Source organism: Drosophila busckii, unplaced genomic scaffold (genome assembly GCF_011750605.1).
Source record: "Drosophila busckii strain San Diego stock center, stock number 13000-0081.31 unplaced genomic scaffold, ASM1175060v1 chrUn_01, whole genome shotgun sequence".
Classification (NCBI taxonomy): Eukaryota; Metazoa; Arthropoda; class Insecta; order Diptera; family Drosophilidae; genus Drosophila; species Drosophila busckii.
Window position 1 is genome coordinate 163,823 of NW_022872717.1, and position 121,705 is coordinate 285,527.

General features: G+C 36.2%; 14 protein-coding genes and 1 long non-coding RNA gene across 22 annotated transcripts; 8 read left to right on the forward strand and 7 right to left on the reverse strand.

The window, feature by feature from the left end:
- Nucleotides 1–514: 514 nt before the first annotated feature.
- On the reverse strand, nt 515–865 carry LOC117134987 (40S ribosomal protein S28). Its single transcript, XM_033294683.1, has 2 exons — nt 696–865; nt 515–603 (listed from the first exon to the last, which is right to left on the reverse strand). Exons 1-2 carry the CDS (start codon nt 823–825, stop codon nt 545–547), a joined length of 189 nt encoding a protein of 62 aa, XP_033150574.1. The 5' UTR covers nt 826–865; the 3' UTR covers nt 515–544.
- A 5,591-nt stretch (nt 866–6,456) lies between these two features.
- Nucleotides 6,457–7,586, reverse strand: LOC108607271 (cytoplasmic dynein 2 light intermediate chain 1). The gene is made up of 2 exons (XM_017997985.1): nt 7,431–7,586; nt 6,457–7,365 (listed from the first exon to the last, which is right to left on the reverse strand). The coding sequence occupies exons 1-2, from the start codon at nt 7,584–7,586 to the stop codon at nt 6,457–6,459; spliced, it is 1,065 nt and encodes a 354-aa protein (XP_017853474.1).
- A 15,933-nt stretch (nt 7,587–23,519) lies between these two features.
- LOC108594434 (rab GDP dissociation inhibitor alpha) lies at nt 23,520–26,046 on the reverse strand. The gene is made up of 3 exons (XM_017979608.2): nt 25,457–26,046; nt 24,475–24,950; nt 23,520–24,412 (listed from the first exon to the last, which is right to left on the reverse strand). The coding sequence occupies exons 1-3, from the start codon at nt 25,848–25,850 to the stop codon at nt 23,951–23,953; spliced, it is 1,332 nt and encodes a 443-aa protein (XP_017835097.1). The 5' UTR covers nt 25,851–26,046; the 3' UTR covers nt 23,520–23,950.
- Nucleotides 26,047–27,123: 1,077 nt separating this feature from the next.
- LOC108608291 (probable phospholipid-transporting ATPase VA) lies at nt 27,124–45,396 on the forward strand. 3 transcript variants are annotated; one of them, XM_033294690.1, is made up of 15 exons: nt 27,124–27,186; nt 31,743–32,906; nt 40,245–40,425; nt 40,520–40,699; nt 40,754–40,878; nt 40,946–42,004; nt 42,084–42,415; nt 42,481–42,853; nt 42,912–43,061; nt 43,121–43,460; nt 43,527–43,712; nt 43,777–43,977; nt 44,054–44,241; nt 44,303–44,443; nt 44,645–45,396. In XM_033294690.1, exons 2-15 carry the CDS (start codon nt 31,864–31,866, stop codon nt 44,691–44,693), a joined length of 4,548 nt encoding a protein of 1,515 aa, XP_033150581.1. In that variant the 5' UTR covers nt 27,124–27,186; nt 31,743–31,863; the 3' UTR covers nt 44,694–45,396. The 3 variants fall into 3 exon arrangements, with proteins under 3 accessions (XP_033150581.1, XP_033150582.1, XP_017855103.2); XM_033294691.1 differs by having other exon boundaries at nt 27,125–27,186; nt 44,303–44,388; nt 44,645–45,395; XM_017999614.2 differs by lacking the exon at nt 27,124–27,186 and adding an exon at nt 27,344–27,359.
- A 1,338-nt stretch (nt 45,397–46,734) lies between these two features.
- Nucleotides 46,735–49,666, reverse strand: LOC108598158. Its single transcript, XM_017984778.1, has 2 exons — nt 48,725–49,666; nt 46,735–48,670 (listed from the first exon to the last, which is right to left on the reverse strand). Exons 1-2 carry the CDS (start codon nt 49,628–49,630, stop codon nt 46,820–46,822), a joined length of 2,757 nt encoding a protein of 918 aa, XP_017840267.1. The 5' UTR covers nt 49,631–49,666; the 3' UTR covers nt 46,735–46,819.
- Nucleotides 49,667–50,027: 361 nt separating this feature from the next.
- LOC108603507 (DNA polymerase epsilon subunit 3) lies at nt 50,028–50,585 on the forward strand. The gene has a single exon (XM_017992384.1). The coding sequence runs from the start codon at nt 50,096–50,098 to the stop codon at nt 50,495–50,497; it is 402 nt and encodes a 133-aa protein (XP_017847873.1). The 5' UTR covers nt 50,028–50,095; the 3' UTR covers nt 50,498–50,585.
- Nucleotides 50,586–51,226: 641 nt separating this feature from the next.
- Nucleotides 51,227–51,791, forward strand: LOC108598027. The gene is made up of 3 exons (XR_004458943.1): nt 51,227–51,406; nt 51,521–51,596; nt 51,654–51,791. It is a non-coding gene; the product is annotated as an uncharacterized LOC108598027 (long non-coding RNA).
- Nucleotides 51,792–52,198: 407 nt separating this feature from the next.
- LOC108598038 (zinc finger BED domain-containing protein 4-like) lies at nt 52,199–53,762 on the forward strand. The gene is made up of 2 exons (XM_017984656.2): nt 52,199–53,228; nt 53,298–53,762. Exons 1-2 carry the CDS (start codon nt 53,040–53,042, stop codon nt 53,682–53,684), a joined length of 576 nt encoding a protein of 191 aa, XP_017840145.2. The 5' UTR covers nt 52,199–53,039; the 3' UTR covers nt 53,685–53,762.
- A 504-nt stretch (nt 53,763–54,266) lies between these two features.
- On the forward strand, nt 54,267–58,429 carry LOC108608185 (DNA repair protein complementing XP-G cells homolog). The gene is made up of 6 exons (XM_017999450.1): nt 54,267–54,333; nt 54,437–54,534; nt 54,592–54,767; nt 54,826–56,916; nt 56,974–57,415; nt 57,476–58,429. Exons 2-6 carry the CDS (start codon nt 54,447–54,449, stop codon nt 58,336–58,338), a joined length of 3,660 nt encoding a protein of 1,219 aa, XP_017854939.1. The 5' UTR covers nt 54,267–54,333; nt 54,437–54,446; the 3' UTR covers nt 58,339–58,429.
- Nucleotides 58,430–58,473: 44 nt separating this feature from the next.
- LOC108608187 lies at nt 58,474–60,633 on the forward strand. The gene has a single exon (XM_017999451.1). The coding sequence runs from the start codon at nt 58,485–58,487 to the stop codon at nt 60,582–60,584; it is 2,100 nt and encodes a 699-aa protein (XP_017854940.1). The 5' UTR covers nt 58,474–58,484; the 3' UTR covers nt 60,585–60,633.
- Nucleotides 60,634–61,359: 726 nt separating this feature from the next.
- LOC108594502 (beta-alanine-activating enzyme) lies at nt 61,360–65,074 on the reverse strand. Its single transcript, XM_017979701.2, has 7 exons — nt 65,012–65,074; nt 64,527–64,908; nt 64,128–64,466; nt 63,796–64,077; nt 63,299–63,732; nt 61,931–63,240; nt 61,360–61,867 (listed from the first exon to the last, which is right to left on the reverse strand). Exons 2-7 carry the CDS (start codon nt 64,835–64,837, stop codon nt 61,460–61,462), a joined length of 3,084 nt encoding a protein of 1,027 aa, XP_017835190.2. The 5' UTR covers nt 64,838–64,908; nt 65,012–65,074; the 3' UTR covers nt 61,360–61,459.
- A 1,276-nt stretch (nt 65,075–66,350) lies between these two features.
- LOC108598519 (1-acyl-sn-glycerol-3-phosphate acyltransferase alpha) lies at nt 66,351–67,506 on the reverse strand. Its single transcript, XM_017985203.2, has 2 exons — nt 67,126–67,506; nt 66,351–67,058 (listed from the first exon to the last, which is right to left on the reverse strand). Exons 1-2 carry the CDS (start codon nt 67,299–67,301, stop codon nt 66,407–66,409), a joined length of 828 nt encoding a protein of 275 aa, XP_017840692.1. The 5' UTR covers nt 67,302–67,506; the 3' UTR covers nt 66,351–66,406.
- A 2,262-nt stretch (nt 67,507–69,768) lies between these two features.
- Nucleotides 69,769–112,904, forward strand: LOC108607970 (unconventional myosin-IXa). 4 transcript variants are annotated; one of them, XM_033294702.1, is made up of 9 exons: nt 74,844–74,925; nt 86,022–86,479; nt 86,538–86,743; nt 94,093–94,385; nt 94,680–95,174; nt 95,270–95,974; nt 97,909–99,592; nt 99,655–99,812; nt 99,904–100,804. In XM_033294702.1, the coding sequence occupies exons 2-9, from the start codon at nt 86,058–86,060 to the stop codon at nt 100,291–100,293; spliced, it is 4,353 nt and encodes a 1,450-aa protein (XP_033150593.1). In that variant the 5' UTR covers nt 74,844–74,925; nt 86,022–86,057; the 3' UTR covers nt 100,294–100,804. The 4 variants fall into 4 exon arrangements, with proteins under 4 accessions (XP_033150594.1, XP_033150593.1, XP_017854595.1 ...); XM_017999106.2 differs by lacking the exons at nt 74,844–74,925; nt 86,022–86,479; nt 86,538–86,743 and adding exons at nt 92,110–92,786; nt 93,855–93,905 and having other exon boundaries at nt 99,904–100,801; XM_033294703.1 differs by lacking the exons at nt 74,844–74,925; nt 97,909–99,592; nt 99,655–99,812; nt 99,904–100,804 and adding exons at nt 69,769–69,790; nt 112,833–112,904.
- LOC108594501 (zinc finger protein 271) lies at nt 70,973–72,845 on the forward strand. The gene has a single exon (XM_017979700.1). The coding sequence runs from the start codon at nt 71,015–71,017 to the stop codon at nt 72,839–72,841; it is 1,827 nt and encodes a 608-aa protein (XP_017835189.1). The 5' UTR covers nt 70,973–71,014; the 3' UTR covers nt 72,842–72,845.
- LOC108607971 (diuretic hormone class 2) lies at nt 103,244–117,880 on the reverse strand. Of its 3 annotated transcripts, none has more exons than XM_017999110.2 (5): nt 117,825–117,880; nt 117,663–117,723; nt 105,220–105,332; nt 104,401–104,526; nt 103,244–104,132 (listed from the first exon to the last, which is right to left on the reverse strand). In XM_017999110.2, exons 3-5 carry the CDS (start codon nt 105,309–105,311, stop codon nt 103,997–103,999), a joined length of 354 nt encoding a protein of 117 aa, XP_017854599.1. In that variant the 5' UTR covers nt 105,312–105,332; nt 117,663–117,723; nt 117,825–117,880; the 3' UTR covers nt 103,244–103,996. The 3 variants fall into 3 exon arrangements, with proteins under 3 accessions (XP_017854599.1, XP_017854598.1, XP_033150595.1); XM_017999109.2 differs by having other exon boundaries at nt 105,217–105,332; XM_033294704.1 differs by lacking the exon at nt 103,244–104,132 and having other exon boundaries at nt 104,397–104,526; nt 105,217–105,332.
- Between the last annotated feature and the right edge of the window lie 3,825 nt (nt 117,881–121,705).

A 121,705-nucleotide genomic window follows, 5' to 3' on the forward strand; every position in this document is an offset into this window, starting at 1 on the left:
CGGATATATGAATGTTGGAGGACGACAACAAACAACCGTTTCATTTTTTATCGTCTGTGAACAAAGTCCCACATTTTTTGTTAAGTTTTATTAACACTAATTTTGTAAAGTTGCTTTTTTGTTAAAAAAAAGAAAAATGCAAAAGCAAACACATAAGACTTGCGTGCACCACAAATAACAACAACGAGCGCGCATTAACAACTAAGAAAAATCCGAATCAAAAGCGAAACGAAAATTGTGACTCGGGCTGGAGAGATTGTGAAGGTAAAAACGAGGGAGCGCGCCACTTAAGCTCAGCTGTGTAAGCACATTGCTTATTAAGCAATAAGCTTTTACAAAGAGCCATGAGTAACGGTATTATTTAAATCGCAAAGCTTGCAGCGAAAAGCTTTGCTTTGCCACTCACCGGAAGGTGTCGATAAAGCTGTTGGAGGTAATTTTTATTTTCAGTCTGGCAACTTGCTTAATAAATGCACAAAACGAGAATAATTTTGAATTTTATTTATATTGTTTGTTTGATCGACATTTAGAGAGCAAATAATTGCTAAAGACGCCAAAAGTCTGATGTATCAATATGAATTATATCACCTAAGTGCACTGGACCTGAAAATAAATATTTGCATACATAAAAACCGATGTATATCGTATAGTTCACTTTTCAAACACTTAATTACTGAATATCTTTCTACACTTACCTTTTACAGCTCGTAATATCTGACTTCGTGGAAATTTTAACAGCTCTAATCGAACCTCAGTAAGCAGACCGCGAGCTCCAACGCGTCCTAGCACTTTGATAACACGTGCAGGAACTCTTGGGGTCTCCATTTTAATGGTTGGGATTAACTTTACTTAAAAGTCAAGGCAATAGTAGTTTTAATAATCCGAATTATGTATCTACACATACATATGCACAAAATGTATCTAAATAAAACGCAGCTGCCAATAACTTCTCAATAACTGATTTTAAACACTTTGAAGCATTTTTGTAAAAAATTAAAAAGGGTATTATGAAGTTTGCAAATGTATGTAACAGGGAGAGGGGGCGTGGCAGACCCACAAAGTATATATATTCTTGATCAGCTCGACGAGCTGGGTCGATATAGCCATGTCCGTTGTCCGTCCGTCGTCCGTCCTGTATGAGTGCGTGTTTCTCAGCAAAAATAAGAGCTAGAGCAACAAAATTTGGTATTGTAGGTGCGCCTATATCCAGGACACTACGTTTTTAATTTTATTTTTTTTTTATTTCCTCCCCTTCCTTCGAAAATCGAAATAAAACTATATATAAAGCAGTACAAAAATCTTTTAAAAATCTGAAATAAATCACAAAATTGCCTAGTCATGTTTTCTAACGATTTCAGAACGATAAATAACTTAGGAATTATTTACATTTCAATTTTCAATACAGACAGCGGGGTGCACGTGCTGACGCGTCCGCTGTTTTTTGTGTATGTGTGTCTAAAAGTTGATGGTGCCCAACTTTAATTTGTCCACTTGTTTATTTTTAGGGTCCATATACATAAGTAAGTAAATTAACTAAAGTTCGCGAACAGCTTTTACATTACCTTTTTGATCGATACAGCTTATCTTATTTGATCACCTAAAAAAAAAAAAACAAAAAAGGTCCCCGGCTACGGAATATTTATATTTGCCGTATGAAATCGGAATTGGTAAAGTAAAAAGAGTAAAAAGGTCAGTGACTACTCAAATGTTATGTACCCGGATCGCCAAATTAAAGAAAGTAATTTTTAATTTCTTATCACTCCTACGTCTAAAAGACGTAACTTGAAGCAGCTAACAATGTTTTATTATTCATGTTACTCTTACGCTATATAATAATAGTTTTTTTTTTTATTATTTAAACTTTGCTGTTTTTATTAAATCCTCTCTTTAATTGAGACTAACAAATAAGTATACAAATCTTATAACTGAACATTATCTAACAGTTTATCTAAACTGTTTTAGGATTGCACGTTCCAGGTTCTATCGCTGGTTGGTAGGTCGTTACGACGCAGACGTGAGCGGCTGTACAGCCTTGTTAGGCCTCGCGCGAAGGGATTAGGATGCGAAGAAAGCTTGCTGTAGTATTTTACGTTGTGTTCAGCTATTACATCTCTGACTGTTTGAATATTTCTCTCTTTCTGTATGTTTTCGTTTCGAACGTACAACGGTGCCCCGGTGATAGTCCTAAGGATTTTTGACTGGACTCTCTGGACAATATCAATGTTGCTATTGCTAGCGTTTCCCCATAGTTGGGAGCCATGGTCCAGATGGGTTTAAGTACGGAATTGTAAAGCAGGACCTTATATTCAAGGCTGAGAGAGGACCGAGCGTTGATAAGCCAGTGGAGGCTATTGGCTTTTAGTTTTAGTTGCGTTCTCTTGGCTTTGATGTGCCTACGCCATGTGAGTCTTCTGTCGAGGTGTACTCCAAGATACGTCACTTCGTTTGCTTGCGGGAGTGCGGAATTGTTTAGTGTGAGCAATTTTGGACAATTTTGCCTGTTTAAACTGTGTAAACGTAACATGTTTGCTTTTTTGTTCGTTTACTTTTATTCGCCAGTCAGAGAGCCATTTCTCCACTTCGACCATATGAAGAGCCAGTTGCGCCTGCTGCTTGCATAGGGCACATCGAACGCGCTGAGAATAGCTGTATCGTCCGCAAAGGTATGTTGTTAATCGTCTACTTGTTGGAATATCTGCTGTGTAAAGGACCAAGTACGCTGGGTCCAAGTCCGCTGCCTTGTGGGACTCCAGCTCTGGATCACATAGTCGTCAGACATGCAGAATTTCCATCTCCAACTAGCCAAATTTCTGTCAATATAGATACGACTCAATAATTTGTGTGTAAATTATTAGGAAAGGCGTTGTTATGATCTTATGCGTTAGTACCTTCTAAGCCAGACTCTGTCGATAGCTTGGATACATCTAAGATTTGCAGTGCAATATTCTCCGGTTTTCGAATGCTGCTTTCTTTATTCAGAATGTTATACTATCGATTAACCTGCTCGAAGTGCGTGGTTTTTCAACGAAACCCAAATTGATGTGTTGGAATTTTTTTTATGGATTTCTTAGATATGGATTTATCCAAGTCAGCAAGCATTTTTCAAGAGTTTTGAAAGGCATGATAGTAGGCTTATAGGTCTGTATGACGATGGATTTGTGTGATCTTTGCCTGGCTTTGGTATCATTATTATCATTGACTTTTTCCCATCTCTCTGGGAAGTAACCAAGCTTGGTGATGGCATTGAAGAGTTGCGCGAGGGTGCAAACTGCACAATATGGGAGTTCAATAATCATTCTTGGCGTTATTTGGTCGAAGCCTGGTGATTTTTTCGGGTTCAACTGATTTTTGATGATGTGTGCGATTTCGTTTGGGCGAAATTCCATTGGCTCTTGTTAAAGCTGGGAGTCACTTGTTAATGTTGGTATTGTGAATGAATTTGTTGCAGGAATTTGGCTGAACTTTTCAAGGTGGTCCTGCAAATGTTTTGGCTCTGTCTTCATCACTGCGGGCCCGCCCATTTCGTCTATAGGCATCACAGTTTCTGTTGGTGGGCATAGAGTTGGATGAGCTTTCCACAGTGAGTTTTTCGTAGAAGAGGATGATAGTTGCTGGATGTAGCGATGTTGACTATTTGCTTCTTGTTGTTTTAACGCTTTGGTAAGCTTGCGGGTGGCGTCTTTAAGCTTTCTGCTTGGCGACCTGTGGCTGCATTCTCGTCTAAGGCCGTCGCCTTTTTCTAAAAACGAGTTGTCGTTTGTGATTTGTCTTCTTTTGACTGTAAGGCACTTGTGCGTTTTGAGGGGTTGCAATGCGGGCTGCGGTGACAAAATTGGACTCTAGTGTTTTGATAAGGCTGTCGATATCATCTTTAAGTACAGGATTTAGCGTAATGTGTGAGCTTATATACTTGCGTCCATTTGGATTTGTGTGGTCTCTAAGCGGTTGATCATCAGTTACTGGATGCTGGTTTTAGGAGGGGTGAGTCAGATGAGAGATCTGAGGGACTTTCGGCACTGATCAAGTTTCGAGGTATATTTTTGGTATTAGTCTATTAAGTCGGGCAGTTTTTTTGGGTCTGTTGGCCAGTATGTTGTTCTACCGGGGGAAACGTGGTCGAGTTTGTTGCTGGCTTTTATAATTGCATTATAGAGCTGCTTTCCTTTTGGAGTCACAAGGCGAGATTCCCAGTGTGTGTGCTTTGCATTGTAGTCTCCTGCTGCTATGAAATGGTCTCCTAGTGAGTCGAAGAACTGCATGAACTCTCCTTCAGTTATGGTGAAACGAGGAGGGCAATATACTGCGGCTAGAGTAAGTTGTTTACCACCATCCAGTTTTATTCTTATTGTTGTGGCTTGTAAATAATTTTCTGCGAGCTTCCTTGTAACGGTGATGCTTCATACGGTTTCTGATCAGGATACCAGTTCCACCGTGTGCCTTGCCATCGGGATGGTTTGTTGCATAGAATGTGTAGCCTCTTAAATTAAAGTTATATTTGTTGGTCAGATGTGTTTCTGACAATAGCATGACGTCAATGTGTTTGTCGAGCAGGAATTGAGATATCTCAAGTTTATGCTGTGAAACGCTATTAGCATTTCCACGTGGATATACGTAGAGGAGCCATTGATTATTTGGACTGGTGTGATACTAACATTTGTATCAAGAGATTCTGATTACGCATTAAATCTTGCATAGTTGTCCGCATGAAGGACATTAACTCCATAATGCTTTGTGCAGGCTAGAGAACAGTGCCTCAAGGTTATTTTGTTGGTGTTCCACAGGCTGGTTTGGTTTGCCATATTTATCTCTGAGTTAGGTGCTTTTGGGTATCAATGTATTTGGCGTAGTGGGCTCTAATCCTGATTTAAAAGCGCCTGCAAATGTCACATTTTTCCTTATTGAGGATCCGGAGTCAGCGACGATCTGGTTGCCGACGAGAGAAGACGTCTGGGTGTGATTTAGATGGTGTAAGCCGTACATTTTGCGGGGCGCGGCGTGGTGACTCGCTGGTGGATTCGACTTTTTTAACTCCTTATATATTGGGCAAACTCTCCTGTAGTTAGCTGTGTGATTACCACCGCAGTTGCTGCACCTTTTGGTAAGCTAGAGTCGTCTTTGCTTGCTAGGCAGTGTGTGGAGTCGTGAAGCTGTCCCCAAACTACGCACACCGGGCGGAGTGTGCAGTATGCGCGTGTGTGGCCATATTCTTGACAATTCATGCATTGTACAGGGCCGATGCGTTTATGTGGTTCTTCTACAGTGATTCTGCGATGCAGTAGAAACTGAAGTTTGTATATAGGGTGCACTTCGTTTTTTTTAAGAGTATTGTTGTCTGGCTCCAGCTCAACCTTGAAGAGCGGTTGGGGCTTCTTATCCTTGTATAAGATGTTGAAGACTGTTTTGGCGTTAAAGCCTTTATTTCTGCAGGTGTTACTTCTGATTCTATGCCCTTTAAGACCACTTGTAAGCCCTTACTGCCTTTTTAATTGATACGTGAAAAAATTCATTTTAGTGTCGGCTTAGAATGCTGGATATATTCTATAAGCTTTCTTCTGATTCGTTTGAAAACTTTTGTTTACGAATATTACCCCCGTACAAAGGGAAAATTTATGTGGAAGTTTGTCCTTGGCAAATGAGGCTCTATAATTTTGCTCACAAGGGCATTGTAACTTTTCTCCCGTATATATATCGGAGGTGGCTTTGGGCTAACTTCTTTTTAACGCCTTCTTCGGGCTGCAGATCATCTGAGTTGTCTGCTAGAATTTGAAATCTATTAGTGGTGTTAAGTTTTTCGCTTGAAGCTTCTTTCATATTGCTGCGGGTCATTTTCGCTCTTGGCATTAGGTGGGCTTAGCTTCCGTTTAATTTGAATGTAGCGATCCATCCAAGTCTGCACGAGCGGGGCATCGCTTGCGCTCGCTTGTCAAGGAGTTGGTTTTGGTTGCTTTTGTTTTAATTGTTGATTCATACGGAGCTTTTCTTGCCGCCGATGACACATAGGCGAGTGTTGCCAACGATGGGCTTGAGCGGGCGGCCAATACCGTTGAGGTCGTTGTTGTAAGTTGATGTTCGGTAGTGCAGAGAGACTGTTGTGCTAGTCACCGTAGGTGAGAGCATGTCGCTCCGGCCCATTGCATGCCAGCTTTTGCGTTTTCGATGTTGCTCAATGCACTCGGTGCTCTGAGACGGTAGAGCTGGAGAACAAGAACGAGCTCAATCATTATTAAGTGCAAGTGGTCGAATTTTAGGTCAGGGGTAATTGACCGTTCGAAAAGTACTGCATCAGCAGTATTTTGAGTTGGCTCGGCCACGAAAGAGAAGTACGCGTTGTTTCGCTGAAGCGAAAGCCGGCGTTCGTCTTGCTCGCGCTGTCTTTGCTTACGAATGTCGTTATGATTCATCTTTTTTAGTTTTTTGATATTTTATTTATTTATAATTATTAACATAAGCTTACAATTAATCTTGTACGCTGTCAAACTTTCCTCGTAGTAATACGTCTCGCATTATTCCCGCAAGCTCGTCATCTTTCTGACCACGCATCTCATCTATTACTGACTCCCTGAAGCAAATATCTTTTGCGGTATCCGGTGGAAAGTGCTTTTTTTGTTTTTCAACGTCCAATTGTGGCACCTCTACTTTTAGTGTGGCGCCAATTCGCTCTAAGCATAAGAAACTTTTTTCTCTTATGCCAATCTGCTCCCAACTATCGGTACCAAACCAAATTGAAAGCGCTTCGTTGTGGTCTGTGACGTGAGCACGAAATGGATTCACAGGGCTCCCAAACCCCAAATGACTAATGGTGTCCCTTAAAACTTTGGCCAGCTTTGGCAGTTTTTGGGAATGGAACAGAACAGCACCTCCGATAAGATGCGCAATGGATCTTAAGCACCGGCATACATGCTTTTTAACAACTGGCTCTAGGTCCATGAATACATCGTATTTGCCACCCACAATTACAACAGGAAAGGGCAGAAGATTCAGGGTGGGTAGATCCGGATTATCATGCTTTACTCGATTTACAGCGCAACGTTCCAGATTCTCGCGCATCTGAGGCATTCCTTGATCCATAATGTGTTGTGCCGTATCTCTTAAGCCTTTGTATGCACAGTCTAGGTCTGCCCAAACCCGCTGTGGCTGGGATAGGTCTATCATTATGAAGGCAGCAAACTGTTGGAGTCCATGTGTCCGCATGGGAACTTCTAGCAACTGTTCGGCATTATTCAGTGAGCCCAACTCCCACACGTTCAACACCTGCGCCGCCTTACCGTTGCCTATTCGACGCCCAAAGCTGTACTCCAGCGCAAGCGTCGGGCGTGTTGAGTGTTCCTCGCGATCGAAAAATTTATTAATTGCGGACGATTTTCCCTACGAGCATATCAACATATTTCAATCGTTACTTGTTTCTTCGTGACACGACTTCAGTAACTTACCACACACTTGCTGCCAAGCACAAACAAAGTGCACTCCTTCGGTGTTGTAGTCACCTCTAATAGCCGCATGACCTCTTGCTCTTCCGCCAGGCGACCGGCTATCTCTTGTATGCTGCCCGTTACACTAAAGCTGCTGTCATTGGCCTTCTCAAACATTTTGTAAAGTTTTCTTTGCACATTAAATACAAACTGAAGCAATCGCCTATCAAAGGCGCGACATATTATAACGTTAAAAAGTTTGTTTACAATTTTCAAACGACAATTTCTATGGCAACAACGATAACTACACTATGCAAATCAAAAATAGTCGATAATAATAGCTGGGAGTGCATTGTATAAAAAATGGAAAATGATATAATTGTTCAAATGTATGTAACATAGTATTTCTTTTGATTATAATATCCTCGACTTCACTGTAAGCTGGCTTAAGTCTGAAATTTCTATTTTATTTAAATTTACTGTAATAAAAACACAACTTATAGATGTGACCGTATTCGTATATATTCGTTCACCCTAGCGAGATGACATGACATTTGAATTTTCTGTGGGAGGCTGTATGAATTGGAATTGGAGTTGTCAGTTGGACAACGCCGGTTGGGACCAAGTTGCGTCTGATATTTGCTAACAAGTTGCGTCTGATATTTACAGAACACTTCAAAACTCCCTGCAACTTGAGCTCTTTCACTATTTCCTCGTTTATGAACTTACTGTTTTTTCATTGTTCATAAAGATAACGAGTTATTCTATAATAAATAAGTTAATTAAGTGAACAAACAACAGTTGTATATATTATTATATAATTTATATTATGTATATTATATATATTTATAACTTGTTACAAGGCTTAATCACATTTTCTAGTATTTAGTATTTAGTATACATTATAGTACGCTTCTCTTTCCTTCACTTAATAAAATATCTTTTATAAAAAAAATAAAAAAAACAAGACCCGAATAATTTTGAAAATCGAAATGTTAAAGAAATGTTTAATTTTTACACATATGTTAGCGAAATGTTAAATTTGCACACATATGCTATCTCAATTTTAAACTTTATAATTTATGTTTAGCAATTAATTACAAAAAAAAAATAATTAAATTAAATTTTGCTGCTTTTCATGCAGGCAAAACTAAGCAACAGCAACAGTAAAAAAAAATATAAAGAATAGTCCAGTTTTTTTTATTATGATTGCTATAATTTAAAGCACAATAGTTTAACATTATTTTCCACAGTTGCAGAGTTTTTATTAGTCTGCAACATCTGTTATATTCCAATCAGTATCCTATTATTTTCTTAAATATAAACGCAATAATAAAGAGTTTTATTTGTAGAGTAAATAAATAAATGAATAATATAATATTAAAGTGTGAATAAGGAAAATTCAGGCTACAATTAATTGTTAGTAAAAGTTTTGAAAAGTTATCATAAAATTTTGTTGAATAAAAATACCAATAAACGTACATGGTGTCGCAAACATCGCCAGTCTTACTTTCAAATTAAAAATTTGTATACTAAATTGTATTAAATTGCTATTCGCCGCGTTTAGTTCTTTTTTCCCAACTTGTTCTAAAGAAATGTCTTTCCCAGAAAGTGACCTGAATCTTATTTTAGCTCTTTTTCGAATTGCCTCATTTTATCCGTGCTATAAAGCAGAACTTGCACTGCTTGTCGGTTGCATGTACTGATGCTGTTATACACTACACCTAGTGTTAAAACATTTTTCATTTCTAAAAATAAAATAAATAGCGCCACCTGTTGTTAATCAGAACTAAACCTAAATCAGATCACAGATAGATATCTTCGCTTCATATAAAAAAGTCGGTAGAGGTCGTTAATTTCTTTTATTATTTTTTGTAATTTTTTTTTTTTAATTATTATGTTTGATTGACAACACAATGAAAAATTTATGAATATGCATATACATATTTATTGATGAATGAACTAAGATTAGTTCAGTTGGGTCTCAAGGTTTCTTCAACGATAAAATATAATTTTTGTTTTCCTACATTGTCTTCAAAAATATTCCCTTAATATATATAAAAAATGTATTGAACAACAAATACTTAAATGAACACTACAAACTTTAAAATACCTATGCATATTGTTTAGCCGACTTCGCCTACAAAAAATTAAAATACCCACTAGTAGAATTGACCGTCGATAGAGAGTGCTATATGCATTGATTACTTTAAGATTGAATATATTTTTAAATTGAATTGAATTGAATGAGTTACCAACAATATAAGTATTTGTTTATTTTATTTTATACATTATTGATATTATCATAAAAAATAACAAACATTGGTTCAAAAAAAGAAAGTAAAAAAAACTCCACTTTGATGTTAAAAACAAACAACAATTAACTTTATACATTTTTTTTCTTATTTTTGTGCTACAATTTGTGATTTCCATTATTTTTATTATTTTATTACTTGTGTCAATTCCCATTATCATTCTAATCATAGTTTATGCGTATTTACAGCACGACTAGCAAAAGACAATAGTAGTTTTAAATTCAAATCTATCAAAACTATCATATTTTAGCCTTTTTCTGAAAAAGAATGCGTCTCCGCGTCCTTGGGTTGTCTGTTTATCGATTACAAAGCAAAAATTGCAAGATTTACTTGCTAAAAATTATGTAAAAAATTTTGCATATCAAATGAGATAATATGAGTAAATTTACATCGGAAGAGCAAAAAAAAAGGTCTTTAAAAGTGAGCAACTGACTTGACTACAAGTTTCGAACCATTTTTAATCGTATTTTGTGCTATCGATTTCAAAAAGATATAAAAAAAGGGAAATATGCTAACTTTTAAAAAAATTTCTAGATTTGTGGCTAATAGCATTTAAAAAAAAATGTTATAAATTTAAGGTTACCATTACCGCTTGCCTACCACAAACTGAATATCGTAAAAATTAATACATAATTAAAATCCATTAAACGCCATCTATATGTCTGTTGTAAAACTCTTTTAACATTATTATGTATGTACCTGGTCTAAGTAACAAGTAATTTGGTCCTTCTTTAATCATGTGCGAACATGTTTAAGTGCTCAAAATAATAAATATAGACATTGACTATTTTCTTATCAACTTTATCTGTCATTCGCATTTTTTTCATCGCCCTAAATGATTTTTTTGTTAAAAATTAGTTTTTCAATTTTTGGTATACAAGCAGCTGAAAAGTAAAGGCAAAAGTTTTTGTTGCCCTTAACAAAAGTTTTTCAAGAAAAATAAATGACAAATGCAGCCTCAAGGACAATTTATGTGCATATTTTCTGCATCTATGTATGTAAGTCAGATATCGAGTTGGTGCTCTGCATCAGATCGCGTAATGAACTATGCAAAATATCTGATACTCATTTAAATTTCATAGACTTCTCCCTATTTTTGTCAAAATCACATTACTAACTTGTGTATACACTGGAATTCTTAATTAATAAATAAACACAGCTAAAACTTCTGATAAATACCAGCTAAATACCAGCCAAGAGGCTCTTGCTTATATTGCGATGTAATTAAGTTAAGGTGCAACTGGGAAAGTTTTTTCCCATTTCAATTGTGCTCTACCAATCGGTTTCATTTCTTGCAGTTTACAAAGTCCCCTGAGCCATGACCTAAACAAATTATTGAGCACAATTTATTTATTTATTTATTTATTTATTTTAATTGTAGCCTAGAATAAATTCTATGGTACAAATTGGTATTGCCAGAGCAACAAAGGCCTTCAGGCTGATTGAGCACAATTAAAATGGGAAAATATTAGGTGTCGAGAAGTCTTGACATATCAGGAACTGTTATTGCAATTATAACTGTTATTGCAATCTTAAGCTTAAATAAGTATTTCTCCATATCAATTAAGATGTAGATATATGTACATATGTATGTATAGTTTTCTATAATTTGGTTACAAGAATTTTAAATAAGCTTATAATGTCAAACGTTCCCTGTCTGGGAATTATTTTTATAATGTTCGTTGCTGTGAAACACCCAAAAATAAGCAAAAAAGCAAAGTCCGTGTTCGAGTCCAATAGAGACTGTCCCACATTGTTTTGCTTAGAAATACAAGAGTTTCAATATTTTTGTGGCATTTTAAATCACTTTTTACAAATTCTGATGCAGAAGCAATCAAATAAATAAAATAAAAGCGTTCAGGTTTCGATAAAGGAGCACTATAAGAAACAGTTGCTCAAACATTCAGACGAACGGACGTACTGACGGACATGGCTATATCGACTCAGTTTTTCTTGCTGATCAAGAATATATATACTTTATGGGGTCTTCTCCCTGTTGATTACGGCAAATACTCAGTTATATACCCTATACACAACAGAATCCCTCAAGGATCTCCACTTTCAGTAATCTTATTTTTAACAGCCTTCAATAGCCTAGCAGACAAAATAGAAACAAACAAAAATTAAAGTTTATAGCCTACGCAGACGATTTTAATATTATTATCGACCTCCAAAAGAACAAAAACATAACAATAAATCTAGACAGACTATTTATTGACATAGATACATGGTGCAAGATCTCAGGGACATCACTATCTATCCCCAAATGCAAACACCTACACATATGCCGGAAATTCAACTGCCACTGTAAAGTTTCAACAAACACAATAGTAATAAACGAAGTTGATAAACTAGGACTAACAGTCAGCTACAAATACAAATGGTCACAACACATCAAAAAACTTCTACCATCCCTTAACAAATCAATAAATATCATAAGATGTCTATCAAATACAAAATTCAATTGCCAACCATTTACACTAGTACAAATAGTCAAGAGCATAATCGTATCAAAAATAGACTTTGGCCTCCCAATATTTGGGAATGCACCCAAATCCACCATAAAACCAATAAGAACCGCTCTTAATACAACTATTCGAACAGCACTGGGAGCATTTTACTCAACACATCTCTATTTCGAGGCCAACATATCGCCCATAGAAATTATAACTAAACAACTAAAAGCAAATATGTACAAAATAATAACACAATCACAAGACACCCCTTTAAAAACAATATTAAATAACCTGGTAAAAAACAAACACATCAGACCATACAGAAACTCAGCAATCATTAAATCCCTTAACATTAGCTCCTTTTCTTACATTCTTTTTAGCTGTTATCCATGGGTACGCTGCTTTGTATACTTTAAGAGCAGCCTTTTCACATTTTTTCTTAAGCACTACTCTACATTTCCCTTCTGCTGGCAATTAATTTATACCTGGCCAACAGTTACGAACATACAAGGGCAAGTAGGCGGTCTGCAGAGGTACCAAATCAAACGAGTGCTTTTGTAAATTACATTTGAATTATCCGCTCCATGCTCGCTTGTTGTTTATCTCAATTTTCCTTGCACTTTTACCTCCCTGTACTCATGGCTAAGCTTCTGCGCACGGACTTTGACTGCTGCATAGTGAACGGACAACAACGGCTTGAAACTGGCTATGAAAAGTGGATCAAACAGCCAAAGTTAATAAACACTTTGCATTCTCCTTTTAGCCCTTCCATGCAGAGCACACAGTCTGCATGCGTTTGAGCTTTTGTTTTTGTGTCCATTACAATTTGGGTTTGTTACAAACTGAAATTGAATGCAAATAGAAAAACAAACACACATGTGCACGCAAAGCACTTAAATGAACGCGTTTTCCATTTCAATTAAAACAATTTTAATTTCAATTTCAGGCGCAAAGAACCAGAAAGCGAGCATTTAACACCAAAACAGATCAGGCCAGGCCAACTAATAGCAATATTAAGCAGGTAACACTGGCTAAGTACAACATGCAAATAGACTAGACAAAATTCAAACGAATTAATTTCAGTTACAATAGATGTAACCCATAACCCATCATGTTTTCCAAAAAAAATCACTTTTTTTTGTCGATAACTAAGGAAAAGGAAAACATTTGTAACTGGAAGATAAAAAAAATGTTCTAAAGCTAATTTTGGGTTTACATAAATCTATTAATCTTTACGTATTCATATGGGTCTGTATGTAGAGAGTTTTTTTGCAATAGATAAAAATGACAGAGGAAATCGGTGGACCAACAACATGTCGTACATCTCACGGAAATATTGAAACGAGAACCAAAATGTCCGCCGCAAGGTTGAGTGGAGCCAAACGCAGGCAATGGGCGGACGGATGCATTATGAGGATTGCCGTGCCGCCGAGTCGTTGTGGCGACGTGCAGGACAAAAATACAAGGAGTATTATAAGCACAAAAAAAAACTATTTCATGTTCTTCGACATTTGAGCGACGTTCAAATGTAGCGGAAATGAATTTTATGCTGAGGTGCCAAAGGGCGCAACTCTAATAAAAACTGCTGCTGCAGCTTTTACAGTTACAAGTGCTTGTGTGCACATCAAGTCTTGGCTAACCAAGCCCACTTAAAGAAAGCAACATAATTGTGAGCATTATTTACGCGCTGCAACAATTTATGCCAATAAATTACCAATATTCACGAAGGTTCAACCAGCGCAGGTAAACGTAAGTGAGTACAGGAGGAAGAAAGCAAAGCTGTGCAAAACTGACAAACTACTGCCCAAGCCACACATACAGCTGTGGGGACGCATTTATTATTTTTTGTTATGAAAAGAAATATATAGAAAGAATAGTAGAACGCGAAAAATCGAATATGTTCGTTATGTACCATTCATATTTGTACACAATACAGTGCATTAGATGTGCATGCATATACATATGTATGTTATGTATATGGGAGTGACTTAATATCGATTAAATGTGTGCCAATCTGCATGTGTGTCCGATGTGCATCGGTTGACGCCAAATTGGCGTTAATTCTCTGCAGACACCTAAAACGCTTTCAGACCCCTTGACACCTAGGGGGCGAAGCAATGAAAATGGTAAGCCAAAACAACGGTGGTATTTGGTGATTTGGAAACAATTATTGAGAAATTTAAGCAATAAGATATCTATAAATAAAAATAATTTATTATTCTGACTTAAAATATTTGAAAAGTGATTAGGTAAACGGTTTCTAATTTTTCTTAACAAGGGTTTTTGTGTAACATTGATGGCTGATAATAAATATAAAATAGTGTCAAAGTTAAAAAAAATCGAAAAGGTATCATGAAATACCAAATTCGGTATGTAGGTAGAACTAACGGTAAGAGTTAAAGGTTTTAAGAAAATATTAAGACATATCAATTATTTCAAAATGTTGTATTGAATAATAGATAATACCTTGTATGTAATTCTGTTTAAATATTCTTCTAATATAAGAGTTATTTGAATTTTATTTGAAAAAATAAATAAAAGATTATTTTTTCTATAGAAATTTTCTTTCACATTGATTTAGAAAACTATAGAAATTTTCTTTCACATTGATTTATATAGAATTCACATCTATTATTTTCCATTCCTTCCTCATAAATAAAAAAAAATATTTGCAAATCGAAATATTGCTGACGCCTACAGCGAAAACGCACGGTGACGCGTAAGCCGTTTGCTGTTTTCTGCAATGTCCCAGTCAAAGAGTATAAAAAAAAAATAACGTTGGGCAACTTTAATTAACTTCAATGAAGCCAACAAAATTGCTTTCAAAATTTCGATCTCTCCCATACTGTTCGTAATAAAACGTAGACATATAAGGAGTTTTTGCAAAAGCAAGGATCTCGGTAATGCAGACGGATGAATGTTTGAATGGTTTTAGCATTTTAAAACTACACAAATACATATGTAAAGCCTTTGTGTACAAAAAAAATATATTACATAAATAGAACCTTTATTAAAAATTTCTTTAGTTCATACAAACTAGAATCACTTCCATTTTATTGTATTTTCTTTCGAGCTGGTGCTTTAAAGCTGAAGATTGCGCCGTGAAGTGCAAATATTTAATTACTAACAAACCTCAAATGCGAGACAATTGGCGCCTGTGCGAATTGCATTTCATATTATGGCATATGCTCCGCAATCGCTGAATGGATTTTGTGGGTCATTCGTAATTGTAGAGTAACTGCAATACTGGAAAGCAATTAAAAGAACAATTTGATATTCGTATAAAAAACATCATCATGTATCATGATGTTTTGAAAATATACAAATTGTGTGAATTGAGCCATGAGACCGTCTTTATGAGGAACAAGAACTGAGACACAAATTTTAGTATTCAGATATTCACCCCCGATCACTTTTACTTTTGAAATTTAAACTAAGATTTATAGTACAATTTTTCCTCATAAAAAAAAAATAAATTGATTTACAATCAATGAGACCGTCAGCTAAACGAGACTCTTAAATCCAGCACTTGCCCCTAACGCTAAATAACGATAACAGCAGGGGAAGCCCAAAACGGTTGCATGTTTTTCTCTTTCACTGTTATTGTTTTCATGTAAAGAGAAATTTTTTTATCGCTTAAAGCTTTCTATACTAAAGCGAAATAAAACTTTAAGCATACAAAATAAAATAAACAAACTTACACAAAATGAAATTTCCAAAAAAAAAAATTATATATAAGAGTTTGTCCTTTCGGTCGATAATAATCACTAAAATATCAAATATCTAAACTTCTTTACGGGAGCAAATTTTGGAAATTTGAATTTTATCTAAATAAAAATTGCTTTCGCTATAAAAATCTGAAACTTTCACTAAAAATCTATGAAAAATACCAAATGCGTTAGACATGCCGCCGGAAAAACTAAATTTTCTTTCAATAGAAACTACTTTAAGAACGGCAAATCTGAAAAATTTTTACTAAAAAATCTATGAAAAATATCTAATGCGTTTGGCATGTTCGTTCATTTTTACTAAAAAATCTATGAAAAATATCTAATGCGTTTGGCATGTTCGAATTTGGAAAATGTCGGCGGGAAAATGTCACTCAATTAAACGCTAAAATTTCCGATGCTGAAGATTTTAAAACGATCGGATTAATAAATTCGGATATACGTAGACACATTTCAATTTGCCGTAAAGACAGTAAGGTACGCTTTCTGACGACACTGTCGCAACAAGTTATCGTAGCTGTTACGTATGTTATTGGGTGCAGGGTTGTGTTTGCGGGAATCCGTTCGTTAAACCGTATCAAGAATTTATCTACGCCCAACTTTAATGCATTCTTGGTTTTTACTCAGAAGTTAGCTTATGCGGGCGCTCTATACCTGATAACACTAGTTAAGATGAGCAAAAAGATTTTTGACATTTTTATAAGAAATTTAAACGGTATTATGACGTTGTGTAAAAGAGAAGGAGACAGACAGACTCCATAAAGTATATATATTCTTGATCGGCAAGACAAAATCCACATCCGTCTGTCCGTATGTCTGTTTATCAGCAACTATAAAAGCCAGAGCAACCAAATTTTGTAGGAAGTGCTCTGATACCCGAGCTAAACCGCTCGGAAATATTTTATATTTGTCATGTTCTTGACCGATGCCTTAGATTTCAATACGCATCCGAGCGATAACGAGCTCTAACGCGTTGGCTTTTTGTGTGTGTGTGTATGTGTTTGTGAGTGCGTACGTGTGTTTGCTGCAATGCCATAGACAAAGTGTATATAAAAGTTGGTTGCGCCCAACTCTCATTTACCACTTGGTTATTTTCAAAGGCCGATACTATGTCATTTATGATTCTTTGACGCTGTTTAGGGGTATCGTGACTTCTTCTCTTCTTTTTTTTTTTAAACTTTGCTGTCTTTATTGAATCTTATCTTAAATTGAGACTAACAATAAGTATACTAATCTAATAACTAAACATTATATAACAGTTCTTTTGAACTATTTTAGGATACACGTTCCTAGAATCCATCGCTGGTTGGTAGATCGCTACGACGGAGACGGGAGCGGCTGGCCTTGTAACCCTCGTGCGAGGGTGCGAAGAAAGCTTGCTGTAGTATTTTTCTTTGTGTTCAGCTATTACATTTCTGACTGGTTGAATATTTAGGTGTTTCTATGTTTTCGTTTCGAACGTACCACGGTGCCCCGGTGATAGTCTAAGGATTTTTAGACTGAACTCTCTGGAAAAACAATATGCCTACTGTTCCCCCATAAAGTTGGACCCACATAGGTCCACGATGTTTAAAAGACGGAAATTGTACAGCAAGGACTTATATTCAAGACTAAAAAGGAGGAACCGAACGGATAAGCCATAGAGGCTATGGGCTTTTAGTTTTAATACTTTTTCCTTGCCTAATTGCTCCTACGCCATGTAAGTCTTCTTCGAGGTGTAACCCAGAACTCCACTTAGTGCTGGGAGTGCGGAAATTGTAAGTGTGAGCGGAATTTTGGCCCGTTACAGGAAACCTACAGCGCTTTTGTCGTTTACCTTTACTTCGCCATCAGAGAGCCATTTCTCCACTTCGACCATATGAAGAGACTATTGCGCTGATGCATGTATACGGCACCTCGCACGGCTGAGAATAGCTGTAACGTGGTGGATGTTGTTAGTCGTCTACTTTTTGGAATTTCTGCTGTGTAAAGTACGCTGCCTTGTGGAGTCCAGCTTTGATCACATTGTCATCAGACATAGCAGAATTGCATCTCACTGCAAATTTCCTGTCGTATAGATACGAGTCTAATAATTTGTGTGTATTATTGTTAGACCTTCTAGCCAGACTCTATCGAATGATTGGGACGCATCTAAAAATATTGCAGTGCAATATTGTCGATTTTCGAATGCGCTTTTTATACACTTTGACATTTTTGTAAAAAATGGAAAGGGTATATGAAGTTCCAAATGTATGTAAAGGGAAAAGCTGGCAACCCTACAAATGTAATATATCTTGATCTGCAAGACAAACTGGTCGATCAATAGCCATGTCCTCTGTCCGTCCGTCTTATGAGGCGGTTTCTCAGCAACTATAAGCCTAGAGCAACCAACCAAATTTGGTTGTAGGTGCTCCTATATCCAGGAGACTACGCTATTATTTTACTTCCCCTTCCCCCGCAATTCAAAAAAAAAACCATATGTAAGGCAGTACAAAAATTTGAAATCACAAAATTGCCTAGTCATGTTTTCGACCGATTGTGAAAATTTCAAAACGATTTACAATATAGACAGCGCTGCCGACGCAGTACAACAGGTGGAGTTGAAGCAGTAGCAGCTCTATGTATGTTATCTGTAAGAATATCTACTGCGTTCTCAATATCTTCTCTAGAGTTCAGAGCCGAGTTTAATTGAAAGGAGCTCTCGAGATGTTGATTAAAAGCGATGAGGTCTGTTCTTCTTGTGATTAACCGAGGACTTGGTCTAACATTGATACCATTTGTTTGGATATCGACAATAAGTGCTATATGGTCTGAGTCTAGGTCCCAGCTTTGGCAGATATTTACTTGAGCATCCGGTATCCCATGATATAATGCGAAATCAATGCACGTTGGTGTATGGCTTGCTACATATGGGTATCTGGTTGGAGATCCTGTAGCGAGGATTTTAGCTCCTCGGGCTGCAATGGAATCGGCTAATTCTCGTCCTCTGGGTGAATTGTATGTGTCATCCCACAGCCAATGCCTTGCATTCCAGTCACCTCCAACCAGGTATCTTTGACCGCAAGAAGCGATTATGTTAGTAAAATGCCTTTCTTCTATGTTATTTCTTGGAGGACAGTATATGGCGCTAACTTCCATATCTCCCAAGCCTGTAGCAACTTTTATTGAAGACATCTGAATGATTCGTGTCTCGATAACTCTATGTGGAAAATGGCATAGAGAACTCCTCACCAATACCGCCGCTCCTCCTTGACCGTGATTGTGATATGCTGGTTTATACGCTGGATAGAAGGTATATCCATATATTTTAATTTGTTCACCTTGATTTAGCCTAATCTCATTTAATAGTATGTCCACTTTGTTCTTGTGCGCGAACAGCTCAATTTCTCTGACTTTACCTGAAATGCCATTAGCGTTCCAGATAAGGATCTTAAGTGCGTTCATTGTGAGGCCGGAACATTGTTGGGGGACGGATGGTTAGCTCTATCCCCGGTCAATTGTTTAATACTGTTTGCCATTTCCAGTACCATCTTTTCCAGTCTTTCCAATCGTTGGTTGGCTTGCTTGTTTTGTTCTTGTTGTACCCGTTGTTGCTGTTGAAGCCACGCAAGGAATTGTTGTTGTTGCTGTTGCTGGAGTTGCTCTTGCCACAGTTGAAATTGCTGTTGTTGTTGTTGTAAAAGTGATTGTATATCAAGCTGTCTATGCTGCTGTTCACTGTTTACATGTTGTTGTTGTTGCATATTGTTTAGCCGGCGCTGAGCAGGCCCGATTATTTCATTAGTATTTCTCTTGACTACGGCTGCGTAAGAGGCACCTGCATTGCCATCGGAACTGCGAGGTAGTTGCTGCTGTTGTAGATGCATCGTTGCTCTCCTGCTGTTGCTCCTCTGCAAGGGCGGAAACTGTTGCCTCTTAGACGTGTTAAGATTTAATTGTTGATGAGTACTGCTTTTTGTGTTTAAGCCTCAGTACACCCCACGATCCGGCGAATGAAAATCTTGTAAAATCGTACAATCCTTTAAACTGGCCATCATGGTTGTCTCCACAGTGGGAAACAAGTGTTGTGCCTTAGACCGTGCACATGATAGGCGTGATCTTCACCACACCGTGCACAACTCGGCGTCGGGCAGATGTGGCGTGTGGCCAATATTGCTGCAACGACGGGCAATGTGCAATCTCAGTTGATTTGCGCAATCGTCCCTCAATGCGTACCTTGGCGCAGAGCGTATTACTTTTAATATATCTCCTTAATTTAACGCATAGCTAAGATTATGAAAATATATTAAGTTTCACCACACCCTAAGATCCTGGATTATAAGATATGTAGGACCTCAACCACCATTTAGCTGTCTATTATACTTTATTTAGAGTGCTATGAGTAAGCCCTGACAACAACTCTGGTGAGGCTTATCAGTTTGATGCAATCTGGTACGGTTAATTCAATACCCGACCGTTCAAAAATGGTACGATGAACGATAGTGTCACATCTGACGAATTTCTTGTTGTTTCTCCTTGTTAACCTTGATTGGAACATATCTACGTTGTTCTCTTGTATATCTTAAAAAGAGGTCATTTAAATTGCTATGTTACCACAAATTGTGGTGGCTTGTTATTCGCAGCGCGCTCTTCGGGCTGTTCGGATCATCTACCTGATTGTTGAGTCTCAGTGAGTCACATCCCAATCGTCCCATACCAAGCACAGCCATCCGATTGCATGCTCGGCGGTTGGGCGGACTGGGCTCGGCTATGTTAATGCTGCTGGAGCAGGAGGTAAGAGAAAGCGATTTTCCGTTCTTTTTCCTTTTAGCTGTTCGTTGCACTTGCTCTTCTAGTAACCTACAGGCAACGCTACTAGTTTGTTGTCGCGTTTGAGCAGGCAGTGTAGTTGTGGTACTATGAGTACTATGAGCGCTTTGGCTTACTTCGTAAGTGACGGAAGATGTGGAGCATCTGTATGGCGAAGTTGTTGAAGCCACCGAGTAAGTAATGGCACTACTAACAGTAGTTGTAGTGGTAGTGCAAGTTGGAGTCACTGCCCAATTACTAGTTGCAGTAATTTGCGGCGTGAACCGTTCGCAAACGGCAGCTTTCAAGGTTTCACCTACGGTAGGTGTCTTACTTTTGGCATATGGTGCCACTGTTTCAGTTATTCTCTTTGCCTTCATCGTAGGGATTTTGCATGATTTTGTACGGAGGCCAGCCAGCGGCATAGCCGAGGCCAGCTGGATGTAACTTGAATAGCAATCAACCTAGGGAAAATAACTATATTTGTGCAGGGAGCGGTAAAATATAATTTATGTAAAATGAATTTTTCTGTACTGAATTATTTTACTTTTTTTATATTTTTGAAAAAGAAAAACAAATTTTGGTTTTTGTTTCCAGAGCACGTCTAGCTTGTACTATAGCTCAGAGAGAACCATGCGCCGTTACTACTTTTGCGAACTGTTCTGCTTCTCTTTGTGGGTTTCTTAAGATATTTACATAGTTGCTCTCCTTAGGTTGTATTCGTGGTGGCAAGAGTGCAGCTAAAGATTCAGTTCTTAAGTTTGAAAGAAGTTGTCTCAGATCAGAAGCAGCTTTGTTTTACAGCTTTTTGTCAGCAGGATAATGGGTTCATTGCACATTTCTTTTATTTTGTATTAGGCGTCGAATAATAACTTTTAAACGCATAAATGTTTGTGGATTCTATTATGACTGTCACTATTTTTGGGAAATGATCTGAGTTGAGAAAAAGACTTTCATTATGTGCATGTGTGATTGTGGGATACCAGAGAATACTACAAAAAGAAAATTTTTACATTGTTGTTTCGGGTTAGTCAATCTGGAACCCCACCACGGATGCTTCGCATTGAAATCGCCTCTATAAACTATAAACTGACTTCCCAGTTCTTGAAAAAAGTTCTTAAACCAAGCTTCTTTGTGAATCTTGCATAACGTTTTCCCTAATGCTGTCCATAACTTAAGTCAATTTTTATTAATAAAAGCAGAGCCTCCATTTACTCTGTTTTCTGGGTGATCGGTGATATTAAATCATATCCGTTTATTCGACAGAATAATTTAGTGGTAAAATGTGCTTCGGATATAAAGTCAAAGGTATTAAATTGGTGCGCCCAATTAAACCTGTCCACTGTTGTCAATATTTTTCTGTAAAAACTGCAGTAACTTGCAGCATGATTTTCATCGCATTTAGCGCATTTTGTTGGTGATTCTTTATCTTTTAGGCAACAAATGCATGGATGTGCAAGAGAACACTTAACACACTTGTAATTTTTTAAACAGTATTGCTGGCAGCGATAACATTACACAATATCATGGGCTCGCGAGCTGGCTCGATGTTGACCACAGCATTTTCAATATTTTTACATTATATATGTCCTTGTTGTTTTTGTTAGGCTCCATAAAATAGATTTAGTGGCTCCTTAGGGACGAGACTTTTATTATTGCTTACGGTTCTGTCAGTATGTCCCTTAGACTCTATTTCAGACTTAATTCGACCGTAATAGAGGTGAGATTCTCAATAGCAACTCTAAATGTTCTCTCTTGTTTGAGCTGATAAGTATGAAATTTGACTAAATCATCACTAAGAGTTTTGACTAATTTTCTATTTTCTTCAATTGACTTAACCATAATTCTTACGTGTCCATCACATTGACTTTTATAATAGAAATATTGCTTGTTAATTTTGGTTTCAAGATACGATAACATATGGCTTATATTAGCAGATACAAATATAGGTAGTGGTTTGGGCGGATCAGTGACTTCAATTACCATATCTTGCATTTCCTTATTGTTGAGATCTTCGTTATCGTTTGGTTTATCATTGCCTAATAGATGAAACTTATTGGAGCTGGTGCTTTATGTAGTATCCAAAGCAGTTGCTTTTATAGCAATAATAATAAAAAAAAACTTCGGAATTATTCACATTTTAATTTTCAATATAGACAGCGGGGTGCGCTTGCTGACGCGCCATACAAACGTCGCTGCCGACTCAGGCGGCGGCGTCGCTGCTGACGCTACAGCGAAAACTAGCTGTGACGCGTTGGCTGTTTGTGTCTGTGAGTGCGTGCGTGTGTGTGTTGCGATGCTCTAGTCAAAGTGTATATAAGAGTTGGTTGCATCTAACTTTAATGCGAATACTTGTTTTCGCTACAAATAGCACGAACAATTGACAGACTTTGTTAAATTGTTTTTAATTTTTATTAAAAATGTAAATTTTGAAAATGCGGAATACCATTGTTTATTTATATCATTGACCCTTTTTTCTTTCCACGCCTTAAAAATTGATGCACAGAAAAAGATTTTCAAGCTTCGCCTTGATTTAGCATACAATTATTATTTGCATTATGCGTGTGGATATTATGGTATTTATTCATTAATGTATTTTATTATTTTAATTTCTCATACATAAACGTCTGATCACAAAACATAATCAAGCAACTATTCATAGCAATATACACATATAAGATGTTAAATATAACTGTATACAGCTAAAGAACATCAATCATAATGATTTATCAAGGAGCATTGTTAAGGTTTATATGTAACAATGTATATATAAACCTTAAATATGTATGTTTATACTGCGAAAGTAATTGGAAAAGTACACATTGAGGATAATGCTTTTTCATATATATTTTACAACAGTCATGTTTGGCTAGCATGCTACCTATGCCATATGCTTGTGTATTTTATTATAATTCATGTATGTATGTATTTTCTCCTAGTCATATTCCATATTGTGAGAAGCAAGCAAATTTTTGTTTATTACATGTCTAAGATGTCGTCACAAATGGTTCAAAGCATTCTTAATTTGATAGAAAAGCGAGTTGCACTTTAAATACTTTTCATTTTCATGTTTCTATTTTCATTTATAATTTCGTATTGTTTTTCAAATATCTGGTATTGGGTTTTGCAACGGCCGCACAATGTCATTAATTGATTTTAAAGTAATATTCGGTGTTCTCTGTTGTTGAGCTATACGACACCATGATTACACCATGACTGACGCGCGCCATAAGCGAACATCCATTTACCGAAAAATTCCACACTTTACTACTCATTTACTGATCTTCATCACCAAGCTCATGCTTAATCTTGGAGAAATCAAACGTTTCTCCGGTGCCGCGCTTAAAGATGTTTAAAACATCCAAACAAGTGGTCTCAAAGTGTGTGGTGGCATCATAGGATTCCGAGATGAAAATCTGCGATTCCTGACCATCATCGACCGGCTCCAAGTAGTCCGAAATGGTCACAAACTTTTGTGCGATCGGTTCGAGCAAGTCAAGTCCAGGCTTGATCTCCGCCTCCGGGTTATTAGACTCCACAGTGGTGGAGACCATGCCCACAAACCAGCCCTTGGATGACACTTGGTGAGTGGAGCTGACCAATGATACATATATATCTGACTTGCGGCCGACTTGCTTTTGTGGAATGATAATTTGAGTGGAGAGCGCATCCTTGGTACTTGACACTGGATGATCCAAGATGCAAATGCAACGAATAACTTTGCCGCGCTTGCGCACCTAACATAAAACACAATATATTTACGATAAGTTAGTTACGAATTGAAAATTATGTATCCTACCTTATCGGCAACATAGCTAGGATCGCAATAGACCTGCTTACACTTGGCGATCTCGTCGCCGGAACGAACGCCCACAACTTTTCCGCCTTCGCCTAGTACAATCTCGTCGATGGCCTTGTCCAACATATAGGTGCCGCCATAGATGGCTGACAGACGGGCGAAGCCTTGCGGCAACTCTCCCAGGCCGTACATGGGATACAGATATGGAGACTTTCCATATCTTGCTAGCGAGTCCGAATACAGCTTAATGCGCCTTATGGTATTAACCGCTGGCTCATTTAGGTATTCGTCATCACGGTATAGAGCAAGAGCATGGCCAGTGAAATCCTGCGTGTTTTTGTCCAAGCTAAACTTGTCGTACATAGATTGCATATTCGATTTGGTTGGATCGAAGTCCTTCCATGTCTTTGGATCATCCTCTCTGAAGTCTTGCACATAGATTAAGAAGCTTCTGAATCGGCGCTTCTCAAACATACCTTTAAAATACAAATAAAAGCTTACGGTTATTTCAAACATTTCATTTAAATTCCTCCTACTACTCTTCGGATAATTTATATCCACAAGACAATTGACGTCATTGTCTGCAAACACAACCAGCAGCAACAACACAATAAATAATCGCAACGTTTAATTACTTTAAATATATGTATTAAAATACTTTAAATTATATTAGCTATTTAAAATATTATTTTATTTTAATTTTACTAGATACATATGTATGTATAGACTGTCCATAAAAATACGTGTCATAGAGCGCCAGCGAGTGACGAATGTAAGCCGCCGAGACAAAGAAATATGAAAAACACGTAAAAAGGGGACGACGATAACAGCGAATCTATGTATGTATGTATGAATGCGTTTACATATACATACATACATATGTACATATAAAGGTGCAATGATTTTTTTATTAGCAGCGCTTTTAATTCAATTTAAGAAAATAAATACTCCCACACTATAAAAATATTTTTAATATACTAACCCATGAGATCAGATGTCAGTGCCTCTTTTTGATCCACCGGCACTTTGGCAATTTTTCCACCCTTGTAAACGTAACTGCCCTCAATTGACTTGAACTCCAGATAACGGGTAACGCCCGTGTGTATCAACAGTTTCACCAACTGGCCGTTGGCCATTAGAAACTTTGGAATCAAGTCCACATTCCAGTCACGTCCACGCCCAAACTTTTCGCCCGGCGCTTCCAAGCCAAACCTTTGAAAGAGCTCCTCCAGAGGCGTAATAGATGCTGACTCGCCACCATAGTATTTGTTCCGATCAATATGTAGAACTTTCTTGCCCGAAACAGAGAGCATGCCGCTCAATATACACTCCTTCAGACCAGTGCCCAAAACAATCGCGTCATATTCTTCATTCATTTTGACGTTTCTAATCAAATGCAGCAGATAATTTTACAAAATTTAAGTTTTTCACCCTGCGGCTTGTCGCTGTAGACGTTCTTTCAACTTTTCGTTCAATACAATTTTCTCTACTCGCTCGAAAATTGCACCTTTTTACACCTTTTATGCATTTTTCCCTATTCTAAGAACTGGTCACTCTGCATTGTATTGCTGTTAACTTAACAGATTTAATCGTCGACAGGGCGGTGTGAAAGGCTGACTTTTAGGAAGATGAAGCTAAGATTAATATAGTTTCAAAATTTCTTTTTTATATTTGAAAACCTTACCAGCTTCAGTTGCACTTGAAGCTGCCTTTTTCATAATGTTATTAGGTTCATTATATATTTATTATATAAATAGTTTGTTGTATTTCAAAGACATTAGTTACTGATGGATAGGTCATCAGAATATATCCTTTAAAAACTCTCTTAAACAATACTTTTATAAGAACTGGGTCTGTCTGCACACAACATTTTTCGTATTTCACAAGAAATAACTGTTTACGTGGACTTTATATTGGCGGTCGAGATTTGGGCAATACTTATTTGAATGCGATATTTTCCAGGGTTAGTCAAAAACAAAAAAAAAATACTACACTTAGCATCTTAAAAATATACCGATTTGAAAAAAAAGTGAACTAATATACCAAACACTGCTGCCAATTCCGCTTTTTTCCCGTCAGATCTGGCTTTTTTGAATGCGTGAATGCGGGAAAAATTTGAAAATAGCGGGCAGCGGGAATTCTGGCTGTTTTGAAAATGAAAGCAGCTTTTTGAATCTGCCCTTGATTGACTAAAAAAAAATAAAAAAAAGAAGACACTGACGAAAAAAAATTTCAAATTTTCCACTTTATTTACTCAACCTTTTTTCTATCTCTGATTTAGCTTTGTTAGCCCTTGCTTCCAGCCAGAAGCAGTTGGCAGCACATACATTTGTTCCAAAAGTGCCAACCGTTGCTGAAGTGCTGAACATTTTCTGTTAGACTTCTGGTAATAAACATTTTCTGTTAAATCGTTGCTTTGTCCGCGCCTTTTTTTGTTTTTACTCTCTCATTCTCTGCTATTTCTTTTACCTTATTGCTTTTACTCTGTATTTCAACGTTAACAAATAAAGACTTGCGTCGTGTTTAACTGCGAGCAATTATTATTTGCTTCGTTTTTTATTTTGAGTTGTTGCTATTGTTGCTATTTCTGAAATTAATAAATAATTTACATTTGAAATTAAGTACTGGAATGCTGTGCAATCTAAATTGATTTGTGTTTGTGTAAATAAAAATGCAAGAAATTTAAGTGATTCGTGGCAAATATTGAAAAGAGTACGTGTTATTGTTTAAAGAGTATTTGCACGTAACTAATATATCAAGTGAAGTTAATTTTGTTTGGTTTAACATGATAAAATTGTTTATGATGTATGTAAATGATGTACATATGTTTATGAATAAATTTTATCAACTACGTGAAATTTAAGAAAAATATTTGTTTTTATTGGGTAAGCGATATAAGCAAGTTTTTTGTACATGCATGCATACATGAAAATATCTCTATATACATAAAGATGTACATACACAAGTATGTGTTTACGTTGCCTGTTGGCAGAAACAAAATATGAACGAGCTACTCACCAAGAACCAGTTTCCTCTTTTACCTGACATTAAATTTGTTATTTGCGATCTTCTTCATCTTCCGTTCTATAGCAAATTCTTTTCATAGACATTTTCTTTCTGTTTTAGCCGGCGATCAATAAGCTAGTACATGCATTTAAACTAATCACAACCTTGTTTTGTTATTATTTGTTTGTTTATCTTTGTTAGTGGGGATACCCTATGTTAAATTAATGGTTTGATTAGCTTTAGTTTTAAAATTAAAATTATAATTATTGATGTTTTTCATTTTATCGAGATTATTTTTGATATATGTTTTTCAATATTTTAAAAAACTTTGACATTTGTCATATAGTGTGGTAAAGGGTATTTTGAAGTTGTATAAATGTAAGTAACAGGAAGAAGGAGGCATCTCCATCAGGATAGAGTGTATACATAAATACCTGCTTAACAAGACAACAAGCCCTAATATTTTAAACTGATTTACCCCAAGTAAGGTTTAACCTGCGCCAAAAATTTCAGTTAAGCTAACAAAAACGATATTAATATAAAGTTTCGATTTTTAAATATGAAGAGCAACAATAAGAGTCGATGTGTTATAATGTTATTCTCTTTGAATATACTAATTATGGAAATTTTTGTTTTTGTTTTACTTCATAAGTACGTATAAAAAAGAATGAAACTTAATTTCCATTATTATACATATTCTTGACAAGCACGGTGGCAGCACAGTTGCTGCTAAATTTGGATTGCTTTTATTGCTCGATATTGGCGATCAATCAATATAGTTTAAAAATTTTGCAGTTAAGCCTAAGTCATTTCTTTCTTAGAGGAAGGCTTAATTCCTTAACGCATGTACATAAACCATGACAATGTTGTTGCTCTCCGAATTGTCGTTAAGTCTGAACTAAATTTGGCAGGACATGGAGGTGTTCTTCAAAATGATAAAAAAAATGTTATGATGCCTTTAAAAAAACTATAAGTCCTATGTCGTATTTCGGTCAATGAAATCCTTACTATAGTTATTTGCTTTTGTCATTAAAATCCTTATTCATCAGTATATGTTACTGTTTTATTACCGACGTAATTGCTAAGCGAATGGTTTGCAAATTATCCAGTTCCTTCCTGGTATTAAAAATGAATAATTAAATACGTAATCTATATATATATTAATATATATATTAATATATATATATATATAATAATAATTATTAATAACTTAATACTAAAACTAAAACAAGACCACAAAAAATAGAGGAAGACGAAGTAGGGGCGAACCTCTCTAGCTAAACAAAACTAATTTTAAAATCTTTTGTTTTGCAATGCTAATCTGAAGAAAAAAAGAATTGTACAAACTTTTTAACTAATTTCTGGGAAGGTGACAGCCTTTAGAAGCAGAAGTGGAAAAAATAGATTGAACATGAAAAAAATGATATTACCCAAAGTTAGGTAACTTAAGAAATTAAATGCTGAAAGCGCAATTCAGTTTTACCAGTTATTTCTGTGACACCCTTGTTATCGTGTATTCTTAAATCTCTTTTTTACAAATTCCAAAAGCATTGCTTTCATATTTATTGATATCAAGCAAAAAGCTATTTATGTATGTATGAAGGTATTATATGTATAGACTCACATAGACGAAAGCACGTTTGAATATAGCTGATAGCGTCGATATTAGCAACAGAGATGATAAATAAAAATACGTAAAGTCGAGAGCAGTTGACATTAGGAGCCCGGTACATAGCTGCTTATAGTATGTGATAGTGATCGGTTAATTGTCACAAAAACTAATCGATTTAGATCGTATTTTTACACACTTCTATATTTTTATAAAAAATGGAAAAGAGTTTTTCATAAGACACAACTTCGTTTTGTGCAAATGTACACTAGTGGGCATAAATATTTTGACGAAACTAAAGTTGAAGGCACTCATTGCGTTTTGAGCATTTTGTTATTGACATATTGGTATCAATTGAAAGGTCTTCAAAATCCCTTTTTAGTGATACAAAATTTGTCTTATCCCATTAAGTACATGGGTACTTAAAATTAAAAAATGTTATATTTGAAAAATACACGTTCTTGACATTTTAAAAAAAATATTGGGATGCAAAAAGTTGCCCCTATATATTAATAGTGACTACAAAAAAGTTTTTTCAAAAATCTTATTGCTTATATTTTTTATGAGTTTTTGAAAATTATTATATTGTATGAGAAGTGACTAATTTTTTCTTCTTCTCTTACAAAATAATAATAATAATAATTGATACCAATATGTCAATAACAAATGCTCAATTGCTCAACTGTAACAGGGGGGAGGAGTCAGTGGCAGACCCAACAAAATAAATACATTAATGATCAGCAAGACAAACTGAGTCGATATATCCATGTCCGTCCGTCCGCGTGGCTGTATGAGCAGCTGATTTTCAGCAACTATAAAAGCTAAAGCAACCAAATTTTGTAGGTAGATGCTCTTTTACTCGAGCCAAATCGCTTTTATTGTTTTTGATTTCCTACCCCCTTCCCCAGATATAGATCCGATTATTTTGAACCGTCATCGAACTTACCTTCAAAAAATACATATTTGATTTAAATTGAATCATATTCATAAAATATTAGCTAATATTTAAAAAATTATATTTAAAATAAAGTTATTTTTGTCATATTTTCTCTGGGAACTTTCGATTTCTGGTATGGGAATTGCGCTGCAAAATTGCAAAACAGCTTTTATCAAGCATAACTTTTGATATTGTTTATCTGTTAAAATAAATTAGTTTATTAAAATATTATTTAATTAAACATACAAATTTGTTGGTAAGCTCAATTACATTGCTCCAAGTCACACGGTTATTGTGTTCAAAATCAATTACCTGTAGGTTTTATTATTAAGTAATTATTTAAATATTCAACATAGATATTTAAAATTTGGACCAACATGTTTCAAAGAAACGCTATTAGATACATATTTAGATATTTGGACTTTAACTGGTACATCGCAGAAAACACATGCACGAACTCAAACAAGTGGACAAATTAAAGTTGGGCGCAACCAACTTTTATATACACTATTGACTAGAGTATCGCAGTAAACACACGCATGCATTCACATGCAAACACATACACACAAACAACCAACGCGTCACAGCTCGTTTTCGCTGTAGCGTCAGCGGCGACGCCGCGGCCTCCAGTGACGTTTGTATAACGCGCCTCAGCAAGCGCACCCCGCTGTCTATATTGAAAATTGAAATGTTAATAATTCCTAAGTTATTTATCTAATCGTTCCGTTTTCGACATCGGTCAAACTATGATTAAGCGTATTTGTGATTTATTTCAGATTTCAGACATACCCAATTTGGTTTCTTTAGCTCTCTTATAGTTGCAAAAATGTCAAAGTGTATAAAAATTTCCCAGTCTGTGAAATTTTTATATTTGATATCTGATATTTTTTTCTTAAAAGAAATAAGAAGCTCAAAAAAAAATAATGAGTTACTCATATATTAATATGATAAAATAAAAGTTTAAGCTCAACACCAGGTTTTAGAGAGCAACTCGACAGTGCTCACAGAATTCTGCATGACCTCACGTTATTTTGTGACTTTGTCCAGGCGTTCAGTTATTGTTTTTGAATTTTCAGCGTGTGGTTTTCGTGATGTTTTACGCTTTATGCCAGATTGAGATTATGCCAAGATTGAGCACGCATTTGGTGCAGACGGAAAATTCATTTTGGGTTCGTCAAACCTTTTAATGTAATTAGTACCACTTGTTATTTTTATACATTTTGGCCTTTTTATAAAAAGTGCAAAAGGGTATTATTGAGCTGTATATGTAACAGGGAGAAGGAGCCGTTGCAGACCTAATAAAGGAGGCAAGAGTCGATACTGCCATGTCCGTCCGTCTGTATGAGCAACTGTTTTTTTTTTTAGCAACCAAGAACAACCAAATTTTGTATGTGGGCTCTATATCCGAGCCAAATCACTTTTATTGTATTTTTATTTCCTTCACCCTCCCCCGCAAATTTTTAATGAAAAAATCTGAAGAAAAACACGCGTTTTCATGTCCTTGACCGATGTCAAAAATTTTGGGATTATTCGAATTTCAATTTTTAATATAAACAGCGGGGTGTGCTTGCTGACGTGTCATACTAATGGAAGCGTTTATGATGCCTACAGAAAACGACAGCTCGTTGCAGCCGACGCGTTGGATATAGCTTGATTGTAGACAACTAAATTAATCTTTACTTCAACATCTTTCTCTCTTATTTTATTTTTAACAAGTGGTCATGACTGATGTTCTCAATGTGATATGGCGCAAAGAATAGCGCAGACGTAACTGCTTAGATCACATTTAAGGAGACGAGCATACTTAAACGTAACCTCATGGTGTTAACTTGCGAAGATGGCTTCAGTGAACTCCGAAGATTTGCGGCGAAAGTTTCTAGTTGTGCAACAACAACGCTCAGCGCCACCCAACTTGGCAAGCGACAATGTCGGTCCGGGTCAGGCTCAGTCCCAAGGGCAGAGTACACATGTTATGATGAACATAGGCTCTGGAGTCAGCGGCGAGCCAGAGCGTACATATATCTTTCCGGGCACACATCAAGTGAGCAATGCAACAGGAGGTAGCGTCTCTAGTGGCCACGGCATACCAGGCATGGCTATCATATCCACCACCCTTAATCCAGCTGGCTCCATACGTGGCGGACATGCGCGTTCCGTCAGCCACGGAGGTGGTGCCATTGTCGGTATTGGTGGTAGGCCCATTAAATCAGCATTAAAAGGCCACCAACGTGCTTTCTCCCAGGGCCAGATAACGGAATCACCCCCAGGTACGGGAAGCGCGTCTGCGGGTCGTGGTCACAGTCGTGTTGGTTCCAAGACGGATTTCATTCTACCGCCAGGGCATAAAGATGAGACCACACGAGAATGTGAGTTTGCTCCATCCGCCCCGACTTCAGGAACTAGTGGTCGCGGTCACTCTCGTCAGGCGTCCCGCTCTGAGTCCATCTACACATTGCGTCGCACTGAGGTCCCGCCTTGGTGGAAACGTCATGGCCTGTGCAACTACAATCCCAACGAGAAGTTTGAGGAGCGCAGCTACCGTGTAGTGGTGCCGAATCACACAGTGCCACCAAAGACGCCCAAGCGGGAGCACCCCAATGGCCACTTCGTGGGAAACAAAATACGTACAACTAAATACACTATGCTCTCATTCATACCGAAAAATCTTTTAGAACAATTTCATCGCGTTGCCAATCTCTACTTTATATTTATCGTGCTGCTAAATTGGGTTCCGGCCATTAATGCATTTGGAAAGGAGGTAGCAATGATACCGGTCCTTTTTGTTTTGGGAGTTACGGCTGTCAAGGATTTATTTGAAGATCGGCGACGCAGAGCCTCCGATAAACGTATCAACAACACCACTTGTCGGGTTTATGATGGGTAAGCTAAAACCTAAAAATCCTTATAGAGTCTTATACATTTTGAATCAGTTTATCTTTATGATCAAGAAAATATATTACTATTGGAAAGTAAAAAATGTGAGCGTCAATTGCACATATAGGACATAAAAGTTAACATAAAGTTTTCGATGTAACGCTATATTCCCGATCAGTCTTAAAATGCGTCGGTTGAGAGTACGTCAAGAGGAGTTTTGAGCAAATCCATTGAAATCGTCAGTATAAATATTTAGTTTTTCTTTATGACAAGGAGGGTCCCTAAAAGGGTCAAAAGAAAATCAATATGCTTTAAATATAGGAGATATTAGTATTTCCATATCAAATTAGAGCAGCTCTTAATTTTTCTTGTTGGTCATGCATACGGACAAAAGCCCCATATCAAGATGTATGGCAAATTTGTGCTTATTCATGTATTTGTGTGTAGGTATCTGGAACAACTTGACTCAGTATGTCTTGCTAATCAATAATATATCTACTTTATTGGTTCAGGATACCCTTTTCGAAATCCACAGTTGGCAGTAATTTTAGCGTTATCAATGCAGTATTATTAAGCAGAACGTTTAAAAATAAGTTTTGTTGAAGTATAATCCAGTTTTTTCTCGTTTTCGCAGCGACGCCGACGCCTTCGTCGGCAGCAACGTTCGTATGGCACGTCAGCAAGCGCACCCCGCTGTCTATATTGAAAATTAAAATGTGAATAATTCCTAAGTTATTTATCCGAATGTTCTGAAATTTTCAGTCGAAAACAGGACTAGGCGTTTTTGTGATTTATTTCAGAATTTTAAATATTTTTTAATTGGTTAAAATCGTTTTTTTTTCGATTTAGGGGAGGGGGGAGGAAAAAAAAAAGGTATATGTCCTGGGTTTAGGAGCACCTACATAACAAATTTGGTTGGCCTAGCTCTTAAAGTTGCTGAGAAACACATGGCTATATACACTCAGATTGTCTTGCTGATCAAGAATATGTATACTTTGTGGGGTCTGCTACGCCTACATCTCCCTGTTACTTCAGAATACCCTTTTCCATTTTTTACAAAAATGTCAAAGTGTATAAAAACACTGCTTGGCTGTCATATAATACATATAAAAGCTCGATTCATAAGCTTGCTCGCGACAACTTTCCAACACAATAGACAATTGACTAATGTACATAGTTTCTTATGCTTTTGCCATTTACCCTTCTGCAGCTACCGCTCTTTTAATTAAAATTCAATATGTAACTTGAAGTCGCATGCTTCGGTTAGTAATCCATATATTTTATTGTGGCTGTTTTTCTTGATATGTACATTAGTTTCTGTTTGGTTTGTCGACTAATCAATTTAAATATTTTAACATGGTTATGCTTGGAAGCTAATACGTATAAAATATCAATAAAGGAGGTATAATAATTAGGTTTTATTAAGATTTAATTCAAGCTTAAATTTCTTTCGGCAATTTATTTCAAACATGTCTCATGTTTTACCACTTATTGAAAGCTTGTTGTGAAGGGAACATGTATTCACAATGTAGATGTGTTAATGCAAATGTATTACATATAGACAGATATAACATGGAATTAGTCACAGAAATAATAAGCAATGGGCTTCTTAAACTCGGCCAATGACTAACGACCGACGACCCTGACTATCGCACGGTCTTTAAATTTCGATTTGCCACTCTTGTTATTACAGCTTTCAACTTTTTGCATACAAAAATTTTAAAAAAAAATCTAGAAAAAATTTTAAAAACCTGTATTTTACAAAATTTTTTACATATCCTGAAAACGTAAATGGCTTTTAACAATTGTTATTTTTTTTAACTTAAATGCTTTAATACAACAACTAAAACTGATATAACGGAAGAAATTGTATTTTAGAGAAGACCTAAACAGCGTACCGACTTTCGCGCAATAACTGGCGGTGCTTGCGAAGCGATTGAAATAGGGTGAAGCCGTTTAAAAATGAATATATGCGAGTGTTCAACTGGACCAACATTTATTGCAGAGATTGGGAAATAAAAAATCAGGCCTAGGTTATTAAAAGCTTATTAAGTTCAAATACATCTCCTAATAATAAAATCTGATGCGTCTATGTTGAAGACAAAATATACTCTATTTTGATCCGGATACTTTGTGCTCGAAGGAGCTCATACAAAGCATAGTAGTTCAATCATTAAGAGACAATGGGAAAAAATTGCGGATATACCTAACAGGGGATGAAAATTAATTTGACTTAGTTTGATAAACCCGAGAACTATAAGTGCCTTACTAACAGTTACAGAAACATGTTTATCAAACTTTATTTAACGATCAAGGAGAATACCTACGTCATTGAGGTGTAACTGATCAATGTTGTAGTTGATGATGTTAGGAGAGTGTCTGGAGAAGGAAATAATTTTGTATTAAGAAGAGTAACAACAAAAGGAAAATAAAATGAATGTGCTTATTTGATGGTCTAATGCATTGTTTACAGTGGTTTATTGAATTATTACATCAATATTTTCAGAAATTTGTGATATTACTCGTTCTTTGATTCAGACCATCAGTAGTTTATTGGTCATGAAACTTCCGACATTCTATTCTGTAGTTCACTGATTATATTACAGTGTTGCAATCACATTGTCCATATGATAAATCACTATACGAAATTTGGTTTAATTCGGCTAATGCGTTAAAATAAAATTAAAAATAAAATAAAGTATATTCACAAACAAAACTACAAGGTTTCTAATCTTATATTCAAGTGATACTTTATAATTGAGTGTTACTTACAGCTGTCATGAGTCCCAGCCGACATTAGCCAGCAAGTGTCTGCTTTCACCGGCGTTCTATTAATAATCTACGTTCCAGCGAGGGTTGCTTGAAGCTTCTATGGAAAATCATAGTCAATAGCCAATGCTGTGGGAAGAACTCGCTTGGCAACAAGTTGTGTGCTCTCAAATAAGATCATCTACCATTGCCATTAGTAGCTGAAAAGCTAATATTTTAAAAATGTTAGATTAAGCAATAACAAAACGAAAAAAAATGGATTTGCTTAAGCTAAAAGAAAAGGGGCTGAGCGATTTTAAAATTGTGCATATCTGAATTCAATGTAATTAGACCCCTAGGATCATCAACAATTAAGAAGTTTTGAGTTGATCGCTTTAAAAACTCTATAAATTGTTTTAGAGTAGAGGTGGAAATGCCCTTTGCCGGTCGGTTTATTGGCATATTGCACTCAATACAAACGCTAAGTAATAAATGACATTGAAAATGCTCAAGCTGATAAACTGGTTTTTCATAATATTGGAGCGGCCTCTATGGTAGAAACCGGTTAAAATCATATAATACAGCAATAAACAAAACCGCTGTTGTTGTCCATATTTTGTCTGCTAAGCATCGCGAATGACAATGCTTCCGACCAGCCTGACAAGTAGTCTGAATTACAAACTTGATTAAATTTGTTGTGATGTCACCAACATATTCCGAAATACGAGTGACTCTAGCTATGGTTGCTTATGATATTGAACCTAGATCACACAAGAATGATTCAGCAATCTTCTGTACAAGCCTCAGTGGCTGTTGTCCAATGCTCTGCGAGCATAAAAATTTTAAAAATTTAAAATCACATTCACATTTATAGAGCACAATTAAAGATGATTTAAGAAAAATGTGAATATTTATTTTGTCATTCCCAATTAAAAACATAATTACGAACAATAATTAAATAGTGGTAAGCACATGTGAAAATATTTGTTAGTTATTTTACCAATCGAAGTACTCTATTTAACAAACTGACTATTAGGTAAATTATAAGCTTGTATTTGTTTGACCTATTTTTTGTGTACATACATAAGTACAAGCACTTTGTTTATTCGCCGTTTGAATGACAACAATTGTTAGCTTGAGGTTTTGTTCAAACGTAATTTCACAAAGGAATCATTTGTCAGTCTTGGTGTCCGAACTTACATGGTAATGAGTACCCAGTAAAACAAAGAATTTAGAAAAGTTCAAGATAAAAAATAAATATTTTTTTTAACCTAAGTTGCTCTTGCAGTTTGTGTTTGACTAATAAGAATAAAAATATGTAGGTTCTAGCTAGGCCAAGTATTCACATCTTTCTGCTTCGGGTCAATTCTTAAGCAGCAAGAGCTGTTTTTAGGTGACATTCCTAATGCGTGTCTGGTCTCTTGTCTACAAGTCTATAGGCCCCCAGGGACCCTTTTTAAAAAGAAATAAGTCACTGGCCAGTCTCTAATCATAGTTGGATAGGTAGGCAAACCCAAACAATTGACCTTAAATTATATTGTTATATAGTTGCTTCTGAGGTAATTGTGCATGTGCTTCGCTTTATGTGTCTACTGACTGTCGACATTCCCCAGCTTGACCCTGCGGAGAGTCCAATAACAAATTAGGCACTGACCGCTGGGAAACTGTGTTATTAATTATTAATTTTAACGCGCAATTGACCGAATTGACAGGCGACAGCAATGGTCTCTACACACATACATGTAAGTGCTTTCGAAGTGACCACCTCTTAGTAGCTCCGAAACTACCCACGCATATTGCGTGCAGCGAAGTAATTATATAGAAAATTGTATTTTTATTTCAAATGCGCTCAACTCTGCGACTTGAGGTAAAGCTTTGATTGCTGACCTAGCGGTAGTTTATGCTCTAACGAATCAAATCGAACCGCCCATTACCCATATTCTCCTATGTATTACCGATAATCGTTCATCTAGTGTTTATTGTGATTGATTCTGTGTTTTTTTTTCGTTAATAAAGGACGGACAGGTATATATACCTGTGGTGTGTGTGTGTGTTAGAACAGATTACAGACTTTAAAGATCACTTGCGTTAATTGTAGTTACACATTTAATAGGTTTTCAAAATAAGGTATGGCTAATGCATTAAAGCCACTTAACGCATTATTAAGGAAATAGCTATATACATTTGTTTGTGCAGAGAATGTTGAAACATTGTTAAATTCATAAGTCTAAAAATATTTTTCAATATTTCTGTTTTGCACAGCATACTCTCTTGCTGCAATAAGGTTTTTGCGGAGTCAATATTACGAAACCGACGGGTCTCCTAAGTAACGACTTAGGATAAATATAAGCAAATTACGGCATAAGTGCGTAGTTGACCATATACATATGCCTAAAAGACTATGCCACTTTGGAGCGCGATAGCGCTTTCGTTCAGGTTTCCATTATAATTTCAGTACCTTCCCAACATTTGTCTCCAATGCAGAGTGCTTGTACTTATATGACAATAGTGGCCATAAATATGTTCAACTTATTTACAGTGCAGAAATCATTATGGCCATTTGATTCGGTAAATATTAATAAAAGTGCAGGAGAGTTCTCCTGCCCCCTCCAGACCAGCGATTAAAAATATACAAAAAGCGTTTTTAATCATTCTGATTCTTTGTTGCTCTGCATGTTTGTTTTCTATTGTAATGTTATTAGAATATTCCAATGTTTTAAATTTAAGAATTTTCTCGTAGATTAGTATTAGAATAAACTTCACAATTTATAAATAATCGAATAAGAAAGAATTGGTGTTTCGATAACACTGATCTGCGAATATAAGCTAGGAATGACGTTGACTCTTTCATTATTTATCTTCTTAACACTTGTTTGTAATTGATCTCTCTCTTTAAATTTTATCTAAAATTTTAACATTTTTGTAACTCTTTGGCAACTTTCTGGACGTAACGACTGTACACTGAATAATAAATGAATTTATGTTGGCTTTTATGTACTTGTAGATACTTTATTTATTTGTGATTCGAGCCATCCATATTTCATGGAGGCAAGGCATTATTAGTTGGCATTATTAGGTTTTAAAGAAATTATAAATTAATCAATGAAAGTCAATTGTCAGATAATACTAAAATTGTATGTTTTGGTTGGGCATGTGTTTGTGTGAATCGACAATTACGGCCAAAGTCAATATCTTATCGGTAAAATTGAAAGATAAGGCAGTAGAGAAACATTTTAAAGCGTGATTCAACTTAATTTGCGTTGAATCGAACCTTTTAAAAATAGAAAAAATAGTATTTTAAAAATTAAATACTGACGATGGTATTACTATAGACTAAACATGGATCTGACAATTCTCTTAGACAATGCATTATGTCACAAACTTAAATATTAGATGGCAGAAGGTGTATTACATCAGAATGAAATTTAAAGGTTGATGAACTGTACTTTTTCTGAAGAGTTGAATGATTTTCCTTTTCATAATATGTGAAAAGAAAACAAATCGAAGAAAATTTTATACCTAATCAATCTTGCACAAAGAAGTGTTGAAATTGTTTTATAGTGTAACCACAGGCAGTGATGTTGGAAAATAATACGTAGCTACGGTTAACATGGCTGACACGCAATGTACCGTATATTGTTGTATGGAGGAATGTTGAAAATTACATTTCGCAGGCATCACAATTTGTGGTCGCGAGTAAAGTTCAGTGAAAGTGGATCGACATCGAACAGACCCAAGTGCCACTGCCACTTTCATAAATATCTAAGCAGTTAAGTTATGACGCCATCATAAAGAATGAGAATGAATCCAGACCAGCATGCTATCCGTTCGATAGGACACTCCCTTAACCTTAGAAAGGTTTAGTCCGTCTGGTATGTGTATTGTATTCCTGTTACATTAAGAACCACTCCCCCGCTCTACAATTTTTAATGGGGTTTTGCTTGTCACTAAACTCTTTCAATTTTTTGCAAACTGTTACTTTTGCGGGACATTTACCGAAACCTCGCGTCAAAAATCTGTTGTCGAGTGGTTTCGTTGTATAAGAAGTTTATATTTTTAATGAAGAAAAAGTTTATAAATGGTCCAAAAAGTATAAAAAAAAATGTTGTAGACTGTGAAGTTCGTCAAATTAATTTAGACGTAATTTTCTAACAAAAAAAAAAAGAATTGAATGGGACAAGATTTACGCTTTATAATAAATTAAGCTAAGTCTTTGTATTCTTTATATTAAGTTTAAGGAATTAACTTAACTAGTAAAACTTCAAAGATATTTTTTTCTGTGGAAATATATAAGTATATATATAAGTCGCCTAGTTCAAAATTTACACATATTTGTCAATATCTTTGGCGAACCAAACCGCAGTTCCTCATTTTCACTTCAAATTCATTCCTTACCCACTTGGTCCCATGCGAATTGTCTAATAATTAGACTCTAATTTAAGGAGCTAAAAATAATTGACAGGCAAATTGTCAAGCATTAATTGTAATCCGCTTCTACATATGCAAACACATAATTTAACATTTCCGAATTTATGGATTTCTTAAATACATACATATGTTCATATGCATTGGTTATTGGAATATTTTCTTTTGTAGGGAAACTGAGCGATATAAGAAAATTAAGTGGCAGGACTTGCGTGTCGGTGACATTGTACATTTGTCCAACAATGAGACAGTTCCAGCAGACATTTTGCTATTGCGAACAAGCGACCCGCATGGCGTTTGCTACATTGACACCTGCGACTTGGATGGCGAAACAAATCTAAAACGCCGTGAGGTATGTGAAATTACTATTGAAATCTACCCTTCTACGTGAGCGATACGCTTAACGGAATACTGATTGCTTGCATTTTTTTTGAATGAATTTGCAGGTGGTACGTGGCTTTACCGAAATGCAGAACATATTTTTCCCCAGCAAGTTTTTGAGTTTTGTGGAAGCGGATGCGCCAACAACAAAACTGTATAGATTCCATGGAGCCTTAATACATCCAACTGGAGAGCGCGTACCCATATCAACGGAGTGTCTTTTGCTAAGAGAGAGCAGACTAAAAGTAAATCTTGATATCATTCATATTGTTTGATTATTCAATTGTTTTTAACTACAGAACACGGACTATATTGAGGGGATCGTCGTCTATGCAGGACATGAAACGAAGTCAATGCTTAATAACAGTGGTCCGCGGTACAAGCGCTCCCAGGTAGAACAGCAAATGAATATTGATGTGATATGGTATGTGTGAAATGATAACTTATATAACTACATATGTATACTAATAAGTTCATTACGTTTGTTCCAGGTGTGTGATAATATTGTTGATACTTTGTGTAGTTGGGGCGATCGGGTGCACAATGTGGCTTCGCTCGTTTGTTAATTTTCCGGTGCCGTACTTGCCGTTTGAAGTGAATGCCGCGTACGAGGGCATGCTGACCTTTTGGACATATATTATTATACTGCAAGTTATGATACCACTATCGCTGTATGTGACCATTGAGCTTTGCAAGATACTGCAGGTGTTCCACATACATAACAACATTGATTTATATGATGCGGACACCAATAAGCAAACCGAGTGTCGTGCCATGAACATAACCGAGGAGCTGGGCCAAATACAACATATTTTCTCAGACAAAACTGGAACGCTCACTGAAAATAAGATGCTCTTTCGTCGCTGTGTGATCAATGGTGTTGACTACAACCATCCGCCTTCTGAGCTGGAGAAGCTCTACGCTAAACCAGGCGCTCCCGCACCACCAATACTGCCAAACGAAAGTCTGTTGGAAGACATGACTCAACTGGCTGGTGCGTATCTAACAGCTCCCGCACAGTGCGTCCAGGAGTTTCTTGTCGTCATGGCCATTTGCAATACTGTTATTGTCAGTGCAACACCTCATCGAGATTTAATGAATGCTAGCGGTGTCATTGAGCTCCAGCAAACAGCTGGCAGTCCGGCTTCGAGTTCCACACCAACACATGAACCACGCGGCCATATTACTAATACAACAGCAACTACTACAAGATTTAATAATACTAGTAGTGCTGGGGTACCATCTGCGGCTTTAACTATGCCTGCGGATCGGTATGCTCGGCTCTCCGAGTCACGCTCAGTTACGCCTTCGCCACCCCCTAATCTGCTGTTCGCATTACCCGCGCAAAGTCACCAGCCAACGCTATCGCCGATCAGTAGCTCGCCAGAATCGACACCGACTTCGGAGTCACCATCCCCACCGCTGAAAAGCAATGCTCTGTCTAACAACATTTCGCCCACTGGTCGCGCAAAGGCCGTCATCAACTCCAAAATCACCAGTATTACTACTTTCCTCAATGCCAAAACGCAGGGAAAGCGTGTCAAGATAAAGTAAGTACTCCGCATCCCAATTTATTTACAAGCTACAATAACTATGTGTTGTTGTTCTAATTACTAACGATTGTTGCAGCCCAAACAAGACGCAAAAAATATATAGAGCCGCTGACGGACGTCCTTTGTACGAGGCTGAAAGTCCAGATGAGCTGGCTCTGGTTAATGCCGCCTACAGTTATGAGTGCTGTCTGCTTAATCGCAGTCCAAATCATATTCTAGTCAGCATGCCTACTGCTGGAGCCACTGTAGAGTACGAGATACTCAAGATACTGCCCTTCGATTCTAGTCGCAAGTGCATGTCGATAGTCGTACGGCAAACGGGCACTCAAGAGATAGTTCTATACACTAAGGGCGCGGATAGCTCAATTATGCCCATGCTGGCGCCTAGTGCTCCCAACAGCACCGAGGGTAAGGCCCAATTACTGACGCAATTTGACTTACGCAATTTGACTTCTAATTTTAATGTTTGTTAGGCTTGCTGCGCGAACAGACACAACAGCAGCTCGACCGCTATGCGAGAGAAGGCTTAAGAATACTTGTGATGGCGAAACGCACTTTGAACTCAAAGGATTACACTGATTGGTGGGCACGCCACCAAGATATCGAAATGTCTGTGGAGAATCGCGAACGCAGGCTTCGTGACTCATTCGCCAAACTGGAAAGCAATTTAACACTTCTTGGCGCTACGGGAATTGAGGATCGCCTGCAGGCTGGTGTACCCGAAACGGTAGCTTCGCTACTGTCAGCAGGAATCTCTGTTTGGGTTCTTACTGGTGACAAGCCCGAGACCGCCATAAACATCGCCTATTCGGCAAAACTCTTTACGCAGCAAATGGAGCTGATCAAGTATGTCATCATTACCAATCCACACACAATAAGAATGACCAACTGAGTTCGCTTGCAGGTTGAGCGCACGCTCTCGTGATGCTGCTGAAACAGCTATAAATTTTTATCTGGCTGACATGAGGAACACGAAAGCGTCGTCTTCCTCAAGAGGTAAACCGCGAGCTTTGGTTGTGGATGGCAAGACGTTAACCTTTATATTGGATCCAAAGTATGTCGATAAAGAAAAAAAAAATACATGTTTATACTAACTGCGCGTGTCTCACTTAGGTCCAAATTAATATTGCCCTTTTTGAAGCTTGCGAAAGGATGCGCCTCGGTGCTCTGTTGTCGGTCCACACCACTGCAAAAAGCTTTTTTGGTTAAGGTTGTTAAGGAAGAGCTAAACTTGCGCACTTTGGCGATCGGTGATGGCGCAAATGATGTTTCCATGATACAAATGGCCGACGTGGGCGTTGGCATTTCCGGTCAGGAGGGTATGCAAGCAGTAATGGCAGCTGACTTTACGCTCTCGCGCTTTCGCTACTTAGAAAGGCTGCTTCTTTCGCATGGTTACTGGTGCTATGATCGGCTGGCGCGCATGATTCTCTACTTCTTTTATAAAAATGCGGTTGGTACAGTCATAATTATTTAACTAGCTGTGTCAATTTCTCATTTTTATTTTCGATCTTTACAGGCTTTTGTGTTCCTTATATTTTGGTATCAATTGTACTGCGGATTCTCTGGCTCTGTGATGATGGACCAAATGTATCTAATGCTGTATAATTTATTATTCACCTCGCTACCACCGCTAGCCATTGGTGTCTATGATAATCGAGTGCCCGAGGACTTGCTATTGAAAAATCCATATCTTTATAAAAATGTAACCTTTCTTAAGGAAGCAAACCTGAAGCTATTGCTTATTTATATATTGTATGTTTTATTAGGGTCGGCAGAGTCTTGTATACAGGCCGCATGATTTTTGGCTAATTCTGCTGGATGCACTGTACCAAAGCCTAGTCATTTTCTTTGTTGCCCTATGCGCCTATTCCGAAAGCGATGTGGGAATCTGGGAGTTCGGCACGACTATAACGGCATGTTGCTTGTTCGCCAACTTGGTGCACTGCGCTATTGAAATACGTTCATGGGTTCGTTACATATACATGATAAATGAAAACAAATTCAAACATATTTCACGTGTTTTTTTTTTTTATTTATGTGCAGACAATTCTTCACGTGATATCAATAGCGATTAGCCTTGGCCTCTTCTACATATTTTCTGTTGTTTACGGGTCGCTGTGTGTTAACTGCTTCGGACTTCCATCCACCTACTGGGTAATATTTAAATGTTTTGCTTCCTCGGTGCACTGGTTTGTCATAATGCTATCCACAGTGGTTGCAGTGCTGCCTCGGTACGTTGCTCTTTTGCGTTTTATCTATTATAACAGTTATTAATATATGTACTCTTTACAGACTACTCCTAACTACTTTGCGAATCACTCTGTGCCCTGATGATAGCACAAATGTTATTCTACAAAACAGACGTGAGCGCAGCAGAGGTGAGGGTTTGTTAGTTACTTGGTCCCGCTCGACTTCAGCATCATCAATTTATAGGTAAAAGGCACAAAATGTATCGCACGCTTTCAATAGCTAAATAGAACATTTTATTTGTTATGCTGGTTGGCAAAGAGAAAACACAAGTATTTTTCACTTTTAATTTCGTATTATTTTGTGACCTTTTATTTATATCTTATATAGATAAATTAAAATATTAGTATATTGGCTGCTTACTTTAAATTGTTTTATATTTTTCAGAATCACCGATTATGGGTCTAAGAATCAGATTATAACAACAATAACGTGATCGAGCTTCAAGCTGTAAACTCAACACTACTCAACTCTAAGTCTAGTAATTTCACATGTGCTTTCGCTTAACATTTGTGGCCTTTTTACACCAATTAATATTAGAATACATAAGTCATTTAGTTAATTAGTAGCAAACTCCTAAGCCTAGAGTATTTGATCAGCAATAATATAAAATATGTGTTTTTAATTAGGAGTAGCTTGAATAAGTTATTGATTATTAATTACGTAGCATCATTGTTATATCATTAGTGTATTACTAATGATGTTGCTGGGTTAGCTAATGTTTTTTCGCCTTATCTATAGCTTCAAATTATTCTACATAATTCATATTTATTTGTAAATAGGTCGAATTGAAATGTATGGATTAGTTGTAGCATATTTAGTGCATGGTGAATGAACATGTATGTTAGTTCGTAAAATGGCTGTGATTCTACACTCATCAGAAAAAAATAACTATAAGCTTAATTTAAAACATAACACAATATATTTTACTTGTCAAGCCAACTAATTTTTTTTCTCAAAACAATAACAATGACAAATTTAGTATTAAGTTATTGCAAACTATCTTAATTCGAAATAAACCAATAAATATATATGTATGTAAATATGTATAAAAACCAGGGACCTTAATCATTCATAAGTTCTTTTATAAAATTTACATTTGGATTTATGTTTTCTTCAATGACTATTATTAGTTTTGAACAATTTAATAAAATTGGGCCATAATAATAATATTTTTCAAAAAACAAAATACACTTTATAATTATTTTTATTATTTTCGCTCAAATTTAGATTCAACAGTAAGTTAACCTTTGTGGTTTCACAAATATTATTGAATATACTTTAATAAGACTACCTTCTTTTGTTCATTTGTTTGCAAATATAATTGAAAATATTAATTAATAAAAAATTATTTATGATTTTTATTTTAATTCGCTCAAAAATGTCCCTATTAGTTTACGGCTCCTGGTTTGATTTTGCACAAAAATGAATTAATAAAAAGTAATTTTATATTACAAAATTCATAAAAAAAAATAGATTGTACAAAATACATTTGATTTTGATGTAATATATATTTTTTAAAGTCCACTATAAGTGGATTACTTGTATTAAAAACAAAATATGCATTATTTGCGGTCATTGATAAAAACAAGATGATGTCAGTTATAAATTACCAAAGTTAATTGTTGAAAATGAAAAAAAAAAACCTATTAAATGAGTGAAATAAATGTATGTATATTTACTTTAAAACAACTTTTTAAGGTCCACATGAGAAATTAAATGTTGAGAAATGTCTTTATTTTGCACATTTTTTCATTATATATATATTTTACGACATCTAGCAACAATTTACATTTATTTTATTTTACACAAGCTTAGGAACAAAATGATTAGAAATCAATTATTATTATGGCAGGACAAAAATCTTTAAAAATCTGAAATAAATCACAAATTGCCTAGTCATGTTTTCGACCGATTGTGAAAATTTCAAAACGATTGGATAAATAACGTTTTTTTCGATTGCGGGGACGGGGGGAGGCCAATAAAAAAAAAAAAAATAAAAGACGTAGTGTCCTGGATATAGGAGCACGTACATACCAAATTTGGTTGCTCAGCTCTTATAGTTGCTGAGGAACACGCACTCATACAGACGGACGGACGGACATGGCTATATCGACTCAGCTCGTCGAGCTGATCAAGAATTATGGGGTCTGCCACGCCTCCTTCTTCCTGTTACATACATTTGAGCAACTTCATAATACCCTTTTTCCAGTTTTTACAAAAATGTCAAAGTGTATAAAAATGTGCTTGTCTAAAAACTATGTTTATCCTCTTATATGTACAGCGTGGTCGTCCAAAGCTGCTGATTTTGTGCTTTACAATAAAAAAATAGAGGCAAAGAAAATACCGCAGCAATTGTTAATTTCATAGTAATAAAATATTCAGAACTATATATTTTGTTGAATGAATTTAAGCCATTTTTACAAAAAAATATAATTTATTAGCACATACATAAAACCTTAAAATAACATATTGAACAGAAAATATCCCAGTAAAATTTGAACTAGAAGTAGAATATTTAAATAAATTCAATTCAAATAGCCGTATTTTCGAATTAAACAGTCATGCTTGTGAATTTGACATAGTCACAGCAAGATTTCTATTTCCAAGGAAATCGAATTCAGGGCTTTGGACAATAATGTGTGCGATATCGTATGGCAGGAGCGATAGGTCAAAATTTGCGACTGCGAGCGGTATTATGACATTTGATGCACCAGCTTGTTCCTGATGGAGCTTGGTAGCTACCGCCCGACGTACTAATTTCTCCATAAACATGCGCAGCACATGTGCCAAAAGTGTGAGCGCCAAAGACTGGGATACACCTGGAACACTCTGCTCAGTCCCCAGTGCAATGCCCAAATCCTTACACATATCGCGCACCAGTTCCATCGCTGTTTCCAATTTCTTTGGCGGTGGTAGGTAAAATAATTGTTGAAATTTTGCGTTTTTTGATTCCTTTAAAGTCAGCCGAGCTTGTGGTTCACCCGCTTTCAACCCCAAGTCTAAGCCGATGACATCGACAAGCTGCTGATTTTCTAAGAGCCGGTCCTGGCTCTTCATCCTTAAAGACTGCTCTCTTAACCACTTTTCTATACAGGAGGTAGAGCTAAGACTACAAAATTCCATTAGCTGTGGCTGCGGCTCCTCTTTCAGTTGTTGCTGAACACGTTTCGCCAGAGGAGCCAATGCTAGTAATCTTTGTTGTCGGTTAACACTCAGTAATTTCAAAGACGGTGTATAGCCGTTAAGCCGTGCAAAGGCAACAATTTCACGTATGCTCCAGTATGTCTCCTGTCCACTGGCATGCAACTGCTGCAAGTGCAAATGTTGGCGCATCCACCGAGAGAGAACTCGACCGCGCATGTACTCATAGAAACGTTGGCGCAAAGCCGACTGGGCGTGGAAGGCTTCCTCTGTATTAACAATAAACGGAAACCCGTTATCATTCGTGCCTGTCAAAGGAAGACGTCGCAGCAGAAACTCTAACGCGCTACACATACTTTGAAAGGGAATATCATTGAAAAAGCGCTCGATTTTCGTTCGACTGTTATGTGCAGTATCTAAGGCCGACACCAACTCGTGTCCACACATATTTGCATACCCGTGATCATGGTAAATGCACTCTAGAATTTGCCAACGCTTGGAGAGCTGCTGGGCGGGTTGCTTAAGAAGGCTTCGTTGAGGCTTTAACAAGGACTGCTGCTTTGCGGCCTGCTTAAGTTTCGATTGCAGAGGATCAATAATGTACAGTTTTCCAGCCTTCTGAAATACCACGTTCTTCACAATCGCTTTGGTGTGTCCGTGTCGCATATATGAAGGGATTGCATGCGGAGCCTTGCTACTACTAACGCTTCCAATTACACTCCATTGGTCAATGGGGGAGCCGGTTTGGGATAATAACTGCAATGAGCTGGACTCTATAGGATTCGACTTCTTGGGGCTGCTAAGCTTAAGCGGCTCCGAGACCAATACCGTGGGCTCGATTTGCTCAATGTCGTCACTTAGCTCGATTTTGCTTATGCACCCGAAGAGATTATCATCCAGCTCTTCCTTATTTGCTGTTATAGATATTGTTCGTGGCTTACAACTGATGAGCTTTGGAGACTCTAGAGGCAATGATGGGGTCATCTGAGTGTGCCTTAGGTTCGTTTTTGCATTAGCATTGCTCTCAGAATTAGCGCGCAACCAGACTTCCACTGTAGTTTCCCCACCCATTGTGTGCAGGCCGCACATTGTCTTGTCCAGCACAATGTTATGCATAAGTTGAACGGGCTTTTGTTGAAGGTGCTCCTGGAAGTAGAGCTGAAGGCGAATAGGAAACTCTCCCCAGCCACGTCGCGTCAGCTGAAAAGGTGGCTCATGGACGTCGACTATATCGTTGGGTCGATACGAGTGATGCATTTGAAAACGAACCTATAAAATTAATTCAGTAATCAGGATTTAATAACATTCACATCCACATCTTACCTTTTTGAGGTATGCTTCGGGTGGCTGTGGCAGGCCCTTGCCCTGCACGTAGACGAGCCATTTGTAAGCCAAAGATTGGCCTCCGGCATTGAAGTGAACGCCACCAATGTACTTTGAAGTGTTGCCCACAACAAAGTGGAATTTGCTTTTGTTGTTTGAACGCGACACGTTCAATTGTGACATGGATCCATCCAACTCACACAGACTTTTATTTGCTTCCCGACTTGTGGAGGGTTGCTCATCCATTTTGATCGTTTCTTTTTTTTTCTTTTCATTCAAAGTGTGATCAGTGACGATACCTTGTTCTCTGATCTTCTGTTGTCGACGACGCTCCGCCCGCCTGTGTGCTGGGTTTCGCAACTGTATATTTTGTTTTGCCAAGGTAGCAGCATTACGCTCCGGCAGGTGTAACTGTATGGGCAGAGGTTGTTTCCCAACAATCTTTTTGATAGCTGGATGGAGTGGCAGTTGAGGACCAGAGCGTTCAACCCCATCAGCAAACAACGAGTCTCCGGATCGCACCCTGGACACGTCTGGTGCCGTTAGATTTACTTGTTGTTTTTTGTAGTATTCACTGACCACTTGAAAACGCAGTTTATCCAACAGCTGCCGCGCTTGCGCTATACGGTTATCAATATCGATTAGCTGCTGCTCTTTTAAGGATAGTTCTTTTTGGAATTCCGCACGCACAATTTCCTCAATGCGTTTAAGTTGTGCCACGTTTTGACTATTTCTGCTGGCCAAATTCCCATCATTATCGTCTTCTTTTTCTTCCTCCATCTCAATATTGATACGCTTTGCATTCTGGGGCTTTTCATTTGTGTTACTATAATCTGGATCATAGTATTCACTGTGTTTGCGTTTTTTTGAAGTTGTTGTTCGGTTTGTTGGCGTCGACTTGTCCATGTGCGCGGTTATAAGTCGGATGATACCCGCACAGCGTTCAAGTCACCGGGCTTGTAAGCAATATTGGTTTTTTATGAAAACACTTTTTAATTCACACATTCATGCCATAGTACATGGCAAAAATATCACAACAATTAAAAATCGCGCAAATCTTTGTGTAAATAAAAACCTAACATATATCGAGTATATAGTGACTTCGATGTTTCTTATTTTTAATTGTAGCTAACATGATATGATTGCTTACATACATTTTTTAAAATTTTATAATGTATGTATAAGTGTTTTTATTTATGAATAGGAATTTATTGATTTATTTAATTTATAAGAAAATCAATTCAATACCAAATATATAATTTTCTCAGAACTTCGATAGAACAATCGATAATTATTTATCGCTTGACCGCGTTTGGTAGCCTCACAATTTAGGTACATTTAATATCCAAAAGTATATAAAAACAAACTAAAATGGTGGAACGCATTGAAGACTTAAATCTTCCTAACGCTGTAATTGCACGTCTTATAAAAGAAGCCTTGCCGGAAGGCTCTAATGTAAGCAAGGAGGCGCGTGCCGCTATAGCAAAAGCCGCGTCCGTGTTTGCCATTTTTGTAACTTCATCTTCGACGGCATTGGCACATAAACAAAACCACAAAACTATTACTGCGAAAGATATACTGCAAACACTTAACGATTTGGATTTCGAGAGCTTTGTACCTTTGCTGTCCCAGGATCTGGAGGTATATCGTAAGATGATCAAAGACAAAAAGGAGAGTAAGGCGAATAGCAAAAAGGACGCAAGTACAGGAGACGCCGCTACCAGCAGCAGTAACACATTTGCGGATGCTATTGAAATGGTTACAGAAGCATAAGCCTACATACATATATAATATATACATATGTAGGATATCAATAGGATCCTAAATAAAAATATGTGTGTTTGGATCTTACATTTAGTTAAATTTCAAGTCAAAACAATAATCAAATACAATACAAATACAAAAATTATATGGTAGTATTTTAATAATATTTTACACAATCTTTTACATAATCTTTCAGAATATGTAGCATTTGTCCGGTACACAGCCACAAGAATTCGGTTACGCTGATAAATATTTAACAAATACTCGTAAACACAAATGTAACGCCCGAGGACCCTAAGACAGTTTAAATTTTTTTATAACGTCCTAAATGTCTTAACACGGTAAAACTTGGAATGTACATAGTAAATCACCGTTAATAAAAGTACCGTCTATTATCTATAGCATTGTATATTTTTGGCATAATTATGTTCTCCTTATGATTCAAGTTTTTGTTGTATAAATTAATAAAGTAAATAATCGCGTGATTCTTTACACACCCCGCTGGGGTGAAGGCGCAGTAAAATGTTCTTGTAATATTGTTAGTAAAACTTACATACATATGTAAATATGTACGTATTAGGGTTGTCGAAAATATATCAAAATATCAAAATATCGATATATTTGCGAAAAAAATAAATATTTTTATCATGATATTTTTAAGCCGTAATATCGATATATAAATATTTTTTTTTTGATATTTTCCGATATTTTGATTTCGGTCACACTATTCATGTTTAACAAGTGAGACGCAAGTTAATAAAGATGAGCTCCGCAAAATCTTATTATAACGAATTAAGTGACAAAACCGGAAAGTGCTCTTTATGTTCTAAAATAATTAAAACAAGTGGAAATACTTCAAATTTACTGTCGCACCTTAAAAATAGGAACCAGGCTGCATACACAAAATGTGTAAGCAAGGTATGTATGCATGTCTGCGCCTTGGCGCCAACGCCAATGATAACATGCGAATTTGGCGCAATTTTTTAGAAGCTTGTTTTTTATGTAACTAATATATACAATTTTTTTTATTAGAGCTCCTCAAAAGAAGACGCAGATTCAATACAACCAACGATTTCAAAATCGTTCATGAATGCGGAAAATTGCAAGGGTATGGTATTTATTATTCCTCATTACAATGGTTAGTTAATTGTTACTTTATTTTCAGACAAAACTAAGCAAGTTACTGAATCATTGATATATATGATTTGCAAAGATAATTTGCCTGTGCGTTGTGTTGACAAGGAGGGTCTCTCAAATTTCTTAAAAACATGTGTACCCAAATATGAGCTTCCAAGTCGTACAAAGGCAAGTGTTCGCCGTATACATTTTTGAAAATCGTTAGAAAATTTTATTTTCCATAGGTAACGAGTTTAATTGAAGAAAAATACACCTTATGCGCCGATCAGATGAAAAGAATTTTCAAAGAAATAGAGAACTTTTCCCTCACGTGCGATGGGGTTACTTTAACCAATTCGACCAGAGCTTTTTTAACAGTCACTGTTCATTTTTTGAAAGACCAAATTCTTCAATCAATCTGTTTGCAAGCTGTCAGAATGAATGAGGTAGTACATAGTTTAATTCTATTGTTTGCGTTCTATTATGTGTTCGTTTGATCTGTGTGCTTTACCTTAAATGCTTCGTACTACGTCCAATTTATATTAACACTTATTTATTATATGTATTTTACAGATCCAGTTTATTTTGTGTATTTATTATATCCGGTATTTGTAATTACTATCAACATTCGTATGTCAGTCTGTTTTGTAGACTTTGTTTCATACACTCTGTTTTACACAATCAATATTATAAAATATTTGATTATGGTTCTCAATGAATACCGGGTATCCATATAGTCGGCACGCTCGACTATCACTGTTTATACTTGTTTTAACATGAATTTTCCTTATTCAATCCAGCCGCATACTGGCGAGTATATTTGCACGCTTCTGCAGAATACTTGTAAAGAGTTCGGCATCGAGGAGTTTAAGCTAGAAACTCTAACAACTGACAATGCCAAAAACATGAAGGCAGCTTCAAATTTACTTCTCGGTGTTGGCCACCATGTGCCTTGTTTTGCACATACTATTAATTTAGTAGTAGACAATACGGTTAAGGATATTAAGTGCTTCTCGACCGTTTTAGATAAAGTAAAGCGTATTGTCACCTATTTTAAACACAGCCCAGCAGCCATGGATGTTTTAAGAAAGCTTCAATCTGATGAAGGCGTTCCAGAAGGATGCATTAGAACTTTAACTCAAAACATAGACACCAGGTGGAACTCTTGTCTAGATATGCTGATTTCATTTATAGATTTAGAAAATACTGTTGCCATCGCACTTATAAACCGATCTAAGTCCACCAAAATCCTGCCAGAAATGCTATCGACATCAGAGCTTGACATATGCCGTGATTTTTGCGAGCTTTTAAAACCTTTTAAAGAGGCGACTGAAAGAGTTAGTGGTGAATCTTACGTCACGGTCAGCTTAGTTGTTCCGATGATTTCAATGTCGCTAGCAAAAATACGAAAGACAATGTGCAGTCGGCAGATGGCATGTTTATGAAGGATGTTCTTATGCAAAAAGCAGATGACTACTTAACCGGTTTGAGCAAAAACAAAATTTTGATTAAAGCTTCGCTATTGGATCCGCGCTTCAAGAAAATGTACATTCCTCCCACAATGGTGTTGGAAGCCTCAAAGAACATTCTAGAAGAAATGCAGCTTAATAGCGAAGGAAAGAGAGTACGTAATTTACTATTATTAGCTAAGATCTTTTAAATATACTAATTCATTTTTAATAAATGCTTACAGCGCTCGTCAAACTTGCAACCGCCGGAAGAATTGCATATAGCACAAGTCGATCGCCAAGAAAGTTTTTTTGAGGCTCACAATCGGAGCATTCAGCAAACCCAAAGTTCAGACAGCCCCTACAAAAAGGAATTCCACTTATATATTTCTTTGCCAAACAGTAATTGGGAAGCTGAGCCAATACAGTATTGGACTTCGCAACAGCAGACCATGCCACATTTGGCTAAGTTGGCACTACGCTATCTGATAATACCCGGTAGCTCAGTATCCTCAGAAAGGATGGCTTCGGCAATTAAATGTGTAGTGTGCGACTCACGCAGCCGTATGACTGATCGGCACGTAACACAGCGTGTATTTTTAAAGTCACTGGCGAAACAATATTGGAAATAACTTTAGCTTTAACTTACGTAAACTTACAGTATCTTTGTATCAGTATCATTGCTTTAAGTAATAAAACTTTAATATGAAGTATTTGTGTTGTTAGTTTTGTTTGAATGAATTCATGTGGGTCATTAGGATCAATAGAGGTAATGTATACGAATAATTATATAGAGAGAAAGAGATTTCTAAAAGCTTTCTGATCCTAAAAATAAAAAAAAAATTTTATAAATATCATAATTACTCGATATATCGATATTTTTTCTTGATATTTAAAAAAATCATTTTGATATTTTTCAAAAACGAAAATATCATTGATACGATATTTTTAAAATATCATGCAACCCTAGTACGTATGTACCGTTGATGGCGGATAATTACTCGTACTGGTATAGGAATACGAGATTATTTAAGCCTTAAATAAATTTCAAGGCTACATACATATGTATATGAATATGTATGTGTGGCTAATAGCATTTTATACATAGTTTTATAGTATTTAAACTTCTGAATTGCCAGATCTAGCAGTAAAATAGCTAAAATGCCAACACAGGGGTATTCTCATCTCTCATTAGCTATCACAAATAAATGTATTAAAAAACGAAGTAGGGGATAACATCAACACATTAACAAATAATAACATTTGTCAATTTTCTGTAAGGTAATCAAACTTAGAGCCACAAAAATATATTGTTTTAAAGAAATACCGATTTTTGCTATATTCATACTGCATGCATGATTATTTACTAAAAAGTTTTCCTAAGAATCTTAAAAATGGGTGTAACTGGATTGTGGAAGCTAATTGAGCCGGTAGGAAAGCCAGTTCCCGTAGAGACATTGGAGGGTAAAGTACTTGCAGTTGGTAAGATTCTATTACTAAAAATTGTGAAATCCAATTGATAAAGACTACGCCTTACAGACATATCAATTTGGTTGCATCAGGTAGTAAAGGGGTTTCAGGACAGTAAGGGATCTGCGTTAAACAATGCACATCTGTTGGGTTTGTTCCACCGCCTCTGCAAATTGCTTTATTACCGTGTTCGTCCAGTGTTCATATTTGACGGTTGTGTGCCTCAACTTAAGCGTGACACAATTGTCAGTTTAATTATTATAGCAATTATATTTCAATGCTTCATGTATGTGTTTACTGCAGGCTCGCCGAAACCAACAGCGCAGTAAGCTTAGCAATGAGGCGGATCGCTTACAAGCCCTTTTGTTACATTCTCTGGCCAAGGAGAAAGTGGTGCAACAGGCGTTGGGCACAAATGCAGAACTTCTACTAAAGTCGCCTGGTAAAAGACCAACGGGTGTAAAGTCAAATAAGGATGATGATGATAACATCTTCAAATTGCCTGAGCTACCACCAAATGCTGATGTCAAAAAAAATACAGTGGATAATGAATTTGATGAAAGCTATGCGGACACAAGTGCAACTTCAGACAGCTCCTTTGATGAGTCGACTGCTCGGCATACTTACAATGCCAGCTTGCAAGGGATCGATGTAAAAAGCCAACATTTTAAAAGCTTGCCAGCAGATGTTAGACATGAAATTCTCACGGACATTAAGGAAACACGCAAGCAGTCGTCATGGGGACGCCTTCATGAGCTTCCAGCGCGCAGCGATGACTTTTGCTCATTTCAAATGAAGCGACTTTTAAAAAGGCGCGCTGTACAAGAGAGCTTAGAACAAGCTGAACAAGAAATGGGTGGACATACACTAACATATGCAGAGTTATCAGAGTTCTTTAACGAGGAAGGCATAGTTACGCCAACAGCCATTCAGAAGGGTACACGTCAAATAAGTTCTGATGAGAATACTCGTTTTTTACTAGTACGCGATTTAAAAAAGAAATCAATGCTTGAGGGCAGCCTGGTGAAGCAACCTAAATGTGATATAATCATGGAAGACGATGCTGTAGCTGTAGATGCTAATCAGCCGTGCACGTCCGCAATGTTAAAACTTGAGGAAAAGCTAAAAAACGTCGATAATAAATATGATGCCGATCTGGCAATGGCACTGGCTTTATCGATGGAGGACGCAAACAAAGTTTATAATGCTGAGGACTATGATTATGATTCGGATCAGGATTTGCGGCTTAATCGCGAACAAACCAAGCAGTTGCGCAACGCCGTCAAAGGACCTGCACGCACTTATATGATCGAATATGGTGGTATGAACGATGAAGAAGTAGAAAATATCATGGAATCCACACAGCTAAATGATACCCACAACTTGGGACATCTATTGCAGAAATCCATCATAAGTGATAAGGTGTATGAAGACAGCCAAAAGCCAAGCAACTCGATTCAAAAGATTACTCCTACTACCCTGATTATAAAAGATGAGAAAAAAGCTTGTGTTGATTTAGTTCAGTTAGAACAGGTTGAATTAATAAACATTGATAGCGGTACTGATTCTGATTTGGAAGAAGTGACTGATAATTTAACCGAACTCTCAAATATTAAAGGTCTTGAAATCTGTGTAAATGTTAAATGTAATTTGGACGCACAAGAAGATATATTTGCAGATATTTTTCAAAACAATGGTCGAAAAAAGGACAAAAGTAAAAATTTTGAAAAAACAAATACAGATAAGACTAAAACCGTACCAGATGAGTACAACATTTTTACAGATGACAAGGTTAGTTACAATCAACAGTTTGAAAAAATTACTGTTCCAAAAGAGTTCCCAAAAATGGAAGGAAAAAAACAAAATACTTTTATAAAAATGGATCCTTCGGGAGATAAATTCAGCAGTCCGCTTATGAACCATAAGTTGATACTTTCTGACCTTAACCAGCAAACGAAAAAAGTTAAAAATATAAAATTGGAATCAATAAAGTTGCCTAACCTGCCTAGCAGCACGATCATTGACCTGGCATCCGATAATGAGGTGCAGAAAATTGAAACAGATTCAACATCCAAGAATATTATTGAGCTCTGTGATAGTGAAGAGGAAATAAGTCGAACGCCGGCTAATAAGACGCCCAGTAAAAACAAATCTATAACAGATTTTTTCGTAACCACTTACAACATAAAGCGCACACCCGACAAGGAAATAGAAATAAATGCTTCTCCACCTACAACTCCTAAGATCGCACAGCCTTTTTATGTAAAACGTACACCAAAATCTGGATATACCGACGATATACTAGCCATTGAGGACGTTCCGCCATCTGGTAAAGCTATAAAGTCGCTTTTTAATGAAAATAATCAAAATAATTTGAGGATTCTAAACCCAGAGGTAATATTTCGCTTGGGGTCATTTAGCAATATGTGTTCAATTTAATTATTTTTGCAGGAACTTATTAAGGTGGCATCGGACAGTCTGAAAGCTCAAACAAGTGAAGAAGAGTTAAAGGCGATAGCCCTAAATTTGGTTCAAGAGCGTAGTGAGATTGAGATAGAGCGAAACCGCCAGGATCGCATGGGCATGCCAATTAGTCAACGAATGAGCATCGAATGTCAGAATCTGCTTCGTCTCTTTGGCATACCGTACGTTATAGCTCCAATGGAGGCGGAAGCACAGTGTGCCTTTCTAAATGCCGTGGAACTCACGGATGGCACTATAACGGACGATAGTGACATTTGGCTATTCGGTGGACGCACCGTCTACAAAAACTTCTTTGCGCAGAACAAACATGTCCTCGAATTTAGAGCTGATCAAATCGAGAAAAAATTCAACTGTAATCGAAACAAGCTTATCCAGCTGGCCTGCTTGGTTGGAAGTGATTACACTACAGGTATTTTACCTAGAATATGTAGATTATTATATATATTTTTATATTATTTTTTATTTGTAGGTATACATGGTATTGGAGCAGTGACTGCTTTGGAAATACTGGCTTCGTTTTCAAGTTCAACCAACGATACGAAACTCGCATCCACCCCCGATAACGCCCATTCCAAGCAATCGGTACTTTCCACACTTGTCGAATTTCGTGATTGGTGGCAGGCGCACAAGCTTGCCAGCATGGTGCCAGGTAGCTCAGCGCGTCATTCACTACGAAAGAAACTAAAGAACATAGAACTGCATGACGGATTTCCTAGTGCTTCTGTGGTGGAAGCATACCTATCACCTAAGGTGGATGATAGTAGGGATGCGTTCAGCTGGGGCTCACCTGATATCGAGTCCTTACGTGAATTTGCACGTAAATCATTTGGCTGGACCACATCGAAAACAGATGACATTCTTATGCCTGTGATGAAAAAAATCAACGAGAAAAAGATTCAGGGGTCTATCCGAAATTACTTTACAGCTACAAGCGCAATACGGGTACAACATATAAAAGTCAGCAAGCGAGTCCAACTAGCCATCGACAAAATGTCGGGCAAAATTGATAAAATGACCCCGGAGAAACCTTCTACACGACGAGTACGACGTAACACAACAACATCAGAGCCTGTACTAGAGTCGTCTGGGGAAGCAACCACGACTAAAATAAGCCACTCGGTTGCAATACGTCGGACGCAACGAAAGCGGAAGTCATCAGAAACGACAACATCATTAGCGGTTGGCAGTACTTTGACGTTAAAGGCGAAATATGTTCGTAAGTCAAGCATTAAAGAAACAAGAAATCCACAAAGACAACAAGATATGGAAAAAATGGAAATGAATAAGGCAAAGGCAGCTGAAATCTTTAGGAAAAACGCCGGCGACATCTAAATAAACTCAAACTGTTGTTTTTTCTTGAATTTACATTATCTCATAGATCTCTTTGTCAAAACAATTATAAAAGCATTTTATTTGAAATATTTGCCACATGAATTTGTTACATAAAGTTTAAATTAAAAAGTTTATATATAATTATAATGCTGCGTAGTTTAGGTCTTCATTACCAGAATGGAAATTTGGCAATACAATTAAAAAAACATCGTAATATGCACGTTGTTTTACAAAAATTAATAAACAATGTTTTAAAATCGTTACGCAATAACACAACAAATATTTGTGATAATGTTCTTCAATCTCTTCTACACTGCTACGATTGGCTGATCCACTGTGTAATGTTTCCTCGGAGCCTTAAAGAAAACAGAGGATTTACAATATTTGAACTACAGGTAGAAGACAAGATTGGCCCACAGTGTCTTCACAGATATATTTCTAGGCTAATCAAGTTAATTCGAAGCTATGATAATTTCTTATTAAAAACACTAACCTATAAGGAAAAGATGAGAGCAAAATGTATGTTTGAGGACGTATTCATCAAAAATATTGAAGCCATTAAAATGAGCGCGCAAATGTTAAGATTTTTTAAGATAACTGGCCAAATTACCTTGTTTAATTCTAGTGATAGGCAGAAATACATCTATCCATTGTCAATGGAATCTTATTCTACTGGTACAAATGGAAATGGAAAATTGTCTGCCAAATATGGAAGCATGAGACCTTCCGGAGGAAAGGAAATAAATCAGAAAAAAATGAGCTTACAATCAAAATCAAAACAAGCTCATTCGTTACCTAACATTGAAATTAATCGGACTGTTGCTGTGAATAAACAAAGTAACACAAATAGTCAACGATTAAGCAAAAGTGGAGTTATAGAACATTTTCTTTCGAGTCCAAGAATATCTTTTATGTCAGATAAAATGGAGAATATAGCCAGCTACATAGTTAACACTTACTTTAATTTAAAAGTACCATTGAAAAAAGTAATCATTAAATCGCCTATAAGTTTGATTTCAAAAATACACTACAGGGATGAAACAGAAGCCGATGAGATATGGAATAGTCTGGTTAGCCAACAGAACCAATTTCTGGAATCTTTTGACCCAGTAAAAGTTAACGTTGAAGATATCACAAATCATTTAAGCGATCGGTATTTAGAGAAAATGCAGTTGCTACTATCTACTCGATTGGATCACATAAAAGTAAAACGTAATCGCTACTCTGTAGGTCGACGATACTACATGTACAACAGAGGGGCGGTCTTGCAAAACAATAAAGTCGAGCTGAAGCCTAAAGAGGGTATTGGCAATTTTCAAGCATTACATAGGCAATTCTTCTATGCACAATTGGAAAAGTTATGTAGCACAAACAGATATATTAACATTAAACGTCTTCACAAGATTATTATGTCAACTCTCGTGCCAATCAAAAATTCAGACTTCAATATATTAGATGAATATGATAGAGATCCACACCATTACAATGTTCATCTATTGGCACTAAATCATCTCATGTTTCAAAACGACGCATTAAGCCTCCTGCACGTTATAGAAAGTAATTATGATCAAATAAAACGATCACTTGCCCGCGTTAGTCGTCACAAAAGAATATTTGAAAAATATCCCAGATTAGCGCATGGCTCCAAGGGCCAAGGCAAAGGAGAAGACGCATGCAGTGTTGATATGCATGATGTCATTTTTTCATTAGAGCATCCCGATATATATGTTATAAATGAGGAATATCTAAATAGGCAACGCGAAAAATGGATCAAGCTTTTTGCTGAACAAAAAAAAACTCCAACAGAGCTTAAGCTGGAAGAACAGCGAAGAGTCAAATATTTATCGCAAGCAGCTCAACGGTTAACTGAACATAGACGGAAAAACTCAACGGTGCATAAAAAAATTCGTAAAAAAAGATCCCTTACTGAACTTTACACAGCCCCTCGCAGTACTCATCGAGTACGTAAGGCTCTTAGAAGTATTGCATGCAATAACCGTGGATCAAAACTAAGCACAAAATCTATTTACAAACAACTACAAGCCGATAATGGGAAGACAAAAGCTTCAACGAACATAGCTGGAGAGCCACTACTTACCAGTATTGTGTTTGATGCAGCGTCATTAATGAGTTCTTGCAGCAAATGCACTAAATCACAGGACAACGGAAATTCATTTACTGCTCTTAATCATTACTTTCGTACATATGATCAAATTTTGTCTTCGTGTAATCACTGTTCAAATTGAGAAGGATGTTATAAACAGTTAGTATGACCAATAAATGACAATATTTGCATGTACGTACCTTTTTTGTGGAATGAAACAGAATATGTATGTATTTTCTATATCGTATTTAAAAAGTTTGTCCTGACTAACGGGTGAGTGAGTCAGTGTGATATGAAAATACGACGGCAATAATATTCAGGCATCAGCCGATTTATTTGCACACTTTATACACTTTGACATTTTTGCAAATCAAAGCAAGTGGACAAATTAAAGTTCGGCGCAACCAATTTTAATATACACTTTGACAAGAGTGTTGCATCAAAAACACGCTTGCACTCACTTACACAAGACATACACACAAAACAGCTCGATTCCGCTTTAGCGTCAGCTGCGATGCCGCCGGCTGCGTCGGCCTCCTGGCTGCGACGTTTGTATGGCGCGTCAGGTAGCGCACCCAGCTGTCTGCGAATAATTCCGAAGCTGATGATGTGAGTTTAGAGACATGTATGTTTCGTCTCCACAATACTCGAATCACCAGATTAGTATTAAGTCTGATCAAAACAAAATTTTAATATTTCTTTCTTCCACCAACTTACATTATGTAATCTCTCATCGATAGGTAACCGTCGGATTATGTTAGACGTCAAGTTTTTGATTAAATTAGTTAAGGGTGAAATTGTTATATATTTGTTAAGTCAACTTAGTATCTTAGTTCCTCCTAGGTATACTCGAAACTTTGTTACTTGCCATCCAAGTAAAGGCAGTTAAATAATTACAATTTGGCAGCTCACAGATTTCATGTACATGTTTTTATTAGAGATTTTGGAAAACAATTTTTTTTCAGCACTACTTTGATACGTACAGAGTACTTGTATTATTTTTGCAAATTCTTCATCTTATATGCTCAAGCAATATAAATGGTTATCACGACAACCCAAATAAATTCGCTTTAGACTCTGAATAAAGCAGGGAGTCGAAAATACTTCTCCACCTAACTTGTCAGTCCATAAGGTCTGACCGTTGAAATCCGCCAAAAGAAGACTGCCATTGGTAGCGCTGCAGAATACAAAGTGACCATTTGGCTCGATTGTGACTATAGAAGGTGTGGCATATACTGGTGCTCCTACATTCAGTTTCCAATGCAGCTCGAACGAGGGTATCTGTCCTGAGCCGGTCTTGCATCGGAGGCAATATATATGCTGATCAATTGACCCAAACAAAACAAAGCTGTAGCCCATGTGAGTTGGCGGTGCCTTCACCACTAGGGAAGAGAATATGTTTCCCTCAACTGAGTACGAAGCTTGCTGAAATAAGCCAACAATGTGTACAAACAATTAATTCATTTATGATTTATGTTTTTGACTTACGATGTCTCCAGTGATTAAGGAGCAGGCGTGTACGCGTCCTGTCACTTCGGCACAAAGGAACAGGTTTTCGCTAGATCCGAGAAAAACTGGAGTGGAAAAAAAAGGTTCCGAACATTTCTGCTTCCACTGCACAGCACCATCCAAGATCGAGATTCGATAATAACTACCATCTAGGGTGCAGATAATGACTGCCTGCTCTTGAGGAAGCTCAAACGGGCTTGCAAAAATGCCCTTTTCGCCCAAGCGAATACACCACAGTACCTCTTGTCGATTCATCGACAAGCAGATAACATTGTAATCATCGGCATAACTGCAGACTAAAATGCGGGATCTATCCAACGACATATGAGGCTGCGCCTTTATCATGCCACCGATGCCTACACTCCATATAAGATTTCCAGTTAAGGGATTAAAGCCGTATAGTGTACCATCATAGCAACCCACCATTGCCAAATTTTCGCTTATAAATGTAACCTTACACTCAATGCGGTCAGTTAGTTTTATTGTACTAATCTCCTGACCTGTCTGCGCATCCAGCGTCCGCAATATCTTTGAATGGGCACCCACACATACGTAACGACTTTCATATTGCGCCACCGGCGAATCTATACACTTCTTGAAGCAGACCCTCCAGTGAAATTGAAAATTAAGAGCAGGTGGCTCAACGCGAGTGATAATCAGGCCACTGCCTCCTGAAGATATCACTGGTTGTACTGACTTCAATTTGGTATTGTGTGCTACCAACTTGACTGAATCCAGGTACGAAAGTATGGAGCGCAACGGTATATTCTCATCGAGCAGAAGCTCAAACAAGTGGCGTTGCTCATCATCAATGCACATCTGCAAACCGATTTCACGACACAGTGTTATAGCGTGAAAAGATGTTCCGCCTGCTTGTCGAAAACTCAGGTCATAGCCGGTGGGATTTGGTTGCCTTATCGGTTGATCCATACGCCGTCTTTTTTGCATGTTGTGTGTTGGCGAATCCACACATTCTAGTCGGTCATGAAGGAAACTAATAAGAATGTCTTGAGCAGGCTGGACCATTGGTGTACACAGATTGAGCAAAGAAAATTTGTCTAGCTTGCCATGCGCATTGCATGGAAAATGCTGCAGGTAGACAAAGCGATCCGGTTGCTGGCAGACCAGCAGCTTGGATAGTATGTTAAACGTCTGTGCTCTTTGCTGCGTCTTTGTCTTTAGCTCTAAGCTGCGTATGCAGCATATCAGTTTCTGTAGCTCCTCTTGCCACAAGCAACACACGAGCTCGCCAATCTGCAAACAATCCTCTATCCTACGCGTTATAAGCTCTATATCGGGGAATCATTCTATTATACACGCGCAAAGTTAACTTGAAATTAAACATACCCAAGTTAATGCGCTGACCGGCTCGCTTGACCACATTATTTGAACGTCCTTCATATACAACGGAATGATTGTGTTGTCGAACCAAATCACCCGTTGGGCGAAAACAAACTTGATCACTTATACTATCATTATCATCTTCTGGTATGTAGCAACGGCGCGTGGCGCTGCCTAGCCAGAGCTCGCCGCTATGTAGTTTCGATTTATTTAGAGTTTCATTAGTTGGCGGGCCAATATGCAACACCGTTTGATCATCAATAGGTGTGCCAAGGGGTACAAGCGAGTGCAGCGAATCTAGAACGTGCATAGTAGCCCAACATGACATCTCTGTGATGCCATATATATTGCACACCAACTTCTGTTGCAACACCTGTGGTTCCATCCAGGTGACCAACTCTGCATTGGACGGAAAAGCTTCACCACCCAGTAGTAGTACTCTGAAAAATAGACAAAGATTTTCTGTGTATTTCGTGTTTACCGAGATAAGCAATGTTCTTTACCTTAGCGTGCTTGAGCTATGAAGGATACGCTCACGAATAGCAGTTGCGCCAAACTGGCGAAACAACGAGGGAGTCATTTGCATCACAGTTATACCAGGTGTTGTAACGCTGGCGGGAAATAGGGCACATAGAACTCGTTGGGGGGAATCACTCATGGTACTGTGACAGATGAGTAATGCGGCTCCATTCTGCATTGCCAAAAAGAGCTCCACAATAGACGGATCAAAAGTGCAAGGAGTACCCAAGTAAATAATGTCAGCCATTGATATCTTAAGTTTTTGACTAAAATACAAATATATACATGGCTGTCTTTTAACAAATTTTTTACTCACCTAAGCGCCACGATATTGGGCGCTATGCATTCGTAGGGAACGTATATTAGTTTGGGAACACCAGTTGTACCGGTGGTCGTTATAATGTAGCACATGTTTGGGGGCAACACTGTGTTTGTCGCTTTGCCCACATTATTTTCTGAGTACTTCAGCTTATATAGTTTGTATTCTTCATTATATACAATAAAGCTGTCCAGTTCTATAAAGAAGCTAGAGCCAACCGCCATGTAACTGTTAACAATCAAGTAGTCAATACCAGCATCGCACATTTGACAATGTAGAGCTTTAGATAGGATCATTTTGTCATTGCAATAAAAATAGCAATTGTGATTTAGTATACTGCAATGTAAGCTTATTGTTCAGTCGTATAAAATAGTCTAGTAATATAATTAAACTTACGCCAGTATCAACGTACAGGACGATGGCGTGTGATTGCCTAATCGCAGGGCAATACCCGTGCTTCTCGGCACTTGATTTTTTCGAAACAGTTGAACAATTATTTGCGCACTGCTGATGGCATTTCTGTAGCTTATCGCAAAATCATGTGGCTCCATGCGTTTTATGAGAAATGGTATGTCACCAAATTCACGCAGTCGCTCAATGTCGTACAACTTTTTTAACTCTTCAACAGCATTAGGTTCGATATTAAAATCATCATCTACCTTTATTAGTGTCTCAAGTTTAGTGTTAATCCCTAAATCGGATCCCATTGCGGATCGGCTTCATTCGAGGAGTATTCCCTTTTCCGTCTTTGAGGCGATTCGTGTCAAGTCGAAGGATTCTAAATATTAAATAAGCTTAAATTCCATAAAATGTTTCCATACTAGATTTCTGATTTCACATTAAGAACAGTCATCTATATAAAAGAGTTTGTCCTGACTTACTGGTACTTGCTTATAGTCCATCTAGTTAAACGTACATATTTATATTCTTGTTGTTGATATTTACACACCAGCGTTGCCAACTTAGATATTTTCACGTCAAATATGGCTATTTAGACAGTCAAGAGCTGAAAACCACCCAATTTAAAAGGAGCCTGTTTTTTTTTTTTGTTTTTCACAGAAATATTTTGCTATTTTTGGAGAGAGGTGTTTTTGGATGAGGATGGGGGTAGCAATCAATTTTTTTATTTGGCCTCTGTTTCAGTACCATGCTAAAAAGAGTATGAACATGGTGAAATCAAAGCCAAGAAATAAAATGCAATTGAGCTGATTAAAGGAAAATTTGGACATAAGGAATGCATACATTGTAGTTGTAAATACAACATTTTTGTAAACACCTAAACTAAAATTTAAGATACGGAATGCATTAAGCTGGAAAATGTTGCTTCGACTACGACATTCCAAAAATGTGGGAAAATACCTAAATACTGAGGTTGTTGAAGATGACACAATGTCTGACACTATTTTAAACGAATAAATAGTAAATTATCCTTATATACTAAGTACTATCATATAAATAGATAATATACATATCAAACAAAATTATACTATTTTGTGTTAAAATGTAATAGCAATTACGCTATTTATTAAGAAATCTAGCTATTTTTGTTCAGCTGCTATAATTTACAACCGATAGCTAAGCTGGCACCATATATATATATCGATAGCGGAATTAAATTTATCGAATTAAAATGATCGAATAAACAACAATAATATTTCTTGTTTGAATTAAAAATTAAACTCCTTACGTTGACTTATTTATTTTATTTACATTTAAACGCTTAATAACACCACCAGTGTGCAATTAGGACGAAATGTAAACATAAGCACAGATAATCGGCAATGTCTTCGAGTCACTAGAGATTTGACATCATACCCAGCTTCGCGCAGAGCTTTTGAAAATATATGTACATACGCTAGGCATAATAAGATTCTAAATAGGAATTACAATATAACACCACCTAATGTAGTATCGATTGCGATGAATGATTTGAAATTTTGTAAAACTTGAATTATTTTCTGTATATGCGCAATAAATAACCGGTTTTAATATTTAGTAACTCTTTATTTGCTAAACAAAATATATATTAAATATCTAATTATTTAGAGTTGTTCAAAAATTACCTTTGGTTGTCTTAAAAATTCCATTTTTTAATCAATATAATACGTATGGTAAGGCATTTTTATTTGATGAATCAAATACATAAATTAAATGAAATAACAATAAGTTAATTTACATAAAAAAAAACACAATCTGCTTTAATTTATATAATTTGTTGAGTTTTTATATATACAATTGTTTTAACCTGAGTGTAAAATGCAAATATTTATTCTGTTTTATGTGTTTTTCTTTAAAGCCGAAGCTAATGCCAAAGAACGAGCTTCAACGCTTAGTCTTGTATATTCTAACTGCATGGTAGAGCGACTATGTTCGATTAAATTATCCATATTGTCTTTCCCATAACTTTCAGTTGATATCTCAGGCATGATTTGTATTAAAACGTGACCTGGACGGAAGGTTCTCTTTTCTTGGTTAAAGAATGAGTATTTAGATATCACAACAGGTTGAATTGTGCACTTGCTTTGAAGCGCAATATGGAAAGAACCCTTTTTGAAAGGCAGAAGTGTATCCTTTGAATTCCTTGTTCCTTCGGGGAACACCAAAATCTTACAGTTTTGTTCTTTTATCGCTACAGCTTCCTTTTGTAAGGAATTTATAGAATCTGTCTTACGAGAGCGGTTGATGTATAAGGTTCCCCAAAGCCATGCACCGACTCCAAAGAATGGAATATAGAGAATTTCCTTTTTTGCAACCACCGTTGATCTGCCAATAACAGGCCACAAGTATGCAAGCACGCACAAGTCGAGAGCACTTTGATGATTCATCAAGACAACACTACCATGCTCCCTTTTAACGTTCTCCACTCCACGCACTTCCATTGTGATACCCATAATCTTACACAGTTGCCGGAAACACCAAGATGGTAAACTGCAACGAACAAAATTCTTCAGTACAGATTAAACATTCACATTATTCATAAATAGTAATTACTTACAGCCCATTCCGATAATCCCGAGGCCTTAGAAACATCAAGGGTATACACATCATTACAATCGCTCCTGCTCCAAAAAATATTATACACAGTCGAGCCTGATATGGGGCCTTTGCAGAGACACTTAAAATAAGTGCAACGATGCAGGCCAGTCCTATTATTTCACATGCGCACGCCATGATTTCAACTAAATTCAAATGATTTTACAAAATTTCAGCAAAACGCATATATTTAGTCTGAACACATTTAACTTCAAAATTTCAGAGTAAGCTACTAGAAATTACTTAATACTTTAAATTGTTTGACAATTTTTGGGTTTCAGTCAAATGAAACAGTTTTGAAGCAATACACACATCAAACACAATCGAATACACTTTCAGCACTGAAATTATAAAACAGTAACTAGAGCTGGTGTACTTCGCTAATATAGCGCTTATCAAAATAATTAGTAGGTACATATCTTGAAATCGTAGCTAATTATATACTATTTGGATTAAGGAACTGAACTTTGAAATAATGCCGACTGATTTTATAGGATAAGATACATTACCTATGCCTATCTAATAATGTACATACATACATATGCAGTTAGTTAGAACAATAAGGTGACAAATACTTAGCTGTATGTAACGTACATACATATAAATAGTGACATATTTATTTACATTGTGCTTTACTTGAATGTATTTTAAATATAAAAAATATGACATTAAATTTATTAAATCGTATTTCAATTTGATAAGATTAGGCTAGCTTTCGGAACTAAATTGTGTATTTTTCTATTGTTTTGTGTATGTACATATGTACGTTACAGCTGATGTCACACACGCATTACGCAAATCGTGTATAGGCTTTGCTTGCTGCCTATCAACAATTACCAACAACAGTTTACCGCTAATTTTAAGTTCAAAGTCAACAATTGCATATTTCATGCACTTGATCATGGGAAACATGCCAGTATAATTTGTATGCCATATCAATTGAATGGTGATCGTTCATCTTCTGATTAACAACAAACATAATATTATTCGCTAATCGCCTACATAAAATATGCACATACATATGTACATACGTTCCCCGTCTCCATAGACTGACTAAAGCAACCTGTTGCTATGACTGAAACGTATTGATTGAAATTGATTAAGGTAAAATATATTAGATTATTCACTAAAGGACAACATATTATTGTTATTGTTCTATGTTGCTTTCGACTCATACAGACTGTTATACAAACTATATATGTATGTATATATGTACATATGTATGTATGTTGAATATACCATTGAAAAAGGGTATAGAATGGAAAAGTGTATACAAGAAAAACAGGGGTAACAGGACAAAAAGCAAGTACGAGGGTTGAATGAGCACGCAACACTATGTAAAGATAATATTTGGTAAGCTCCTGAGAAAGATTAAACGGATTACAATTTGGGAAACTTAATACTTTTTATATTTTGTATTGTATACATACATGTATGTAGGTGAATTATAACGAAATTTTCAAATTTTTTGATACAATCATAAGCAGAATATACATGAATAAATAATTTTTTTTTATCGAATTTATTTTACGCCACGAGCTTTGAACTACATACAAACATATGTACATGTGTTTACGGACTGCGGGAAGATAAGGTAACTCCACCAAACTTTTATGATTTAACCGTACAATACGTTTGTGTGTAGAAATATTTTTTATATTAAATATATCAAGCTTTTATAAACATTGTGCGCGCGCAATCGTCCAAAGTACAGTGGATATTTTATAAAAACGAACGGTTTTAATGCGTGAGTGTGGAAATGTCACTCAACTTGTCGACTATTATGGATACATATTAAATTGCTTTCTTAAATTTATATTTTATAATTTAAATTATTTTAATACACCAAACATTGAAAAAAAAAAAAAATAACAAGTTGGCAACACTGTAAAAAAAACTATTCACATCACTTCACAGTCTGAGGTTCACACCGAATTACCATCGCTTTTAGGCTCATGGTCACACTATACATTTAGAGCACTAAAACTGATCTGCCAAAATTGTTAAAAAAAAGTGCTTAATGCAGCACACTGAAAATGATTTCTAAAAATTTTTTTATTATAAAAATAATTATATTTAATGAATATATATAATCGATGGCACTTTTAGCCTAATTATTAGATTTTTGAATTTAAAAGATAGATTTGAAAGCGTGTTATTGAAATTACACATTCGACTTCTAATGTAAATGAAAATTATAATTAAAAAACATAGAACTGCAAACTTACCTTTCTCAACTACATTATTCATTAAGGAATAGTACGCCAAAAAGTTGCGTTGAAATTCAAAATTTTTGGGTGAACATTAAATCAGCTGTCATCGGTAGGAAAGCTATCGAAACTAGTTGAAGCTGTTGGCATTTCAAAATAGGTATACAGCCAAGGTATAAAATTTATATGGTAACAAAAATAACTACAGAATACTCAATTTGATCACTTAATCATATTTACATGTGTCGCGGGACGAGCTGAATGCCGATTATTAGTTAATATTTGTGTTGTTATCGATAGTTAAACTTGTGGTATTATTGGTGACTATTGTGATGGTCACACTACTTAGTATTTAAGGACATGTAAGCTTGAAACCTGTCTTGTTAAGTTTGTGCAGGATTAGAAGGAGTCACTGCGGTAAGCATTAAAATATTGAACTAATATGAACTGTAACTTGCTTTATGAACAGAATAAAATCTATCAATTCATCCATGCATCAAATGAACTTAGATTCCGACGCAACTTTTAATCCTGTAGACGACAACATGTATACATATTATTGGTGATAGATGATGTAACAAATGTAGAACGAGTTATGTATATTATCAACACAAGATAGCGATGCATTTTTATCATAAAACGAACGTATGGTGGATGTTTTTTTCGTTATGTTCAGCAAATTTCCAATTTTTAAAAGGTAGATGTTGGTATATTGCAAAATTATTTTTGTTTTTATCACCAATTTTGAAAATTGAGAGTATTTTTGTATCGCAGTGCTCCATTATCTAAAAATGAGTCAAAAATTTTGAATATTTGACTTTTTAAATATTTTGACTCAAAATATTTAAATGGTAATGGTAAATTGAATTTAAAACACTACTGGCTTACTACTGATGCTGCAGCAGTACCATTGATTATCTTTAAGTACAATGAAAGTAATAATTATATAAAAATAAGTAACAAAATTTTTGTGGTTTTTAAAGTTATAAATTTCTCATTTTTCAAGAACATTGACAGTGTTGCCAGACTTGCTTCATTCCGATAAATCTAGTATGTTATTTGTATCTGTATGTGGTACAATTGATTATTTTTCAGCACAATAAAATAATAATTATATAAAATTAAGCAATAAATTGCTTGTTATTTTTCAAAAACATCGTCGTGCCAGACTTGCTAGTTTCCGATATTGCATGTTTCCGATAAATCTAGTATATTATTTTTTATCTGTATGTAAATATGTATGTATGTAAATAATATATGCATTTATAATATATATTTATAACTATAAGCTAATAATATATATATATATAAACTAATAAACAATTCGCAAATTCGTAGATGGGGAAAATAATTGCCTATGTATTATTTATGTGAGCTTTGCTCTCATAATTTACAAATTCACGAGCATATGACTAATTAAAATACAAAATATTTCGTTTAAGCCACGAAGATGGTATGATCCTTTAAATATGCTAGATTTATAGCTAATGGCTATTTGCAAATTTGCTTAAGCTCGATGTAGAATTAAATAAGATAATCTGGCAACACGGGTACTGTCCAACACTAGTGTCTACCACAAGAGCGAGGTACAGCCATTGCAATATAAATAAAAACAGGTTGCGAATAAAATAGATTGCTGGCATGTTAAACTTTGGGACAGATGGCTCGGGTAACGCCAGCCAACTAGAGATAAATAATCGACTTCCTGTAAACAAAAGCATGCAGGAAATTAATAGATGCCGCCTTTGCCATGCCAGCTCAAATCTCAAATTTGAGTCGCCAAATATTTATGAGGCTAATTTCGACAAACAACAAGGTGAAGACAATGCCGTTAAGAGTGCATTAATTGTAGATGCGTGCCAAATTGTATTTGGAGTAATGTACGAACGACATGAGTTTCTGCCTGAGCGCATCTGTGAATGTTGCTTGAAAATACTAAACGATTGTTATGACCAGCGCCAGCATATGCAGCGGCGTGAGGTCGAGCTGCAAAAGGAATTGCAGAGGATTATGGTCTTCGATGCCAAGTATCGACCTGGCTTAAATGGCAATCCAGGCCTTTTCGATATTGGTGACCACGAGGAAGGCTGCGTCATTGTAGATGTGGATCCGGATCAGTTGTGCGAGACAAGCGATGATGAATTTCTGGGATCCGATGAAGCAGAACTGGATGACGAAGAGTGGAGTGAAGGGGAAGAGGAGAAACAAAACGAGGACGGAGTAATGCTAATAGGCATGGATGCTGCTCAAATAGCTCTTATGCAAGATCGACCTCCAACTATGGAAGCAAGTCCAAATGCACATCCGAAGAGTGCTTTTCTGTGTCAATATTGTGATCTCGCATTTACCTTACAGCAAGATTGTCTACAACACGAATTGGGCGGACACGACCTATCTGCACCATACAGCTGCAATTATTGTCAGCTGCGTGTGAGTACCCGACCCGCTTTAATTGCACACATCAAAGAGCTACATGCCGTAGAGCGCCCTTATGTATGTGCCCATTGCAGCAAAGGATTTGTACGGCGCTCAGACTTAAAGAAACACACAATAGTACATACTGGCGTTCGTCCATTTTCCTGTCACGTGTGCTCTAAAAGCTTTTCACGCAATACCAATCTAACCAAACATTTGCGTATACACAGTAGTGAAAAGCCTTTTGTATGCCAGATGTGTCCGCGCTCGTTTCAAACTCCTTTAGAATTGATGAAACACACGCGCTCTCATGCCGAGGTGAAGCCGTATCAGTGTAGACGCTGTTCTGCCTCCTTTACGCGGAAGGATAAATTGCTGATCCACCAGCAGATGCACGACAAACGCGATGCGGAGCAACAACAGCACAACATGCGCAGCGCAATCGGCGTAAATGATAATCCGGAACAGATTTTACTTCCAATGCATCCCTATGTGGATTCGGATACATCCGCAATACAACTACAACTGCAATCGCATCTGCAGAACCAGTCCAAGGTCAAAGTTACACCAAAGTCGACACGCAGTTTCCGTTGTGATGTTTGCGATAAGAGTTTCCAACGTGAACGAGATCTACAGCGTCATCGAGCTCTTCATATGGATACTTTGTTTGCATGTAAGCTCTGTGGTCAGGGCTTTAATCGTCGTGAGCAATTGCATCGTCATGAGGTGGAGACTCATGGCCCAAGTTACACGTGCACCATTTGCAGTATGAGCTTCCACCAGCAGTCTGACTTGGATATTCATCATAAGGTACATGAGCTGCAACACAGCGTGGCCAAAAGTACACAAGAAGCGTTGGCCATTAATGTCGCTAGCGGCGTTCCGCTGGCACATCTTATGGGCGAGCCAGTCATTCAAGTATTAGCACCCGTAGTCAAGCAGCGGATTGCGCTGCCTAATTTGAGACAATCGGCTGCTGAAATGTCCTTTTATAGTAACATGATTCCTACCATGAACTTAGGATTCTATAGCGAGACACGCGGTGAAGATTAAAACAGCGCATGAAAGTTTTTATTTTTAGAATTTAAAAGAAACTAAATAAAATATATTGATAATTATTGCCATTGGATAAATTGATGCGTGTCACTCGTTTTATTTTGTTCAAGCTATTCCAAACAAAATTTACGATCTACCTGTTTTAAATTAACTCACAATGGTGCTCAATAGTATTTATAGAAAACACAAAGTTAAATGTACTAACCATCTAAACTTACTTTATTGACATATTGGTATCAATTGGAAAGGTCTTCAAAATACCTTTCAACCCATGGATACCAATTGAAAAATTTTATAAAACTGAAAAATTTAATGATCGAAAAACTAAAACTATAGGGAAGTACTGAATAAAAAGTGATAATTATCATTAATATTGAAGAATTTTCAATTTTTTTTCGCGATTACAATGTGATATTTAATAACAAACTAACTTAAAATGACCTAAGACGGAAAAGACGGAAAAAGTTTTTACTTTAGAGAAAAAAAACAGTGGATCGCCTTTTCTTGCAAAACAAATGGTGGTTGACGTACAAATGTTTGTAGCTCGCGCAGCGAACTGAGTAGAGGGCGAACAACAACAATGAACATAACACTTAGTCTGCTTATTTTTAAATTATATGTAGATCAAACAATCCAAAATTCTTAGCTATCTCTAAGACAGATATTCTATAGTTTTTGGGGTCCGCTAACTTTTATAAAAAATGGAAATAAGTATCATGAAGTTGTAAAAATGAAAGACACGTAGAAGGAGGCATGCTGGACCCCATAATGTACATACGTACATGTATTCGTAATATTTATCAAACGAATTGATAAAACCATGTCCGTCTGTCGGTCGGTTTGTATGAGCAACGAGAACTCAGTGACTCTAAGAGCGAAAACTATAAAATTTTGCATATATAGGTTTTTTTATTTCCTTCCTCTTTCTCGATAATCAAGACGAGAATTGAAAGTCACTGAAATACGCAATATTTAACGGACAAATCTAAAATTAATCACACATAAGCTTCATCAAAATCTCTAAATATGTCGCAACGATCGAATAAGTAACATTGAAACTATTCACATTTCAATCGTGCATAAAGACTGCAGTGGGCGATTGCTGATTCGCTAATATATGTAATGATGTGCAGCTATCGTTTAGAGCCGTACTGTACTATAGACAGATCTTTTTCACTTGATGTAAAAATAATTTATTAAAACTTAACTTAACTTCTGTTAAGTTAAGTTACATTTTGTAAGGTTGTCCTTTATAGACACTCACCTCGCATCATCAACTACAACATTAATAAGTTTCTGTCAATAAATTACCAGAAGTAAATGATTGCACTAGGTTTTATAATCACTGAAATCTTGTTGCTCATAAATGCAGGCAGACAGACGGACATGGTTATCAAAAAAATTTTTTAGGCTCACTCCTAACACGCATTTTATAATTAATAAAAAATAAGACGATATTAAAACCTATCTGGCCATATGAGATAAAGATTTGGGGTACAGCATCAATATCTAACATAGAAAACCAAAATAAAACACTGCGCTCCATTACTAAGGTGCCATAGAATGTTAGAAATCTAGCGCTATATTTACCAAAAACCATTTGGAAGGCTGGCCAGTCTAGCAATAACCTATCAATCGCCAGAAATCTCGAAGTAACGCCTGTCGCCTCAAAGAGCACTACCCTCTTAACCTGCCTATATGGCTTCCCAGACTTCCGTGATACTTATATACTTATTATGTTTTAGTTAAATTTTAAATTAAGTGACGAACAATAAATAATAAAGATAAAATGTTTATACATATATGTATGTATACATAAATCTATAAAATATGTGTATGTTATGTGCACATTTCCGCTAAGATTACCATTGATATTCACGGTGAGGCAGATGCTTTGGCCGCTGTTGGTTCTGTATCTGGCTGCACCGGTTCAATGGTAATGCTTTCATAGTCGACAGCGCAGTACAAGATCACATCGCGAAGAGAGTAGACGTAATCGTAGTCAGGCGCGGAACGTGATCGATGATAAACGCTAGCGCGCTTAAATTGTTGCAGTGGGCGTTTGTTTATACTTGAAAGTGGTAAGAGCCCTTAGATAAGAAAATCGAATAATAGTTTGAAGTGAGTTAAAGGTGAAAAATACAGCCATGAGTAAAAGAGAATTTATAAATCATATTTTGTAAGCAATATATGAAATTAACCGATTTCGATTATATTGGATTTTTTATTAATGAATTATTATTGAATTTTAATCGCATGTGTATGTCTTGCATCAAGAGAAATACATATGTGAAATATATGATCAAAAAGCACATGCCCGAAAATATTGAACTGGTGACTAATATGTTTCTAAATGAGAGTTCGTGTCCATCACAAAAGAAACTTTACAGCCGTCAGTGCTGACTACTAAGTTCCCTTTGTATTATACATATGTATACCCAGAGTATGTGGCAAGAGTCTTTTTCTCCTTTAATGCAGTTTTTCTAAATTCGTCACACGGGAGTTGGAAGCTTGCACAGCCTCAAGCAATTTCGATTCACAAACCTTTTAGTTAACTCTCAAAGTTTTTTATCTGAATTTCATCCGGTTGACTTCACTTTCTTTCCTTCTGATTGCTTCGTAAGACTTTACTTATTAACATTTTCCAGGCGTTTCTTTGCAGACAATGCAGTCGCAAATGATGCATACATACATATGTATTTATGCTTGCTCGTTTCACTTGGCTGACTTTAGAAATTCCACTTGCAGTTTTGGCTTTTTATCATCCATCATTGCATCGCATTTACTGTATCATAAACATTTGTTCCATTTTTATACATGTATACTGTGTATTATGAAATGAATCAACCGGCATATGGCGGCGTGACAGACGCCATAAAGTATATATCTTCTATATAAGGTAGAGGTAGCGTCAAAATTTGGTATGTAGATTGTCCTGTTTCGAATCCGTACGCGTTTATTTAAAAAAATTTAATTTCATGTCTTGCTTGTTGAGATTCTCTAATGAAAGTGTATCAAAAAGTTGGATGCGCCCAACTTTATGCGTTTTTGTTTCTTATTTTCGTTATTGTTTTGTTTTTATCGGTTGCTGCGAACCAGTTTTACCCAGTAGTCTCTTCAGATATTTGGCGTACACACCAGTTGTTCCGATCCCTCGTTTCCTCTGTGAAAAAAGTCTCTTTAGACTCTTTGGATTGTTGTTCTGTGACAATGACGACGCGTCGTCTCACTTCATGTCGTCACGCAAACTTTACTTTGTTCATTATTTAGATGGCAAACAGTAGGTCGGTGCGATGGTCGGAGAAGTAGATGGAAATGTTAATTACTTGCTAGAGCTTTCTTCGCGGATATAAGGTACGAAAAATATGGAAATTGGTAAAATTTGTTTAAATAGTGGAATATATACAAATGTACATTTATTATAACCAATGTTATGAACTCTTACAACAAAGTTATTTTTTGAATAAAAGACTATCTAAATAAGTTTAATAAATTATTATTTTTTGTTGTGCATTTGGATTATATTGATATTATATATTAATTGTTTTGAACATTTATTAGGAATTTAATAATTAATATATAAAACGATATAGAAAAGGAAAATTTAAGCTAACCATTATAGTGCATATGTATTATCGTTTGTCGAGCTATGTTTTCATCATTGAAAAATTTCTTCCTGCTACAAATAGATCGATGACGCTATCTTTGAATGCACTTAAGCACAGTAAATTTTTTTAACGTCAGCAGCGTAGTCTGTGATCTTGCAATTGAATAGACAAATATGAAAATAAATCACTTTTTTTTTATTCTGATGCGCAAACAAGCAAACAAATTATTTAATTTAAATATTAAGTATACAACCTACTAGTCTGGCGAGCTGATCTGGACTGCGTCAGTCAAAGGCGCACGCGCTGGCTCCTGCTCATTAGTTGTCGGCAATATGGCAATATATATTTAATGCCACTGAGACGCTTGCTCTGACTTTTTATTAATATCTTATTAAAATTTCGCGAGCTTTAATTAATCGGACTTGCTCACGCTAACGAACATGTGCAACTATGCACAACTCAGACTACTCTGACAATAAACCATCCACGGACAACATGACTCCAACAATGATAAAACTATTAATTCATGGCTTTAGATTTCAGGCTTAAATTTAATAATTTCATTTTTAAAAATAAAAAATTTTCTAACAATAGTTTATAGTTTTCGCATTGGCATGTATTAAATTTAAAAAAATTTAAAATAATTAATTACGGACAAAAATTAGCAATTAAAAAGTAAGGCAATTATTGTAAATGTACAGCTTTGCACACACGCATATATAGATGTGGAAGTGAGGCAAAGGTATAGGCTTAAGGCCTTAGATTAAATTAATTTTTTTTTTCTTTTGAATTACCTTACAGCTTTTCATTTGAAATTCCTCCTTGCCGTCGTTTTTGGAAAAATTTATAATAATTCTACAAATATATATGGCTATCCATGCATGCCAACAAAGGAAATTTATAAATTAGCTTAACATAATAAAAATATAAAATTTTTTTTTTTCTTAATTTATTATAATTAGGATTTATAAGAATTAGGATTTTAGATTTATTATAATTTTATTTAAAACATTTTTTTTTCTCTTTTGGTTGCTTATTTGCCGTTTGCCTTTTGGAGTTCGCTTCTTCTACAGCTTATAGGGTAACATATTTTATTCTTTTGGCGAGGCGATATGCCTTTTTAAAGGTGGGCTATAAATTAATTTCATTGTTTATGGATGATTTGCCTGCGGCGCTGGTTCGAGATGAAGGTGAGGTTATGTTTGCCGGATCAAGGTGTAGATCAGTATGCTGTACTTGGAGATCTGCGTGAGTTAATGATGGAGTTGTTTCTAGCGTTGGGGGTAGTTATACTTCTTGGTACTATCGGCTGTTGCTGCTACTCTGGGATTTGCGGACATGGTTGTAAGTTGGCTAAAGTTGCAATGTTATAACTTTTGTAGCTTCACACGCGTTTACTTTATCGAACTGGATACTATTTCGCGTTATAGGATTTCTGCGATGTACTTGCACTTTGGTCCGAGTTTTTTTATTTTAATAATTTGGTTAAGTTCTTGTATTATTCGCCATTACGCGCTTGCGCAATGCGACTCACTTTTTCTATAGAGATTCTCTATCCGTCTATGCGTGTAGTGGTATAAATTTAAATTAGTATACATTAGTGTGTAGTGTCATATATTAATACGTAAATATTTGTGTGTGTACCTAAAGAAGCGCCTCTTTAGATTTTGGTAGATAGAATGTTTGTGGACATTTGTTTGCTTGTTTGAGACTCTTTTCTAGTGATTTACATATGTAACTATAGGGTTATTATGTAGCCAAAGACAGAAGCTGTCTAAAAATATTTTATTATTTGGCAATTTCTGTGAGGACAATCCGGCTTATGATATTGAAGATATCTTTTTATTTTGCTTGGATTTTGGATGTAATTTTGAAACAATAAATTTATTCGGCAAAGATAAAGATGCCACTAACTGCTAGCTGACGTCAGTTTTATGGAGAGACTAGTTTTTGTTTTCAGTTATTTTCAATGACTTTTGTCAGGTTTTGTGCAGTGAACATGTTGGCATTTGATTGGACTCTGCACGCGACAAGAAATTCAACAATGCCCAAGTAGATGGAAGCCGCCTTTTGCAGCATCTCGTAGTTATATTTTGGATTGTTGTCAACAGCTTCTCAGTTGTCAGCCTTCTACGGAGAAATTATAATTCGATTAAAAGTTTTCACACATTTGTTAAAGTTGCATGCCTTGGCCAACATCCACATCAATTAGTACAGTGCGCCTTAATCATGAACGCTGGCTGCTTTTTTCAGGTATCGCAAACTAGTATCATAGGAATAAAAATTTAAAGAAATTTATTTGTTTATGTTTTTGCTTTAAGCTAAAATTATAAATACGGTATATACCGAAATTTATTATTTTTCTTTAATTTTAAACTTATTAATTATAAACCAAATATCAATATTCTAATTATTATTATAACCGCTTCTGATAGCTTCTATACTCCTCGACCAGTGGAGGAAAGGAAACACGCTTCTATTTCTAGGCATCACCCGTTAAAATGTAACTGCTTGTATTCAATCAAGGATTCTTTTTATATAATATACTGGTATATTCCACCTTTATCGGATGTTTCTATTTATACTGAACATTTATCTACAATTAATAAACTCTAATTGTAAGCTGTAAGGGAATATTTATGAGTATTTGGAGATTTTAATTTACCACATGTATCTTGGTCCACAGTCGATAATTTAGTCGTTCCTTCTAGCTCTCATGAGTTTGTAAATAGCATATTTTATCTTTCACTTAATGAAATAAATAATGTTCGCAATTGCAACAACCGTTTTCTTGATCTTATATTTGCATCACATCCTTCAGCTAGCACTTTTAGCAGAATGGATCCGATTATGCTCCGGAAGATGCCTTTCACCCAACTCTAGAACCGCTTATAGAACTTTGGCTCTTAAGCAAACTGTGTACCCTGATTTTAATAAATTACATAACCTTATAATAAATCATGATTGGTCTCACTTTTTTGCCAGTGATAAATTGCTTCGGTTCTTTTTTTTTTTACGCCTTTAATAGCTTTCTCGACCAATGCGTTCCTCGAAGGCAGCCTTGTAGATCTAACCAGTATTAGTGACGTCTGGTGTTCCTCAGGGTAGTCTCCTTGGACCGTTGCTTTTCATTGTGCATTTAAATATTCTAATGTATGCTGAAGATGTGAAGAACGTTTAGAGTTAGCCAACAGATTAGCACAAGTAAATGACTTAAGTATTCTAAAGTAAACTAAAGTTTGTCAGACATGTTTCTCTAACTGTCAGTAAGGCAATTCAAGTTATCCGATTAACGATGGGCAAAAAAATTTTATGACCCTTATACAACTAAATTACTTTATATATCTCTCGTTCGACCGATTCTGGAATATTGCTCGTTTGTTTGGTCTCCACAAAACTCTAACCACCTGATTAGTATTAGAGTAGTATTGAATCAGGTGTTGGCCAACCATCTTATACAAATAAACTACTTTTTATTAACCTCCCATCGTTAGTTAATCGTCTGATTATGTTAAATTAGTTAAGGGGGAAATTGACTCTTCATATTTGTTGAGTCAACTTAATTTCTGAGTTCCTGCTAGGTATACTCGAATGCACGACCAATTATTCGGTGCATGAGCTCCTTCGAGTACTCTGTGCTGATTACAACAATAGAGCGTTTCGAGAAGCAAGCGGATTAAGCAACGCAAACACAATTCGAGCTGATACGTAACAAACATTCTTAGCAAGCACAACAACACTATCAGCAATAATAAGTATTGGGATTGGATGCGGAATTCATTGAGTTTTACTGCTCTGCCTGTTGAGAACAAATATTTTCCAATGTCTACCTCCAGGCCATGAAGTCGAAACTACGTCAGATCCAGGTACAAGAACAGGCAAGGCAGCAACCTATTAATCAAAATCTCTTGATCTACATAAATGCTTACACTGAGCGAAATTACCATTCGCTCAAGCAAGCACCAGGTTGATAATCGATGCCATTTAGTGTATAGGTAACATAAACATATATATGTATCTATATGGATGTGTGCACTGTGTGTGGGTACAAAAATAGCCACTTACAAACATAAGTACAAGCCAATTGCCAATCCCGGTAAGTCACACAAGCCAGGCACGACCTCGATTTCTTCAAGTCAATACATATGTATGTATGTACATACATACATACATAGCTCGGCATTCTTCACGCTTTTCAAGATAAAAATCCAATGCACGAGTAACTCTTTGCTGAAATTGCACCGCCCATGGCTCTTTATTAAATTAAGTTAAATCAGGAAATTTCCATGCACCAAGTCAAAAGTGTACTGTAATCGTTCATCGCTCATGAACAAGAACCAGACCAAGTTACGGAGTAAATGGATTGTTTTTCATGTAAAAGTTGACTTGAACGCTACATTTTTGGAACATTCAGTTTGATAACTAATTCATATCAAATCTGCACGACTTCTTTTCCTTATTATTAGTTTATTTATGCAAGAAAAAGAATGGAAATTTGTAGCTAAAACTAAGGCTACTTTGTCTTGATGTTGGCCTTCAAAACATTGATAGACGCTGACGCCAACACTTTTGATTAATTTTAATCTCATATATTAGTTAGCTAGAATAAATAACCTCAGTTGCATTCTGTTATCTTCATGCAGCGGTTCCACCATTGCGCATGCCACAAGCGTATCTGGAGGACATATTGAGAAGGTGCCCAGCTGCGCTAGAAGCAAAAGACACAGGGCAGGGCTCGACTGCGTTCTTCGGATTATTCAATTTACTACCTTGACTCCGCTTTCACTTCTAGCTCGTTTATATAATGGTTATCAATTTTTGTTCTTCCGGAGCTTGCCATGCTATCATAATATAAGCAAAATGCAATGTACAGAAAAGGAAAGTCAATCAATCGAAGTCACAATGCTAGATATATTCTAAAATTGTCAACACAACCATATATGAAGGTTAGAAGTTTCACTTTATTATGTGATCTATTTAAAATAAATCACCTGTTCCATAATTTAAAATGAATAATCTTATCGCATAGATTAGAAAACAATGTTAGGTAACAGCCATAATAAACAACATTGTTATGACTCAGCTAACAGAAAGTCTAGCGCTGTACTAGTCCAAGAACTCAAACAGTACCGCCTACTGTGTTGACATTGAGAAATGCCAACGATAGCGATAGCAATAACGATGAGCATGTCTTAGAGCATGGGAAGCCCACGGCTATCCACACTTGCAACATTTCATGACAATCAATTGAGTTAATTGCGAACAGCAACAGTCTTCTTGGCCATCTTTACGTTAAGCCGAATCACTTGGAGCATTAGCTTAAGGCTTGGAGACCACACCACGTGCTGGTTTCTGGTGGTTGCGGCAAAGTGTGGCATAAATATTGTGTCTCATTTCGATTAGCAAGACATTTATCTGCTGGCAGGGGCATGAGAACTGGCGAGGAAGATTTGCCTACCGTTGCTGTCAAATTAAGTAAAGGGCATTAGCGTCTCTGTCTGTCACCTTCGTCATGGTCACGCTAATCTTAGTTATCTTCTGCGCGGATGACCGCAGACGGCAGTCAGTAAGCAAAAGAGCAAACAGATCTTCATGGCCATGGTTGGAATAATGATTTAAAAGAAATTAAAATTCTAACTGATTTCACGTCTAACTCATTTACTGCAGATATTTTCAGTTAATGTTTCACACAAGGAATGTCTGTCTTAGCTTTTGCGGTGAACGGATGTGTTTTTAAAATCTTTGATATAATTAATTGATGTGTGTTTTAGTTTGTTTAAACTAGCATATTAATAGTGATATTCACTTTGAAAGAATGCACATAAAGATTGGTAAAAGTATTTTATTGTTGAGTTGTTTCAATTGCATAAATAAACTAACAATTGTTTTCGCGGCTTACTGCTGTGTTGTTATTGTTGGTTTGAGCTTCTCTGGTATAAGCTATAAATTGCTTACTCTCTCTATTTTTGTGCGTTTCTTGTTGTTGCATTATTATATACTTTGACATTTTTGTAATGGAATGGAATGAATGAATGTTTGAGCAACTGTTTCTCAGCAACTATAGAAGCTAGAGCAACCAAATTTGGTATATAGGTGCTTCTATATCCAAACCCGAACGTTTTTAATTTTTTTTATTTCCTTTCCCCACCCTCGCAAATCGAAAAACAGACGATATTAAGCAATAAAAAATATTTACAAATCTGAAATAAATCATAAAAATGCTTGGTCATGGTTTTGACCGATGGTGAAAACAATCGAATAGATAACTAAGCAATTATTTACATTTCAATTTTCAACATAGACAGCGGGATGGACGTGCTGGCGCGCCATACAAACGTCGGTGCCGACGCTGCAGCGAAATCAAACTGCGACGCGTCCGCGGGTGTGTATGTGTTCATGAGGGCATGCGTGTGCTTGCTGCGATGCCCTAGTCAAAGTGAATCTAAAACTTGGTGGCACCCAACTTTAATTTGCACACTTGTTTGCAATTGTGCTCGCACATTTAAATAACTAACGCTCTCATCTAACGTCATCTCTTAGTCGTGCGCTCTCAGTTTATTTCTTAAAGAGTTTTCATTTAAAACTAAAAGCAGACCAAGTGTATCGCTGCAAAAATTAAATTTTCCTACAGTTAAACCTACTAAGCCTACTAATGATGTAAAAATCTAATTAATTCGTTTGCTTTAGCATATCAAAATGTTAGAGGTATTATTAAGCATAAATTAGCTAAACTAGATCGACGCATCTCCGCGAAAGTATCGTATGTCGTTTCGAAATTGAGATTTTGATGCAAACTTGTTCTAAATCATATCTCTTATAATCTGGATAAATATTAGAATGATATTCTCTATAGTTATAAAGATACAATGATTTACTTCCTTGATTTTGTTCAAGGACACACCAGAAATAAATCATTATAAACGCTCTCCTGTAAAATTTGGTTTTTTGACATACGATACTCGCAGAAATGCGTCTATATATAGATAGTATTTCTTTTGATTATAATGTTCTTGCCTTCACTGAAACCTGGTTAAAGCCTGAAGCTTCTAGTTCATCAATTTTCACAAATAATTATTCCACTTATAGATGTGACCGTCTGTCACGTGGTGGTGGCGTACTAGTTGCCGTTGAAGCCGTTTTTTTATCGCAATTAATTTGTGCCTTATTAATATTGAGTTTATTGCAGTTAGAGTGACTGTTTGTCAAATTTCCTTTTATATAACATGCTCTTATATTCCACATTTATCGGATGTTTCAATTTATAATGAACATTTATCCAATATACAATTAATATCCTCTATGCCCTCTGATAGGGATTATTTATGTGTACTGGGAGATTTTAATTTACCATATGTTTCTTGGTCCACAATGGATAATTTAGTTGTTCCTACTAGCTCTCATGTGTTTGTAAATAAAACTTGATCTTTCACTTGAACTAAATAAATAAATAACGTTTGTAATTGCAAACAACCGTTTTTTGTTTTAATATTTGTATCAGATCCTTCAGCTAGCACTGTTAGCAGAATTGATCCGATTGTGCTCCCCGAAGATGCCCATCACCCAACTTTGGAACTGCTTATAGAACTGCCGGCTCTAGAGCAAACTGTACAGTAGCATTTAAGCCTCTTTGTTTTAGAAAAGCCGACTTTAATAAACTAAATATCCTTATTATAAATCATGACTGGTCACTTTTTTGCCAGTAATTATTTAGAAGATGTTTTATTTATTTTTTATGACGCCTTTAATAACTTTTTTGAACAATGCGTTCCTCGAAGGCAGCCTAGTAGGTCTAAAAAGCCTCTATTGCTTACCCGAGAGTTAGCTGTTTAAAAAATATAAAATCGCGATACTTTAAAAAATATAAGCGTGCAGGGAACAGTGTTGATTTTTCACGCTTTTCTACTGCCAAGTCTAATTTTAACTTATTAAACTTACAACTTTACAATGATTATTTATGTCGTTGTCGGCTTCAGTTCTATAATTTTGTAAATTCCAAACGTAAATCTTCTTAAATATCTAATTCACTTATATATGAAAATACGACGTCAAATAATGATCAGGCATCAGCCGATATATTTGCAGACTTATTCTGTTAATAGCATAGTCTGTTAATGGCGACTCATCAATTACACCCTATCCTTATAACGTACAAAAATCAAATTTTTTCCAGAGCCTGTGATTAGCGAAGAATCGAACAAAATTTATTGAAACCTGTGCTCACTCCAGGACCAGATTGCATACCAGGTTGCGTGCTTAGATATGCATATATGTTTATATATGCGGTTCCATATACTTATATATAGACTTTTTGTCCGTTAAATGTTGCTCATTGCTTTCAGTCTGGAAGGAATCATTCATTATTCCGTTACATGGCCCTAAAAGTCACGTAAACAACTATAGAGGTATTTCAAAATTGTCTGCTACACCTAAACTCTTTGAAAAAATTATTACATCCAACGTACGCATTTCTGTAGTTCAGTTATATAACCTTACCAGCACGGTTTTGTTAAACAAAAGTCTACCGCCACCAATTTACTTGAGTTTACTTCAAGGGTGGTTAAAGCTTTTCAACACCATAAGCAGACTGAATTTATTTATACTGACTTTAGTAAATCATTCGATTCCGTTAATCATCGTCTTCGAATAAATAAATTAACTATGTTTGGATTTCCAAAGAATTTTTTGAAGTGGGTATCTAATTACTTAAGTAACAGAATTCAGAAGGTGACGTCTGGAGTTCCTCAGGGTAGTCACCTTGGACCGTTGCTTTTTATTCTATTTATCAATGTTCTGCCCCCAGTCATTGTGAACTCAAACGTTTTAATGTATGCTGATGACGTGAATCTATGCCTATCGATCATGTCAGGTAGTACTTTATTGCAGACAGATCTTGACCGCTTTTATCAACTGGTATAAATACAACTTATTAAAACTTAACTGTTCTAAATGTAATTCTGGATTCTGGAATATGGCTCTTGTGTTTGGTCTCCACAGTACTCGAACCACCAGAATAGTATTAAATCTGTCCAAAAAAATTGTTATTACTTGCTTTCCGAGGCTTTAACTGGGTTCCAGGAGTTAATCTACCATCTTATACTAATCGACTACTTTTAAATAATCTCCCGTCGTTAGCTTACCGCCGGATTATGTTAGGCGTCATGTTTATGATTAAATTAGTATAATAGGGAATACTTGACTCCTCAAGTTTGTAGAGCAACTGTATATTTCTCCGTCCGTTCCTTATCAATTAACGTTTGTACAACTTATTATTCACGCATAACTCCCCGATCTTCTATGGGCTTGCATTACAACACACAAATCAATTCTGTTATCAATCACAGGGCGTTGCTATTACTAACGAAGATTATCAAACTTTTTTTAAACTATTAGATAATTAACACTAACCCAGACCTGATGGGTTTCCCCATCCTGCAGACAATGTTGGTGTGTATCGTGCTTTTAACAATCCCAATTCTATAAGTTTATCAATTGTTAAAAACAAAAAACATCATTTTAATTAATTTAAAATTCTTATTATTTATTTTCAGCTATCCGTCGACTGTTCATAGTTGACATTAAATAAATAAATAAATGATGATGATGCTATGTTGTTGCCGGATCAGACATATGCTGACTACGTGACCAAAGCAGAGCCAGAAAATCCACACGCTAATCCGGAGCCGGAACATACAAATTTAAAGTCGAGAATAAGCTCCAACACCAGCACTACCAGCTACGAAGAAACCGCTCGCTTCTTTGACCAAATACCCGACTTTGTGGGAGTCTCTCTGCCAGCCCTTTTTTACACTGCCAAGTTAGCTCATGGCACTGAAGAAGATTCTAAAGATGTGGCTACAGTGTCCAGCAAATCAATCACCACTCATAGTCGGAACGGCATACGGAATCACAATAGTTGCCACTCTGAAGAGAGTGCGAATTGTGATATTATGTTGCGACTTTGTGAGGACTTTATATGCCGACATCGCATGCGAGCAGACTTCTTCTGTCAATACCATAAGGCAGTCAGGTTCGTCAAAATTTTCAAAACAATAAAATATAAGTTTTTTCATAACTATGCATTGTAGCTCAACTACACCCTCGTCGAAACAAAGTAAAGCTTCACCGGTTGAGGACCCTGAATCCACTAAGTTAAAATCCAGTAAGGAACCACCGACAATATTTCCTAATTTAATCATGTTTAATACGGCCGTAAAGCGATTTACAAGACTCTCTGCCATTTATACACTTCCAATAGCCAAGCGTAAGAAAAAGACAACTGGATATTTAACTGGTAAGCTATATTCTTAATTATTATTAGGGGTGTCAAAGAAATCTGTAGAGATTTTTTTTCTGAAATCTCTCAAACCAAGATTTTATTGTTCGGAATATTAAGTTACAGCGGCAAAGAGTTGCTACCATTCAACATTGGGCGATTGACCCGATTGTATGGCAGAAATTCAAAGTTATCAAAAATTTGTAGATAATATAGTTGTCTCATAATACAGATATATGTGTTGAATGCACCCAATGTTTCCCAGTGATGGTGATAAAATATAATTTATTTGTATACTGTACATACTCCAGACTGTGCGACTGTGTCGGTCTGTCCGTCCGTTGGTTCAACGGATGTATGAGCAACAGAATCTCAGGAACTATAAGAGCTAGAGCATCCAAGTGAGGTATGTAGGTGCTCCTATACCCGAACCAAATTGCTATTATTTATTTTTTGCACATATGATTGAGGTTGTCACAGTTCTATTTTCAATATAGACAGCGAGGTGCGCTTGCTGACGCGTTTTACAAACTTCGTTGTCGACACAGTCTGCGACGTCGCTGCTGACGCTACAGCGAAAACGAGCTGTGACCCGTCAATTGTTTTGTGTGTTTGTGTGCGTCTGTTTGCTGCATTGCCCTTCACTCAATGTGTATATAAAGTTGGTTGCGCCCAACTTTAATTCGCTTACTTATATCACTAAGCATATATATGTATGCTTAGTGCTTATATGTTTTTGATTATTAATTTTTGAGCACAGGCTACAAAAGTCTGATCTACGCTCTGATAAGAAGATAAAATACATTCATACATACATATACGTGTATATAAATACCTAAGAATGTATACACCAATTATGACTAATTACAAGCATTTGACTACCAAATCAGTCGATTTGTAAACGGACAGGCGAGAAATGGTTAGTTCGAGTGATCAATATGGCCAGGCGCTGAGAAATCTCGAGAGGCAATCCTTATGCACTACGATGGTCAACATGACTCTTCGTCATTACTTACTTCCCCGAAATTCAATTAGAACCCGTCCCCTCTTGCCAAAGAGAGACACAATACACTGTTTTGGTTAGTGGCAGGACTTTAAGTACACTCGCTGGAGTTTTTAAGAGCGCTTACACGGGAAAGTATTAAAAAAATTGTTATCTACAATTATAGTTAGTTCATAATACAGAAATATGTGTTGAATGCATCCAATGTTTCCCAGTGATGGCGATCATAGGGCAAATCATAAGCCAGACCACAATTAATTCGTACGGCAATGATTTTTTGGAGTGCCATTTTTAATGACTTTTATTTTCGAAAAGTGTAAATTTTTTATGCAAGTATACTCGTTATTAAAAATATAATTTTTGGTGTATAAGCAATATATACGTTTTTTATAAAAAGCTGATTTAAATCAAATTAAGTAAAACTACTTGTTTAATGCATGAAATTATCTGACCATTATTAATTCGTACGACACACATATTTATTAAATAAAGTTGAGTGGTGTCTCCCTATTTTTTTTTAATAATAGCATTCGATTTCACATTGTATTTACGAGCTCCTTGCATTGTTTTGGAGTTATATTTTAGTTAATCAGTGAGTAAAGTAAATAAGTAGCAGCGAATTATGTCAAACTTGTTGCTGTGCTGGGAGGCTTCGGAAGCACTTCGAATTTTCCGAGGTAAATTTCAATTGACATAGACAAACAAATTACAAAATATTTTTACTTAATGTTAATTAGCTTTAAAATAGAATAAGATACTATCATGAATTATTAAATTTAGTGCTCAAAAACCTATACAAAATTTGTTTTCTCTGTACATTCTCAGTTATTCTGACAGATTTCGGGATTTATTGCAAGTGTATTTTTCTTCAGGTTATCAATGCAAAAACAGTACATTAAAGGAATATTCGCTTACATGTGTGTCCCGTCAAAATGTGTTGAGAGCACTTTCAAATGACAATTTGAACTTGAACAAGTTTAAAAGAGGAATTATTGAAAAAGCGGCTATATAAATACTCTATACCTTATACCTTGGCTGAAGTTATTTAAAAAAAAAAAAAAATAAATAAGATGTTAAAAATAAATTGTATCAAGTTATGTAAACAGAGCGGATAAAATTAAACAGCTTGTAACTAGAATGTTAGCTCGTACAATATACATATTTTTATACATGAACTTTTGTTACATGTTTTTCGATAGCATTTTTAAGTGTATGGTAACAAACGTAGTACATGGTGGTCGCTGTAATATTACTTTTCTGTAGTAAAACGAATCGCCTAGGTTTAGGCTTAAATTAAATGTTTTTCATGCTTTTTTATAGAATCTTATACTATTCGTCATTTTGACCCATATTCGGGAAATGTTGAAAATGATTTCAGTAGCTCACAACCTCTCGAGAAATTAATATTTTTTTTTATTTTCTCAGAGTTTTTATTTAAAATCTGCCTGAAGAGGCAATAATTAAATTTAACCGTGGTACATTGGCAGTTTATATATACTAATGCATTGGTGGGTTATTTATTGTCTATTGTTAGTGGTGGTGCTGTTATCTAGGAGGTTTAGGGCAAGGTTGTTGGGGTGGTTGTGCAGTCTGGCGACGTAGCTTTAGGTCATAGATGTTATAACGTCATTCACCCAGGGGATGTTGAGCTCGACAAGAAATTAAAATGTATGTATAAATCTTTCCGATAACCTTTTTTAAACTCATATTTACTTGGTTGTTTTTATAAAACGTTTTAGCGCATTGGTTGAACAAAAAACAATCGAGGGTAACACAGATTTTCAAAACAACTTCAACATTGCACTATGGTCCCAAAGCCGATTTTTTTTGGCATAAAATTTTTGCTGATGCAATCTTAAAGTAAATATATGGCAGACATATAATGTAATTTTTAAAAAATTAAAAATAAAAAATTAAATATTCTAAATAAAGTTCATGCCAAATTTCAAGTCCCTAGCTTTATTAGTAGACTTTAGCCAAAAAAATCGTTTGGGACCATAGTGCAATGTATGAGATGGTTTTGGGTGACAACACAGAGCACTCTTTGATATGATTTCATAATCTCCATTATTTACGTCAGGGGTTTGTCAATGTTCAGCCAAATAAAGCTTGTAATGCATAAAAAATAGTATTGTTTTAGAAAGGGCATTCAATTTTCAATATGCTTGTATAAATACATTACAATATTTAAATCATGATTTTTAATTAAAAACAAGTGGACAGGTTAAAGTTGGGCGACACCAACATTTAAATACACTTTGACTAGGTATCGCAACAAACACCCGCATGCACTCACAAAACACATACACACAAAACAGCTAACGCGTCTTAGCTTGTTTTCGCTTTAGCGTCAGCAGCGACGCCGCCGCTGCGTCGGCCCACACACACACACATACACGCATTAAATAATTGTGTATACACAGCTCTTTACTACACACATACACACACATGCACGCATTTATCATTGTTGTACAAATTTTTTGAAATTAAAATTATTTTTAGTGCACAGCAATTTTGCTGATTTATTTTCATATGCGCAGCAGTTGCTAAAAATAATATGTTTTTTTCGATTTGCGGGGAGGGGGGAGGAAATTAAAAAAAAATAAAATAAAAGCGTAGTGTCCTGGATATAGGAACACCTACATAACAAATTTGGTTGCTCTAGCTCTTATAGTTTGCTGAGGAACACGCACTCATACAGACGGACGGACGAACGACTGACAGACGGACATGGGCTATATCGACTCAGTTTTCGAGCTGAGCAAGAATATATATAACTTTATGGGTCTCCACGCCTCCTTCTCCTGTACATACAATTTGAGCAACTCATAATACCCTTTTTCCCATTTTGTTACAACAAAATTGGTCAAAGTGCTTATAAAAAATTAAAATTGCTAAATAAAGTTCATGCCAAATTTCAAGTCCCTAGCTTTATTAGTAGACTGTCAAACAAATCGGCTTTGGGACCATAGTGCAATGTATGAGATGGTTTTGGGTGACAACACAGAGCACTCTTTGATATGATTTCATAATCTCCATTATTTACGTCAGGGGTTTGTCAATGTTCAGCCAAATAAAGCTTGTAATGCATAAAAAATAGTATTGTTTTAGAAAGGGCATTCAATTTTCAATATGCTTGTATAAATACATTACAATATTTAAATCATGATTTTTAATTAAAAAAAATATGGAAGTTAAATTTATGACACCATATGGCAAATGATGACTTTTTAAAAAGTCGTTACTGTTATTTTTTAAATTCACAATTAAATACAATTATTTTCTATCACGCATTCAAAACCATCTATCTCTACATTAGGTTAAATGTTAAAAAAATTATTTGTTGTTTTAATTTTGCGACAGCACTGGTCACTGCACGTTTGTTAGCGCCACCTATCGGTCGTACTGCTACTACTAGTTGCTACTCTAAAATGTGAGAGCAGCGATTCTCAAACTGAAAAAAGTTACCTTAAAACTGGGGCTCAGTGTTTTTCTCATCGGTACAGGTCGACTCAGTGTTGCTAGAATTTGCTAACAAGTCGCAAAAATGTGTGTAAAACAAAAATAAAAGCTAAAAATAAATTAAAAACAAATTTAAGGAAATGCAATCTTCATATCAATCTAATGTATTCAGCCGTTTGTCTGAATCAATTTATTTGCTGCTTGAAATTAAATTATATAAAACATAAATATATAATGCAATATAATTTCCCGCGGTTGGAATTACAAAAAGACCAGATTCGACGTGGAAGAGCGTGGCACTGCCCAAGAGCGTGTAGACGTTAATTTAAATGCGTTGAGAATGTACTCAAAAGACTTTTTGAAACGTATTAAAAAAAAGTGATTAAGTGGAAAAAATGTAAAAGTGCTAATACTTGACGAGTTTAGATATACATAGATACAAACATAATTGTATTATATGTATAACGAAATGTAATCGTCCATAAATATTTTATTCGAGTGTAGGTGTGAGTGTTTGTGATTCTGTGGGTAAACTTTAAAAGTATCTCAGCATTTACTTGGAGTTTGGACACATATTTAACTATGCTGCTGCTTGTCTCCATGTTAATGTCGATAACTTGTTTTCAAAAAAAAAGAAAAAACAAATTAATACAGAAACAAAAACAACCAATGAACACAGCATAAAAGTCTGCATATACATACATACATTCAAACATAAAAAGAAAACAAGCGCACAAAAGAGTTGGCGCAAGAGTAGAAGAGCAAGAGAGATCTATAAAGATACAAAACATAATAAGGAGAAGAAAAAATGCAAACTCAAAAGAAGCAGAGAGCACAAAAAAGCCCGAAATCTTTTATGGATGCGAACGCGAGTGCAAGTTGGAACTGAGATACAGAGCGCCAACATGATGCCGTTGTAGCTACCTTCTGCTGCATTCTTTTTACTGGTTTATTTATTTTTTGTTGATGTTGCCATTGCGCACTTGCTCCGCAGTCAAGGAGTGGACGCAGCTGCATGCTCACACATACAACTATATATGTATGCACATACATATGTATATAGTCGAGACAAGAGACCATTCGGTTAAAGTTCGGGTTCAATATCGATATTGACTTCACTCTAGGTTCGCTTAGTATCCCATAGATACAAACAGACAAACATAGAGATTCAGTTAACGATACATACACAGATTCGTTTACACACGCATTCATACATATGCTTGATTCTCTGTTTCTGCGTGGAAAACCTGTTCGCCCGGGCGTGTTTTATACAGTGTGTCTAAATATTTAAAAAAAGAAAAAACTTCGTTGTCGTTGTCGTCTCCGGCGTCAATACATACATGGTGCGCATTTTTCGTCCTTTTTTTTAATTGATCCTCAAAAGCAAATCAGAAATATATACTTAATATAAAGTGGTATAAAAAGATTTTTCATTGATTTGCTCGCTGCAGTTTGAATTGTTGGTTTCGTTTCACTTCGTTTGTTGCTTCCACTCAAATGTTCACATAAAGATGGCCAGCTTGTCAAAAGTGTTTATACTGGATAAATACTTCACCGAACTGCAAAAATTCTGGGAGACTGAAAAGAAACTGCAGGGTAAGTCAACATACATACAAACATAAAAAGAAAACAAGCGCACAAACAAAAATATGTGCATACATGCACATATGTCTATATGTAATATATGTATATATTATTACATATTATAGTTCACTACCTAAGTTTATAAATAATATTTCGCAAAGTATAAAAAATAGTCGAAGGGCCTTTACATTTGTTCATATTTGAAAAATAAATGTCATTAATATATTGCATTTGGTCAAACGTGACTCTTTCATATGTATTCAACTATTTAGTGACCAGTTTCGCAGACGCTATGATTGTAAATGATCAGTGACTGTTTTTTGAAAATATACTCTGTAGACGTCAGAGCAATAGACGAAAAAATAGAGAGATGATTAATTTTCGGATAAACTTATTCTGCAGTATTCCGATATTGCTTAATTTGTAATACACTGTACAATTATTTTACTAAAATAAAAATATACTAGTGAAATTAGTGTACATTGGATGAATTGGGTAAACTAATAATAACATATTACATATTGTATGAGGCCTGTACAAAGCAAGGATAATTGCTTTGGAATTAAAAAAAAAAAGATCCCAAAAGCATGTTCTACTCTTAAAAAAAAAAAAAACAAATTTAGTGATTACTTGTTTAATAAATAATAATACTTTAAATTAAAAATTGGTTTTAAAGTATTGAGAATATATATCTTAAGTTTCCACCTGTTATCTAAACTTGTTTAAAAGTTACAGATTAAATAAAATATTAAAATAGAATCTGTACATTATTACATACGAAAGACAAACTGAATGGCACTCCCGGTCTTTTTTCAACATAATGGAACATGTATATAAATATGTTGAATACAAAGACTTATCTCGATTTAAAGAACTAGAGCTCTAAGCTTGTCCAATAAAATGTTGTCTTTTTGCATTATTTGGAAAATTACAACGTTGACAGTGCAACAATCTACATCATTTTCATAATTAAAAATCTTTTTTTTTTTTGATAATAAAATAAAATATAAAATATTAATAAAACGTGACATGGCATTTACCATACTTTCACTGAAAATAACCGATTTCTTTTTTATTAAGAATCTATAAAGGATAGCGGAGCTGTAGCGGTATGCCGGCGACTTCTCTCTGGTGAATATAAACCCGTGTTGTAACAATAACTGTTAGATTTGTTCCGATTTGGTACAACTTGGCAAATATATTTATAAAATTGTATAATAATTTGGTAATTGATTTCCAAAATAATTGTAATAGCAATAAGGAATAATTAATATACATTTAAGTTAAGACAAGCATAAATTAATTTTTTTTTTTACAGATGCTTCATCGTCGAATGAGGCTGTTCATCTGCAGCAGCGACTAAACAGTCTAAGTACCGAGCTGTTGGTCATGCGCGATCGACTTCATGTTGAGGGGCAAGGGCACGTTCAAAATCGGAATAACGAACCCCAACATCAACATCACACTGGCGTACTCGGGGGCAATAGGGAAAATAAGGGAAAGAATTTTAATACAACTGCATCGAGTCCGAATCTAAATTTTGGAACTGCGCTTTCAACCAAAGCATTGCAGCAACATGTGAACGGTAGCGGCCAGCACACGCTACCTAAGGTGAGAGTTATCGTAGTCGGTATCAGAAATTCTAAGCGAGTTATGTGCAGACTTTTAAAAATGTCTCTTAAAATAGCTTTCATGTAATGCAAATTTATCCATTTAAAAATTTAAAACATTCGAAGTATATTACATATACAATGAAATATTTAAACAACATTTGGATAGTATCAGCCGACATTCTTTTCCTATTCCATTTATGATGGACATTTAAGGCGAATCAAAAATATACATAACCAATGTTAGTTATAGTTTTAAAGGTAATATTTTTTAATTTTATAAATTCCTCTTCAGCAATCGCAAAACTTCGGCCGGACCGTAGCAGGATTTTCGAATCCGTCCGGAGCTATTATTCCGGCGCGTAACACATCCATTCCTCATCCATTGCCGCACCAGTTAAGTGACAGAACCACTCAAGTGCATCACCATCAGCAGCACCAAAGCAATAAGAACCACACTTCTTGTCTGGGCGCCTCGGACACAGTGGCACAAGTTTCTCCGACATATATACCAAATGCTAGTTCAAACACATTACCCAAGCGCTCTTCGTGCTCCTTGACAGCCCAACAAATGTCAGCAAATAAACATATCAATCCATGCCAGAGTGTCAGGACCCTCCCATTTGGGTTTGCATTTCCTGCCGGTGCTGGAGGGGGAAGTAGTGCTAAGCTACAACAATCCTGCCGCGAGCCTAAGGACATGCAGGATCTGATCCATATGCCTGGTCCACTCACCGAACACGCTGTCATGCATACGCTACAAGCGCGCTTTAATGAGCAACGCTACTTTGTAAGCTACAACTTGAATTCAGATTTATCGGTTTTATTCAAGATTATAACCGGCTTGAATCATGAATGTAAATATTTGGTTTTATTTTCGTTTAGACTAATGTGGGTCCCATACTGCTCTCAATCAATCCATACTTGGATGTAGGTAACCCTCTGACACTGTCATCTACTCGTGACATTCCGTTGGCTGCGCAGCTACAAAAGATTGTTCAAGAGGCAGTACGACAGCAGAGCGAGACAGGATATCCGCAGGCTATCATATTATCGGGCACAAGCGGAGCCGGAAAGACGGCAAACGCAATGCTTATGCTGCGCCAACTCTTTGCCATTGCAGGCGGAGGCCCCGAGACAGATGCTTTTAAGCACCTTGCCGCTGCCTTTACAGTTCTGCGGTCACTTGGATCCGCAAAGACCACAACAAACTCAGAATCCAGTCGCATTGGCCAGTTTATCGAGGTACAAGTGACAGATGGGGCGCTCTATCGTACCAAAATCCATTGTTACTTTCTCGACCAAACTCGTGTCATTCGACCCTTGCCCAAGGAGAAGAACTATCATATATTCTACCAGCTGCTAGCCGGACTTAACCGCGATGAACGCCTAAAGCTTCACCTAGAGGGCTACTCGCCAAACAATCTGCGGTATCTCAGAGGCGATAACTCTCAAAACGAACTAGAGGATGCTGCTCGTTTCCAGGCCTGGAAGACCTGCTTGGGCATACTTGGTATTCCATTTTTAGATGTGGTGCGTGTCCTCTCAGCAGTGCTCTTACTCGGCAACGTGCAGTTCATAGATACTGGAGTAAGTATATTTTTAAATAATTAAGCATTTATATAATTCGACTCATGCTTACCTTAAATATGTTTAAAAACCACTACCAAATTTTATGTCCCTAGCTCTTATACTCTCCTAGTTCTTCTTACTCATACAGACGGATAGACAGACAGATATCAACTCAGTATGTCTACCAGATCTGGGCCTCACATGCCTGCTTCTGCCTGTTACATATATTTTTAAAATTTATTGATCCCTTTTTCATGTTTATATAAATGTCATAATGTAAAAAAGAAAACTCTCATTTAAAAATGCATAGCAGCACTGAAGTGTTAAAATAAATAAAATAAATAGAATGTATGTATGCCCTGTTACTCAAGCCCAGAGCCAATCAGTCGGCGAGCTCACACACATAGCTCTAGACCACATCCAACATTCGGCCGCTATCGTCTAATTGGCAGCTTGGTTATGGAAAAACAAGTATTTACAAGTGAGACGCATTCAATTTCACATTTTGTGACTAATTCCCGTGTTCTGTGATGGTGTTTTGGTGAAACCATTCATCTTGAACTTCGGTGGTTGCGAGTTCGACTCTCAATCTAGGAAGTTTTATGCTTGCTCAGAATATTTTGATTTCGTGGCACTGATGTTATTAAGGGTAATTTACGTCTGAATTTTATATCATGTTTGATACATAAATAAGTACTGAGCTATAGAAATCATTTTGCAAAAATATACATAATTTAATGCTGTTGGAAATACTCACTTTTCTTGAACAAAAGTTAATTCAAATTTGTTTAAGGGTGTAAATTAAAATAAAATGTACATTCAATTAAAAATTAACAAAAGGAATGAGCTTTTCTTTTTCTTATTCGAAATAGTCCTGTTTATAAGAGCCGGAAGACACCAAACTTTGTACGTAGGCCGATGTATATTCTGAGCAAATCTAGAAGTACGGTAGCGGGCATAGTTTTGAAGATATAAAGTTGTGGTTGTGGTAAATCATAATGAAATTATGTTGTTAAAATATTAAACGTTGTGTTTAATCTTTAAATAAGTCAAAGAGTTTGTGTTAACCGATTATTCTTCACTTTGACATTTTTGTAAAAAATGAAAAAGGGTATTATGAAGTTGTGCAAATGTATGTAACAGGGAGAAGGAGGAGTGACAGACCCCATAAAGAATATATATATATGTCTTGATCAGCTAAGACAAAAGTTCGAAATCAGCCTGGATGTAATTGAGCAACTGTTTCTCAGCAACTATAACCAAATTTTGTATGGAGGTGCTCCTATACCCAAAACCAAACTCATTTATTTTATTTTTTTTTTCCTCCCCCCTCCCCCGCGAATCGAAAAAAGCGGATTACCACCCACAATATTAAGCAATTAAAAAATATTTAAAAATTTGAAATAAATCACAAATACGCTTTGTGATGAGCTCGATCGGATAAATAAGTTAGGAATTATTTATATTTCAATTTTCAATATATACAGCGGGATGCGCTTGCTGACGCGTCATACAAACGTCGTTGCCGACGCAGGCGGCTGCTGACGCTTCAGCGAAAACGAGATGTGACGCGTTGGTCTTGAGGTTTGTGTGTATGTGTTTGTGAGTGCGTGCGTGTGTTTGCTGCGATACCCTAGTCAGAGTGTATATAAAAGTTGGTTGCGCCCAACTTTAATTTCCATTTCTTTTTCATATGTGTTTATATTAACACAATATATATGTACATTTAAATTATTTTCTGTTGGTTGTCTGTCTCAACGGTTTATTAAATATGAGTAGTTTCAAATATATAACACCACTTCCACAGAAGCTAAATACGCATATTAAAAGTACCTTGGCAGTGCTTAACTGCTTGGAAATGTTGCAGATTACTAGAAGCGGACTCTGGACTGTTAAATAAATATTATTAAATATTCTAAAAATTTATCAATCTCGATTTGGATATTTAATAGGGGCTTGAAGTTGATGTCAAAGGTGAATCGGAGCTCAATTCTGTAGCGAGTCTGCTGGGTGTGCCGCCGGCAGCCCTGTTTCGTGGACTGACCACCCGCACCCACAACGTAAGAGGACAGCTAGTGAAATCTGTGTGCGGCGATGTTAACGCTAATATGACGCGCGACTGTCTTGCGAAGGCACTATACTGCCGCCTGGTGGCCACCATTGTTAGGCGTGCAAACAGTTTAAAGCGTCTCGGCTCCACACTTGGCACCCTCAGCTCTGACTCCAACGAGTCAGTGCACAACCAAGCGGACGCGGCTTCCCAACACGCCTCGACCATAGGGGGTGGCAATGCAGGCTCCAAGTCTATGGCGGCGCTCAATAATGCAGTTAAGCATGCAACCGACGGCTTTATTGGCATATTAGACATGTTTGGATTCGAGGAGCCATCGCCTCACGCACATTTGGAACATCTCTGCATAAACCTGTGTGCAGAAACTATGCAACACTTTTACAACACGCATATTTTTAAGTCCTCAGTAGAGTCGTGCCGTGATGAGGGCATCGTGGTGTCCCAGACCGAGGTTGATTATGTTGACAATGTGCCTTGTATCGATTTGATATCCTCGCTGCGTACCGGTCTGCTCAGCCTCTTGGACATGGAATGCTCAGTACGAGGCACTGCTGAGAGCTATGTGGCCAAGCTAAAATTACAGCATCGCAGCTCCACGCGTCTCGAGAGCCGACTAGCTTCGGAGTTGGACGATCCGCGTCTATTTGCTATCCGACATTTTGCAGGTCGCGTGGAGTACGACAGCACTGACTTCCTGGACACAAATCGAGATGTGGTGCCCGATGATCTCGTTGCCGTCTTCTACAAGCACAGCTGTAACTTTGGCTTTGCCACACACCTCTTTGGGTCTGAGCTTAAGGCTTTATATTCTCAGCCACAGGCGCCGCGAGGCCTCAGCTTTCGCATTTCGCCAACTTCACACTCCGACCTGCTTAATGGCGATGAGCCCGTAAATACACTTACTCAGGACTTCCACACACGTCTTGACAACCTGCTGCGTACTCTTGTACATGCACGACCGCACTTTGTGCGTTGTATTCGCAGCAATAATTCCGAGCAGCCAGCAAGATTTGAGCGTTCGACTGTAGTACGCCAGATCAGGTCGCTGCAGGTTTTGGAGACAGTCAATCTGATGGCTTCTGGATTCCCGCATCGCATGCGATTCAAGCAATTCAACGCACGTTACCGTATGCTAGCGCCTTTCAAATTGCTGCGTCGCAGCGAGGATAAGGCGCAGGAAGATTGTCAGGTTATACTGCAATACGCATTGGACATGGAGCATCCGCCGGTGTTGGACGGGTCTGTAACGCTCGCGTGGGCGCCAGGAAAGCGACATGTATTCATTAGCGAAGGCATACGCCAGCAATTAGAGCACCTTCGCACAGAAATTCGGCACCGAAGCGCCGCCCGCATGCAAGCTATCTGGCGTGGCTATTGGTGGCGCAAAAAGATGGGTAGCTCCGGCAACCTTAAGCGCAATGCCAACACAGCCGACACAGGTCTAATCTGTTCAATGCCTGCACTTGCGAAGGGGACAAACAACCACATTGCCAAGTCAGAATCCGAATCCGCAGCTGCCGCAATAGTTGCTTTGGCGGCAGTTGCTGCTTCAGCTCCAAGCACGGGTGAGTAAAATGCAAACTTTTTGGTGAGAAGTATTTTATACTGTTTCTGTATCTATATGTAGTCGCACGACTGTCAGCTAAGTCCACGAGTGCACAAATGTCTAGCACTGTGCTTCGACCACGTCCTCAACCAATTGCTGGCACTCCGCCGCCTGATCCCCATGAGAAGTGCGACCAGAATATTATTCAGCAAACATGCAGTCTCTTTGGGTTGGATTTGGTAAGTAGACATACATACAAGTATATTGCCTTTGCTGGTCTTTTATTCATGCGTCTATGGTTGTTTGCGTTTATGTTTTACATTCGGACAGGAACGACCGCCGCCCGTTCCGCCGTCACGAGCTTATACCATCACCCCTAACTCGAAGAAGCTTGGGTATCCGCAAAGTCGCATCATGAAATTGAATTTTCCAGAGGATGCTAATCCTTCTGGCACACTGTCATCACCAGCGCCGGCAGCCACTGAGCTGCAACATCTTAAGAAGGGCGAGGCCGTTACAGTTGTGGGCGCATCAAGTGCTCGAGGCCACTTAATAGTCGTACATAAGGGTCAAAGCTATCACGTGCCCTTTCAGTATATGGAGCTGACCATTCAGTCGATTACCTCCGCTGCTGTTTCTGGTCTTACTTCCACTCCTTCCGTTGGTAACGTTAATAATAGTGCCAATATAGCTGCTTCAAGTACTGGGGTTAAAATTTGATTCTGAGACGCCACTGTACTTGTGCTAAAGATTGATTAAGTATACTTAACGAGCTGTATGTATTCATATATTTTACAGTTCAGCTCCTAAGTAGTATTTTTAATGTTTATCAGAACTGTTTTGTAGTATTATTAAAAACCTTGTCACAGTACGTCGAATAATGTGCTTGACAGAATGGGGACCATAGAACCTAATACTTAATGTAGTTTACAGCTTCCAGTGCCAATCAAATAAGATCTTCCACTAAAAAACATATATAGTACATATATATTAGGTACGTTTGTGAGTACATATGCACTTAAGAACTATAAAATTCTATGATTATTGCTTACTTATTTCAATTAGCTATAAATATTCAATCTGTAAAACAATCATGATCACATTACTCACACCACATACTGCATATAAAGCGAATTATAAAGCTATGCTTAGTAATAAGTTTAATCATTCAAACTTAGTTTTATTTTGGATTTTTTCTAATAACATACACAAATTGTATATTTTCATGCATTAAACGCATTTCTTTAAGTACGATAAATTGATTTTTAATAAATAACACAAGTTTGAAGCACTCTCATCATGGGTTTCGCTAGAATTTACTCAACGGGGGAAAACGCAATTTTTAGACCCCACAAACTTAATATACAATTAAAAACTTAGTTACCAATATGATCTTCCAGAGGGATTGTGACAAATAACAAATTTACTTAAGCAATTTTGTATTTAATTTGTATTTAATAAGTCATCGTATATAATGTATGAAAAATTTTATACTAATTGCCAAATATGTTTGAAGCTGTATTGTTTTAAAACTTTTTAGCTCGTGTGATGAGTTATTGCTGTTATTGTATGTTGATTATGGAGTCTAATTTGGGTAGAATGAATAAAACATTCTTGTCAATTGCAAATTTATCATAACCCCTTGCTCTCCTGCTTAAAGTATGATTACAGACATCGTTTTTGGATGTCTCGTCTCACAAATGAAGCTAGCGTGTGTATTATTGCATGATCTCTGGCTTAGAGTGAAATGTTTTGCATGACTATCCAATTGTAGAATGCCACACATTAGAACAGAATTGGAATGACTGTTGTCGCGTTTTTCGTTTAGCAAATTCGTTTCTGTGCCTGTGGTTAGTGAATAAAATAGGTTTTGGTCGACCAGGTTGTTCAAGTCCGTCCAATACATGCTAGATTTACCTAGAAGCGAGTCAAACAAAATCAACTCAGTATAACTCTGAAGGTTTATTAGATTGGCGTCCATTTGGCGACATTTTGATACTGCGCCAAACCAATTAGTAGACTCTTTGTGCTCAACGTAATAATATTTGGATCCGATTTTGTTATATGTTTTTGGTTCCCCAACCGCATCCGGATTGTCAGTGTAAATGCGAATTGATGTTTTCGGTACTACCATGAAAATGTATTATTATTAGAAATAAAAAATGAATATATATATATAGATACCTGGGATAGCGCTCTCTATATGAACAATGCACAGTATGTTTAGTCCAAGCAATATGACAAGAATTTTTGGCTGAAACATTTTACAGGGTTTAGATTCCATGCAGCTAAACAGCGGTATGATTAAACAGTGGGCATTTCAGCGATATTTATAGGGGCAACTATGTATGTACATACATACATACGCTCTCTCTTTCTACACATGCAGCTTTTTAAGCTCCCCTACAGTATACCTTTCACTTTCTATTAAATAAAGAGAGAAGAAGGTATTTTAAGATTTTGCATATGTATGTAACAGGGAGAGTGAACCCTTTCTTTCCATATTAAGTACACTGGTTGTACAATTATTTTGACTAAAATGTTTTGCAGCGTTCTCCTTTGTATCTTTTCAAATCTTCAAGTAAAATTTCAAAATTATTTATGGTAGTTAGCTCTATCTGCAAGCTTTCAATATTATATGTATAAAGTCAGATAAGTATGATACTAATCCAAAATTCATAATGTAGATTACGGTGGTACAAGTATTTTGACAAAATGATTTTTTTAATTTGTTCAACGTAAATAGTAATTTCCACAAAGTAGTATATTTTTTATATAAAATGGATAAAAAACTTCTGAAATATTTTCAATTTTACACATGTAGATATAACGAGCAATGAACTATCGTCGATGACTACACTACGCTACCGCTTGATGTAAACGTGTTAACTGCTCTGTGTGTATGTGCTTGACATATGTGTGTATTTTTTGTGGCTGCCTAGTCAAAGTGTATTAAACAGTTGACTACGCCCAACTTAACATAGCGCTTGTTATTATTGGCTAAAACAGTTATTCAGATAATCGTTCCCATGTTGCTTATTAATCCTCTTATGTTGCTTATCAATGCCGACCAATAATTACAGCAAAACAAATAATTATTGCGTCTGTAACTAGCATTGCCCGCCGACTCCACATTTATGGCACTATATGGTGCACTTGGTTATCTATGAATCTATTTGTATTTGCACTCATTAAAGTCTTCCATAAATCGCATAATAGATGACGACGATAGATGAGAGAATTCCATGCTTAGCGAATTTATTATACTTTTATGTGTACATTGAGACCTAATGAAATAATGTTAAAGCTTGTATTCGTAATAATAAAGAAATATTAATAATCAGCATTTTTATGAATACGGATAAATAAGTTCAACAACAACAGATCGCATCATATCAAAAGTGTGTTCCGTTGATAATTAATAATTTTAATTTAATTTAAAAATATTTTTTTATTATTCATGGTCAAGCTTTTATTTTATTTATTTTTAGTTTAGTATTCAGTTTTATTCCACGTTAAGACTTGATAAATTGAATATGAAACCGAGTAGTCTTATTTTGATTGTAGTCATAGCTTAAATAAAAGGGATTGCGATAATATCTACGATTCCGAAAAGAAAACATTATTTTTAGATTTTCACTAGGCGTAAATTTATTTAATATTGTGAATTTTCGATATTTTTGCATTTAATTTTTCAATATAGACACCGTTTAAATATTTATAGAGTATGCATAATAGTTTTACACGTGCGTATTTTATTTACAAAAAGTACTTTTGAGTCGCTTGCAGAACTTTAAGAGCGTTTTAAATAGGCCGTTTTTAAATTAACACATTTGGAATATAGTATGTTTTCTTTTTGTTTTGTGTGCTAATACTAAGGCATACCCACTTAAAGATTTTTTGTGCAAGTTTAATGACACTTGAATATTTGTATAATTATACATAATTTATTTTAATGTTTTGCAGCATATGTTAAAATATTTTATATGTATTTTGTTTTTTTTTTTTTCAAACATAAAGAGAAGCGATAGATCGTTATTTTGCGATCTGTTCTGATCTAGGTAACGCTTTATTAAATTTGCACAAACTTTTCACTTGTGAATCTTAAGTTTTTTTTTTGTAACTTTGGAGCAACAGCTTAACGTTTAACTAACGTTGAACGTGCGATAATACTGTAACATCAATTTCAGATATTTACCACGTGTGGTATGTATAGATGGTTTTGTGTGTGTTCCGTCTTAAATAAATTTATGTATGTACAATGCAAAATTATATTATGCTTGTGTTAAAAAAATGATATACTTATATTCTATAAGCCAATCAAACCAAAACTAAAATATAAATATAAAACCCTTATTTATAGTTATTTCGAATTGTAGTTACACATTATCAAGATCGCAAACTCAATCGCCATCGGCATCGTTTAAGCATCAGTTTCGGAGCGTCGCCTTCGGCCTGGGCCTCCGGGAAAATTGGCGGCTGCGAGACCCATGCGATGTTTCGCCTCCTGAGTACCTGAATAGCCGCGTGCCAAACCAAAGTCAACAGTACGCTTCGAGCTAAATAAGCAATTCAGAAGTAGTCTAAATTATTTTTGAATAATTATGGTAATTTAGATTATTTCGGTATTTTTGTGACCGTAACCATTAAATAATCATACAATTTTCACCAATTTATTTTCCAGAAATAATATAATTGATTTGTAATTCTAAACGTAATTTAACAACTACGCATGTATTAAATGTTTCTGGCTCACAATGTGAAAAACAAAGCTTTATTCTCTGAGAAAATGGAAAATTGATGGGAAAATTAGATGGTAAAGCTTACTTCTCTAAGTCATTGCGTGCTCTAATTATAGTGCGTCCGAAGCGTGTCATCAGCTCCATCAGAAGGTCGTCGGGCACCTCCTCCAGCTCATTATAACCCCCATTATATCCGGCATTGGTGCTCTGGCTGTTTGTGGTCAGTGAAGCAAAATATTAAGCTTTTATTTTGTAAATAATTAACATTTGAATTTAAAATGCTAATTACTTTGACTTGGCTTATTATTATTACATTCCCATTTGCATTTATCTTATTATAAATAGAACAGTCTAAAGAGTCGCTTTGTGCTTGAGCAGCTGTTCTTTATAAAAGTCCCAGTCCGCAATTAATTACAATACTGTTAAAATATTTAAAGCATTTGCTGATTTAGCTGTCATATCTCGAATGAGTTTACATTATATTAATTAAAATTTGCACGAGCTGGTTCAACACAGTTATTTAAAAATGAGTGTGAGACAAAAATCCCCCCCATCAGCAGTAGAAAAGTGAGATAGAGAGAGAGGGAGCTAAATACACAGCCACATGACAATGAAATTAAAGGCACAGTCACTTCAACAAGTAACCGAATGCTAAATGTAACTTTGAGCTGCTGCTAAGAGTGTCGCATATGCCTTGAGATGCTGCTGTTAGCAGTGCACACCCCCAAGCCTTGTCTGGATGACTGGCAAATGGCAGACCGTTCGTACAGGCCGGGTAATTGGTTTTGGGCAAATATTTTTATACCAATTTCAGTACTCGTTGCTAAAGTACCAGAAATTAATTAGTTTATGCTTAGGGGCATGGGCATGGTTGGTATGCTATGGATGGCAATTGTACAACTACCTGGGCATGGGTGCGGCCTGACTCCTTGATATGGTCAGCACGCAAACCGTGAGCAGGGCCAAGCCGCCGAATGAGAATCTGTTTGTCATCATAATGTCGAAACAGTCGAGCTTCTGAAAAATTCAAAGAGAATGCTATGTATTAGATATTGTACATTTTGATTTGAAAGCGAATTAAAGAATGCCAAGGCTAATAACTAAAGATCAATTCGAGTGCGCAGACCTATATATACTTTTCATCCCTACGCCCTACACTAAGCGGAAGTCAGGTGTAACATTTTCCATTTAATGATTCATTACCCACTCAACAAGGTGTTGCCACTGGCCGTCTGTCCTTTTCTGTTCATTTGACGGCTATAAAGTCATTACCCGAGCAGGGTAACAGCCTACGTTTTGCATTCCTGAACTTCCGGTGACGCTGCCTCTAAAAGCTGTTGTCACTGTTCTGTTTGCAACTGAGAAAAGTTAACAGCTCTTTGACAGTTATCGTTGGCTGAGAGCGTCAACAGGACACAGGATACTCCACCCAACTCGCGTAGACAAATAAATTGACCCACTGCAACAACTTTCGTCTCAACTATTTCCCTCTCTCTGCCTCTTCACTCTTTCCAGGTCATGCGCTTAATTTCGCCCATGGCTCGTCACTCTGACATGTGCATCTTGCTCAGCAGAAAACAATTTTTATTGACATATGTATGTGCAGTATTTGTCCAAGAACTGGTTATTGATTTGCGGATGAAGCCATTTTCCAGGAATCCTATTGTCGTCCATTAATCGAAGTTTGTGGTCCCACATAATTAAAATAAATTGCCAAGTGTTTTGCAATTTTTTTTTAATCTAACATTTCTGATAGCAAATACTTAAGGTCAGAAACATTTCAACTAACTAAATACAAATTCTTATGATGCTTATAAGCTGTGCCCATTGAGCCATCGGAGCAATTGCAAAGGAAACTTCAAGTACACGCCAATCGAACAAAATCGCGATAAAAAGTTGAAAATTGCTTTGAAGACGTCAGAAATTGTGAAATAAAGGAAAAAACATTAGGAATGCGCTTTGGTCTTGTCCAAGCAAAGTTCAAAATTTGTTGGACCATAAATGCACGTTGAGCTTTTACATTTGCTTCTCGAACCATTTTCAAAAGCTGATTTAAAAAATCAAATAAAAAACAAAGTGCCATTTGGAGAGCAAGGCTAACGAATCCACTCTTAAGCACCAGAAAACACAATGAGATCAGTGTGTGATTGCGTTTTATAACCCCAGCATTTGCCTTTTTTTGTACTTAGTTGTGGAGCTGTGGGAAATCCACAGGTCGTCGCTTGTGTGTGTGGTCCGCTTATCGGAGCGCACAAACAATTCTTGGACTGCTTAGCTCTGTCCAATTACTGACGTAGGCCACACAAAGGGAAATGCTCGGATTCGGGCGAACGCGTCGCGTACTTGGTACAAATAAAGTAATCAACGGATTTTACGCAACACCTAACAATTCCGTTCGTCGCTACAGTTAACCTCCATTCATTTATGTATATATTTTTTTCCTAATGTTTGCCTTTGCACTACGCTTGACTCCTGATGAGCTATCAGTTCAGCGAGTCTCCAGTTTATAGGGAGCACAAAGCTCAGCCTCAGCAGTTCATTGAAGAACTAAAATAGAAGGAGGTAGAAAGCGAGGCTGACCAACCGTTTATCAATCATTTTCGCATTTGATTTATGACCATATGCGCACCCATAATGAGAAGTGCGTAAATACCTACACTCAAGCAAACAAACATACATATGCCACATAGTACATACATGCGAGTCCTTCGCATAACGCAGTCGCCTCGGGTGCCCGTGTGACCGTGTGTCCGGTGCCAGTTACGGCTCAACGAAGTGTGAAGCGCAATGCATATAAATTTCGATTTATATACATATGTACATAAATAAGTTTTTTCGAATATTTTTATCTACAGTGCGGCTGATAACTCACGCAGACCCCGATACAATTATAAGCACGACTACCAATCGGATTTGGCTTAGCAGGTATGCAAATAAAAATTATGAAAATAAAAAAAAAACCAAGTCTATGCTACGATATACTTTGCAAATACACTACAATCCATCAATCAATAAAATTTCGGTCATTGAACAATTCATTTTACGCTCGATCTGTAGTCTGCTATTGTACACAAATGCGTTGCCTATTGATATATGTACACATAAATGGCCTAAAGCAATGTTTCCTACTGAGCACCCTTTTATTAAAAACCAATCAATATTTCCTTCCCAGATTTAGTTTATTTTGAAGTACTTACACTCTTACTATTCTGCCCAATTTATTTCAATGATTTAGTATAAATTGAATTGCATAAACTAAGCTACCGTCTTTGAAAGTAGCTCCAGCTTCTATAGACACTCGCTTCACATCGTCAACTACAACTATGATCAGTTACCTCTCAATAGATTTGCAGAAGTAAATGATTAATAAGTAAATATATTCTTCTCGGTCATAAGCTAAAGATTGATATGCATGGTTTTCTACCTATAACTAAGGCAAAACTCAAACAACCAAATTAGTATTAAATATGTTAGAAAAATATATTAAATATATGCTTTGCGAGGCTTTAACTGTGTTATATCTACCTTATCACCTTATACTAGTAGACTAATTTAAGTTAATTTGCCCTCGTTAGCTAACCGACGTTAGACGTAGTATAAGTTTATGATTAAGTTAGTGACTGGTGAAATTAAAATTGAGCCAACTTAATTTCCTAGTCATACCTGCAATTTTTTTCTTAATGTTTGTCCAACTAATTATTCACTGCAGGATTAAGTTAGTGACTGGTGAAATTGCCTTCTCATATTTGTTGAGCCAACTTAATTTATCTATTTCATACCCGCACCTTTTTTCCTTATGTTATAATGTTTGTCCAACTAATTATTCATTGCAGGAGCCCCTTCGAGTACTCTGCGCAGATAACAACAAACATTATTCTGTCTTCAATACCTTGGCCTCAGATTTAATTATCAAGCGATGTTTACTTATTTAACTATTAACTAATCCAGATCTGCTGTGGCTCTTGAGTTTTTTTTCAAATCCATGCAACAAATGATAGGTGTAGTGCAAAACTATTTTGGTCGTCATAATATTCTTCATGCATACCAAATAGATTTGGATATATATCCAAATTTCAGTCAAATCGGTGACCCAAACGTCGTCTCCTTGTAAGCTAGAATAATCTTTCTGTTATTTTTTCTTTCCGTTTTAATTAACTTTAAATAAATTTTATAATCATTTTCTTTTACCGTCGGCTGTTCATATTTACCGTTAAAGAAAAGATGGTTCAGTTATGTTACATCTACCCATTGTTTTCTTAAGCGCTTATCTAGCGCACTTAAGCTAATGCGGCGCTGGTGAGGTGCACTCACTCGGATTTTATATTGCAACTCAGTCAAGTGTCAGACGATTAATTATACAACACAGCTCATCTAACATTGAAGCGGTCACTCAAAAGAATTATCGCGTAGCAATGCAAGCATAGTTTGCAGCTACTGCAATATTAGTGAGTATACTATAGATATAAGTAAATAAGGAGTTTAGCTGACATAAAACGAAGGCGATTGAGCTTACGCCTAAGCAGTTATTAAATTAAATGTTCTAACGAAATTTAAAATTATGGCTTTAATGTAAAAAATTTGACCTGAGAACAACATTATAGCTGCTATACAAACAAGTGGACGCATTAAAGTTGGGCGCAACCAACTTTTGTATACACTTTGACTAGTGCATCGCAACAAACACACGCACGCACTCACAAACACTTGTACATAAAGCAGCTAATGCGTTGCAGCTTACGCTGTAGCGTAAGCCGCGACTGCGTCGGCAGTTTGTATGGCGCGTCAGCATGCGCTTTTTTGGATTTGCGGAGGAAAGGGAGAAAATAAAGAAGCAACTACAAACCAATTTGGTTGATCTAGCTATTATAGTTGCTGAGAAACACACACTGATACAGACGGACACGGGTTTATCGACTCAGTTTGTCCTGCTGATCAAGAATATATATACTTTATGGTGTCTGCCACGCCTCCTTCTCCCTTTTACATACTTTTGCACAACTTCATAAAACCCTTTTCCATATTTTAGAAAAATGTCAAATTTTTGTATGTCCCTTAAATTAGACAATGTGACAAATTTTTACCATAAAACGGTAATACGACAGAATCATGAAAATTATTTCTCCTCTGACTATTCTGACTTTTTATTGGGTGTCAAATTCATTTTGTCAAAAGAGTGAAAAATACAATTTCTTAAGATATTTACGGATATTTATCTTACAATTCTTGAAATTTTTGCCAAGACTATTTAAAACAAAACGGTTCTTTAATATATTTCCTGCTATTGTTTATGGTGTCAGCGGCTTATGGTTATTCCATGACTGCCAGAGGAAAGACATTAGCACTTGAGTACATAATGAGTTATGACATTATCTCAGCGCCTAAATTACAAATCACTAATTTTTATACAATTTTCCCGTATGAGAAAGAACAATTCAAATACAAATAGGCTAGAGCAAGCAAATGTGATATGTAGTTTCTCTTATTTCCGAAACACTAGGCTTTTATTTTTCATATTTTTCCTTGTCTTTCCCCCGAAAAAAAAACTAATTAGAAGATCGAAAAAGAAACAAATAGAAAATGGCGTAAATTCATTTTCGATATTCAAATCATAGAAAGTACAAAAATACTAACTTAGGCTCCATGCATGTAAAACTGTGGTAATGTAAGATAAAAGAAACCTGGTTTTGGTATACAGTAGGTTACAAGTTCTTTGCGAATCTATAATAGATACAAGCAATTGAAACTTTAAAAATACTCCACATCCTTATTGCATAATTGTAAAGAGTACAAACCCCACAAAAAATAAATATTTATTAGATAAGAAGGATGACTTAAATAGGGAACACTAAATTTTACCCGCTTTGTCAGTGTATTATTAAAGTCCATGTTAAACATTAAGCATAAGAATTTGGAGAAGCTCTATTTTAGTCTTAAAACTGTCGGCATGGTCTCAAAACTTGTGTTTTTGTGTGTGCTGCTTAAATTGAAATACAAGACGTAGACATTGGAATTGCATTGCGTTGATTACGGAGTACAATCGCACCTCGTCTAAATAGTGACTTGTTGACTCGTCGGATTGATAGGGTGCCCAACGGCGGCTTTCCCATTACGACTTCGAATGAGGATGTGGTTGTTATTGTTGTTGTTGTTGTTTTTATAGCCGCCTGCTGAGCTGGTAACTGAAAACATACTTATGATTTTTGTAAGCGTAGACATGAATAAAGTGTGTATCTGAAATGGAATTCGGGTCATTCAATTGCTGACGTATAGATTTTCCGTTTGAAATCTAAATATTGGACGTGACTATTCCGACTTGCACATTTGGCTTCGAATAGAGCTAGGCAGAAACTAAGGAGTAGTACTTAAAGTACATGGTGAATAAACTCATAAACATGGCAATGCACAGAGAGACAATTATTAAAATTATTAACACTCGCAACAGCAATTTAGTGGCATTAAATTTTAATTTTCATTCGCCTAATGAAAAATGCGTATACGACATGCTCGCTGTGGCAGTTGCTTTTTGGCTGCGAGAGAAGTCAGTGGAGGGCGAGGTGAACGACGGCAGGAAACTGCAGGAAGCTGGCGCACGCCGCGTTGTAATTGGATGCTTATTGAATTAGTGACGAAAACATGAATGGTGGCCGAAGGAGGCACGCAGAGCCTTCGCTGCCCTTTAGATATTCATCAAATTATCCGTTTGTCAAATTAAGCAAACAACCCATCCAACTGCCAGCTAGAAGATTGATTTGGATGTGAATGTGACGGTGGACTTAGACAGGCGGCGCAAGTCGCAAACAATTCACTTATTATTTGCCTGATTTGCCAGCTTGTCGGCTTGCTTTTTATCCGAGTCCCAATCAACCAATTAGATTGCTTCAAAGACAAAGGCTGTTCTGAATACGGATTTATTGGACGTGGTTATTGCTGCGAAGCCAATAACTCATGTAATCTTTGCTTTGCTTTTACGTTGGTAAAGAGAGCTTAGAATAACAGTTTGCACATGAGTGCAAACGTAGGTATATCTAATTGATAAAATATTGGTTGACGGACTAAGTTTGAGGAATACTTAAAACAGTTAGTTAATCACTTAAGAAGAAACTCCTTTAAGTAGTTACAGCTTCGAATGGTTATGCAACGCAAAAAAAACTTATGTGCGCTTTTCCCTGGGGATACAAAGTTCTTTTGCTACACACTTGGTCTTGCAATTGTTCTTTAGAACATTTTTGTTAGGCGGCAGGGCTGCAAGAGGCATCGGCGTCATCATTTGGATAGCCACACGTTGCTCAAATGCCAAAAACAATGAAGAAATTGTTGACCTTACTCAGATACCACATTCAACTTATTTGTCAAGTCGGTGGGGGAAGACACACGGAGAAGCGTGACTGGGGGTTGTTTGAGCGTTGGCACAGGCAGGACGCAACATTTAACTTTTGAGGCTAAAAGCTTTGCACGCAACAACAGTAGCACACAGAAAAATCCTTTGGGAGTCCCGACTTCAAGGCGATGGCAGCTAAAAGCTGGCATTAACCAATGGCTGAGCGGAATACGGCTGAGCCAAGCTGCCTTGACTTGCTTTACAACAACTTAAAAATTCATTGCGGTCCTAGGAATACTTTTATTTTGGGTTATTTTGATTGCGCCTTCACTCTACAAGTTTTTACAAAACGATAAAAAATTATGGTAAAAATGCCGGACACAGATTAAAATAATTGTACAAAGGCAAGAAATCATACACACGAAACCTGTTGGCATTCGCGTTTTTTCATTTGTAGTGAATTTGCCAAAGTATCATTTATCCAGAGTGTGCGAGCTAACCCAGCATGGAATTCAAAAATTAGCCCCTGGTGATGCGAATTGTTTATTGTTGCAGGCAGTGTGATAGGTCAGGTGATAGTGAAAGCAAAGTTGCTAAGTCATAAACATTTTATTGCGAGCACAACAGTTGCGAGTGTAGTCGTGAAACCTTTGTAAAGGCAACTTGCAGATTCCTTTGGCTTTTTGGCATTGTACTCAAAAGTTTTTGTGCGTCACAATGGAGCCAGGACTAACATCATCCATATGAGCAAACTACGTCATAAGTCGAAACGAAAAATGGAATAGCATACTTAAATGTATGCAAACTATGCTTTTGGGCGCGCCGAGCTGCAAACGAAACGCAAATGGAAGCAAGGGAGTCTCACCCTGCACCCAATGGCTTAGTAAGTAATTGTTGCAAGTGTGAGTCATATAGGGGAATTTGCCACATACTCTCATCCGTGCATTTCTCCCTCCGTTCGTTATTGTAGTATTCTTTTCGATGTCAATCCGAGCGGTCTTTATTCAGCTCCATCACTAGCGTCTCACTGCGCATACCCGATCAGTACCCAATCCCATAGTCCCAATAGCGCACACATTCTCTATTGTATGCCGACATTCGTTTGTTTATGTTTTATGAACGTTGTGTCGTCAACTTTTTGCATTGAATTCTTATTTAAAATATAATCGTTTTCTATATTCCATGTGCTTTGCTTTCAGATTGAGCTTTTGTGTCAGAGCAAGAACTACATTATGCAATTGTGGTTCCAATATTAAAAGAGACCCAAAATTTTATAATCAAAGTGACTTGCGCTGCTTGTTCCTAACAACTTGATTTGAATATTCAGTTAAAATCAATGACGGTTGGAAATACGTGTATATATATGTATGTAAAGGGCCCCATTCTCCGCTCACTTCAGGAGTTCCGTCAAACCCCCATTTTCCCATTTAAGCTAAAATAAAATAATTTTCAAAACCCATAGTTTGTATTTTTTAACATGTAACCAAAAGTATTTTGACTTAAGTCTGGTGCAACATTTTCCTATGTAACTTTTTATTTCTTCATGGAAAATGTCCAAATTATTTATGGTGGATAAGCACAAAGAAGTCAAAAAGTTACGGTCGTAGGTAGCTTTTAAAGCAATTTTTGGGGCAATTCCTATATAAAATCAAATCAAGTATAAATAGAGGCTGCACTGCATACATGCAAAAACAATATATGGTGGCTCCAATGTTAGACCCGCCGGCCAAGAAATCAAAACGCAGTCGCCGTCGACTGTGGCTTAAAGAGAAGTACAGACCGACAGTTCGCCGGTTCAAAACTCACCGAAAATGTTTTATTTTTTTCAATAATTAAACGTTGGTAGAAAAAGCATGAGTTCGATTCCTAGTATCGCCTATCGGTATTTTTTTAGTAAACATGTAAATACAGATAATATCCAAAATAATTTAAAAATATATATTTCTATAAATATATGCATACATTTAAAATGCATGAGAGTAAATATTTGAATCTATTCGCCTGCTATAATATTTATATTTTTGAAAACAGTAAGAATACTTAACTCACTTTTAACCGATGCCTTATGGGATATAAATAATAAAATTCAGAATATAATAATAAATTCGTAAAGCTGCTTTCAATGTTTCAATATAAGAATAATAATATCAAAGGATTAAATAACAAAATCAATGGAAAAAACAAGTGTTACAAATTAAAGTTATGCGCAATTAACTTTTATATACACTTTGACTAGAACATTGCAGCAAACACGACTGCGTCGTCAGCGATTAAAAATTAAAATATAATTATGTTATTTACCCGCACTTTCTGAATTTTTGGCATCGGTCAAAAGCATGACCAAGCGTTTTTGTGATTTATTTCAGATTTTTATACACTTTGACATTTTTGTAATAAAAGGAAAAGGGTTTAATGGAGTTGTGCAAATATATATTTAACAGGAATAAGAAGGCGTGGCAAACCCTACAAAGTACATATATATATTCTTTATCAGCAAGACAAACGGAGTCGATATAGCCATGTCCGTCTGAATGTTTGAGCGACTGTTTCGCAGCAACTATAAAAGCTAGAGCAACAACATTTTGTATGTACATAGGTGCTCCTACACCCAAACCCGAACGCATTGATATTTTATACACTTTGACATTTTTGTAAAAATGGAAAAGGGTATTATGAAGTTGCCCAAATGTATGTAACAGGGAGCACGTGGCAGACCCCACAAAGTATTTATATTCTTGATCAGCTCGACGAAGCTGAGTCGATATAGCCATGTCCGTCTGTCCGTCTGTTTGAGTGCGCCCCCCCCCCCCCCCCAAATCGAAAAATAACGATATATAAGGCAGTAGAAAAATCTGAAATAAATTCAATAAAATTGCCTAGTCATGTGTTTGGCCGATTGTGAAAATTTCAAAGCGATCGGTCCAAATAACTTAGGAATTATCAACATTTCATTTCAATCCTAGACACGGGGTGCACGTGCGTCGTCGTCGTTGCTGACGCTATCAGGCTGAAAACGAGCTAATGACGCATTAGCTTTTGTGTGTATGTGTTTGGAGTTGCATGCGTGTGTTTGCTGCGACTCCAAAGTTAAAGTGTATTAAAATGTTGGTGGCGCCCAACTTTAACCTGTCCACTTGTTTTTATTTGATCCCCCTCTCCAGCAAATCGAAAAAAAGAAAAAATGGGAAGTAAGATTTCACACAGAAGTTATTATTATTCAATAAAACACATAGTACATAGTTACTTGCAATTGTTTCATGCAAATTTTTAATTTTGATCTAACTATGTGAGCCCTATTCACGGTTTTTATTTTTTTAGTATTATTTATCTGATCTTTCTTGTTAGCCTATGAACGCATAACGGTAATAATTTCAATATTTAATGTCCGCCCACATTTAATAAGTACATATTTTATAGTGAGTTTCCATAAGCATTTCTTTGCCTTTGCGTTTGCCTTATGAATTCTCTCCATTGAATGGCGCCTGGAGAATGACAGTCGCGTTGCCTTGCCCTATCCATGTTCATGTTTCTGACATAAGATGTGCATTCGTACCCCATCCACCGGTTTGTCCGTACCACGCGTAATTTTATGTTATGAGCTGCTCCGTGTTTGCTTTAAGGCTTCCAAATTGTTTGTATGACAAAGTTAGCATTTTTTCATAAATTTACTTTACAAAAAATATTTGAATATTTATGGTCGGCATTTATATTAAATATCTTATTACCTCAAGGGTCCTCATCATTTCTTTTCAAATATGAAATATTACTTTTCGAGAAAATAAAAAGTATTTTAATGTATTTGTACTGAAAATTTATTAATGCCAAATGTAAACTGAATATGAAATTTTGTATTCAACATAAAACTATGGACAAAAGATTATTTAAAATATTTTTATGAAATCAATAATTAAAGGAATGTGCGAATAAAGGAATGTACAGCCTAAATTTCAATAGCACATAAGCATTTTTTAGCTACGGCTCGTACCGAATTTATATATGTATATTTAAATCTCGGTTAGTCGACAATGTTAGTCTGTGGCACCTCCCAATCTCACTTGCTCATGATGTTAACGCCAGCACATTTTATTGTAGCATCGAGGGACTCATGAAAAGAGCGTGGCATGCTTTAAAATTTACAATTGCCGCCATTGCCCGAAATTTACTTGTGGTTGAAGCTTATGAGCGCGTATATAACCTAGTATAGGGAATGGTATTTGTTTGTATAGGAGAGCTGCAAGCAAACTCTGTTGTACTCTGTTGCCGCCAAGTTGTTTCGAGTTAAACATTGACCAAAACATTTTAATTAACAAAAATATGCAAATTTAATTAGTGGAGCAAACGGAATAGCCGAGAGGCGAAGGAAAAAAGCAGAAATGAGCCCAAAAGACTAGGATATCCGAAACCCTGAGTAGTTGTAATAGGCTGTTGTTTTTTAATTGATGTGCACCAATATGCAGGTAGATACCGCAATGAGAAACTCGAAGCGATTTTTTATGAATTAATTGCGAATTAAAAGTTTTGCTGTGCGATGAGAGGCAGATGTGTACAGATGTACAGTGTCATGTTAACTTGGCCAAAGTCCAAGCTCATTTGACTGCCAGACTGTGGTACTGAAGTGGTGAAAAAAAGCTCTTAGCAGTGCGTTTCTCCCTATGTTGTTTTTTGCATTTAGTAAATTTAAAGAAAACAACAAGAACAGGCTCAAAGGAAGCTACGTAAGTATTTGAAACCAAAATTAAATTACTTCAGAATGAGTATGTACTAATTCCAGTTTATGTTTTCTTTTGCTTTTTTCTTTCTGCTTTTCTATTGCCAAACGAGCACCTGTGACAAACCAAACATCGCTGTCATTTTTAATTTAATAAAGATTTAAATAAATATTTATTTAATTTCCGAAACCATCTGAGAAAAATGTTTGTTCAAGAAATGTTATTAGTACTGCTAAATATAGCTAATTCTGGTATACATAAGGAAGGTAAGACCGTTCAGCTTTGGTATAACATTTTTTTACTTATAGCAAGAATTCTCGTTTCAACACATATATATATATATTCATATTTAGCATTCTTTAACTAACTTTAGCTAACGTCAATAATTCAAATAGTATTACAAAACTGAAACCATACGAACGAAAATTGTCTTAAAACGCATATACATAAGTGATTGTATTTTTCTTAAAATTTATCTTTTTTAAACTTAATTTAATAAATAATAAATTAAGTTTTTGAAATTAAAAATCAAAATTGATAATAGACATTTTTTTGTAAAAATGGCTTTAAAAAACAAATATTCTGTTGATCATCTGAATTGAAAAAAATTTTACTTCTTAGTGTTCTATTCAACATTCCTGCCGAATTAAAAGTAAGCCCAGTGGGAAACAACCACAATTGTATTTTCGCAATTTAAAATTTAAGAGCCACAATATAAGCGCATTATGTCATTTATTGAAGCTTGCATTTTTCAAGATAATCCTTGAGATTTACGTTCTCTGGAGCATAATCACAAAATAGAGGTAGTGGACATGGGCTTTAATAAGTGAAGACTTACTCTAACATTATGAAAAGGTCACAAAAGCCAAGAACTTTACAATGTTGTCAAAAAGGACATCATTGCCACAAACTCCGTAAAACAAGCACACAAAATGAACAAATGTATGCACGTTAAGGTGAGTCGCACATATTTTCTGTGTTAAGCTTACGATTTTGGTTTTTTTACAGTAAACTAATAATAATTCCATATAAATATTATCGCGATATAAAAGTAATAAGATTATGCGGTAAGCTCTTTTTTATTTTTCATCATGTAAAATTATTTTTGCAAATGATAGGCCCTATTAATGAAGAAGAAACCCAGTTTATTTAATTTGAGGACAACTATAAAATTTTCTTTAATGTACTTGAATTATCTTGTATTTTAGCTTTGTTATATACATATGTTTTTGATTATTATCTTTATTTTCTTTATTTATTTTGTTGTACTTGTCACTATATATAAATTAACAACTAAAGTTAATTGTACCTTGTACTCACCTTTTTTAAAATGCTAAAGGCGAAGAACACTTTATATTTAGCAACTGTTTAATGATTTTGACTAGAAAGCAAATATTTTAAAGAACAAACTGAATAATTAAATATGTGCACAATTTTATAGTTTTAAAGATTATAGCTGGTTATGAGCCAGATTAATTTTACCGTCGCCAATTTCCCTTTTTTTGTAGCAGCTGGTAACTGCACCGCTTTAAAACTGAAACGTAAGTGAAATTGTCAGACCAATCCGCACTCGATTTATACGCTGAGCTCGTGGCTCTCAGTTCGTATTGAAGTTAGCCGAGGATTCAAAAGATTTCAATTTCAGCTCGTGTCCCTGTATGAATGCGCTTATATGTGTGTACATACATATGTAAGTGGATGTGCCGACAGGTAAGAAGCACGAGTAACTTGACGAGCGCCCACGACTTTTCTGTTGACTGTGCGATTTTGCGCAGTCTTTATTTTTATGCATGTATTGGTTCGTAAACACATACGTGTGCATGTACTATTAGGCAAACCAGCGCTTACATATGTGTGTATGTATGTGAGTTTCATGCTGGCCCACAACTGTAGGCAACAGCATTAGAGAGAGTGCGTAATGTTATCAGTAGAATGGTATACCTATTCAGCTGATAAAACCAATTACGCACAATTATCGAACGCACACGCATACGCGATCTTATCTGTGAGCTTACTAATCAGCAGCAGATTAATTTCAATTAGTTTCATATTTGGAACCGTCAAACAGAACTTAATATAAATCCCTGAATCAAAATGATCATGCGGTAAAAAAGCGAAATTATTATTAGCTTTATTAATTACTATTATTATTGTGGATTTTATTGAACTAATCTAGCATAATCGAATACCACACCACGATAACTTTTAATATTGTTGAAAAATGCTATTGCATAAAAGTGTTAGAAGTTAAAGTATACATATATAAACAATTACTATACATACAATCGAAAACACACATTAACAATTTTTTATATAGTACGTGTATGTACCATAAAAAACAGTCTCAAATATAAATATGACGGCAGCTAGTATTGATATATTTAGATTGTTTTTTAAAAATAAACTCTGTTAAAAGTTAATCCGCCTATATATCCTACCCTAAAACTTACCAAACATCTTATTTTGTTTCTGGACCTGTGGTTAAGAAATCTCTGCAAGACCAGATGGAATTCCAGTTTTGTTGTTTACGATATACACTTATACGGACATTTTTAAACTATCTCCTGTCTCCTAAATTGTAGGATGACTCTTTAAAGCTTACGCAATATCTTTCGATTTGTAATGAATCTTTACGAATAATATACATGTTAAACCATTTATTTGTATAATATCCAAAAATATAATAAAAATTTGAGCTTATTACATCATTAGAGTTATTCTGTTTGTTTAAATTAATGCAACATTTTGTTTAGTTTTATTTTATTATAATAAATATATAATGCATGACATATTTTTTTCAATTATAATTTTTTAACATATCTCATAATACAACACATAATTTAAAAAATATGTCCGACATTAATATTGAAAAGCTTATAAATAATTGATGTGAGAATATATACAATTTTGGTCCATACAGTATAAAGATTTGCGGTTTGACTTCGATTTATTTATAATTTCCGTAAAAAATACTTGTTGAGTCTATATTTATAAAAAAAAAAAAATTTTTTTTAGTTTAATAAAACAAAAAAGTAAATAATTAATGTTACAAAATATAATATATATAAAATTTTAATCCATTCGAGCCCAACTTTGCTTATGAGCAACTTCATCAATCTAAGATTCACTATAAGCGTGCTCATTCTCAATCTTATCTTACCTTTTTATACATTTTGAAATTTTTATAAAAAATCCAAAATGTAGGTAACAGGCAGAAAGAACCATGGCATGTCCCATAAGTATATATATTGATCAGCAAGACTACCCGAGTGAAAATAGCTTCATACATAGATCCGCATTGCTAGAGCAACCAAAGTTGGTAGGTTCTCTTATTTCCAAACAATTTGCTTATATTGTGAACAAAAATTATTTAAAATTAAATCTTGTTTTTTCTTTACGAAAAAAGGTTATTTAAGGCAGTGTTAGACAGAGCAAACATTTGTTGCAAGGATTGGGATAAAAACTAAAAAAGCCAAACGATCTGGGTTACTGTTCGCTATTAAATTACTTAGAATACATCTCCTTACAATAAAATCCGAGCACTCTGTGCTGAAGATAGAATAAAGTTAGTTGTAATTCGCACAGAATATTTGGCATGCAGTGAATAGTTAGTTGAACAAGCATTAAGAGATAAAGGAAAAATTTCACAATTCACTAATTTAATTATAAACATAACGCCTAATGACGGTTAGCTAACAAAGGGAGATCATTTAAAAGGGGTCCACTACAATAAATTGCTTGCTCAACACCTAAAAACCAAGGCAGTACGCTTTTATTTCAAAAAGTACCCACAAGCCTTTTCATATTCTCGACCGATGCCATAAATTTCATAGCGATCGGATAAATAACTACTTGTAGACAGTGCACAGTGGTTGGGCTTGTATGGAGACGCGCCCATAAATACTTCTAGTGGACATATCGCTATGAAGTTAATACCAAATAAAAAAAAATTCATAGAAACGATCAGTTTAAAACCAACATTTAGCATGAAAAACTTTTTCGTTCTCGTTTTCACAGTTTATATGTTTCGTGCAAGTTCACATATCCTTACCAAATTTTTTTACAATTACAAAGAAGAACCTATTAAAATAATCAATCAAACAAGTGGACGGTTAAAGTTGGGCGCCACCAACATTAAAATACACTTTGACTGGGGTATCGCAGCCAAACACACGCATGCACTCAGAAACACATACACCCAAAACAGCTAACGCGTCACACTTCGTTTTCGCTGTAGCGTCAGAAGCGACGCCGCTCTAGCTCTTATAGTTGCTGAGAAAACAGTTGCTCAACATTCAGACGGGCAGACGGACATGGCTATATCGACTCAGCTCGTCGAGCTGATCACGAATATATATACTTTATGGTGTCTGCCACGCCTCCTTCTCCCTGTCATACATTTGAGCAATTTCATAATACCCTTTTTTCCATTTTTTACAAAAATGTCAAAGTGTATAAAAACGGCAAAACTGACCCTGAAAAAGTGAAGACGGTGTTAGAATTTTTAAGATTTTAGGCACATCGAAAAATTTACCTTTAAAGCGAGACAGAAAATCTGGCATACAAACCAATTGTGGATTTGTGGGTCGCCATAGACATATAGACAAAAAACATGTTCAAATTAATAATAATTATTAATAAATCAAATGATATCTCATATCATAGAAAATATAATTTGGAATCGTATTTAATGATCTGCGCTATGCAAATTAACACGTGTTCACAACTTCAATTTCATTTTTAGGGTATACAAACGTCTCTGCCGACGCAGCAGGCAGCGTCGATGTTGACGCTACAGCGTAAGTGTGTTTGTAAGTGCGTGCGAGTGTTTGTTGCGATGCTCTAGTCAAAGTATGATGCATTCTTGTTTTAGTTGGTTATGGCGTTTTTTTTTTACTAATAACATTAACATTTTTTTGACCTCGGAAAACGCATTACCAATAATCCATTTGAAAACACAATGTCGCATGTTGTTCGCACAATCCATGCAGAACATTTTGTCACATACAATTATTTGCGTCATGTACATATCTACGTATGCAGTACATATGTACATACATACATAATATTTAACACATTTTAAAATTTTCAAAATACTTACACTCCTTCCATGAGAGCGTATAATGATATTTTCCATTTTAATAGTAATTCTAAATAATCTGTGTAATTGTGAAATTACAAGCGCGTGCACAGCTCTAGGCTTTGAATTGCAATGAAATCATTGTGACTTTTAAATAAGTAATTTTTTCTTTGTCTGTATGTATGTAGAGCGGTTCTGTAATCAAAGAGTATATAAGGTTGGTTGTAACCGTTATAGAATTGAGCTATTTAAAGTTAATACATGTCTTAAAATTAGAAGGAGT

Excerpts from the sequence above, each read along its gene's own strand:
- LOC108598158 (XM_017984778.1), bottom strand. The coding sequence starts at position 49,630 with ATGGACAAGTCGACGCCAACAAACCGAACAACAACTTCAAAAAAACGC. Across the intron at positions 48,671-48,724 it reads CCGAAGCATACCTCAAAAAG|GTTCGTTTTCAAATGCATCA; the intron begins GTAAGATGTGGA and ends TTAATTTTATAG.
- LOC108603507 (XM_017992384.1), top strand. The coding sequence starts at position 50,096 with ATGGTGGAACGCATTGAAGACTTAAATCTTCCTAACGCTGTAATTGCA.
- LOC108598519 (XM_017985203.2), bottom strand. The coding sequence starts at position 67,301 with ATGGCGTGCGCATGTGAAATAATAGGACTGGCCTGCATCGTTGCACTT. Across the intron at positions 67,059-67,125 it reads CGGGATTATCGGAATGGGCT|TTTACCATCTTGGTGTTTCC; the intron begins GTAAGTAATTAC and ends TGTTCGTTGCAG.
- LOC108594502 (XM_017979701.2), bottom strand. The coding sequence starts at position 64,837 with ATGGGATCCGATTTAGGGATTAACACTAAACTTGAGACACTAATAAAG. Across the intron at positions 63,733-63,795 it reads CATAGCTCAAGCACGCTAAG|AGTACTACTACTGGGTGGTG; the intron begins GTAAAGAACATT and ends TCTATTTTTCAG. Across the intron at positions 63,241-63,298 it reads CGGTCAGCGCATTAACTTGG|AGCTTATAACGCGTAGGATA; the intron begins GTATGTTTAATT and ends TCCCCGATATAG.
- LOC108607971 (XM_017999109.2), bottom strand. The coding sequence starts at position 105,311 with ATGATGACAAACAGATTCTCATTCGGCGGCTTGGCCCTGCTCACGGTT. Across the intron at positions 104,527-105,216 it reads GCCGCACCCATGCCCAGGTA|CCAGAGCACCAATGCCGGAT; the intron begins GTTGTACAATTG and ends GACCACAAACAG. Across the intron at positions 104,133-104,400 it reads GCACGCAATGACTTAGAGAA|CTCGAAGCGTACTGTTGACT; the intron begins GTAAGCTTTACC and ends TTGCTTATTTAG.
- LOC108607271 (XM_017997985.1), bottom strand. The coding sequence starts at position 7,586 with ATGTTTGAGAAGGCCAATGACAGCAGCTTTAGTGTAACGGGCAGCATA. Across the intron at positions 7,366-7,430 it reads TGCTTGGCAGCAAGTGTGTG|GGAAAATCGTCCGCAATTAA; the intron begins GTAAGTTACTGA and ends ATATGCTCGTAG.
- LOC108607970 (XM_033294702.1), top strand. The coding sequence starts at position 86,058 with ATGTTGTTGCCGGATCAGACATATGCTGACTACGTGACCAAAGCAGAG. Across the intron at positions 94,386-94,679 it reads GCCAGCACACGCTACCTAAG|CAATCGCAAAACTTCGGCCG; the intron begins GTGAGAGTTATC and ends ATTCCTCTTCAG. Across the intron at positions 99,813-99,903 it reads GTCTCTTTGGGTTGGATTTG|GAACGACCGCCGCCCGTTCC; the intron begins GTAAGTAGACAT and ends ACATTCGGACAG.
- LOC117134987 (XM_033294683.1), bottom strand. The coding sequence starts at position 825 with ATGGAGACCCCAAGAGTTCCTGCACGTGTTATCAAAGTGCTAGGACGC. Across the intron at positions 604-695 it reads GATATTACGAGCTGTAAAAG|GTCCAGTGCACTTAGGTGAT; the intron begins GTAAGTGTAGAA and ends ATTTATTTTCAG.
- LOC108594434 (XM_017979608.2), bottom strand. The coding sequence starts at position 25,850 with ATGAATGAAGAATATGACGCGATTGTTTTGGGCACTGGTCTGAAGGAG. Across the intron at positions 24,951-25,456 it reads ACTGACATCTGATCTCATGG|GTATGTTTGAGAAGCGCCGA; the intron begins GTTAGTATATTA and ends TGTATTTTAAAG. Across the intron at positions 24,413-24,474 it reads CTAGCTATGTTGCCGATAAG|GTGCGCAAGCGCGGCAAAGT; the intron begins GTAGGATACATA and ends GTTTTATGTTAG.
- LOC108608187 (XM_017999451.1), top strand. The coding sequence starts at position 58,485 with ATGCTGCGTAGTTTAGGTCTTCATTACCAGAATGGAAATTTGGCAATA.
- LOC108608291 (XM_033294690.1), top strand. The coding sequence starts at position 31,864 with ATGGCTTCAGTGAACTCCGAAGATTTGCGGCGAAAGTTTCTAGTTGTG. Across the intron at positions 40,700-40,753 it reads TAAGAGAGAGCAGACTAAAA|AACACGGACTATATTGAGGG; the intron begins GTAAATCTTGAT and ends TTTTAACTACAG. Across the intron at positions 42,416-42,480 it reads TGCTCCCAACAGCACCGAGG|GCTTGCTGCGCGAACAGACA; the intron begins GTAAGGCCCAAT and ends AATGTTTGTTAG.
- LOC108594501 (XM_017979700.1), top strand. The coding sequence starts at position 71,015 with ATGTTAAACTTTGGGACAGATGGCTCGGGTAACGCCAGCCAACTAGAG.
- LOC108598038 (XM_017984656.2), top strand. The coding sequence starts at position 53,040 with ATGTTTATGAAGGATGTTCTTATGCAAAAAGCAGATGACTACTTAACC. Across the intron at positions 53,229-53,297 it reads TTAATAGCGAAGGAAAGAGA|CGCTCGTCAAACTTGCAACC; the intron begins GTACGTAATTTA and ends AAATGCTTACAG.
- LOC108608185 (XM_017999450.1), top strand. The coding sequence starts at position 54,447 with ATGGGTGTAACTGGATTGTGGAAGCTAATTGAGCCGGTAGGAAAGCCA. Across the intron at positions 54,768-54,825 it reads AACTTAAGCGTGACACAATT|GCTCGCCGAAACCAACAGCG; the intron begins GTCAGTTTAATT and ends TGTTTACTGCAG. Across the intron at positions 57,416-57,475 it reads TGGAAGTGATTACACTACAG|GTATACATGGTATTGGAGCA; the intron begins GTATTTTACCTA and ends TTTTATTTGTAG.